Source organism: Ictidomys tridecemlineatus, unplaced genomic scaffold (genome assembly GCF_052094955.1).
Source record: "Ictidomys tridecemlineatus isolate mIctTri1 unplaced genomic scaffold, mIctTri1.hap1 Scaffold_57, whole genome shotgun sequence".
NCBI lineage: Eukaryota > Metazoa > Chordata > Mammalia > Rodentia > Sciuridae > Ictidomys > Ictidomys tridecemlineatus.
Window position 1 is genome coordinate 649176 of NW_027523832.1, and position 144179 is coordinate 793354.

The 144179-nt window shown below is 40.2% G+C and overlaps 1 long non-coding RNA gene, 1 other non-coding gene and 2 pseudogenes across 2 annotated transcripts; 2 read left to right on the forward strand and 2 right to left on the reverse strand.

Moving 5' to 3' along the window:
- The first annotated feature begins 24810 nt into the window (after positions 1-24810).
- On the forward strand, positions 24811-44018 carry LOC144374064 (cysteine-rich secretory protein LCCL domain-containing 1-like; annotated as a pseudogene).
- On the reverse strand, positions 40832-41389 carry LOC144374065 (uncharacterized). Its single transcript, XR_013433587.1, has 2 exons — positions 41327-41389; positions 40832-41207 (listed from the first exon to the last, which is right to left on the reverse strand). It is a non-coding gene; the product is annotated as an uncharacterized LOC144374065 (long non-coding RNA).
- A 1239-nt stretch (positions 44019-45257) lies between the features above and the next one.
- LOC144374069 (junctophilin-1-like) lies at positions 45258-112782 on the reverse strand (annotated as a pseudogene).
- Positions 73377-73449, forward strand: Trnaa-cgc (transfer RNA alanine (anticodon CGC)). Its single transcript has one exon. It is a non-coding gene; the product is annotated as a tRNA-Ala (tRNA).
- Positions 112783-144179: the final 31397 nt, after the last annotated feature.

The following is a 144179-nucleotide window of genomic DNA, read 5'->3' on the forward strand; positions in this document are numbered from 1 at the left end:
CCCTGGCAGAAGAGCCATATGGGCCAGATAAATCCCACCATTCTGAAGACATTGCTGGTCACATGGTAGGTTGGAAATTCAGACAAAATTCTGAATGAGAGTTCAAGTTGGCTACCAGGAGCCCTTTTCTAGACAGCATTCTTCAACATCATAAATTGTGTTCCACAATATAAAAGGGACCCTAGAGATTAGTACAACCCTCTCAGCAAGTGGCAGAACTGAGGCAGAGAGAGGGAGTGACCTACACAAGATGACCCAACAAGTGGCAAAGCTGGAGACAGAACACAGGGCTCTCCAAACCTCCAGACTCTGTGGCCACTTCCAGAACCACACAAATATATTTTTCCTAGCATTATTTCTGAATTAAATATAACTTTGGCTCTGCCTCCTTATCCAAAACCAAGGGGCATGGCTAGATGATCTTCCCCATTTGTCTTCAGAATAAGGACTCCATAGTACAAAAACATAATTACAACTAGCCTACCAGGTATTGACTCCCCCCCAAATGTACTTTGTGAGATCTGGCTCGCTATTACAACACACTACTTTCTCCAGTGAGCTCGATAAATGCTGAGAACTGATCAGCTGATTAATGAGCTTAATAAATAATAATGTTTACAATTTCCTTCCTGAACTCACAGCCAAAGTAGTTCCACTAAATGGCTTTTTTCCTCTTTTCTTTTCTCTTCCACTTGCTTATAAATTTTGAGACCCATCATGCAATGTGTCAGGGAAGCAATTACCTTGGGGTTTACCCTTTAAAAAGAACACCAAAGTCCATAGGGGAAAATTTTCGCAAACCAAACATGAACCAGAAAAATGTACAGTGCCTCCAATTACACACGTTGCTCCAGGGTGCTCTCATCTAATGGTCAGTCCGTGTCAAGAGCCACCTCTCCAGCTTCCAAGAGAGAGGAGAACCCCATCCTTTAATCCAAGCAGGAGTTGAGTTCTAGGGAGACATCTCAGGGCAGAGGCCACTGATAAATGAAGGATAAGATCATAGTGGCAGAAACCACCAGCACAGCAACCATAATATTCGGGAGCTTGAGGCAGTTAGAGACAAGCAGGCCCAACTCTTTCTGGAGCTTTTTTTCAAGAAAACTTTTCCTTTATATGAACGTCCTGGATACCATGTAGGTGCATGAATGCACATCAGTGCAGTGCACATAACCCAGACTTCCAAGACCCTATCAGTCCCTGCTTCTCACAAATAGTACATTTGAAGTGAGTAGGCTGTAGAAGATAAGGTGTCTCGACAGCAGTGTTAGTGAGGAAGAAAGATGGATAAAGAGCAAACTCCAGAAAATGACTCTTATTCTTTCTACTTCTCCCCAAGTGAAACCCAAAGGCTCATACAATTTCAACAATTCAAATGCCTCTGTGGGCCAAATGACATTCTGAGTAACAGCATCAGGATATCTGTTCCTCTTAACTGGCTCATTCCCTGCAAGGCAGGCTCCCCACTGCCTGCTCCTCCAAGTCACCCTAATAAACTCATCAGGCCTCACCAAGCTGAATTTCCCTTCTCAGTTAGAAAACAGATCAATAAGCCCAGCAGAAGCACTTTCTATAGTCTCTTGTGTAAATGTTGGGAGCATTCCTGTGCCAAGCTGATGCATGCTACTTTCAGCAACCTTTTACCCTGACCTGTGAGCTACATGGCAGAGCAGGAGAGAGAGAGCAAAATGACAGCAAAAGCAAACTCTTAGCCTTGGGTCAGGCAAAAGAAAAAGCCAATCAGATTAGAACCAGATGATGCCCTGGTCTGTTTTTGATTTAAAATGCTAAGAGCCAAGGCTTCCTTAACATGATGGAAATCATGCTGGGGGAAGTGAAGTAGGTCAGTGGTTCACACACATATAAATGTCTAGGCACGTCAGCCAACACCTCCTGTCAATCATAGATGGAAGAGGAATTTCCTCCAACTCCGTAGCCCAAGTGTCACAAGGGCAACAGTGAACCTCTTCAGGTTCTGCTGGGAAATCTGAGAAGACACATGGGCCCCTGGAGGGAAGAGACTATACAATCACTCTGTGGAAAAAATTCCACAGCTTTCATGAGAAGAAAACAAACAAACAACAAACAAACAAACAAAGTTCTCCAGATTTTAATTTAGAAGACCAGGGGCAAAGGATACAGGAGCCCCACGGGGAGACACCCTAGTGATCTATTTTGAGGGGCTCTTAGCACCTGTTTGCAAACTGGTCTCTCAAAATAGCATTCAGCAACAATTTTCTAAAATGGCAAACCCACTGCATCTTTTCCCTGGGAATGCTTATTCATGCTGATACTCTGACCAAGAAATCATTTCAAAAGAGGCTGCAGGATAAAGCAGAGCAATGTTTGACCTGTCCACAGCCATTGCAGCAACTGCAGCAGTGGCCACCAGTGCAGGCAGGGGAGACTGGAGTTGGAGCTGCCTGAGCCCCACCTCCTCCCTAGCACACTCATCATCAGCAGGCTGAGAGCAGAGTCCAGCACCAGCTGCACTGCCCTGATCTCGGATGCCAGATGCTGATTCCCATGCACAAACACTCCTGCTGAGTCAGTCCACCTGGGCCAGGGCAGCTGCAGAGTATCCACAAACACCTACAGTAAACCAGCCGGGAATCCAGACTTAGGGTGCAAAAGGCTCAAGGTGAAACTGGGCCACATTTCCCATGGGGTGGGAGGAGTGCAGGGGGATGTTGAGAGGATGGGGTGGGAGCTGGGGAGCTGTGCTTAGGGAGGGAGGGAGGGAGGGAGGGAGGGAGGGAGAGAGAGAGAGAGAGAGAGAGAGAGAGAGAGAGAGAGAGAGAGAGAGAGAGAGAAATAGGAAGCTGCAGGTTTTTTAAAAGTGAGCCCTTGCTAGCTTCTCTAAACTGCACAAACACCGAAACCACATCAAACACAAATGTAAAAGCTCAGAGCACAGAATTTTTTACTGCTACCTTAGCCTCAGCAACAATTCTTTTTTTAACTGACAATTAAAATAAAACATTCCCTATTGCAGATAAATCAGCCAGCCCAAGCATACACACACACAACCCTGCATCTCCCAGCAATTCTGTTGCATAAACATGCTGAATCTCACAACCTACCGCTTGCAATCTGGTAAGTGTCTTCTTTCCTGCAGATAGGTGTGTCCCTTTCACAAAATCAAGTATCTGGGAGGGACAGAGTCCAATCTGACCAGGAGGTACCAGACAGTCACTGGAGATCAGCAAAGGCTCTTATCATAGCTAAGGAAGAAGTCACTTTATGAACTGATCCCTTCCACCTTCCCCAAATATACTTTTCCTTTCCAAGTAGACTGGCCATCACAGTTCCCCACAGGGCTAACATACTTACTAGAAACATAGAATTACATTGCCTTTAAATTAGTGTTCTGATCTCCCTGCCTGTACCACATGTATGTAGCATAGACACCTTCTACCTCTCCCTCCCTCCTTCTTCCCTCCTTCCTCCCTCACTTTCCTCCCTCCCTTCCATCTCTCCACAGGGCTGTCAGTTAGGGATTTTGAAGGATCCTCTCTAGCTCAGGGAAGGGAGGGCATAGGAAGCTAATTTGTAGTAATGAACACTGCGAAGACAAAAAGGCAAATTAGCCTTGAAAGTCATATTGTGTAGCATTTTCCCTGGAAGATGTCAATGGAAAGAAGAAGAAGAAAAAAAGAAAGGCTGCCCAATCTTTTCATATATATGAGTGGTTCAAAAGGCTGCCCAGAGATTGAAGTAAATCCAGACATCTTTTTTATGAACATGGCTGAACATGTTGTGTTCTTATGGAGTCCACATACTCAACTAAAATGGTGATAATGGATATTTCTGGAAAGAGTTTTCATGTCCTTCTCTGATTTCTTCCTTCACTCACTTGTTATAATGACTCCAAAGTTTCTTAAAATTAACTGGACAGTGTTAAAGGTAGGAACCAGAAAATCGACTTTCTAAATGAGAAACTGGGGGAAGAAATCAACAACCTTTAAATCTTTCTTGGCACAGTACAGTTGTTGTCCCTGTAAACTTTATACTTTTAAAAATATTTATTTGATCATCACAGTGCTTGACAGAGTAAGTGCTAGAAAATGTTTGACCTTGAACCTTTTTACCATGTGATCTGATTGGATTCTACTACTACTAACCTCGGGAACCTTAGAGCATATCACTTCCTGATATAAGGTGCCTGGAGATTCAAAATCAAGTTGCCTGTGTGTCACTTTGCACAAAGCTGTGGGCACATTCCACACAGGTGGGTGGGTGTCATATTAATATTCAAAAAGCAATACTGATGTTCATATTTTATAAATCATAAGGGTGGTTTAATGCACATGTCTATGATACTTCCTTAAGGAACCCAAGCCTAACTCAACCTTACAGGTAGATCTCTAAATGTAACCTTCTGACTTCTGTAGAGCATCTACATTGTCCCTCCAACATCAAGGGACTTTTAATACAGTTTCCGTGATGAGAAGGCTACAAGAATCATGTGTGATACAAGATGTGACAAACGCTATAATGTGACTTAAAAACCAAACCCTTACGGTGGCACAGAGACAGGAGAGTCTGCTTTGACTTTCAGAACTTCATAATTCTTGAGCTGAATCTTGAGGAAGAGCAGGACAGGTTTGTATGTTTTTATGACTTTTTGTTTTCTGATTTTATATGCACTGTGTAACTAGAAAGTACGGAAAGCCTAAGGAAAATAAACTGTGGGAGAGCTATTGCAAGGGATGACTACTGTGGGCAGAGGGTGGGCATATCTTTCAGAGAGACAGACAGGTCAGGTGTGGAGCAGGTTGCAGGGGTCAGCCTGAGAGATTCTGAGTTGACCACAACTCCAGTTTTTCTAAATTTCTCTTGACACAGGGTCTCACTAAGTTGCTTGGGGGCCTCAATAAATTGCTAAGGCTGACTCGGAACTTGTGATCCTCCTACCTCAGCCTCCCAAGCCTCTGGGATGATAAGGATGTGTCACTGTGCCCAGCTCATGCTTTCTTTTTGCTTGGAAAACCTAACTCCACATGTGTGTGAAACATAGCCACAATTACCTCAAAATGCAGGCCTTCAGCAAATCTCTTGTAGAAAGACCTCAGTTTCCACCTTGAGGACAAAAGGGAGGTGAGGCAGGATGGCACCAGGGCAGGCAGGAGGAGCTCAGTCATGAGCAACGGCTTCCAGACAGGTGTGGAACCTCCCCTCATAGGATGACCCATCATGGAGAGGAAATCAGCAGCCCACTACCAAGAGACCACTGCTGCCCACTTGGTGACCAGTGTTGGTCAAATCAACTCTATATGACACTCAATCCCTGGTGCTCAAGGCTATTACCAACTCCTTTTGGTAGCCAAGAAAAGCACAGCATCTGGGCCGAGAAGTGGAGGCAGAGACCACAGGCTTTGTGAGTCTGGGCACTGGAGTGCTAAGGCTGTTCCCCCAGTGTGCCCATGGAAATCATCCCAAGGCTGGCCACACTGGTGGAAGCTGGAACATCCATCAGTGGCTGGAGTTGAAATGACAGCAACTGAACTACACGAGGACTCCATCTCACTTCAGTCAGAATGGCAGTTACAATGAATACAAGTAACAATAAATGTTGGCAAAGATGTGGGGAAAATGTACTCTCACAGATTGCTGGTGGGACTGAAAATTGGTGCACCCCCTCTGAAAATCAGTTTGGAGATTTCTCAGAACTTGGAATGGAACCATCATTTGACCTAGTTATCCCACTCCTTGATATATACCCAAAGGTCTTAAAATTAGCATACTATAGTGATGCAGTCCCATCAATGTTTACAGCAGCTCAATTCACAATAGCTAAAGTATGTAACCAGACTAGGTGTCCTTCAGCAGAGGAACTGATAAAGAAAATGTGGTATACATACACAATGGAATATTATTCAGCTGTAAAGAAGATGAAATTATGGCATTTTCTGGTAAATGGATAGAACTGGAGACTATCATACTAAGTGAGATAACCCAGTCCCAAAAACAAAGGCCAAATATTCTAATATGTGGATGCTAACACACAATAAGGGAGGTTGGAGGGAAGAAAAGTAGTTCATTGGATTGGAAAAAGGGGAATGAAGGGAAGGGAAGTAGGTGAAAATAGGAAAGACAGTAGAATGCATCGGACATCACCTTCCTATGTTCATACGTGAATACATTACCAGGGAAATTCCACATCATGTTCAACCACAAAAATGGGATTCTAGTTAGGATAAATTATACCCCATATGTGCATAATATGTCCAAATGCATTCTGCTGTCATGTCGATATAAAAATGATTTTTAACAAAAGAAATGACACCAACTGGGATCCCCAAGAATCAAGTAGCAAGAGGAGCCAAGTAAATCTGGAAAGTAAATCAACTGAGTTTGATAAAAGCATATGTGTTGTTTGTGTAACTTTCAATGTCAAAAGTTATGTACTTCAAGAAATGTTTCCCTAATTTTTCAATTTGAGCATTCATATTTGCTTTGTTGGTAAAACTTTTTTTAATATTTATTTTTTAGAAGTAGTTGGACACAATAGCTTAATTTTGTTTATTTATTTTTATGTGGTGCTGAGGATCGAACCCAGGGCCTCACATGTGCAAGTGAGCGCTCTACTGCTGAGCCACAATCCCAGCCCCTGTTGGTACAACTTTTAAGTTATTTTTAAATAATTATGGTTACTCCCTTTTCTCTATTATTCCCCTTCTGGAGAGGAATGACTGGATGTTAGAACTAGGTAAGCTGATGTCTCTGTTTACACCTGCAGCTCTAAGCATCCAGCACTAGCAGCAGCAGGTACAGGAGGAGGAGGAGGAGGAGGAGGAGGAGGAGGAGGAGGAGGAGGAGGAGGAGGAGGAGGAGAAGGAGGAGGAGGAGGAGGAGGAGAAGGAGGAGAGCCTAGAATTCAAGTGGAGTTAGTTATGATCAAAGAAGTCAAGCTGCAAGAAATCATAGGGCAGTGTGTGGAAAAAAGGAAGGAATGAATTTATATAAATAGACCCCTATTCAAAAGCAATATAACATGAATTATCTGCACCCTTTCACAAACTTATTCAAAAGCAAATAAGGTCACAGAAGGTAGAAGGTGTGGGTGATGCAATCCATTCCTCTTAGCAACTAAGTTCCATTCTTGGTTAGTTTTATATTTCAAAAAACCTGCACACATAATTCATTTCAGTTAGTTCTTCCTGCAACTCCTCAAATGAAGGGTAGTCAAATATCACACCCATCAAAAACCATTACAAAGAATAATCATTGCATACTTCTTGTGTATTTGGCATGAGGCTGTTGTTAAGAATCCGTCCTAGGATCACTACCTATGTAAATTGCCCCGTGGAAGAGATTAGTCACAGAATGTAGCACACCCAAATGTCTGTCCTCCTGAGGTGACCGGTATGAGGAGAGCTTTGGCCTCAAAATTCCTGCTGTACCATTTTAGTCTTGGAAATCTGAATCTGTATCCTGTCCTTTGCTTTCTGATCCAGGGCAAGTATCACGAGAATGAGAAAACATTATATGCTATACCTTGTGTTAAGCTGCACATGGTAGATGTTAGGGTTGACAAGAAGAGTTTCCTAAAAGCTTCTGTGTGAGATAATGCAAGAAAGTTTAGAGGTGAAATGATTAGAATATGAGAGCCTACACCTAATCTGTGTAATAATCCAGTGGATTAACTGTATGGTAACTGTAGGCAGGTATCTGTAGGCATAGGAAAGTGGATAGGGGGGCCTTTGGGGTATATATTTTTATCCCTGGTGAGCTGAACTCTCTCTGCTTACTGGTACCATTCCTGAGCTGCTTTCCTCCTCTACACCCTTCTGCCCTGAATAATCTGCCTTAACTCAGGCCAAGAGTTACAGTCATCCATCTATAACTATGACCTCTGAAACTTGTGAGCCAAAACTTTCTTCCTCTAAAGTGGTTCTTGTAAAGTCTTTTCATCACAGCAGTGAAAAATCTAACTAAAAAAGTAAGCTTTCAATAATGAATAGTCCCTATCAGTCCCCTTTGCATTCTGAGGAGAATAATGTGACTAATCACAATTGGCACAGCTGATGGCCAGAATGCTCGAAGCCTAGATTTACCTTCACTTACAGTAGATATTAGCATCATTGGCATTATTGTTATTCTCAGTTTGTCTTAACATTTTTTCCTTTTAATTCATATTGCATTACTCTTATTTAGCAGGCTTTTTTGTCAGTAAGCCATCAGAAATTCTGTGCTGAAAAGAGAGCATGAATCATTCTTTAATATATGAGCTGGTCTTCAGTAAAATCTGGCACACTTAAAATATTTTTCAAGATATTAAAATGGCAATTATGAAGCTTTTTAGAAATATGGGAAATGTCTGAAATGTAATGTTTATAAGACCATAAAATGAGGCATATATACTAATTGCAACCACATAAATATGTGTATTTCAAGAGGATATAGGGTCAAGATTTACCCTGCCACATGAAATAAACAAAAAATGCATAAAATAAATGTAACAATACTTTTCAAGATAAAGGCTGTAAGATAACAAAGTATAACAATGCCTAAGAGGTAAAAGTAAATGAGACTTACCTCTCAGTTGTCCCAACTGAATTACAATTATTCCCAGGCTACAGAAGAGAGGGGAATCAGATAGAGTAAGTGGTCTTCCTAAATCAAGAACAGAGATTAGAGTCAGGGAAGACCAAGATGGACAGAATTCACAAAAGAGTGCCAACGAGGAGACTGGTAGATAGAACTTTAGAGACCTTCAACGGGTTCCCTTGGGCATTCAGTTGAGTACCTGATCTCCATATGCATGTGAGGAAAACTACACAGGGTTTGGATGGCAAGTGTCCCACAAAGGTCTGAGTGTAAAGGTCTGGTCCCCAGGGTGGCCAACTAGGAGGTGCTGCAGGCCTTTAAGAGGCGGGGCCTACTGGCAGGTCCTGGGATTATTGGAGGGGGGTAGGAAAGAGGACTGTGGGATCCAAGCCTTTTTTTCCCCTCTCTCTCCCCAACAAACTCTCTGGCAATTCAAGATATGACTGTTCCTGCATTAGCTTCCACCATGATGTGCCACCACCTGTTTTCTCAGCAGAGGCCAAACAAATGGTGCCACCTGATCTTGATTTGAACCTCTCAAATTGTGAGATAAACAAACAGCTCTTAACTTCAGATAGAAATTAAGTATGACCTGCATCAGGTATTTCATTATTAGTGATGGAAAGCTGACTAATACGATGGGCTCGGTTGGGGGAAGAACTGTGTACAAGGCCCAGAAGGATTATGAGCAGGGCTTACACCGGGCAAGAATGGTGCCTGTTCTCACCAGACAGACTGTGAAACCTCATAAATCATGACCCATCAGAACACTCAGAAGCCTCCAGCCTCATTTGTAAGGAATCAATAACTAGAGATTGTTAACTTTTCTGAATCTAACAAATCTGACAAATAAAGACCTAAAAGGATTAACTGTCTCCACACAACTTAGCTGCTTTCCAAAACAAACTTAAAGAATATTTATAAAAATACAAAAATATTCAGCACCCTACAAAGATAAAATTTACTATGGCTGGCACCTAATAAAAATGACCAGGTATGAAAAGAAACAGGAAAATATGATCACCAAAAAGAAAACAATCAAAATTACCCAGATCTAATGTACATGTTAAGACTAGCAAAAATGCCATTAAAATAGTTATTATAATTGTATTCAACATGTTAAAAACATATGACATGAAAGATCAAAAAATTTTTAATGCTGAAGAATAATCAAATTTCCCCAAATTTTATGTATAATGAAGAATCTCTAAGCATAATAAAAAAAAACAAACATGAAGAAAATGAGACAAAGGCACATCATCAGTTTGCTCAATAGTGATGATGAAGAGAATATTCTGCAAGCAACCAGAAGAAGAAACACATATGTCACATACAGGAGAACAAAGATAAGGATGAGAGCAGATTTTTTGTTGAAAGTAATATGAACAAGATTATAGTGCAGGAACATCTTTTAAAATTTGTAAGAAAAGCTATCAATATAGGATTCTATGCACTACAAATATGTTTCAAAAGTGAAAAACAACTAGAGACTTTTCAAAGCCCTACAAACTTAGCAAAAGGCAAACAGATTAGAAAGAAGTAAAATTTCCCACAAAGAAGACTCCAGGCTTTGATGGCTTCACTGGTAAAGTAAATCCTAGCAAATATTTAAGGAAGAAATAATATCAATTGTATGTAAATCCCTTGAAAATACTGGAGAAGAAAACTATATTTCTGAATACATTTGGCAAAACCCTTCACCAAAGAGTAAAACTTAATGTGATAAAGAGCCAATACTCACCAAATGAACCTGTGGATTTAACAGAATCCTGATCACTATCTTGATCTGAGTGGTTATTTATTTATGTTTGTAGAAATTAGTGAGCTGATTCTACATTTAAATGGGAATGAAAAGGAAATATAGAAGCCAAGTAACCTTGAAAAAGAAAAATTTGGATTATTAATACTAAGTTCAAGATATTCTAGTTAATAGGGTACATATTGTGAAGATAGACACATAGTTCAACAAACCCAACTGAGAGTTCAGAAGGAGACTGCACATATACTGACAAGTGGAAAGCAGTCTTTTTAACAAATGTTGCAGGGACAACAGGACATTCATATGCAAATGCATGAACTTCATCCATATGCTGTAACACATCACAGAACTGCAAAACCTAGGGCCTTAAAACTGTGTAGATGAAAACATGAGGGAGAAAATCCTGTGACTTTAAGAAAAGCAAAAATTCTTATATATAGCATCCAAATCACATTTAATTAACAATTAATTAAAATTTCTGTATTGTGAAAAACACTTTTAAGAGAATAAAAGTACAGCCCTAACCCTAACACTCATTCTAACCCCTAACCCTAACCCTAACCCTAACCCTAACCCTAGCCCTAGCCCTAGCCCTAGCCCTAGCCCTAACACTAACACTAACCCTAACCCTAACCCATAAAATAGCAAATATTTGCAAAGCCTTCATTTGATACAGGTATTGTATCCGGAATAAAGAACTCTCACTTGATAATAAGAAAATAAATGACCTAATGAAAAATGCAGATTTAAGTAAGCACTTCACCAATTTTTTTATCTATATGTGTTTATATAGATATAAAATATATATTATGTATAGCAGATAAGTATATAAAAAGGTGTAAACATCATTGATCATTAGAAAAAGTGTAAATTAAAATCATAAAAGGATACCACAGCACAACTATTAGATAGCTACAATTAAAATGATCACTCATACTAAGTGTCAGTATGTGGGAATATAAAACAACATACAGTATCCACCTTGCTGCCTTTGTTACAGTGCTTCAGCAATGACTTTCCCCTTCCCTGGATTTATTTTTTGTGAACTTTCAAGTATAAAAATAAGGCTGGGCAAAGTATTAAATAAAAATATCCACCTTATCCTTGATAACCTTATATTTACTCAGCATCAATTAACAAGTTTGGGAAACTAAATAACTTCTGTATGAGTATATTCTCCATATTTAGAAAACGTCAATTATTCATGATATTACTTCCATGAATTAGCTATTCACTAGCAAAGCCTGATAGTAAATAGCAGTTGGTGACACCAAAGATTCTTTAAGGAACATTAGAAATATTATTTCTCCTTTCCATACATTGCAGGGTGTAGTTATTTTTAATGCATTCTGGTTTTTCCTTTTTTCTACATTTACATTAGTTGTCTTGGGTATTCTTCATTTAGATAACTTTCAAGAAATATAGAAGTCTAAGTTTCCATTACCCATTAGAAGATATTGCATTATATTGTTTTGATTTTTACTGGGCAAAATATTTTACCCCAAAGAAGGTAGGTAGTACTCAAGAGAAATTGAGAATTGGGGACCAGGCTGTGTGGATTTAAATTTTGGCAATGACCTCCACTAGTTGTGTGATGTAGGGCAGTTTCTCTCTACTTCATTTCCTTATGTATAATGCATGTACTAATTTTAGATGGTTGTTGTGAGGATTAAATGAGATAGATAACCTGTGCAATGTGTAGCTCATTAGCTAGTGAAAGACAGCATGACTTCTTCATCTACCAACCTTCAAACAGGCTCCCAATTAGGGAGCCTTTCCAAGTAGGCCACTGTATGCTTATTCCATGTGCCTAGGTATTCAGTAGCTTTTTCTTTAAAATAAAAGAAGACCTTGGGAGTTCAAACCCACAAAAGGAAATCTGAAAATATTTGTGTGTGATTTAAGAAATTTATGGAAATCATGAAAGAACAGTTCTGTGATTCCCTTTCATGTCTGACTTCCAAAAAAATAACTGTCTATTGTATGATGTCTGGTCTGGGATATTTATATGAGTTTCTTTTTAGTTTCATTTGTTTCATTCTGTCCTTGAAATGTAGATTCAGAAACCAGCAGGGTTTATGTTGTGTAGCCCTTAGATACTATTAGCACTGGAACTGTGTCTTGGCCTTTAACCAGGCTTCAGAGGAGTTCAGTGCTTCACTGTAATACTGGGATACAGGATTTTTAGAATACACATTCAAGGGGAAGTTTAAAAAATATTACTTGTTGGAAATACTGTTAATTTATGTATTTTATGATAGTGTAAGTAATGATATAGATCAATCTTGTAAAATACAATTGATTCAAATTGTTATTTTCTGAGAAAATGCTATTAAAAATTGTCCAAAGAGCTGTTTTCATAAAATCTGCCATGTCCTATGATAGATGCCACCACTTTTGTCCATGTATACCATGTATGTCATTTCTTATTCCATGTTTGAATAACCAGTTACCTTATTTACAATTAGTGCTTATTTTAGTGCCAGGGTAGCCAAGCCACATCCACACTTATTAGCATCACATCCCACCCTACTCTTATCCTCATTTAACTTGGAGGGTTAAACATTGACTCTGGAAAGCTGCGTCTTCCCTTGCAAAACTTACAGGTTGATCGAGAAGAAGGAATAGAAATACCTGAAGCTTTTCTAGTAAGCCAGAAAACAACATCCTTTGTTTATGGACAATTCCAAGGCAGCATAGAGTGGTGGAATGTTCTAACTGTGAGTTAGAATGATGAGCTGTTTGGTGTTTCATTATGGTGGTCAGCATCATGAATTCTATAAGAGATTGGAGAGCATATGTCAATGAGAAGAAGAGGATCAGACACATGCAGGTGGCAAGGATTGTCAGGCTGATTATCAGGAACTAGAAGCACATTGAGCTGATGAAATCACACACATGTGGCAGTCAGGAAGGGGAGAAGTGCGTTATTGATGACAGGAACCAGTAATCCTGAAGAGAGATTTTCTATATTTAATTTAGGGCACATTGAGAAATGGAATCCTTTTAGTCATCAAAGGAAACTCTTGCTGAAGACGCAATGGGTTTTAAAGGAAAAAATACTGGCTTTGGAACTAAATAGGGTCATATTTTTTCTCTGCTGATTGCTGGTATTAACTCTGACGGTTGGCAACCATTATGAATATTGTTTCTTTCATTGGTAAAATCAGTGAAAAAATATAAAGCCCACAGGTTCCCTTGAGAGGACACATTGGAGTCTGTTGAACAGGTTTGCTTTCTTGAAGCCTTTCAGTCCATGAGCTGTGAGACCTCATTGTTTGGCTTATACATTCTTATGTCCTTGTTTCCTGCTCATCCTAAAAATTTGTTTCCCAGGATTTTGCTTTTTGTCCTTCTTCCTTCTACGGTGATTTTTCTCCCTGACTTTAAATACCCTCTGATGTTCATGGCTTCGTGTTCCATCTCTCCATCTGAGCGCTCTCTTTGTGCACATCTTTCTCATACTTCTTCCTGTCCCTTGCATGATCTCTGTGTGATATTCTTCCACAGAGATTTCAAGCAAAGGATGTCTGAAAAGGAAACTAACTACCTTTTCCTTCACTCTCATTTGCCCACCTTCATTCCTTCTTGACATCTTTCTCAGTGAATGTCACTGATGTCTGTCTGCTCAGTCCCAAGAAACAAATGAACCAGTAGGTAATTGAACCCCTCCTCAAGTCCTGCCAACCCTTTCCACACACAAACACGAATACCAACTACTTGACTAGTTCAGTAGAGTTTGTCTCAGGAATATTTCTGAATTTGTCTCAGAATCCCTTCTATTTTATCCTCTTGTATTTCATTTGCTCATTGCCTCACATCTACATGGGTAGTAGAGTTTTCCACCTGCCTAGCATACCAATCTGTTCTTAATTTATTTCTGACTTAATCCACCCTCCTCCCTTTTAGGAAAACTGACATTTTCATTAAACAAATATATGCTCGTCACTCACCTATACTCTTGTCTCCTCCTAGCAAACTCCTATTTATCCCTCAAGACTAAGTTGAAACATTCTTTCCTATGATGTTTTCTTTGGTGTATTGATTTCCTTACCCTGCTCCTAAAGCACTTCATTGTAGCCTGTTAATAGTATTTAAGTTTCATTGCAATAAAATATTTGCCTCTCTGTTTTCCTTTCCTAGAACATTAGGGATCATACCTTATTTATCTTTAGCATCCAATGCTTGGTGCATAGAAGAGGTATTCAGTAAGTGTTTGTTAATTAAATGCTCAGTAAATATGTGCTGAATGAAGGGATGGATAAAAGAACAAGTAAGATTATATGTGGGATAGCTAAGAAGGTCAGGTAATAAGAATTAAAATTATTATTAAATAATTAAAGTTCTGGAAGAAAGAATATTACCAACACCAGAGACACTGAATGGAAAATAGAAACAACTTGAGAAGAAGGCATAAATACTTCAGATAATTCAGAACCCCTCAAAATTTGTTTTTTCAGATACTCAGGGGATGCTAAAAATTATCAAGTGTCCTGGAACTTAAATAGCAAAAAGTAGTAATGGGTATTTGCATCTTGTTAACACATTTTTTAACATGTGTTCTCTTAAAACATTATATAGATCAACTAAAATCTAAAATCATTTACTATTGTACAAAGTGCAGCTATGTCTAGAATGTGCCTTAGAAATCAAGTGCTTGACCTAAAAACGACACACTGCCCAATTATATAAACCATTTCCTGCTATTACTACTGTTTCCATGTCTTCCTGAGACCTGTTGGCAGACATCTGGGAGAGTTGATGGCTGGATGTGTTTACTCTCATCTCAAATGTGGGTGAGGATATGGGCAGAAGCTTGGCAGGACTGTATTCCAAATGTGAACAAAATACCACTGAAGGCCTCTCCTTTTGCTAAGCAACCGGAGGCTGTGAACCCAGTGGTACTTTCAATGTGCAGTGTGTGATGAGGCAAACAGTGGCTTGGTTCCAGTGTGTCCCTTGCATTCTTTCTAAGGCCATGCTTAAAATTGGAAATTGGGTTTTTTCCTTATGTGTTTCATAGCACATAATTCCAGAAACTTAACATGGGGCAGCCTTGTTTTTTGAACAGGGTAATGCTAATCTGGGATGTACAAATGATGTGCAAAAGTCTCTAGCTGTGGGTTGCTGTTTGCTATCATAAATCTCTTATTTGCCCTCAGCAACATATATCTAAAATAAATGCAGATGAACACGTGATGGCTTTAGACTCATTGACCCATAACTCGGTGTTTACACATTTCTTACTCTAAAATAGTATCCTCAGTTTATCACAATGAAAGTTTCATTGTAATTCTTGATTCCTAATGCAATAGTTTTCTGTGAATAGTGCTTCTCCGGTTATTTTCAAAATTTAAATATTGTTAACTTTATGCAGTACCTACATGCACTTAAAGGTACATGAAATCTCCTTTATGTTTCATATAATATTATTATTTAAAGTAACTAAAATATCTTTATTCTAAATTTAAAATAGCTTTTTTTAATATATATACCAGGATTGAACTCAGGGGCACTTGATAACTGAGCCACATTCCCAGACCTATTTTGTATTTTATTTAGAGATGGGTCTGAGTTGCTCAGTACCTTGCTTTTTGCTGAGGCTGGCTTTGAACTCACCATCCTCCTGTCTCAGCCTCCTAAGCCACAGGATTACACACATGCGCCACCATATCCACATGAAATAGCTTCTTTGATTTTCCCAAAGTGTTATTTCACTTCAGTAATGCTTAAAATAATAAAACATATATATATATATATTTAAGGAAAATAATATTTTGATTTAAGTATCTTCACTTACAAGATTTTAAAGTTTATGAAAATTGTATTTGAAAAATGCATTGACACTTTAAATTTTTTTTTCTTTTGGAAATTGCTATTGCTTGTAGAAATAAAGTGACCTTATAGCCCAGTTCTACTGAACTTTATAATAACTGTAGAGGAACTCCCTGGAGTTCTGGGAGTTACTAAATGTAAGCAACTGAAGTAGGGCTTTAGACAGGCAAGACATGGCATGGAGTTACAATGAAATAATCAGAGTTAGAAGAATACCACAAAATTCTGCAATTGCAATAATATTAATTCTTTTGTTCAATATATGTTGGTGTTTACCATGCACTGTTTGAGGCCCAGCACTGAGCCCAGCAAGTGTTCTTCCTAGCAAGGAATAGATGTGAAGCCCCTGAGTGTGAATATCAACAAGGTTCCAAACGGAAATTAAAAGTTTATATTAATTACAGCAGATTCTTAGAGTCTTGTTATTCTTAGAGTAATAGGAAGAAGAAAACATTTATTAAGATCTAGTATGTGTCAAATAATATGTTAGACGGTTTGCTGATAAAATTTTGAGATCCTTTTATACTCAGATATTTGTTTCTCAGGAAACAAATGATACATTAATATGTGCTCTACAGAAAAAGAATAATAAAGAGAGGTCTATAGGCAGAGTGTGGACTGGGTTAAGGTGAGAGATGTACAGGAGATGGTTGAATGTCCAGCCTTGAGTGGTGGAGCCACAACCTAATGGGACTGAAACCTGGAACCTGGAACACCATCACCACGGACAGGCAGAGAGGAGAGGACTCAGAAGGCATAATCAGTACTTAAATTGCCCTGATTTGTCATCCGTGTCTTCCATTGGCCAAAAACAACCAGAAGCCAGAGAGCCTGAGGGGACTCTAGGTAGTTGAGCCTTTTGAAGCATAGTACATGACATCGGGGGCTGAGATGACTGTATGGGGACAAATGAAGAATAACATAAAGTTTATTTCTCAGGTTTTCAGAATAAGACTTTGGAAAGCTGTATGTGCATATTTACCATCATGATAGTCATTGTTTTAAATGTCAGGAAGAGGATGGTGTAGGCATATTCCCCAGTAAAGTGAAGAATCTGATAGAAATGCTATTGTTATTAAAATAACTTTCAGCTTCTTAGCAGTCAAGAAAACAGAAGACATAGAGTTTGCATGGCTTTCTCTTGAAGCATAGCAACCTGTCATTCCTGAGGCAAGAATCTTTGATAATAACACAGAATTCTCAATACAGTGAGACAGGTAAAATGAATAGTGTTATACTGGAGTTTCAAAATATGTAACATGCATTTAATGTTTCTTATATTAGTCATTGATTTAAGTGGGAAATTTGATGTTAAATTGTAGTGTCTGTTTCTATCTGTCCAACTTTTTCTTTTACAAAATTGTCATGTTAATGTTTGGTTTTAAAGTAGGCATCTCTAAGTGCAGTAAATTGAAGCAAGTTTTAATTAGTTTCAAACCCTGTTACTATTATTTTGATATTAAAATATAAAATATATGAAATATTAAAAACTGAATACTGAGGTCTCCTCAGATCTTGAGAGCTTAGTCCTGAAGAGTAAACGACTCTTCTCTTTACATGACAATGAACAGAGTAATGGCATTACTGTAGCCTTTATCAGAAAGTCTATAAAAAGTTATGACATTTACAGAAAAATTCAACTTCAACTGATAGGGACTTACCCTTATGTAACGGACGTCCTTCCACCTAAATTTAAATCATCATGTACGTCTGAGGCTGGGAACTTAGGTTCTTGTATATCTGACCTAAGTTATTGCCCAGTCTCAGGCACATAGGTGCCATGGAAAAAAAGTATAAGGCACAAATTTTGAGTTAAAATTCTGGTTTGGTAAGACTCAAAGCAATAGAGAGAATTAGGAGAATATGTAGTGTGGTAGACAGCTTTTCATTCATGTGATAAATATTTGAGAAAATCAACTGACAGGAGGAAAAATTTATATTGGCTCATGGTTTCAGAGGATTCAGGCCATTGTGTGCTGACTCCAGTGCAAAAACATCATGGTGAAAGGAAAACTGTTCAGCTAGCTCATGGTGGCCATGAAGCAGAGAGCAAGAGAGTGAAAGAGACAGATAGACAGTGATAGGAAAAAAAGAGAGTGTGTGAGAGGGCGTGGGAAAAGGGGACACGAGACATGATATACCCTTCCAGGACATATCCACACTGACCTACTTCCTCCTACTAGGCTTCATTTTCTATACAGTTTCCACCACCTCCCAATAAAACCTTCAAATTATGAATCTGTCAATAAATTAATCCACTGGTGAGATGAGAGCCTTCACAATCCTGTCCTATCTCCAGACATCCACTATTGAATGTTGCTTCATGGGGACCATGCCTATAATACATGAGCCTTGGGGGACACTTGAGATCTAAACCACAGCACATACAAGCCATAACATATAGTAATAGGTAACTTATATGTTTAAAAAAGATTCAGAGGAGGGTGAGATAAAGGGAGTTTTGTGGTTGCAGTTGGTTCCAAGAGAAGGGACTTTCCAAGAGGAAAAAGGATAAGGTTTAAGTAGTTAAGGAAGATAGAGAGAACAGTCCTGTTGAAGATAACCTGTGGTTATCTCTGGTGTGACCAAGAAATATGAATGGACAGGTGTTAGAACCTTACTACTGAAAGCATGGATTCTCAGCACGGTCCTGGCACCAGGTGAGACTTAGCATTTCTCTCCTGACCAACTGAGTCAGAATCTATATTTTGACAGAATTCCCTAGTGGTTTCTAAGCATGGTTATCTAAGGCTGGGAACTCAGGTTCTGGTACATCTGACCTAAGCTATTGCTCAGTCCCAGGCCAAATGTGAGACTAGAAATAATCAATAAGTGTTTATTTGTGATCTATTCTAAGCCAAATTTTATATTTGGAGCCATCGTAAAAGTTTATTAGAGCAGCTGTAAAGGGCCCATGTTGAGAATGGTTGAGCCACAAGGGCCTCAATGGTACAATGAGATGAGGTTAATTAATAGAAATGCTGGACAAAATGTAATGTAAGTGTTGTTTCAGATTAATGGCTCTATTGCACCATGAGGAAAGTCTGCCCTATATTATGCATCTGTTATAATATTAAATATAGTACCTGTGGACCCAGTGGTATGTGCCTATAATCCAAGTGGCTCAGGATGCTGAGGCAGGATGGTGAGTTCAAAGCCAGCCTCAGCAAAAGCAGGGTGCTAAGCAACTCAGTGAGACTCTGTCTCTAAATAAAATACAAAATCGAGCTGGAGATGTGGCTCAATGGTCAAGTGTCCCTGAGTTCAATCCCCTGATAACTCCCCCTCCCCCCAGAAAAAATATATGTATATGTATAGTATTAGTATAATATTAAAACATGGGTGTTTAATTGGAATTCAGATTTCCATATCAGAAATTAATTAATTTTAGGCATCTCTCTCAGGGGTTACATACTTTTCTTTTAGTGATGTGGCTTTGTTTTAGAGTCAATTTTAAAGGAACCTTGCCTGGCCTGCCTCACAGTCTCTGCAGTTTCCTGGAGACCTTAGTGTGTGCATGGCCTTGAGGTGATCCTTCTCTCTTAGAAGCTGGCAGTGCCTCTGTGCTGGTGTCTTAAGTGCTTCCTTTGAAACCTGAGCCTTGTGCATTTTCCCCACAACTATAAAGTCTTCTCAGGACAGGTGAAACAGAGCAGTTGAATACCTGCAGTAACCTCAAATGGCCAGGGGCACATTGCGGCTCTTTTCCATAGTGCTTTTTAATACCAGGTGACTCGCTAACTAAAATATCAGATGCCTTTTCAGCACAGAATTATTTATTTATTTATTTCGCTGATGTCTGTTTGGAAGAAAAGAAAGTTGCCTTGAAGACTTAGAATGAAGAGTTGTATTTGGAATTTGAATACAGTGACTTTTAAACTGTCTGATGTTGCTTCCATAGAATAATGAATTGTTGGGATATCTGGGTGATCCAGTTAAAGAAAGGATCACATGGACAACACATTTCATCAGATTATTTTTATTGCAGTTTCTGATTTAAATAAGAAAAAACAAGTGATTTGAGGAGGTATTTAATTTTTGAAGTAAGATGATTAATTTAAGAACCTGCCTTTTAGAAGTGGTGAGATATCAAAAATAATCTTGTAAAGGTGTTATTATAAAAGATAATTATATATATATAATATTATATATATATATGTATTTAAATTACTTTGATATTCATGAGTTGACACAAAAATCACTGTGTTCCTGTTAACTTTCAGAAAAATTACACAAAGAGGACTGTGTCTTATTTCAAATATATTACCATTGTGTTTTCAGAACAAGGCTAAAGAGAGGCCTGGTTTTAACTTCTTGATTAAAAATATCTTCTTACTCCCTTAATTGGAAATTCGTACCTTTTGTTATATATATCTATTTTGAACAGTGTTAATACAAGTGGCTCAGAAACCATTGAGCTCTGCTTTAATAATTACTCATAATTAGAACATCTGAAGTCTACTTGATTATGTGATCTTGGAAGTCACAAAACTGCTTTTGCCCCTTAGTTAAGAGAATCTCTTTATTGTCAGCAGAAGTATTATTTTACTGTTATTATGTTCTTATGGGTGCTGCAAAGTACTACAGGGCATTTACAAGGGAACATAAGTCCAAATAATAGCATTTAAAGCTAAAAGGAAGGAAAAAAATATTTTCCATTTCTCTGATGTTACAGATAAGAAAAACAGAAACCAAACTTGACATAATCAAAGGGATAGAGATGAAAAGCTACAATTTTAATAGTATTTGTTTTATGGGGTATTTAATTACCTATGGTTGAGTAGTTTTTACCTTGGTCTCAGCCTATACAATAAAATGGGAGGAAAGTGTGTTACTCATGCCCTTGAGGTATTTGTCCAGAACACGGAGCCCTCAGGAAGGGACATTTTAGCCTCACAGAAAGCTGCTCTCATTGATTCATATGGAAAAATAAAAGACCCAGAATAGCAAAAGCAAGTCTAAGCAGGAAGTGTGAATCAGGCAGTATAGCAATACCAGATTTCAAAGTATACTACAGAGCAATAGTAACAAAAACATCATGGTAATGGTACCAAAACAGTCGGGTGGACCAATGGTACAGAATAGAGGACACAGAGACCAATCCACAAAATTACAACTTTCTTATATTTGATAAAGGGGCTAAAGGCATGCAATGGAGGAAAGATAGCATCTTCAACAAATGGTGCTGGGAAAACTGGAAATCCATATGCAACAAAATGAAACTGAATCCCTTTTTCTCGCCATGAACAAAAGTTAACTCAAAATGGATCAAAGAGCTTGATATCAAATCAGAGACTCTGCATCTGATAGAAGAAAAAGTTGGCTCCTATCTACATATTGTGGGGTCGGGCTCCAAATTCCTTAATGGACCAAGCTGTTCTTGATCTCCATCTCTGTGTTGTCTCTCCACATTGTCTTTCCAGCTATCTCTTTGCTCTCGCCCAACTTTTAAATTATTGGCTCAGGTATTCAAGATGTTTCTTAAAATTGAAAATAAATATAAACCAAAAGCAGATCGAAGCTCTGTTTCCCAACCTAGCCTTAAAAGTCTTACAACCTCATTCTGTTTATTAGAAGTCACTATGCAGCTCAGACTGAAGGAGAGAGGGGGGAATTCATCTATACCTTGTGTGGGGAGAGCATTTTAAAACATCACTAGGCATTTTTTTCCTAGCCATATGTATCTGTGTGTGATCTTCCTCCAATTCCTGTCTGTTCCTGACAGGAGGTTGCTGGACTGGACACCTTAGGATAAGTGTAGTTTTGTGGTATGACTTAACAAGATGCAAGTCCCTGATTTCCAACATTGTGGACAATTTGTCCCTTAAGGAGAACATATTTCTTAGTTCTACTTGGAAACATGAGAGGTGATTATTTCTTCAACCTTCTAGAAACAAAAGGAAAATCAGCATTTTGCCCATTTTCTGGGACTTTAGCCGAATTCGTTAGTTTTAACCTAAATTTTGTTTAGACAGATAACTATAGCAACTTGCATTATATTTTCATATAATAGATAAAATATGTAATTATAAAGTTAAGTCAAACAAATTAATTAGTAGTTACAAGTTAATGAATAGTATGCCCATATTAGCAAAGAGTACATGTCTGATAGATATTTATTTGTAGCATGCATTTCTCCTATTTGTCATAAAACTGGTTATCTTGAATATTTGACATTAATTAACAGTAAAATTTAAGTTTTTATGAAAGTCTTACAGCTCCTAAGATTTTAGTTGCATGTAAACATATGTCCCTGTGTATTTTTCTGGTTAATAAAAGTGTTCAATAATAGGAATATACTTATTCTAACTTTGATTATATTTTACTTTGTGACTTTGAAAACATGATTTTCTTTATGTTTTCATAACATAAAGGGAGGAATTATTATCTAGGGAAATTATATGAATGAATTATGAGACTGTTCCTCACACTGCTGTGTGTGTGTGTTTGTGTGTGTCTGTCTGTCTATCTGTCTCCATGGTTTCTTTCATTTTTTAAAATCAAAGTAACAAATTCTCCCCACACCCTGGCATCCTCCCTTCTTCAACTTCTACCTCATCTCTCTTCCTTCTGTGCAAAGAATTAATTCACCCATACTTGCTTTTCCCCACTTTCTTTCCACTTAACTTATTAAGATTTCTCCCCATCACTGATCTGAAATTGCTCTTAATCCTGAATGGGTACTTAGCAAACCTCGTATTTCTCAACCTTTTTTTGGCACTGGGCCTCATTGCCCATTCGTGATTCCTTAAATCTCTTGTTCTGTCATTCCTGTAATCTAGTCCTTTTTAGATTCTCTCAATTTTCTGATCATTTTTCTGACACAATGTACAATCTTAATTGTTCTTCCTCCCTTTTGATTTTGGTAACCCTATAATTTTTTTTAATTATGCTTATCATTCTACATCTTTTTTCCTGAATAAATCAATCTTTGGGTGAATAACTGCATAATTCTTCACATAGAACTCCAGAACTCCAATTATATATTTCTGTGCTCTAATTGGCAGATATATAGTCCTTGTACTGCCTGCTGAGATTCTGCCAGGGAAATCCACAGACACATACTTCTATTTCTCTTTCCCTTTTTTCCTTTCTCATAACATGTCAGTCTTCACCTTTTCTTTTTCTTTACCATTTACTTTCAGTCTCCCATCAACTTTGAGGAATTTAGATTCCTAAATGTCATTTCAGTTCATCTACTCTCTGAAATCTCCTTGCTAGTCCTTTAGTTGTGCTCATGTTCTCTTCCCTGAACTCTTTCCCTGTCTTCATAACACTGAAGTGGTAGTGCCAAGATCAAACCCCTTTCTACCTGAATTAGTTCCTTTACTATCATGTTTAGCACACTGCCTATTTTTCAAATTAATACCGAGTTGAATTCTAAACCCAGAGCTTGAAAAGTTATTTCTGTAATCATTTTATAATTTTAATAATTTCCTTATAGATTATTTTTAAATGAATTGGTTGTCATTTAATATAATGTATAAAAATCATATATATTTTATAGGAATCAAATTCATTATTCATTCATGTTTTCAACCAGCATTTATTGACAGACTCAGAAAATGCATGAGGTAAACTGCCTTGTGACAACTTTATGTCTCAGGAAAATGATCAGACATGCAATTAGACATTAATACTATAGTGTCATAGGTGCTAAATAAAGAGTCTTTAAGAGCTTCAATTTCTAAAAGAATTGAAAAGGTATCACAGAGACTGTGTTATGTAAGGTAGGATAGGAAAAAAAGAGTAGGGGTGCATATGACCAATAACTGAAGTTTAAGGCAAAGGAAACAATACGAGCAAGGAATAGCATGTCATCATAAGGAACAAAGACCATGGGTTTTATGTGTATGGGAATTTATTGGGTGTGTTTAAGCAGAAAAATATATTTGTGATCACTTTGGTAGCTCTCAACATTTGTAAGACAAATTGGCTGGAGGAAATACATAGTCAAGGAGATTAATTAGATGACTAATACAAAAGTCTAGATAAGAAAATCAAGATGATAAGACCAAGATGTTGACTTTGTAGAGAAGGAAGAAATCCTAAGGACTAAATAACGAATGTTATAAGCCTAAGAAATGTCCACACTCTCTATATGCACACTGTATTCTTGTAACTTTATTTTATTTCTGTTTTGAATTGTAGACATGGGATGTGGAGCTGGAAAGATCTGCAGAATCCTGGGCTGAAACTTGTTTTGGGGAGCACGGACCTGCAAGCCTGCTGCCATCCATCGGACAAAACTTGGGAGCACATTGGGGAAGGTAGCTTAAAAATGTGAATTTTTGTTTTCAAAAATATAAGTGCTAGAAATGAAATATTTATTTATCATTGCAGACTTTCAAAGCCTTGATGCTTAAAAGAATAAAATATCATAAAATAAATAACAAAAATGAAATATCATACCAGAATTGTCAGCAGGTTTTTAGGCTTGTTTTAAATAATTGATACAATATAATGGACAGAAGTGCTTAAAATGTGCAACTTACACAGAACTATCTTTCTACCAAGTTTTATATATCTATTTTGCCATATTTTGTTTTGAAATTTTTCCAACTTTACTTATTATTTGTGGCTATTTGCTTCTAATAGGTATAGACCCCCAATGTTTCATGTGCAAGCATGGTATGATGAAGTGAGAGACTTTTGCTACCCATATGAACATGAATATAACCCGTATTGTCCATTCAGATGTTCTGGCCCTGTATTTACTCATTATACGCAGGTATGTTTGGGGTATGTTTCTCTCTATTTTTTTCAAATTTAATTAAGCAACAGGAGGAGAACAAAGTTTACTGAGTATGTGTCTTTATTATGTTATTTGAAATGGTTATTGTTTTAAAAACTCACATCATTACTGATTACATGAAACAGCCTTATAAATTTCTTTAAATAATAAAACTAACTATCACAAAAAGTCCAAAAGACTTAAAAAGACATTATTTCCATGATTTTTCATATGAAACATCTTTTAATATGGCCTTAATAAATGCATATGGGGAACAGTTTACTATCTTTAATGTCAAAGTTTTACTCTAAAGTATAAAACTTTAGTTTTATTTACCAGTAACAATTCATTTTATAGGTTTATAGAATTTATGTATATTTTTTATATTTTATGTTCATATTTGGTATTGAATGTGTTCTAAACTTCTAAATAAAATAATAGGCATATTTGACTAGACAAAACTCACCACTGATTTCAGTTTCTAGAATTCCTACAATCTATTATCAGTGAGACTAATAATCTACCAGTGAGATGAAACCTATACGTCTTTGCCATGTGATAAGATTTAAGATCAACCTGGAACTTCCTAATTACCAGTGGCACAATGAAAAGATCCTGTCGTATAAGAAATCTCAACACTTCAATTTTTTTCTGAGTGCTTTCTGTTTAAGATCTAAAATTCAGTTCATAGACATATTAATATGGCAGACAGGTTTGTGAAGATATTAAATTTTGAATTATTTAGTAAGTTTATATTTCATAAATGCTGACATTTTATTCAAGAAAGAATAATTTACCTTAAGATTCCTTTTAAAAGTTTAATTCAGCAGAAACCAAAGTCTTGGGGAAAATACACTTTTTGATATTGTCTCATTTCATGTTGGTTGATAAATATTGGTTTCTCCAGTTCAATTTTATTCATTTTTCTCCTGGATATGTCGTCTTAGTCCATCTTAGCCTGCTTTTTCTGAATCTTTCTTTTCTCTAATGTAGGTGGTGTGGGCAACCACTAACAGAATAGGCTGTGCCATTAATTTGTGCCATAACATGAACATCTGGGGGCAGAAATGGCCCAAAGCTGTCTACTTGATGTGCAATTATTCCCCAAAGTGAGTAGACAAAACATTACCTTTAGATGTAAATTTTTCTAAGAACATGAAAATAATTTATATTTGTGATTTTTTTCTCATTTTCAGTATATATTGAGTAAATCACATTGTTTTAATTCACTTTACCTAATATAACAGTGATTATAGTTGCATAGGTCATAAAATAAGTTCTTAAAGTGTTTATGAAAATTAAAAATATGATCTTTGTGAAGTCAGGAATCATATATTTATGTCTTCAGTTTCACTCATTGAACTATTCTGTTCCATAGATGTTTAGAATTTTGATTAGAGAAAATGTATTTTTATCTTTATAAAGACCATTTGAACATACTCTAAAAAATTCCACAATCATTCTTAGGGACAAATTTAAATTTGTGAGCTATTTTGATTAAAGCATATGGGACATAGGTGAATATTCCATTATAATATTTAGTTTTCAGTAAAAAAATTTAAATTTTTAACAGTATTATAGTAAATTACTTTGATAATTTTCAGAATAATGAGGTAGAAATCTTTATTTAAACCTAGTAAACAAAAGGACTACTTACCAAAATATATACATGTAACACATCAAGATCATTACTTGGAAGATTCATATAGGGTGATATGTTGCAATGTCTTAGAAATCATGCTGTTAGACTACCTCTTAATGGAGTGTATCATATCTTTAAGGGGAAACTGGTGGGGCCATGCCCCTTACAAACATGGACGACCCTCTTCTGCTTGCCCACCTAGTTTTGGAGGGGGCTGTAGAGAAAATCTGTGCTACAAAGGTAAGTGCTATTTTTTTGTAATATTCACTTTGATTTATATTTTAATTCAGTCTGCATTAATTTGTACTAAAAAAAAGTAGGGCTAGGAGTATAGCTCAGGGTAGAATCCTTACTTAGCATGCATGAGGCTCTGGGTTCATTCCACAGCACCACACACATTAAAATAATAATAATAAATTTAAAATGCACTTAATTACACAAAAGTACACTTAGTTTCCATAACTGTTTTTGGATATATTGTTGACTAGAGTTTTTCCATAATTGCTTTAATTTTTTAAGGTTTTGATAATTTAAGTTTATTTTTAGTGAATTTAGAGTTTTTGCAAAACTCTCCATGTACCTTATATACAATGAATCATATTGATTCTACACTTTCCACTGTAGGCTGTACAATTCTTTATGCCAAAATATCCCAAAACATATATAATGGTACTATAAAACTGTTATAATATTAATGCATTTGTTGTACTACAAAACAATTATAATATTAGTACACTCAAATGCATTTGCAATCTTAAAAAGTAAATATAAATATGGTGTCACATTTATAGTACACAGAGAAAAATTATATTTAACAGAGCTTTGTGAAAGTCATGCTTTTGAGGATCCAAGGGGATGCTTTTTATTGCCTTGTACATTCTTCTTAATGATGATTGGTTGATATGTCTTACTTTCTCTTGATGAATAAATGCTCATTTGCTATAATGAGCAGTCAAGAAGTACCCATCTATGTCAGATTATTTTTAAATTCCCAGAAGCATTTGCACCATCTTTTCACTGTGAGTGTGTGTGGCGGGGGGCGGGGGTTGTTGGTTTGTTTGGTTTAGTTTTTGTTTTTTATACTCTACCCATGAACCTGCTATGTCTCTGCCCTTTACCAAGGATCATTTTTCTTAAAGTTGGCTTTCCTCTGCCTTCAGACTTCATTTTTCCTAGGTTTTGAGTTCTGGGACACACATGAAAATAATATACTGCTCTATAACATGCCACTGATAAGCCCTTGATATAGGACAGTCTGAGAAAAAAAAATTATATTTAAAGCTTGAAACTATCTCCCATTGTCAAGATGAAATTTTTGAACACTGAATTCCTTCTTAAAAAATATTTTCCATGGAAATGGATATTGTAGTAAATAACAAGGGCACATCAATCCTTCTTTAGGCACATCAATTCTTCTTGTGGGAGAATTCTAAATATGATCCTGCTGAAAATTCTAAAAATATGATTTCATTTGGGAAAGCAAAACTTACATTTCCTAATACCTAGCATTATTAAATCACTATGCATATTTTCTGATGTCATTATGAAAACCAAACACTGATAACATACTGAAATACAAGCAGAGTTTAGAAATGACTCGACTGAATATTAGCCAGATACTCACACAGATGAATCAAGGGCTCAAAGTCCTGTATGTGTATTTCATTTACTTTAGTGTAGTACATAACATTATGGCTTTAAGATAAAATCTGTGCCAAAATAGTACTGATTTTTGTAGTTTTAAATACTAAACATTGTATACAGGCATTTCATTATTTAGTAACTTTTGCTCATGTAAACTGGGATTAATTTTTCTCAAATATCTCTTTCTTTCTGACAGAAGGGTCAGATAGCTATTATCCTCCTCGAGAAGAGGAAACCAATGAAATTGAGTGACAGCAGGCACAAGTTCATGATACCCAGGTCCAGACAAGATCGGATGACAGCAATAGAAATGAGGTCATTAGCATACAGCAAATGTGTAAGACCTCTGCATCACTATAAGAATTTAAAATTTGTCCTAGATGGCCAGGCCATGTAGATTTTGTTAATTTGGTTCATTTGGGAATGAACCCAAACTTGTCATTGTATTATACATAACAAATGTAGCAGCTTTTACATTATCTAGATGATTTTGGTGTTTTCTTTTATTTTCCTTTTTAGCCCAGATTGTTTCTTGTGAAGTAAGATTACGAGACGAGTGCAAAGGGACAACCTGTAATAGGTAATACTTACTATCATTCTCAAAATCAACTGACAATATATAAGAAATCTTTTTATTTCAAACTGGTGTACAGAGAAGCTAAATTTTGTTTCCATTACTTTCATTTAGGTATGAATGTCCTGCTGGCTGTTTGGATAGTAAAGCTAAAGTCATTGGCAGTGTACATTATGAAATGGTAGGTATCAAAAATGTTAATTTTATGGAAATAGAATCCTTCCCTATAATTTTTAAGATTTGCATGTGGGATATAGCAACTTAAATATTAAGTATATTTTTCTTAGACATATTTATTTAATTTAAAGTCATATCAGTAGCAAGTAGTTTTGTCTTAGGCAGAGATTAAATATTTTAACATCATGGTGTCTCCTCTTTCTTCCTTCAAGCAATCCAGCATCTGTAGAGCTTCAATTCATTATGGTATCATAGACAATGAGGGTGGTTGGGTTGATATCACCAGACAAGGAAGAAAACATTATTTCATCAAATCCAATAGAAACGGTGTTCAAACAATAGGGAAAGTACCCAGATGATTTTAAATTGTAAAAATGAACTAAAACATTTTTTTAGGGCAAAGTGTAGAAGCATTTAATTAATGAAGAGAGAAGTTGGTAATTTTCAAGATGTGTTTTAGCTACTTAATGTCCATAGGTTAGAAGAAGAAAAAGGATCTAAATTCAAAGTTGAAACCTTTTTGCTTATAAAGGGCATGATCTGAATTTTCAAGAGTTTCATTAAGAATGTGTAAATTTACAGTTTAATATAAAGCAATGAATTTTTTAGCTATGGCAAGTGATACCCCAGAGAAGACTAATTAATTTGCATATTCTTTCTGCTCTGTTTAAGGAAAATGGTTTATTTTATGCAACAACAATTTTTTAATAAATTAAATCAGATTACTTGGTAAAGAACATTTAGCTAAGTCTATAATATACTATATTGTCTTCCATTGTCAGTCTAAATACAATTCAATATCATAAGAAGCACTGATTACTGTTTTCAATGTTTCTCATGTTATACACACTAAGTACTTTATTCTAAAACACTACAGTTTTGTTCATTTTTCTATAGGAAATAGAAATAATATTTTGACATATTTTTGTGTAGTGTCTTTTGAACCTCAGAAGAATTGTTGAGCCTCAGAAGAATGTTTTTCTTAGCAAATGTAATTTCCTTTCTTTGTAACTATGCAATTTAATCTAATCAAGCTCCATAGTAGGGTTAAGCTGGAATACATAGTTATAGAAAATAAATTATTAAAATTTGCAAAATGAACTTTAATGTATACAGTTTTTTTCAGAGGCTTGATATGTAGGTTTTAGCTACTTGCAAAACTCTCTTTAGTAAAATATATTTGTAGAAATATTTATTAGCTAATTCATTCAGCAAAATTTTATAAATTACATCAATAAATAATTACTAGTTATTATCTTTATTAAGCCAAGCTCTGCATATTGTATTAAAGAACATTTATATTTTCTCTTAAGTTTAAGTTTTGCTTGTCTATTGTAGAAATTCTCTTGAAATATTAAGTGTACTACATTTGATAGGTTATATATATACTTTGTGACTCAAATAATGTTATTGGGAGGGATGTCACATTGCAGATGATAAATATTAAATATTAAATTTGAAACTGAAATAAAAGATTGTTAAGATTTGCACCTTCAATACTGAGCTAACATGTTCAGAGGGTGAACACATCATATCCATGCTAAAAATACCATCACATGGCTGGGTGTAGTGGTGCACCTGTAATCCCAGCAACTTGGGAGGCTGAGGCAGGAAGATCTTGAGTTCAAAGCCAGCCTCAGCAAAAGTGAGGAGCTAAGCAACTCAGTGAGACCCTGTTTCTAAATAAAATACAAAATAGGGCTGGGGATGTGACTCAGTGGCCGAGTGGCCTTGAGTTCAATCCTCAGTACCAAATATATATATATATTTTCACACACACACCCACAGACATACACACACATACCATCACAAAAATCTTTACCTTCTGCAACAGGTATTTATCTCAAAATCTGGACATGCATAAGCAATTAAAATTTTGACATACAATGGTGTACCTAACTTTATGTTCCTATTTTTAATAATTCATATAATGAGGCGAGATTCATTCATGTGCTATATACACTTCACTAGATATGAGGATAAATAAAAATTGATTAATGCATACTCCTTTAAGGGACATATTATTTTTAGGCTTTATACAACATTGTCTTGTGTTTATCTCTGTGGATTCCATAGAAACTGGGAATTTTAAATTTGATATGTAACCAATGTGTAGATAGTATGTACATTGTTTGTGTTATTATCTATTTTTGAGATTAATAATGAAAAGAAACCACCCTCTAATGTTAAGAAGTGAAGGTAGTATGGATTTAGCCTAGGTGATGTATTCTTATATCTCTACTTACATGGGTATACTTATATCTCTACTTACATTTTAATGAAAAATATTTTAAAAATACAGTGTGCATGGATCTGAAAGGCCCTAGCAGTTACACTTATGATGATGCCTAAAAGCAAATGATTGATATTACTGTCTTTTTATCTTTAGCAAATATCAGTCTGCTAATTCCTTCAGTCTCTAAAGTAACAGGTGACACTTTTTTTTTAAATCTCATTTCCTTATTACTGTGTGTTGGGTTTTTATTTCTAACAGAGTCACTTATTGTTTTGTGCTTTTATTCTTCAGTTCAGGCTGTGACTTGTGAAACTACTGTGGAACAGCTCTGTCCATTTCATAAGCCTGCTTCATATTGCCCAAGGTAATGTTTTCTAAATTTTCTTATGTGTGTATGTATATGTGCATATGTATGTTTGTGTTTGTGTGTGTGTGTGTGTGTGTGTGTGTGTGTGTATGGCTTTAGTCTGTTTTTACATGAAATTCTATGTCTCCAGGATTCAAATTATAGTGGAATTTATTGACTATAAAAAAAGATCATATACATATGATCTTGAACTGCTAAGCAGTAAAAAGTGATAGGACTTCACAAACTTCACACACTCCTGGCCCTCCTAGTATGTCTTCTCCAAATTCCAGAGTACTTACTGCTATTCTTTAGCAACAAGGATGGTGCATGTGATTTGTATGTTCATATTTGCTACAAAAGAGTTCTTTATCAGTCTGCTTGGGCTACTATAATAAAATGCCATAGACCAGATGGTATAAACAACAAAAATGTTTTCCTCACAGTTCTAGAGGTTTGGGATGTCCAAAATCAAGTTGCCGTATGATTTGGTTACTTATTGGGACTCTTCCTAACTGTCAGGCAGCATCAAGTATTTTGTGTCCTCACATGGTGGCTGGAGAAAGGGCTTTCTCCCTTGTATCTCTTCTTGGAAGGTCACTAATTCTTATGTTTGGTAAAGGGCCCTCCCTTTTGTCATGTTGTAACCTTAATTCCCTTCAAAGAGGTCCTATCATATGAATTTTGAGATACAGAAACATTCTTTCTACAAAATGTTCCTCCATAGACACTGAAATGATGTAGTTTTAGCATTGCTATTCAGTTTCTAAATTAGATTAATCTAATTGCAACTCATAAGTCAAAAGGCCTATGTCTGCTTTTCTTTTAGTTTTTAATATGTTCTTAAAAATTATAATGAAATTTATCTACTATAAAATAATGAAGAAAAAGTCTTCACTTTTCTGAACCAAGCTAAGATGAACACTATTAGAGGAACAGTACATCCACAAGCCATCATCAACACAGAAGAAAAGTAAACTATGTGCCTACACATACTGTCTTAATCATAGACATGCTACTTCCCAAACTCATAATGAGATTTAGAGAAATAATGGTAGTTTGATGACAGAGGTTGAGGTAGGATGATCATGAGTTCAAATCTAGCCTCAGCAAAAGTGAGGCACTAAGCAACTCAGTGAGACTCTATCTCTAAATAAAATACAAAATAAGGCTGGGGAATGTGGCTCAGTGGTCAAGCATTCCTGAGTTCAATTCCTGCTAACCCCACCCCCCCCAGCCAAAAAAAGATTAAGGAATCTAATTATATGGTAAAATGTATTTACTTAGGAAAACCCTTTTAAAACTGAAGTAATATCTCAGTTAAAGAATGAGCTTGTTGTTGACAAAGTAACAGAAGACTATGTGGTTGATACAGGAAAGCAAATACTTCATCTGTCAGAAGGAAGATTCTCAATTATTGATGTGATTTAAGGTATCAATTCTTTTGCACAGGAATATCTAACCTGTTTCCTTTTGAACACCAAATCCTTTTATTTCTACTCTAATGCAAGAATACTGTTGTAATGTTTTTGGTCAGCTAACTTGGTGCATACTGATTTGAGACTTCTGGATTCTTCAGCACATATGTGTTTTATTGAAGTCAGCAGATTACAAAATGGATGGAATACTTTGAGGATCCCTTACTGTATGAAATTCTTTGTATACTTTTTCACCATCTGACCACAAATGAACTATATGTTAAACATTTTTTATATTTTTATTTTTTGGGGTACTGGAGGTTGAACTCAGGGGCACTTGACCACTGAGCCACATCCCCAGCCTTATTTTATATTTTATTTAGAGACAGGGTCCTACTGAGTTGCTGAGCACCTCAATTTTGCTGAGGATGGCTTTGAACTCATGATCCTCCTGTGTTAACCTCCCAATCCAGTGAGATTATAGGCATGTGCTACTTGTTGCCTGGCTATGTTAAAAATTTGTTATAATAATATAATCTTCTGTTTCTAGAGCTTCACCAGTTATGCTATTACAAAGCCTACTGATTTGATTAAGTCATTATGTAATTTTAGAAAATTTTGCAGGATTTTTTTCAGACTAGTCCTGTATTTACAGATTATATGTTTATAGGGAGAAGTAGAGATATATTGATAGGTGAAGTTGATGAATTTTAGCATCAAAATTCCACATTTATAAATATTTATTATTCAATATATGCCAGTACTATGCTAGGGCCCATGCAGCTAAATGAGTAGGAATAAATAATAAGCATAATCTCCATGAAGCATAGACTATAAAGTCTTTCTTAAGTAAATACTCAACAAATGGTAATTCTGTCTCTCTCACAGTATGTATAAAAATATTTTTCCCATAGAGAAAAATCATTCAAGTAAAATATTAATTAATGACTTTCCTACTTCTTGTCTTATTCCAGGAAGGGAAGCATCCAAAAAAGGAAAATGATATAAATTTTTAAATTTCAATTTTATTATGTTTTCACCAAATAATAAAACCATAGAGTTAATAATTTATACATGATTTTTACGTTATGTAGTTTGGAAAGTACCTCCTTATACACTTTTTAACTTTTTGTTTTATTGAATAGTGAAACCAAGATTATCTTTTCTCATGTAAAATTTTTAATAGCTCATAAATTAGGTCATAATTGTATCACTGATATAATAGTTTATAACTTTTAGGGAACTATATGATTGATATATCTACCTTAGAGTTTTATTTCACTTAAGGGTATATCCTGGAGAACAATGGCAAGGATAATATAAATAAAGTAGCTAATGAAGGATATGAAGGACTGCTTGCATAGTCATGTCCTTGGGAGGTTTCATAGCTACAGAATAACCTAAAATAAACTGTAGAATTTGTGTGTGTGTGTGTGTGTGTGTGTGTGTGTGTGTGTGTGTGTGTGTATGCACGTGTGTGGGCACGCACATTTGTATTACTAGAAATCTTATCCTGCTTTACATTTATCTATAAATAATTAGGTCTTTAAAGTTATTAAATACTTAAGATGTAAAAGTGTCATTAAAATGTGTTAGCATTTTAATTCAAGGCTTACAGGCACAATATAGATAATGGAATGTTTACTAGATCACTGCCTACCTTCTCTGTAGAACGTAACGAGATGTTAAAAATAGATATAGGATATAAGCAAAAAAGTTGCCCTGTCTTTTCTGCTTTTACCTGAACTTAACTAAGTAGATATTAACTCACCTCAAAGCTATTGACCTTGGCCTTCTGTAAACCAAGTGTTAATATAAGTAAGGTAGAGTTCACACAGCATGACTTTAAGGGCATAGCAGGTAGTTTTACAACCAGTGGGAGGGCAGTGAATGTCCAACAGTTCCCAAATATAGTCAGCTCATTTTCCAGTCTATGGGACACCCTTTGTTCTTTAAAACCCCAGACAATTTATTTTTTTTGGGGGGGAGATGGGGCTACCAGTTTTGAGCTCAGGGACACTCCACCACTGAGCCATATCCCCAGCTCTATTTTATATTTTACTTAGAGACAGGGTCTCACTGAGTTGCTTAGGGCCTCTATAAGTTACTGAGTCTGGCTCAGCTCTATAGCTACTGGGATTGCAGGCATGTGCCATTGTGCCCCGCAACACTCTCTTTTATAATGGTCAATTTTTAAATTCAAAGTTATAAAACACTCAGATTTATTTCTTATTGTTTAAATAGTTCTGGTTTAGATATTGAAATATGAAATATGTACAGTCTGAAGTATACAGTGTTATGCATATTTTAGAAATAAGAACTAGAGCTATTTTTAAAAGCTATCCTGAGGAAGAGCTGCTTAATTGGTTAAGGTAGTTTCAATGAAAATTTTGAAAATCATTGATACCACCATCCACAGTGATTTTCATGTAGTTGTTATATTGAGAATCTCATTTAATATGAAAAACTTAATTTTAGTTTTTCCAATGTTGGTTTATATTTCCTTTTAGTGCATGAATATGTGTTGGCACGCATGCTTGCATGCATGTGCATGTGTGTACACTAGATAGGGGGAGAGAATAAACTAAGAAGAGCAATTGATCTTTAAAAATGTGCTATATGACAGTTTCTTTAACTCTAGGAGTAGATTTGAAAATATTTTTGATTAAACACTGATAATTGAACTTTATATTTAAATAAAGTTTTGGGAAATTTGTTTTACATGAACTAATCCAGTCAGATAACAAGCAATAGGATATCTAGAGAAAGAACTTTTTATGCAAAGAAGAATATGATTATGTCCCAATGTCCCAAGGCAGAATCACATTGTGTTTAAGAAATATCATGTCAAACCATCATGACTGGGGTAGAGTGAGGAAGGAAAAGAGGAGTGTTTAGCTCAGAAAGTTAATGGTGTACTGAATATGCAGGGCTTATTGGACATTCTAAGCATCTTGTCATTTCTTTGAATGAAATGGAAAGCCCCTGGAGTATTTGAAGAAGAGAAATGATGTGTTTGGACTTATACATATGGATATAGATTGGAGAGAACTAGTAATGAACAAGATCATCCCTGGAGAGCCTGTTGCGGTCAATTTGACAGTAGATGATAGAATCCAGAGTCACTGAGCTTGAGATGCTTAGGGATTCTCTGATCTTAGATATATCCTAAGGTGTAGCCAATAGAAATGGCTGGGTTGAATGTAAGGTGTGAGATAAAGAAAGGGACCATGGGTAGAATAAAGATTTTGGCTGAGACTCCTATAATAATGAAAATACCATGTATTGTGATGGGAATCCTACAAAGAAATAGATTTGGGGAGTAGAGATTAGGAATTTTTATTCATACAAAATAAATTTGAGATATTTATTAGACCTCAAACTAACAGGAGGGTTGAATAAATGGCAGGATATATATATATATATATAGAGAGAGAGAGAGAGCCTTGCTTTTGCTGAGGCTGGCATTGAACTTGACTCAGCCTCCTGAGCCTCTGGGATTATAGACATGTGCCACCTCACCCAACTATAATTTTTGAATAAAAGAAGTCCCAACTGCAGATACAAATTTGGAAATCAGGTGTTTGTAAAAGATAATTAAAGCCATGAATTGAATATAAGACAAAATATGTAAACAGAAAAGGAACTATGAGATGTTATGACAGTGACTCAGATTTTCCTAGTTGTCTGTTGACTACATTTTTCTACCGACACAATGAGTAGCAGATTCCCCACTGCATAAAGGTGCTTTTGATGTTTTCTTCTGCTTTGAATCCCCAAGTTAAATGTCTTCCTGACTAAATTTAAGATCTCACATTTGTGCTGAAACTTAGATGTGGATAAAATAAACAGAAGCAATTGTGCCGATTGCCTGCTTGTACTATTGACCTACTTCAGGAGAGAAAAAAATAATAGGGTTTACAATGTTGAGTTTGGTTCTGTGTATGAATGCGTATGTCCTTATTAATAAGAATGACTGATGTAAACCACTTACATGAGTTTTTTTTTTTTTCAGAGTATATTGTCCTCATAACTGTATGCAGGCAAATCCACATTATGCTCGTGTAATTGGATCTCGAATTTACTCTGATGTAAGTATCTTAATTAATACAGATCTCAATATTCATGCTTATATAAAAATATATACATGTATTTAAATGTATATATGTGCCTTTATGTAGAGAATAAGAAAAGTTTCTTTACCCAGAGACTTACTCTTGGAACACTCAATAATATCACTGAAAAATGAATATATTCATGTGCAAATATGAGTGTAAAATAGTTTATTTTGCATAAGTTGTTATTTATATCTTTCCAGTATGTCTTTTCACCACAGTTTTTGTTATTGCATTATAGTTATACATAATGATTGGATTTGTTGTTACATATTCCTACATACACACAATATGACAATATGATTTGGCCCATATCACTCCCTAGCATATATCTTTTTCATGTATTTTATATCAGGCACTTAAAGGAATAACCTTGGAGGCATTATTGGGAAGGAAAATGCATTTTTATTTTTTCTTCCTTTTAATTCATCCACATCTGAAGTATAAATTGGATGACTACGAATTTGCTAAACATATAGAATTTGCTAAATGCATAGAAAGTATTCTAGTGGTTACATGACTATATGTTTGACAAAGTCACTGAAGTGTATGCCTTTTTAGAAAAGGTTGAATTGGTAAATTTTATTCTATGTAAATTATTCCTTAATAAACTTAGTTGAAAAATTTAAAAAGATCTACTTGAGAAGTAGCTTAGAATACAAATCAGGTCATTCCCTAAAGTACAAAAGGAAACTAATTGCATGTATGCTGTAAGTAGATGACTTAAGAGGGTTTAACAATGAATATTAACCATGATGGTTTCCTTATGGATAAATGTACTTTGAGCAAGGTTTAAAGTGTTGGTTGGTAGAGGAGATTATGGAACATTCTGGGTGGTTTGCATGATATCTACAAATACATGGATTAAATATGTTGCTCATAGCCATACCTTGAACATTGGAGCTAAGAAAGGCCACAGCCAAATTAGTCTGAAAGAGAGAGAAGAATCTAGGTGAAGACGCTGAAAGTCATGCTGATGAGTTTAGATTTCATGCTGTAGACATGTATAAACCATCACAGATTTCTAAGCCAAAAAGTTACAAAAACAAATTTAAGAATCTTCTTGTTTTGATTCTTTAGTTTGCTCTAATTAGTTATACATGATAGTAGAATGCATTTTGACACATTGTACACAAATGGAGCACAACTTTTCATTCTTCTTGCTGTACAGAGTATAGGGTCACACCAATAGTGTAGTTATGCATGTATATAGGGTAATAGTATCCATCTCATTCTACTGTCTTTTGCATTGCCAACCCCCCCCACGCCTCCTCTCACTCCCCTCTACACAATCCAAAGTAAGAGTGTACTTATTCAATAGAATACCACAAGAATCTGATTGTGTAAAGAAGCCTGAAATATGCATATTACCACCTTGTCTCTTTTGAAACATTCATTTGAGTCCAAGGTTTTCCCAAATTCAGCTTTGAAATTATTCTCCCATTCTAAGCGTTACAAGCTTTAGATTTGCAATTTGCATTATTACTGTCAGCAGCTTAAATGTCCTACAGATACCTGGAATTTGCTAGCCCTCACATTTGTGTTTATATTCTTATCTCTTTGAAATACACCCTTTTTGAAATTTTTCTGTCAAAATCATGGCTGTTTCTTATATTCCAAATTATTGCTACTTTCTCTGTGAGGTATCTTGCTGGCCCTCCTAATTCAAGCATGAATTCATCCTGCTTTCATCTCCTATTGTGTTGCCTTTACCACTTTACCTATTTTGTTAGGTATCCTGTTGGTTACCCTGTCTGTCTTATTAGTTTGTGAGTTCCTCAAGGGCAGCAGCTGTGCTATCCATCATTTCTTCATCACTTCTTCGATATCTGCCAAGTTATGCTTGTTCCTGCTCTGACAGAACCTAGAGCACACAGTGGCATCAGACACTAAGCAAATATCTTACACATAAATATTTGCTGAACACAACTAATGGATGTGTAGGAATGTGTCTATCTGGACTCTTCAGAGACTTCCAGAAGCATTGTTTCTTCTGATTTTCCCATTAAGCATCAGAATTTTTAATTTTAGTCATGCCTGTAAAGAAGTCTTTCAGAATAGTCCATTCAATTCTATACCTTGAAGCCACCATTTTCTAGAATTAGTTTGTTAGATCTTGTATCCTGAGATCATTTTATCTTCCTATCTCAGTGAAGTGGGTAGATAATATGTATCATTATTTGGTTCTTTAGGGAATAAGTTGGCAATATAAAAATTACAGTCACATGGGGAGTGCAGAGTCAGATTAAACCAATAATTTCCAGGGTTCCCAGCTCCTACAATATATATAATCCCTTTAAATAAGGTTGATATGGAAAGATGAGCATGAGTCAACCAAATTGCCTCCCTCTGGATTTCTCTTTCTCTCCGCCCTCTCCTACTTTACACTGTAGAGTTAGAACGTGCACATTTTACTGCCTTGAATTTTTATTTGTAGTTTATTACAGATTGTTAATTTCACATTCATTACAAAATTCCACTATATGCATGGAGAAAATTCTTATTTCTTTCAAATAATATATTCTTACAAAGTATGGATATGAAAAAAAAAAAACTTCTGACTTTTGAACTCAGCTGGAATGCCTGCTGACTGCAGAGCTGTAAGCTAAACAATAGTCAAACATAGTAAAAGTGTTTGGATTTAGTGAATGTTATCATCTAAGCACTTTTGTTGCCTTGGGGGGGAAAATGCTGATATTACCCTTTTAACAGAAGAGCAAAAATATATGTACAGAACTGTTTCTATTTCCATGTGTTATGAACTGTATTTGGATACGATTATGAATTCAGTGTGGGCCTTTCATATGGTCAATAAAATGCCTCCTTAGAGTCTGGACACAAGGTTTTAGATGTGTGGTATTTTTGTGAGATAGGAAAAGCCTGAGAAGGATTAAACAGCCTGGCTGCAGGCTCTTTGAGCTAATAAATACTGACTGATGGCACAGAGTTCAGAGCACAGCGAGAAAGCAAGGTCACGTAAGATATACACGCTTATGTGAACTTTAAAAAAGCATATTCAATCACCCACATGTGCAGAGAGATAAGAACAGAACATGCCAATGAGACTGGGAAAGACCCATGGGGATTTGAGGTGGGTGGCTCTATACTGAAACAGTTCAGGCATTTCCTGTTATGGGATTTCCTTAGGCTGCACTCAGCTATCGACAAATTTTAGTAGAACATTTGGCTTAAAGCCAATAGTAAAATCTAGGAAAGACTGTGATAGGCCAAAAGAAATTATTTGACTTTTAGAATTCATTTAAAAATTTTGAAAGTATTAGACTTGAAACAGTAATTTTCTCCTTCATAGAAATTTTATTAAATTCAGATTATGTAACTGGTACATTGTAAACAAAGCCATTTTTCTAATACTCATGTCAGGTCCTTCAAACCAGAGTAATAATAACTGTTGCAAATCTAAGTAGAAGCTATAATTTTTTCTTTTTTGTCATAAATATTTTATTAGTGCATTATAATTACACATAATAGTGGAATTCATTGCTAAATATTTGTAAATGCACACAATATAACAGTGTAGTCTGTAATCTGGTCACTTTGTGTTATTCTGTAGGGCAAAACATTTCTGCATAGAATTTTATTATGTAATAGGAAAAAAATCCCCATTTAATATATGCCTATATTTTGGCAAATGGACCATAGAGATATGGTTATATGGAAGTCAAAAGGGAACATGAATGAGGCACAGATAATCCAACCTATGAACATTTCAGCAGACTGATTTCAGTATGCATCAGCAAAGGGTAAAATTTAATAATGACACATAGGACCCTGAGGAGATAAAAGGACCTAATTTGCTTTTTTATTTCTTTGACTATAAAAGCCTGTTTTTTGTACAGCACTAGTGTTTGTAGATTAGATGGTGGAAGGGTGTTACCATGGCAGCCACCCTCAACATCTTCCTTCAGACTTTCTCAGGATTGGCTTTGACTTTGTGCCTTTTGAAACATTCCTTTATATGCCAAACATTGTCCAGGAACTCTTAAATGGCTGCATAGACAGATGTCAGAAGTAGAAGAATAAGCTGTGCAAGTTCCGCAGTACTTTCCTAATAGTGGCACATTTTTCTCCTTGCCTCCTCAGCTGTCCAGTATCTGCGGAGCAGCAGTACATGCTGGAGTGGTTCAAAATCATGGTGGTTATGTTGATGTTATGCCTGTGGACAAAAGGAAGACTTACACGGCTTCTTTTCAGAATGGAATCTTCTCAGAAAGGTAAAAACAAGCATGTGTGTATGTGTATGTGTAGTGTGTGCAATTGTTTTCATGTACCTACCTTGTGATGTATGGTTGCTTCACAGCAGACCCACTTGCACATGATTTCATTAGGCGACCCAGCTTGTGTCCTTTACATACTTGTGTAACGACTGGTTTTCCAGGGGTGGCAGAATCTGCAGTACCAGAGGTGCCTGTCTCCTGCAGGCTTATAAAAATCAACATGAAAATCGGATTACAAGTCAGAACCACTCTTTTGTTAATTGCTCTTATAATTAAGAAATTTCTTTCATCCTCTTTTGGATTTTCTAGATTAGGTTTTATACTTAATTCTTTCTCGATGAACAAGGCACTGAATATTTCTCTAATCCAGTTATCTGACAAAGTATTTGACAAAAATAATGAGTCTGATTTTCCCTAGAACCAAATTCTCTTTTGCACTGGAACTTGGATGCCTTGTATGTTGTAAATGAACTCATTCAGGTCCTATCATGGTATTTAGCTCATTAGTATTATATATACTTGGGGATTTGAGAAAAATTCATGTGGCTCACCTTATCAAGTGTTAATAAATAATAAGATAAATGAACCCTCAATGATTTTTTGAAATTATCGGTACTTTGGAAGTAATGTTATGTCCCACTTATTTGTATAGACACAGAATAAAATCCCTAACTTTTAGGTGTTTCCTGGGATTTCCAAAATTACCAATGGAGGATTCGTATAGTTACTCTAAAGAACACCACAGGATATGCCATGCAGGATATCTAGATTGTCTTTCACATAACCTTCTGGGTATCAGCCTCATAAAAAGACAAATCTGCATTTAGTATCTATATTCAGATGAGATCATATCAAGAGGCCATTATTGAGAGGGGGATTTCTCAATAACTTGCCTCCTGGCCTTGAGAATCAGATATGATATGCAAAGTGAATTCTTGAGTCTATAGAATCTGATATTTCCATTATAAGCTAACCTGAGTGATATGATTCCATTCACTGCTTATATTTCTTAAATTCATCTTGAAGCTATAAAATGGCATTCTAACAAAATTGAGAATAATAATTTTGGAGTATCTGATATGAATATTCCAGACACTAGGCACTACCATACTCTAAGTATTTTCTCTCAACTTCACCAAAAGCCCCATAATGTCTATTCAGTTCTGTCAACTCTGATGTATATACATGTTAACTGATGTTCCAAGTTGGTTAAATAATTGACGTGCCCAAGGTCACATAACTTAATAATCCCTGAACTCAGACTCCACACTAAGGCTATGGGCTCAGAGATAAACCTTGAACTTGACCATTTGCTTGTGTGAAAAACTTGGTGCATGTGTGTCCATCCATATATTTTGTGTGTGTATGCACATTTGTGGTTTCTGCATCATTTTTCTCACTTTAAAATTCTCTTCCAGGGCTGGGGATGTGGCTCAAGCAGTAGTGCGCTCGCCTGGCATGCAGGCGGCCCGGGATCGATCCTCAGCACCACATACAAACAAAGATGTTGTGCCTGCCGAAAACTAAAAAATAAATATTAAAAAAAATTTTTAAAAAACTCCTAAAATTCTTCCTTTTATTACATATATATAAAGAAATACATGAAAGCACTTACACTTTATCTCTTTCTTAGCATTCATTGTATTGATCGTTTATTGCCTTTAAAATCTTTTAAAATTATTAAGCCAATAGAATTATGTAAAAAAGCAAAAACTTCAAAAGCTTCTAGTTGAAAGATGAAATAATGATTAATGGTCTTATCAATATGTTTTAATTTCTAGAAATTTAAGCAAAATGTAGTTTAATCATTGATGCCAAATAAAAAATAAACAATTTAATAAAGAGTAGAATTTATGGTTCTCATTACTTTTAACTCTGTTTTAAAAGTACCTCCAAAATAACACTGCATGCTTTGTGGTGTGTGTGTGTGTGTGTGTGTGTGTGTGTGTGTGTGTGTGTGTTTTCCCATTTTGGTGAAGAAATTTTTGAATCTTTTCAGACTTCACCATTAAATTTTCCTGCTAATATTTCCTTGAGAATGTGGATGTTATGAAGAATTAATCTATGCAATAGCGATATAATTTAAATTCTGTCAGAAATGATACTGACCTAGTACTCCACAATATTGCTTAAGTATCAGACATCTTTTTGACTTGGAGTTAACTTTTGTCTATAAAAATCAATTGTAAACTGAGTCTCCGCATTACCTCAAAAAAGTGGAGTGATGAGTGCCTAGCTCTGTTTTATTAGAATCAAAGGAAATAAAATATGAAAACTTGATACAGACTTTGTGACATTTTCTAGAGACTACTATTACTCCTATTGCACATCTTCAATTTCTTTAATGAACTTTCAGTCTAGCGTACAACCAAAATTTAAAGAATTATGTCATCCTCACTCACACATTCCAATAGCTACAAATTATAGTGGCCTTAGAAAGTTAATCGTCTGGATCCATATAACTGTCATAAGACAGCATGATTTATTAGAAGGATTATGTTTAGAGATGACATCAATATGTTTTTTTCATTTCTGCAGTTTACAGAGTCCTCCAGGAGGAAAGGCATTCAGAGTATTTGCTGTTGTGTGAAATGGAACACTTGGAAGGGGATCATAAAGACTATTCCAAATGTCATATTTCTGAAGTTTGTATAAAACTGTAACATTACTGTACCGAAGATAGCAGCTATTTTCAGCCCCCCAAAAGTGCCAACTGCATAAAAATTGATAGACAAAATGTATAAAATAAAACATGGGACATTAACTTTGAAAAAAGTAATGAATATGTAATGGTTTTAGAAATCCTGTGTTAAATATTGCTATATTTTCTTAGCAGTTATTTCTACAGTTAATTACATAGTCATGATTGTTCTACATTATATATGTTATATTATATGGTGCTTTGTATATGCTACTAATAAAACAAATCTCAACATTGAATGTGAATGGTCCTCAGAAAATTATCTGGTGCATTTAAAAATAATCAATTCTAAAATGAAAAGAAATCTTTTTATCACATTTTCCTCAGCTATTGTTACCTGCACTAAATCTCAAGTTTGTTTTCCATTGAATACCTGAATAGTTTTTTTTTCTTTTGTTAAGTTTAGGAATATAGAATAGTAAATCATGTTATAACACTCGCCATTTTGTATAAAATAATTCTTTAATATTCAGATGAATCTATTAAAATGTTTGGTTTCTTGGGAATGGCTTTAATAGTAAATGGAATAAGGCAAATAACAAATGTTCAAGATTCATTGATAATAACTAGGATCTACCAGAAAACTGAAATTGCCAGAGCATTTACATTCTGAAATTAGAAGACCAAAGTCATCTTCTTCAACTACTAAAAAATTTCTCTTTTGGGGAAGAAAAATGTTCTCACTGCAAAGCCAGGCTCATTAAGTAAACTCCAAGCTAAACCTTTATGAGAAGAATTCACAATGCTAGAAGAGATGTTCTTTTTGTGTAAAGAGGCTGACCACAGTGGGAGGTTCAAGGGAGGGTTCAGAACTCCCTCCTAGAGCACTGGGAGGGAAAGGCATGTTTCCTTTCTAGCAGTCAGAGCAGAAGCCACCATGAAGATCACCAAGAAGAGCGGACAGAGGCTTGCTAGAATGTGAGGTGGTCCTAGGTGGGTCAGGTCTCGCCTGCCTGAGTTAATGTCTAAGGTAGCAACGGAATGTGCCCCCGGAACACGTGCCTGGAGAGCTCTGGCTAGCTCAAGCTACCAAGGTGTTAAACTCTAAATAACCCCGTGACCCTAGGACCTCTGTGAGCCCAGGCAGTTATGGAGATGCGCACCACCCTCTGTGGCTCCCCGAAAGAACCAAAGGGGAGGAAGGAAAAGAAAACACTTGTGGTGAGACTTACTGAATTGGCTTCTTTTTCCAAAGGGCACGAATCATTGCTTGCTGGATTCTTTGGTATAGCAAGTTCAGACTTCTTAGCTTTTGGCTCAGCTTTGCTTTCTTTGGCAACTGGTTTTGTCACAGGTTTGGGGGGACTCCACTTGTTAGGTGATGGATTGTGCACCAGTGCTGAGGAAGACGGTGCACTTCATCATCATCCTTCATGTGTTCTGGAGGGTGCTGGGGGGCGTTCAGTTTCACATAGTAGCTGTGATACTGAGAATGCAGCTCCCCATTACTGGAGTTGGGGATGTGGTGGCGGCCAGAGTACTTGGACTGGGACACCATGGCTCCGACCTCCTTTGAGGGAGCCTTTGACATCAAGGGCTTATTAACGACAGTTGTCGCCTGCTCGTCAGCCATACTCCTTTTATCTTGATTGAGTCTGGCCCCGGAGCTGGGGTTTTGCTTCTTCATGGACTTTGGGGAGGGAGGTTGGGGAGAGTGGCTCTGTTTGGGACTTGCCTCAGGAGACCTCGGGGGTGTCGTGCCTTTCCGATAAAAATGAGGAGATTCCTTTGGGGTAGGTGGCTTTTCTGGTACCTTTTCTTCTGGGTTTTCTTTAGCATCTACACCTTCCTGCAATCTCTGTTTGATGTAATCGGGGCCTGGGAAAAAAGAAAAAAAGAAAAATAAGATGTAAAGTCTTGTATATCAGGTTTCTCTATAGTTTTTTTTTTTTTTTTTTTTTTTTTTTTTGCTAAAGGAGATTAACTTTTTCCCCTTTAAATCTGTTTTCAAGGCTTTGACTAAGCATGAACACATTTCATTTTCCAGGAAAAGATACTGTTTATTACTGAAAGGGTACTTTTATGACAATACATTCTGTTAATTGTCCTATTTTGATAGCCATAACAATCAATCAACTCTGACTTCCCTAATTGTATTATTCTTCTGTACCTGCAGAACATAGAGGTGAAATTCATGTTGGTAGAGGAACACCATAATTAACCTATTTATCCAAATTAGTACTGTACACTTAAAACACAGAAAGCACATTCTTTATATATAAAGAAGTGACTCTTGTATTTGAAAATGTAATAATGTATCAATATTGTAAGGCAAACTCTGCAGATAACATATTGGTAATGATCTGTCATCAAAGAATCATTAAAACTTTCTAGTTGGGTGCTGAGGTTGTGGCTCAGGGGGACATCGCTCACCTAGCATGCATGAAGCACCCTCAGCACCATATAAAAATAAAATAAAGATATTGTGTCCACCTAAAACTACAAAATAAATATTCAAAAATCCCCCAAACCAAAAACTTTCTAGTTGGGACAACTCCTGTAGTTTAGGATGTACTGTACAAATCCTTTCCAGGTTGTCCACTCACAGCTGTGACAAACAGATGTTCTGCAGGTGTCCAAGTCAAGACAAGGCAGTTGTCTTTGAGGCTGCAGCCTCAGGATTTTTAGCCTCAGGATTTTGATTTACTTTATATACTTCATGATGTTTGTAACAATCATGTTATTTTCTAGGAATAGAAAAATGTTCAGTTTTTAAAAAGTGCATTTTTACCAGGAATAAGTTATAAAGAAGCAGAGTGCATCAAAAGATGGCACAGGCTGACAGCACTTAAGGATGCCTGTGGTCCTGACAGGGGCAACTTGGGGGACCTGGGACAGTTCTCCAAGGCAGCACCCTCCTCTTAGGCACTTTAGGTCTCTGCCTCACCCCAGGACCTAGTCCTGTGCACACTTTGGCCACCACTCCTCCCAGCTGCTTTCCATTACCATGATATGAAGTCAAGGTCACACACAATGTGGTTGGCCACCTTTGTAAATGAGCAGGAGCTGACAAACCATCTCTCAAGTCTACGGTGAGGAAGCCATCCTCTCTTACTTGCTGCGAGATCACTGACCAGCACCAAAACAGACTGGTAGACCAATGGTACAGAATAGACGCCACAGAGACTAACCCACAAAATTACAACTATCTTATATTAGACGAAGGTACCAAAAACATGCACTGGAGAAAAGATAGCATCTTCAACAAATGGTGCTGGGAAAACTGCAAATCCATTTGCAACAAAATGAAATTAAACCCCTGTCTCTCACCATGCATAAAACTTAACTCAATGTGGATCAAGGACCTAGGAATAAAACCAGAGACCCTGTGACTAATAAAAAAAAAACTAGACCCTAATCTCCATCATGTGGGATTAGGCTCCAACTTCCTTAATAAGACTCCTTTGGCACAAAAATTAAAACCAAGAATCAATAAATGAGATGGAATCAAACTAAAAAGTTTCTTCTCAGTTAAAGAGACAATCTTTGAGGTGAATAGAAAGCCTACATTTGGGGAGAAAATCTTTACCCCTCACACATCAGATAGAGCACTAATCTCTAGGGTACATAAAGAACTCAAAAAGCTAAGCACCAAACAACAACAACAACAACAAAACAACAACAACAACAAATAACCCAGTCAATAAATGGGCCAAGGACCTGAACAGACACTTCTCAGAAGAGGATAAACAATCAATCAATGGATATATGAAAAAATGTTCATCATCGCTAGCAATTAGAGAAATGCAAATCAAAACTAAGATTTCATCTCACTCCAGTCAGAATGGCAGCTATCATGAAGACAAACAACAATAAGTGTTGGTGAGGATGTGGGGGAAAAGGCACACTCATACACTGCTGGTGGGACTGCAAATTGGTGCAGCCAATATGGAAAGCAGTACGGAGATTCCTTAGAAAATTGGAAATGAAACCACCATTTGATCCAGCTATCCTGTCTATACCCAAAGGACTTAAAAACAGCATACTACAGGGACACAGCCACATCAATGTTTATGGCAACACATTTCACAATAGCTAAACTGTGGAACCAACCTAGATGCCCTTCAGTAGATGAATAGATAAAAAATGTGGTATATATACACGATGGAATATTACTCAGCAATAAAAGAGAATAAAATCATGGCATTTGCAGGTAAATGGATGGCATTGGAGAAGGTAATGCTAAATGAAGTTAGCCAATCCCACAAAACCAAATTCCAAGTGTTTTCTCTGATATAAGGAGGCTGATTCATAGTGGGGTAGGGAGGGGAAATGTGGGAGGAATAGATGAACCCTATTAGATAGGGCAGAAGGGAGGGAGGGGAAGAGGGAAGGTATGGGTTTAGAAATGATGGTGGGATGTGATGGACATTATCTAAAGTACATGTATGAAGACATGAATTGGTGTGAATATACTTTGTATACAACCAGAGATACGAAAAATTGTGCTCTCTATGTGTAATAAGATTTGTAATGCATTCCAGTATCATAAATACATAAAAATTAATAAAAAATAATTGATATTTCCTTTCCTAATTTGGTAAGCATCCTTCTCACTGTCTTTTGTGATGCTCTACAACTGAGCCACATCCCCAACCCTTTTTATTTTGAGACAGGGTTACCCAGGCTGGTCTTGAATTTTTCATCCTCCTGTCTCAACCTTCCAAATCACTGGGATTACAGGTACATACCACCAGCCTCAGCCAAGTGCCCTCTTTTCAAAATAGGCTACTTTCTTTCAACTCCTCCATCAAAGATGGTGGTACGATTTCCTGGCCCAGCAAGAGGCATTGCTCAGATGAAGAAGAGGGGCAAACGCAATATGTGCAAAAGATGACATCTTTGTTTCTGAATTCTTCCTTGGTGCTATGTGCTGGGTACTGAGGGAAGAAGGAAGCACAAAAGGTGATTATGTTTCCCATCAGCAGACTCAGTCCTGCTTTTTACATTTGTTCATTTATTTTTGACGCCTGAAATCAAATCCAGGACCTCACCCATGCTAAGCACCAGGTCTACCACTGAGCTGCACTCCCAACCTTTGCCCCTACTCTTTAAAGTCCAAAATGTCTTTCATACTGGTCCTCTGGGGAGAAGCCCCTTGTGATTCTATTGCAGATTTACTTTTACAACCCCTCCTTTTCTTCTGTGGTAAAGTATACTTTCCTGAGAGTCTGACACATATCCTAAAATATGTCACCCCTTTGTCTAAAATGCCATCAGAGTTGGCTTTATTTGTGTTTTACTGTCATTTGATTTTATAGCTTTGCTGAACCTACCCATCTAGGTCTGGAAGGGAATGTATGGAGCAAAGACAATTAAGATAGTCCAGACTCTTGGAGCTGATGGAATTTTAATGTAAACCACATAACACTGAACCAATTACACAAATGACTAAGTTCTTCTAATGTCCTTAAAGGATAAGTGCAAAAGTTATATTTGCAAAAAAATCACCAGTATCTATCTCAAGATTAAGGAACATTAAATGCTTATGTTTAACTTAATTACACACAGAGAAAAATGTGGAGAAAATAATATACTCTGGCAAACATGATTAGCTATGTATTTTTAAAATTGGAAGATAAAAGTAGAGAGATGCTGAATGGTGAGAGAGATGATAAAAGGCCCATGTGTTTCATTTTGAAAATGGGACTGTGACAGTGCAGCTTACAAATTCAGGATTAATCCCAGTGACACTTGGCCTCACCTGCATTTACTGTGGAAAGAATACAAACAGCAGAAATGGGAGTTGCTTCCACAGATTCCCAACCAAAGGGATAGCTGTCAGCTGAGGTGGAGACTGAGGAAAAGCTGACCAGTACAAGATGCTGTTTGCTGGGAGAGACTTAGGCAACTCAATTACATTGGTTCAAGAAAAATTAATTTTGTAAGACAGCACTTTAGGATATACTTTAATTATTGGAAAATTCCTATAAAACTTGAATATTATACATTATGTATTTTGTAGGTATGTGACTTAGCTTTTGCATCAGTGTGACCAAAATTCCTGTCATGAACAACTTAGAGGGAAAGTATTTGGGGCTCATGGTTTCAGAGGTCTCAGTCCATAGACAGCCAACTCTATTGCTCTGGGCCCAAGGTGAGACAACACATCAGGGCGAAAGGAGGAGGCCCAGTGAAAGAAAACCGTTCCGTTCATGGAGGAATCAGGAAGCAGAGAGAGGGCAAGAGAAAGGGGCCATAGGGAAGATGCACCTTTCCAGGGCACACCGCCAGTGACCTACCTGCTCCATCCACATACCATCTGCACACAGTTACCACCTAGTATTCAAACTAGGATGGACTGATTAAGTCAGAGTTTTCATAATCCAACCACTTTACTTCTGAACATTCATGCATTAACACAAGGGCTTCTGGGGAGACTCCTCATACCCAATCCATAAACATGCTTTTATAAAGAGTAAAGAGAATCCTTCCCACTTTTTAACTTACACTGTATTATTAGTAACAGGTCAAGTTGAAGATAATTTGTCCATTAAAGGAATTTTTATTAATGGGTTTATAAAGCTAAATTTTGGACTCCTTTGAATTCATTTTTTTAAAATGATTTTTTAGTTGTCAATGGACTTTATTTTTATTTATTTATATGCAGTGTTGCGAATCAAACCCAGTGCCTCACACATACACATACTAGGCAAGCACTCTACCACTGAGCCACAACCCCTGCCTTCATTTCTTTTTTTTTAAACATATTTTTTTAGTTGTAGGTGGACACAATATTTTTTATGTATGTTTTATGTGGTGCAGAGGAGTGAACCCAGTGGCCCACATGTGCTAGGCAAGCACTCTACCAACTGAGCCACAGCCTGAGCTCCTGAATTCATTTCTTATCATGTTTTTTAATTCTCAAATACAAGTCTAATCACTCTTTCAATTTCAGAAGTCTGGTGTGGCACAGGTTTTTCTCCCCAAGTGCATGAGGAAAAGCATGTCTTACATAATTGCTTTTGCCTACTCTTCTAAGATGAGTTTTTCCAGGTATATCCACCCAGATTCATCAACAGGGCTTTTATGATACTCCAAATCTGTTGAGATCAAAGAATTGACTAGAGCCGGGTGTGATGGCACACACCTATAATCCCACACCAGTAATCTCAGGAGGCTAGGGCAGGAATGTTCCAAGTTTGAGGCCAATCTGGGCAACTTAGACCCTGTCTCAAAATAAAATCACAATGGCTGTAGGTGTAGTTTAGAGGTAGCACACTTCTGGGTTCAATCCATGATGCCATCACCACCACAACAACAAAAAAGAATTTACTAGAACAATGAAAGTATATTTTAGCACCAAAGTTTAGATTTTAAAAAAATGCCTAGCTTTATTATGCTTTTGAAAATGGCTGGCTAAAGATATACACACAATCCCATCGGGAACTATTCTTGCAGCCAGTCCTCAGCCAAATCTGAGGTGCTATCCCTAGAGATTTTTATTTAGTAAGTACAAATCAAAGCCCTAGAAATCTTAATGTTCATCTAATGCTCCAGATGATCCTAGTATACACCAAATCACAGGTGTTTGAAAGCACGCAAAAAAATGCACATGTTGACTGGATGTGGTCCTCATATCAGCCTCATATGACTACATCCAGTTGGAAATGGTTCCAAAGTAGCATAATCATATGACAGCTGGCCAAACAATAAGGATATACAGCTAGCTTTTCCATAGTAAGATGGAATGATTTTTAAACAAGACATTTAATATAATGCAGAGGACAGAAGTTTTTTCCTGGAAGGCTTTCTCTTGGAAGGCACATGCTGTGCCCCCTACTTGTCCTGTGTGGTTGTGTGTATTAGCAGTGTGGTGCCAGCAACATAAAGCTGATGAGATGCAGCAGTTCATTAAGAGGACTAGCCAGAACGCTGCCAGGGAGGGAAATTATGACATGTGCTGATACAGTCAGCATTTTTAAGTCAGTCGTGTTTTTATAGACACCATTTATGAATTCTAAGGGCTTTGTCCCCACTGGGGATTCAAACTGGGAAGTAGTCAGATGCAGGTCACCTGCTCAGTGACATGCCACACGATATGAAGTAAGTCAGCACACCACCCACTGACACTGGAAGCTAAGTCTTCATGGTTGGCACAAAGGTTGTGTACAGACAAAGGCAGATGTTGGCAGCAGGGAATCCAGTTTGAACTTCAGAGGTGAGCCACCATGGGCTGGCTATGGGCAGAAGGAGCACCATGAACAGTCCCCCAAACAAATTTCTAGAAGGGCAGTACCCATAGCAAATGCTTCGTAGTGACAGTAGAAGTCATGAAGCAGAAATTAGGCATTTTCTCAGGAGACTGCCAATCAATCAATGAGGACCAGATTGAACAACTCTAAAAGCATGATTTAATCAGTAGCAGGACCACTTTCAAGTCCCCTCCTTTCCTCTAGGACCTTACAGTCCCATCTGTAACCATGCCACACCGTCTGTGACCACAACCGTAGCACTTGCCTGAGATCCGTGGGACATCTATTCCGGTGCCCAGCCCTGGGCCAGCACTCAGTACATATTTGGTGAAACTGAATACATGGTAATGAATATATGGTGAGAATAACCAGAAAACTTAAGAATTACTAATTTCATGTGTGCTAGTGGATTATTTGCTTTCCCTTCTTCATTTAAAAAAAATGTATTTTAGGTTTGGAAGGAGAGCTTAACAGCCATCTGTTTCTGGATGCTTCATTTTTCTTAACCCAAAGTAGGACAGATTAAGGAGAGGCATAGGCAATTATGTTTTTACAGACTTATAACTCCTGTCAGAAATGCAAGCTTAGTTAACACTAGTCCATAATAATCTACACCCGAGACTTCACTTTCACCTTTGATAATGAGTGTACTCTGTGTGTGAGCACAACCTACTTAAACAGGGCAATAAGCATGTTGCCTAAGGAAGTGGGCTGCCTGTCTCCCAAAGGGGTTCAGACTCATAAATTCACCACATTCTGGGACAGTGTTTCAATTTCTTTAGCCCATGGCCAGCTCCACTGATAAATAAAACCATCTTTACATCCTATTTAACATAACTTGCAATTAAGAACAAAACAAGAATCTTGATAGGGGACAAACTGAAACTATAGGACAAAGAATCCTGTGTATAATTTCCCAGTTGTCCTTGTTCTCCAACCCCTTCATCTTCTTGGTGATCACCCTCCGAACCTTCATCTCAGCCCTCCTGGCTTAGGAACACAATTTTACCAGCACAACCATGGCTTGGGGTAGACTCACATGACCACAGCTCACAAGACTGATGTATGATACCGAAAAGCCAATTCATTAGTTGACAGCAAGCTCTCCCTCTTGACAGATCTTCGTGGAAAGCCTGATCATAAAATTAGTTACTGGTGAATGTGGCATGGGGACAAGGAGCATGAGATGAATCAACTACCTAATGGCATGAAGCTGAGCTGGCCTGATGCAGTCATTTCCTAGGTCAGGATGATCTTGCCAAGACAGCCATACACACCGCTGGCTATACTTTCCTGCCTCCTACTCCCCAACATTCTTGCCAGTGCAACTACAATGATCCCAGGTTTGGCTCAGGCTTCTCTGGTCAGGGTTTGGATGAACACTGCCAATCTTTGCCTCTGTGACTCACTTATCTTCTATACTTCCTCGGGTTGCTGATTCTTTCTGGAGGTGTTGTCCTACACCCAGTCATGTTACGAGGAAATCCTGCAGTTCTTGCAGCCACACTATCACCGCAGATCATCTGACCTCTCTCTGTGCAGTGTCATGGCTCATTTTCAAGTTTAACCTTCAGAGGGCAAACTTCTTCTGAGTTCTTGGGAGTGACTCACTATGTCATTCACACTGCTAACAATTCAACTGTCTCTATGTAATCATCTATACACACATTCACATACATCCATTTGTATGCTCTTTCATTATGGGAACTTAACTCTCTGAGAACAGCCCATATGGCTGTTTTTTCCTGTATTTTTAACTCAACTATAGAATCATTTCTTTTTTTTTTTTTTTGAAGTACGGCCATAAGATTTAATTAAGATGGTATATACCTGAAAATACCACCAGCTCCTAAAAAATCGATTTACCATGAAAATGTCCAAAATGTAAGCTTATGACATCCTTTTTCTCAGTGCTTGCAGCGTTTAGGCATGGCACAGGCATGGAAAACAATGGAGATATTTATGTCTGATATATGTAAACTCAATGAGCAGCCTGACTTAGAAGAATTCCTTGAAAGCCCTGTTAGCAAATGTCTATGTGATATGGTCAACCTGTAAATGCAGAGTGGAAAGCATGAGTTAAGGCCCTTGAGAAGACCTGTGATGCTCCCTACAGAAAGGGCCTTCTCTCCAGTGGCTACAGGAAATGCTGGCTGTGGGTGCAGCCTTTCTGGGAGCTCCAGCTGCCAACAGACCCACTGTCATATCATGCTCCTGGGATGGATTCATTACTGATGGACCCCTTGCTTATAGGTGATTGTTTTAGCTAAGAAGGGGTGGAATTACATTTTCCCACAATATTTATTTCCCCTCAAATGCTTTTACACCATAAAAGCCCTTTAAAACCATTCAGTCTGGAAAACTGGGATGACCTTCCATATCATTTCCCTCTTGCTCACACCTAATAGAAGTCTCGAGGGACCCCACTTCCCAGCAGGACTTGGCGTCTGCAGACAACAATAGTAAGTTTGTTTGCTGTCAAAGCAGCCCAAGCCCAGTGTCTCCTCACTGTCCAGCTTCTTTCTACCATGGCAGCTCCCTGGAGAGCCCAGGAACACCTACTAGGTTTGCTGAACACCTCCTAGAACAGCTAATTCACCAAAGTACTTACACACTGGGGAAGTGTGAACAAAACAGGTGATTCCAGTACTATCTATCAGTACCGGAAGAGGAAATCAAAGGAATCCTTTTGCAAGAAAATATAAATATGTATACAGGATTCAAAACTACCCACCAGCTTTCAAGAGATGTACATGAGAGAAAACACCCATATCAGTGATTGCCTCTGTGTTGGTCTTGGACTCTTAGAGAGTTCACTCCATGAGAGCAGTATCTAACATCTCAGCATCCAACTGGGCCCCTTATATAAAAACAAAAACTGAGTCTTTTTTTAACCTAGCCCTTTTCTGTCTTTCTTTGCAAGAAACAATAATGAAATAAAACAAAAAACAAAAAAAGGGGCTAGGGTTGTGGCTCAGTGGCAGAGTGCTCACTTAGTACATTCGAGGTCCTGGGTTTGATCCTCAGAACCACATAAAAATAAATAAAATAAAGATATTGTGTCCAACTAAAAACTAAATGTTAAAAACAAAAACAAAAAATAAGCATAACCCCCAAATCAGCAGGTCAATTTTTTTTTTTTGCATTACTCCATCCTTTATTAAAGCCAAGTTTCTAGATTTTCTATGGCTCTTGCCATTCTGTTCACATTCACTTACCCTGTACATCGGGACTCAGAGATGCCCCTGGTTCTTATGTTGTCTTACCCTCAGCAGAACCAGAAGCAAACCAAACACCCACACCACTCAGGGTGCTGGGAGGTATGTGGTAATATGCAGCTTGACCAATTTAATAAAAATCAATGGGTGGAAATTCTTTACCATGAAATACAAACTTTAATAGAAATTTAGAACATTTTGATCTCTTTACCTAAAAATATGTTTATCTCTGTAAATAATCACTAGAAAGATGTTGCATATAGAACAATGGAGACACATACATTCAAAGGTATAACTATTTTGAAAACAAAAATCCTGTTAGTATATCCCAGAAAGGGATGAAAACAGCTTACTGGGAAACTACTAGGAAGTGAGTTAAATTTAATCTTCCTGCAAGTATTTGTTGGTGGCTATTTTTTGATATTTGAGAGACAGGGGATCAAGGTGACTATTTTTTTGAGGTTTTCACTTTCCATTTCTTCCATTATGACATGCATTTCCCTCTTCATCTCTTACGGTTAATCTGTCTTCAAGTAGTTGCCAACCAACAACACACCTCTGAGCTTCAGTTTAGGTACATAAAAAAAAACAAACGAAGTAACCCCACAGTACTTACTAGTTCTTCTATTGCTGATGCCATTATCGTATGGTGTAAAAGCATTTGAGGGGAAAGAAATATTGTGGAAAAATGTAATTCCACTGCTTCTTAACTAAAACAGTCTCTCATAAGCAAGGGGTCCATCGGTAATCTGAATCGGGACATTTGTGATGGAATGTGCAACTAACACAATTTTTCATAAGTCAGATACTTTTAGATTCCTGACTTGTTTAGAGCTCTTGGCTCAAAGCTGGGGGGATATGTGGCTGGGAGTGCAGAGGCAGACAGGGAGTACCCCCCAAATCTCCATTGCTGACAAACTTGAGGGGATATTTTGTTACTTAATATACACTCCCACTGATCTTGTAGTATTACTGAGTCATGAACAGGAACCTTTATGCGAGAAAGGAAATAAAAGATAACCAAAGGCAGTGCTCCAATATTTCCCATCAAAGGAGAAGGGTTTTACCTGGTTGGTAGAAATCAGGTGACAGCTCCCTGGCTAAGCTCTCGCGATGTCGCACTCCTGGCGGGTGGCCACTGCAGCCTGGTCAGCAGCGTGAGCTTTCACTCTTGCGTGTGCAGTCCTACATGGGGCACGAAAGGGCCAGTCAGCAAAGGTAGCACCTTATTAACTACATGTGGACAAGCAAACGTCCATCTAAGAAAAGAACTGTTCATTAGGATCATGGCCTGATACCTGCAGTACTAAGCTTTAGTGTCCTATCACAGTGGGATTTCAATAAAAAGAGATGAAGCTACCTGTAAATCACCTCAGTCATTTGAGGGGAAAATGAAGAGGATGAGCGGGGCCTGTGTAGCCTGATGCTGAGTCTGGCTGTCGAAACTTATTGGACCAAATCTGTTGGCTGTGGTTGGTATTACCCACCCTGAAACTATGGAGAGAGCATATTATTTCATATAGTGTTTATAGACTGAATTCCTATGGTAGAATCAATGTAAAAGTTTGATCAAGCAACCTCTGTTACAGTGGCTTTGGGGGTGGGGATTAGCAAAACTGTCATTGGTACTCTTTATCAATGCCCATGGCTTAAAAACTCTCACATGGGCAATTTTTGGGTGACCAGCATAATGCTACAAGGGATGTGGCTGGGAAATGTACATTACTGTCTCCTACCTGCCTGCTCAGGAGGGTTACCTAAGAGCCTACTTAGTTCACTTTTAAGCAATATTTTTTTGTATGAAATAAAAATGAAAAGGGGGCAGAGCTGACACAGACAAAATGGTTCTTTTGGTCTTCCACCTCTTCCCTGGCCTATTTGTATTCCCTGAAATCTCTACTACTTCCAAAGGGCTAGGGGCAGGGGAGAAAGAAGCAGGGAAAACCTTAGGCTTCTTAGGACAACTCAGGAGAATGGACATCACCAGTCCCAGCAGAGAGGATGTGGAGGTCAGGCAGAGAACCATGGGTTATCCACTTCTGAAGCAGGCAAACCTTCTCTAGTTAGTCTTTAGGTGGAAATGATGGGTATCTAATTTTTCTAACTGCTTAAATTTTCTATCATTTTATTAGCAGTAGGCAGGGCTATAAATAGCTAATAGTAAAAGCTGAATGGAAGTCTGACAGAAGTACATGCACATCTCCCAGAGACAACAGAGAAGGGAAGAGTTGGGAAATGGCACTGTGCAGCTGGTCTTCAGGGAGAAACACAACTGACAGCTGGATGATGCCAACAGATCCAACCCACAGAGGTACAGGGTCAGAAAGAAAAATAGGAAGATGGGGCTGGCCTGAGACCACTGGTAGGAGGCTCCATGCTCAACCTACTTTCTCCAACCCCCTCTTCTCACCCTGGGCTCTCATGGTGCCCATTTGTCTTCTTAGGACCCAGCCAAGCCTGGAGGCTTGATGGAAAGCTTCACGAAGATTGGAAGCTTCACAAAGAGTGGGAGTTTGGATGTTTGATCCTCTGCTATAAATCCCAATGCAATTCACAGAACACTACCTGGGCACACTACTGGGGGGCCACTTTATGAATTAAGAAATGAATGACACTTCCTCAGAACAGCTGGACAGTTAACTTACAAATAAATGGAATGACAAAACCATACAGACAATAAAGGAACAGTGGGTGCCAGGAGTTCAGAGTACAAGTGGGAAAAGGGGGAATGAATGGAGCTGAGGGATGCTCCTTAGGCATTTGTCAACATCCACAGACTCCCCAACACAGAGCGTGGACCCTAATGCAAATGACAGCCTTGAATGTTAATGTATTGATAGTGGCTCGTCAAGTTATATCAAATGCACTCACTGATGCAAGATGAAGGAAGCTGCACATGGGCCTTGGGTGTGGATAAGAGGCAGATGGGAACTCTTTGTGCTTTCTGGTCAATTTTTCTAGTAACTTAAAAACTGGTCTAAAAAATAGACTATTAATTAAAAATGAATGAATTAACTTCAAAATTTTTTTTTCTGAATCATGCAGGATATTTTCGATTACTTCTGTCTACAGGGTATCCTAAAATATGAAATGGACACAAATCCAAGAAGCTAAGAGAACATATTCCTAAGCAACTGCTGTAGAAGCTGGTTGCGTGGTGCCATCCTTGATGGTGGAGGAGGCTTTGTTCTGTGTCTGAGAATCAGGAGATGCCCTCTGTTAATGCTCTTTCAGTTTCTCAGAATCTTTCCCAGAATGATCTTCCATTTTATCTGCTATTCTTAGCTAGAGCCTAATTATGTCTAGGTATCATAATTAATGAAGCCATAAGAGTACAGTGGCACTGCCTTATCATGTAGTCTGCTAGCCCTTCGATGATAAATCTACAAAACTCACAAATAAATCACTTACTCTGATACAACTGCAATATGCCATCATATACACTCAAATAAAATGGTAGTATTATCTCCACCACTTTTGACAATAGGCTAAACTGGAGAACAGATAAATATAGTTTACTCTTCTGCAGATACATTTTGAAAGCACAGTGTTACGGGAGCTTCATTTGCCACTTTTTTACTTAACTCTTTACTTTTTTATTTAACTCTTTACTTTTTTACTTACTCTTTCCTGTAAGACTAAACCGAGGGAGAGGACTTCCTTGTCTAGCCCAGCTCCATGCTGAACAGAGTACTGCTGCATGGCTGGTCAAAACCACATCCAAACTGGTCTAAATCACATCCAAACTTGAACCCAGAAGTCTGCTCAGAAGCTTTTGGTGAACCCAAACTTGAGATGTGGAACAGAACAGGAGCTCTGAGTTTGCTGTTACCATCAGTCACATGTGCCCACGGCTACTGGAATGTCTAGCTTTTGCCCAGGAATAATCTGGACTTGCCTCTGGCTCATGTTAGTGAATTCATGTGTTCAAATCCCAGGCCCAGTTCCAGAGCTGCACACGACCCCTTTAATCAGCCAGCTGGTACAGGCATGCTATTGTTCCTGGGGTGCAGCATCGGGCTGGGTAGTCTGCAGAGATCAGCTGAAACCACCCAGCAGGATGCCTTGCTGCTGCAGCTTTTCACAAGGAAAACATATGTGCACAGAAGGAGCATAGTACCCAGGACACATTTCATTCATTCAAAAGCTTGCTGACATTTACAAGTCTTTTAGGCCTTTTAAGAAACTCCACATACCATTATCACATATGCTTCCCCCACTGAATGCAGTGAAAATAACCAGGAAGCATCTCCTTTTAGTGAGGCATCAGTGGCTGACTTTTAGGGCTCTCATTTTACAATAATCCAAAGTTTTAACTTGTGGAGAGTTTTGATGTGGGCAAAGCCATGAGAATGGTGCTGATATACAGAGAGACCTCGAAGCCTGATAATTTTTTCCCAGACACCAGCCCTGCAGAGGTCAGCTGTGAACAGACACACCAGGAACCAAAACTTCTTAATGCCAGGCAGAACTTGGTAGTTAAGAATGTAACTACAAATTATTTTTTGAATCAGTCACCTTATGAGTATCTAAGGTTTTTTTCTTTAAGGACCAAAACAGTGCTTCATAACCTATCAGGGCACCTTAGTTGGAAAACAATAATGGGGTTTTCCCAATTTTTTTTCACTTTCCTCCCTAATTGACACATTCAATTTTTATTAGATATAACAATGCTTTTATAAAAAGCATATTCAACTCTACACTGAACATGCTCTACCTACACTCCTCCTCTGGCCAATGAACATGCTGCTCAGTGTCCTTAAATGTCTACTCTTGACTTCTAGCTTTTGATAGCTCCTATGTCTACCCCCGACACAGCTGATAAAGGTTTTAATCTAGAATCTACCACAATTCTGCTAATGGTGAAATTGATACTTACAAAATTTGCTATTTCTACTTTTTATACATTCTCTTCTCAACAATAAACTGCTTCAAAAGTATGCTGATTTGGAGGCTGGAGGTTTAGCTCAGTGGTAGAATTCTTGCCTAACATCCATGTGGCTCTGAGTTCAATGTCCAGTCTCTTTCTCTAACACACATATATATTCTGCTGTCCTTTAAAAATGTATTATATGTATTAAGTCAGAGTTATTTTACTAATCCAACCCTTAAAACTTGATGTCAAAGGCTATACTCTAATTGGTTCAGTGTCTGCTCTTGTGATTTGCTTTGACAACCAAGTATTTAAAGCTAATTATTAGGAGAATTTAAAAATAAGAGCAATTGGTAGATAGCTTGAGAAAACCCAAATCTCAGCTGATGGCAATACCGCACTTGCAGTTGCTCAAGCCAAACTCTCTGAGCCATCCCTAATCCCACCCTTTCTTGCACATGCCCCATCAATTGTCAGCAAATCCAGTTGGCACCACCTTCAAAATACATCCTCAATCCAATTGTTGCTCCTGCCCTGGTCGCAGCATTAACATCTCACCAGGGTTACAGGCAGAGCCCATCTCATTGACATTTTATTTCCCTCTGGTTCTCTTGAAAATGCCTGACAATAACCAGAAATTCTTTCCTGGGTTATGGCATCATGGGGGATAAAATGCAAAAAAAAAAAATATATGACCTGTGAGCCTTCCTTTTTGACTGTGACATTACTCATTTATGTGAGACCTAGATTTCAGAAAACCAATTATCTTGTGCAGACAGTTGCAGCCCTTTTAAAGAAGAAATTAGTCTGTTGAGCAAGGAATACTCCCTGATAGGAGAAGAAGCAACTGGCTCCTGAAATCGCAATTGAAAATCAGAGCCATGATTTCTAGGTGACTAGCACTTGGTAAGAAACTGGTCCTTCAATCTGGATATGGTTCTTGGATAAGACAAACCCAGTGAGGCTCAGCACATGCTCCTGATGCTCAGCAATGCACAGAGCCCTTAGATGTCTTCCACCTTCTAATCTCAATCTTTACCACAGTGATTGACTGACAGCTGATGAAGATTTTAATCTAGAATAGACAATGATTCTGCTATCACTCCATTCTCAGGAACTGATTTGGGAAGACTACATCTTAGGGGTCCCCATCTATCCCATCTATTGGTTCTTGAATGTTAATTTTCTCCATAAATTATGATTTTTTTAAAAAAGGAATAAAAGACCGGACCTGAAGTAGTAACTTCAAGAAACAAGAATTCTTAAATTCTGGTTTAAAACATGTTATATCATCAGTGAATAGTTCGTCCTATTTGCTAATGCAGGAGATCATGTCTTCCTTTCCTCTGAAATATAGCCAGTACAAAAGGTAAACTAAGGGGCAGAATATTGCTATTAAGTTAGGTATTTGATACTTACAGGTCTAAATTTTTGCACATGTATTAGAAAACAGGCTTTGGAAGTATTGTTAATCAGAGATCAGGTCAAGGCCCATCTGAGCCACAAATGGTTCTAGTTGAAGAGATCAAAAGTTAAACCACATAACTTTATCACAGAAATGTCTCTGCAGAACTGCAGTCAGTATCAGTCCCTGGCTTTCTGTCAAGGGCAGAGAAGAATGTTTCTATACCTTTCATGAAATGTTGTCCATTATGTCTATTGTTGTCATGTTTATTGAGATTTAGGTGACGCAATCCTCTCATTGTTCAGTGCCAGGAAAATAATTGGTCTCTGGTGATAAACTGGTTTGCTTCCTTGTACCATACAATGTGGACTACACAATCTGTTGTTTCTCTTCTCCTTAAGGCCACCAGAAAACCTAGAGTTAAAGCAGCCTCCATATAAGCACGTAGCTATCTAACCACACGCTCTGATGCTAGACTCCCACCGTCAGGGATGCTATCATGAATGTGACAGATGAGAGGGCCCTGAAAGCACTTTCTGGAAACCAGCAGGATATTTACACAAAACAAAAAGCCAATTCCCGGATCAATAAATTCTTGTTACACTGGTTTCTTGAGCTCCAGCCCCTGTCAGCGTGCTAATACTCAGGGGACAGGTGTAATGACTTGGGAACAGCAGTGTTTACTACTCAGTCTCCTTTTATAAGATGTTCTCTAGGTTGTAACATTTTCACACTTACAAAAATCAGTCCTCACTCTTCAGTACTTTAGCGAGTTTATTCCCTTTCATCTGATCAACAACTTAATAAGCTTAAAGGCTACAAAGTCACATTTTTACTTCTTCTTTGGAATATGCCAAGTAAAAAGTAATTCCACTTTATCTTTTTTTTTTTTTTGGTTGCTTCTGGAGATGAAACTCAAGCTATCTTACATGCTAGGCAAGTATTCTACCACTGACCTACACGCCCAGCCCCTACATTTTATTTGACAACAATAAATTTTTATTTTATAAAAATTATCTGAGATTTACCTCCCAATGTTATTTATATCAGATGAGAAAAAAATGTGATATTAAAAAAAACTTAAGGCTTGTTTTATTCTTGAAATAATCTTTGGAGAAAAGTCCTTTTTAATGAGGGTCATTTTAAAGTTCAAGCACATTATCATTAAATAATATTAAAACATCTATTTCAAGCTTAAGCACCTGCAACCCAGTAAATGGGTGAAAATACTTGCCAATCACATATCTGAAAGGGGGTTAGTATCCAGGATATATAAAACATTCCTACAATTCAACAACAAAACCTTATCAAAACATAAGCCAAAAACCTGAATAGGCATTTCTCCAAAAAAGATACACAAATGGCCATGAGAACATGAAGAGATGCTCAGCATCACTAAACACCAGGGGAATGCAAATCAAAACAATGAGATCCTATCTCACACCCATCAGGATGGCTACTACCCCAAACCAGAAAAGTTACAAGAATGTGCAGAAACCAGAACCCCCTGCACTGCTGGCAGGAAGGTGAAGTGGCTGCTGCTCTTCTGGAACATACTATGGCAGCTCCTCAGAAAAATTAAAATAGAATTGTCAAATGGTCTGCCAATTGGATTTTGGATATAGACACAGAAGTAAAGGAAAGCAGGGTATTAAAGAGATATTTGCACACCAAATTCATAGCAGCATTATAATAGCCAAAAGTTTGAAGCAACCCAAGTGTCAATAGATGAATAAACAAAAAAATTGGTAGATGTAAACATATTATTCAAGCTTTAAAAAGGAAATTTAGATACATGTTACAACATGGATAAACCTTGCTGACATTATGCTAAGTGGAGTGGGCCAGTCACAAAGAGACAAATATTGTATAGGGTAGCTAGGGTCATCAAATTTATAGAGAAAGAAAGAATTGTGGTTGCCAGGGGCTGGAGGGAGACTTTGGAAAGATGGTTAGTTGGTACAGCACTTCAGTTTTGCAAGATGAAAAACTTCTGAGGGATCAGTCATAAAAGTAAAGGAATAACCGCTGGACATTTTTGGAAAAATGTCAGAACTTTCAAACATGCGGACAGTTTTCCTGTCTGTTTTGCTACCATAAAAACCTGCCATAGAAGCCGTCTTCAAAAATCCTAGTGGAAGGGATAAATGGGTGAGGAGGAGAGAAGCATGAGGGATAACCCCAAGATTCCAATTAGGTATTCAGATGCCTGGTCTCACAGCAGATAGCAACTGTGTAGGCCCTACTCCAGTTTGGAGGTGATGACACACAGTTTTACACAAGTAGGAGTTTATGTGATAGGCATTTATAGTTGGGAATACAGGGCTATGATGCAAACTAGAGGACATGGCAATAAACAGAAGTGTGAACATCATGATGCGTTCAAGGAAAGTTGGCTGAACTTGTCAAAAAGCAAAGAACTGAGTATTGAAACCAGAGTGTCCTGGGGACTGGGTGGAGGAAATAGCAAAATAACCTGAGATAAGGAAGCATACACAGAATCCCTTTAAGTTCTTGGGTGAATCTTGGGCTCCTTTTGGAGTTAAGTGGGTCACATCAGAATCTGTCTTTCCTCTGGGGTAGCTGCATTTTTTCTCAGCCTGACTGGCTGATTTATGATTTATGGCAGCCACTAGCAATGCGGTGAGGATCTGAGGAAGGGACAGTCTGTCAATCCCCCTGTGCTTAGGAAAGTGAAGGCCGAGTCAAGGCGGCTGAATTTGTTGAGACCTATTTGAGGGAGCAGTTGGAATAAGAAGGCCACGGCTAAAGCCAGATGGAAGGGAGTCGATGAGGAACTGGGAAGAGGAAGTGGTGGAAGCAGGTGTGGGGCACATTCTGGAGACTTTTGACCCAGAAAGGAAGAAGGAAATTTGGACAGTAACCAGAAGAATTAGCTGGGTCAAGGGAAAAGACATTTTACTTGCATTTTAAGTAAATGAGAACTGATACTAGTGGAAGGTGGGAAGGAAGATGCCCAAAGAATAGGAGAATATGAAGTTTTGAGAAGATGACTAGTGTTGGAGCCACATCCTAGATGAGGTGAGAGAAACAAAACAGGAAAAAAATATTTTTAAAAAGGGATGAGTTGATCCAATGTTTTAAGGTTATTCAAAGGATAGTAAGTTTGAAAGAGAACAAGAGTTTCATGGGGCTTTGGAACCAGAAAGACCTGGGCTGTCACCCCAGTTCATCATGTTGACTGTGCCCCCAATTTTCTTACTGTAAAATGGGGACAATATTAATGTGTAGAGTTAGACTGAGATCAGGATTGATTTATATGAAGTGCTTAGTATTAACTTAGGGTACTTATTGGATAAATGCCCATTATCTGTCTTCTGCAGAAATTAAGAGACAGTGGGGAGATTTTGAGGGCTTAAAAGAGGTGAAGATGAAGAATCATCACTATACCAAAGTTCTAAGGAATGGAAGAAAAGTATATTAGAAATGCTCAGTGGCCCAGGAAAACCTGACCTGGGTTTCTATGACTGTGCATCTTTCTCTAGCAGCGTTCTTCTCTGGGAGAAGCAGAGGAGGTAGAATGTGGCTATGACACAGAGGCAAAGACCCGGATCAAGGAGAATGGGGAGCAACATAGAATCACCTGGAGCTGTGGGCAGGGAGGAAGAGTCCACCACCAAAGGTGGTCATTGGGTCAGATGAAATATAAGGAGCTAAGTTAAGATTGGGTGAAAAATGTGAGGGTAATCAGACAAGTGTAAAGTCATTATCAAAGTAGATTTTATGGTTTTAGGTATTTTTTAGCTGATTAAAATAAGATCTGTCTTTCCTAATGAGAAATTATATAGATAGTGTATTATTTTGACTGAATCTGGCTTGCTATTAAATAATATATCTGTAGGTCAATTTTTTTTGGGGGGTGCTAGTAGGCCTTTGGCAACACTAGGTAGACCAAATTATTTTAAGGTAGATGAATATTCTATAATATGGAGCTAGACATAATCACAAGTACATTTTTTCTTGGGCACTGTCACAGAGACACCTGGATGTGTCTAATAAGAACTCTGCAGCTTCAGGATCTGAGAACTACTTCTGGATAATGATAAAAATTAAAATGCCAATACTGTTTTTATTTTATCTTCAGTATTAGGTTTCATGTCTTTTGCCAAGGTTCTGTTATAGGTACAAATTAAATTACAGCTAAGAATTAGAGCAATTTAAGACCGCGTAATGGTTAGAACACATGATGGTAGCTCGAGGTCTTCAGTTAAAGAACAGACAGATCATTTATTATGGATCATAAACTGGCCTAATCCCCACTTGCTGCTGCAAATGTCCATTAAATGCATACCCCTGGTGCTTAAATAATTCCATTTTATAAATACTTATGTTTAAAAAAATTAAGCAATCACCATTCACTCCTTAAAAATGACACAAGGCCTTTAGACCTTCTTCTTGAACTCAAGTTGAAAAACAATCGCTAAGGTAATAAGATATCCATCTTCTATCATCCGAAATGGCTCTTAAGATCCCAAAGCTGCCCCTTCACTTTGTTCTGCCCAGATGAGCCTAACCAGTGAGCAGTAGAAGGACCCATTCCTCTATTGGGTTTCTGACGCTAACCAGTACAAACACGAACTTGCTTGGGAGTAGCTATCATCTTGAGCTCTTACCACTTCAGAGGTACATATTTTGAAGCTATAGTTTGGGAAAGAACAACTCTGGGAGAAATACTAAAGTGTCAGAGGTGTGGTTATTCTCTCAGCAAATTAGTTTTCATCATTTCACATTTCCTGGTAGGAACTGTGGTTCCATTACTCCAGTTACCTCATGCCTTGTCTGGGACAAGAAAGCATTCAATAGTTCAATCAAGGAGTCCTCAATTATTTTTACTTTAAATTTCCAGCCTTTTCTGCAACATACTACAAGCATGAAGGTACTGCTCTGATACATGCTAAGCCTCTGGATTTTAAGAAGTGACTCTTCAATCTTCTGCTTTACCAGACATATTAAAAACACAGTTGTAACTTGGAAAGTCTCTTGAGAATTCTGTGGTTCCCTCCCTGATGGTCAGGCAATTTTTTTTTTTACTTCTGTAGAGGTCTGAGACTCAGAGAGACTCAGAAACATATTCAAAGTCACAAAGCTATCTTGTGGAATGAATGGATGGAACCCAAGTCTCTTACCCTTTGTGATAACGGCAAGCAAGTATGTTCTGAGAAAGACTTCTGTATTACTTTAGAAAACATTCTAGTATGTAATTATTTCATTTTTCTTTCTGCTCTAAAAATCCCCTCATTTTCATAGTTCATGCTTTCTCTTTGAATCTGTTACTGCTCTCTTTAATCAATCTTTATTTTAAATAGACTAATGCCGCTATTGAAAAATGCAAATATTCAGCTTTCTTCTCCTACACATTTTTTTAAAACCAATTTTGGCTGACTTTCAAATGAAATAACACAGCTTAGAAAATATCTTACTAAAGACTACAGGGCAGATTTGCTTCTCATCAAGGTTATTCTTTAGAAGGAGCATTTTTAGGTGGTGTTAAAAATACTACAGATTCATCCAACTCAGAGTTGCCTTCCCCAAATCACCAAATTAGTAATTAACGCCTCCAAGTTTAAAAGGAAATATCAGAGGATCATCTTGTTCCCCCTGAATTCTTAAAAAGTTTTCTCCTTTTTTCTCATGAGAATCTCAAAAAATTATGTCATATTTCCCTATTTTCAGCATTTGCTATGTTAAACTGAGAATAGAAAATTTTCATTTTAAAACTCGATAAAATAGCAGTTTATCCAAGGATTCCGAGGAAAATAGAAGTGGAAACAAACGTGTAAACCAGGGCTGCTGGTTTTCTCTTTAGCACCTTTAAGTAACAATTGGTGTAATGGAGGGGTAAAGACAGTTTTAAAGATGAATGCATGAACACTGAGATACTAGTATACCAATACTTAGAGATGGTAGAAACTCAAGGCAGGATTCAAATCAGGTCAGTCCAAGAATCTTGCTCAAAGAATAGGAATCTTTTCCTCTGGTCCTGATAGATGGTTATATTAATATTCTTACAGTATTTTGAATATTCTTGACCAGATGTCTCCTGTCTGCCTATGCATTGACTCTAGAAACATTCTAATGAACTTTTAAATTTTATTTATTTTCATGGTGGGACTGACTGAATCCGGGGCTTGCTAGTTAGCTGGATTGACCCTGTTGCAGCCACTGAAGGGCCTACTTTCCTCAACTCACTGCCTTAGTGACAGATGTATTAACACAAATGAAACCACTCCTCCCCAACAGGAGGATCAGCCCAAGTCCAAAGACACTCAAGAAGAATTCCAGGCACTAAGGGGATGTTATACAACCCAAGGCCGAGGGTTGGGGAGGGGCACAGAGGATGCCATTCCCACCAAGGTAGGGATTTTCCTTCAAGTCCAAGAATTCAGGATCTTCTGTCATCTTGTGATTGTGGTAAGGGCAGGCTGAACTCCAAGGGGCAGGAGAGTTGCTACCTTAGTATTAATATCCAAGCTTCTACTGCCTGGCTGGTATCTGATGGTGGCTCTAGCTGGGTCTCCAGTTGGCCCCAGAGCATCCAGCCATCCTTTCAGGTTAGAATTGTTCAATGTGCCAAGTTTTGGCCAGCGATGAGTACTGGAAATAGGTCTTGCCTCTGAAATGACAACAGATTCAGTGACAAAGGACATGCCCCTGCTTTATCAGCTAACTGTCCTCTCTGAACCATGAATGTGAAAAGCCCCCTTGTCTTTAAGGTGGAGAACACGTAGCCATGATAGGAATCCAGGATTCCAGTGGAAACTTATAAACTATATTTATAATTTTGGACCCAGAAAATACTGCAAGAGGTGTGTTGGAAGACAGGTTCATATTCTATGCTTTGTCTTGTCATGAAGGAAATGGGGGCACAGAAAGCCCTGTTATCATGTCATATAGGTCCCTGGGGTCAACCAGTTACCTGAACACATGAAAGTCACTGAGGAAAGGGGAGGCTGTGAGAATCAGCCATGATGTCCAGAAGAGGCCCACCCTGAAGGGACCTCCCTTCCATTAGGGACAGGTATAGAACCCACAGCTCTAGTAGACAGGACTTTTTCCAAGGAGGACCTGGAATACTCTGGTAGTGGCATTTGTTCCAGAGTCAGGAGGAGAGCTAAGAAGCCTCTGTGTACCCATGACAAGGACACAGTGTTAGAAGCTGGAGGCTGCTCACTGCTGCCTTCTGTGCTGTTAGGAGCTCTCCTGGACCTCACGAACACTCCCCATTCCTTGTTATTCCTATGGATGCATGTTCAGGTTTCAGATCGCTTTTTTTTTTACATTTTTTTCCTTAGTTTTAGGTGGACATAATACCTGTATTTTTATGTGGTGCTGAGGATTGAACACAGTGCCTCCTCACACATGCCAGGCAAGTGCTGTACCATTGAGCTACAACCCCAGCCCCTCAGAGCACGTTTGAATTTGTGTTCCTGAGAATAATCACCCTGGCCTGTCTTTCTTGATACCAAATACTTATTTCATGATAATCTACTGCTATTTTCTACCTCAAACAAAACCTCAGCATACAAATGCCTAGATCTACAAATGCCTAGAAATGCTTCTGCATAATTATTTGCCATTCTGGGCACACAGGCAACTTTGCTAATTCTACATACACACTCACTTTTCTCTCCATACTCACTATATATGCCATAGTCCCTCCTTATGGGGAATGGCTATTTTAGTGGATGCCGGAAACTACAGACAGTACTGAACACTAGATGTACTGTATTTTCCTATATGTACATAACTGTGGTAAAGTTTAATTTATAAATTAGGCACAGCAGTGAATTACCAATAATAAAAAGATAGAACAATAAATAAAAAGAGAGTAACAATATACTATAATAAAACTTATAAATCGTGGGATTTCCAGAATTTTCCATTTAATATCTGTGGACCACGGCTGGCTGCAGGTAACAGGAACCACAGAAAGCAATGATGATTGCCTGCATCATCATTATCCAGCTCCAGCCCCTTTGAAATTCTGCATGTGAAATGAAAGCTGCTTTCCCCTTAATTTTCTCTCTGGCAGATGAAGACTGCTGGCAAGTCAATTTCAAATGAGAATTTCTCTGTAATGTTTTTCTGAGATGTCAGTCATAGCAGCTCAAATGATCTTGTTTGGCAGAGTGAGATGAACAAAGTTCTGATATTGGTCTGAGGGGGTGCTGCTGCATGGCCTGAGTGCTGAGACAGACAGACACAGAGAGACACACACATACACATACATACACACACACACACACACACACAGACACACACGTCACCACGAGTGACACTAGTATGACAAATAGCTTCTTGCAAATTACTCGTTAAAGTATAAGGTGGAGAATTCCAGAAGGCAGTTTGTCTTCCTTGCTTCTGTAATTCCAAATTTAATTTCTGAAGCACGATCTTTTCCACTCTAAATAGGAAAGATTATTTTATTTTTAAATCTGCTTTGTAATCTTAACTATCACTTTAACCACGTCAACCATAACTATGAATTTAAATGCTATAAGATGATGAGTCCTTTGTATTATTAAAAACATCTAAAGAAGTATTAAATGTATGCTTGGTAGGCTTACTCTTGACAGTGAATTTGGAGTGAATACATAAATAAATGTAAATATGCACATTTTTAATATTTATATTTGGAATATTATCTGCAGCAACCAATGTTAAACCCTTAGGACTACTTGAAGGTTTTTTGGTTTGTTTTCGCTTGGAGCTAATACTTAACTGTATTTATTATCTTTTAATAAAACTATTTTTGGTTTTATTTTGAAAAAACTGAAAATCTACCAACCAACCCAACAAAAAACTTCAGGAACAAACAGTTTAACCCTCTTGTACTGACTACTAACTCTGCCTTGGCAACTTGTTAAATTAGGGCTGCTCATAGTTTTTAATTATAATTTCATTATGTACAATACCAGCCTCCTTTGTCAAATGAGGTTTTATTACAGGGCTATTATGTAATTCAATTCATGGTTAAAGTCTCCTCTGCCTGGAAAACACAATTGCAATGGCACTGACCCTGATGCTTGATGAGAATCATCGAACCGGAGAATTCAGTAACCAGATTTTATTTTTTAAAATAATGTAGCCCATTTTACTCAGTTTTCGAAATGGGCTTCTACTCTCCTAGGTGTCGAACTAGTGTTCTCATCCATGCTCTGAGAACGTGCACTCACCTGAAATGTAAGCCACGCTGTGGGATCACAGGGTATTCCATCTCCTGTCATTATTTTGAGCCCTATGGTCTAGCTCAAAAGCCCATTTTTCCCAGACCTTAGCCATCTCCTGGCAAAGAGCCCTAGTCCCTGCCATTTGCCACTTGTTCTGTGCTATTTTAATTCTGGACAAGTTGTGGTAGTAGGCTATATTTAAATTGGCCTGTACTGTGAAGAAACACAGCGGACGCACGTGGCACCTTTGACATAATCCAATTGTGCTCTGGCTCGGTATCAGGCTGTGTGGGATTCTGCACTATATGTCCCACCATGCACGGGGCTGGACTCCCACTCCCCAAGTGTTCAGCAGAATCTTCTGGGGAGGATGAACTGTGGCAGAGACCGATGGAAATGCCACCAAAAACTTCCAAGAGTCAACTGAGAAAACATGGACAATAATCAAAGGAGAAGAAAAGAGGCCCTCGCCCCTGGCTGAGGACCACTGGAATATTTGTAGAATAATTTTCCAAAGACCCATTTACAGGTAGGAATTTATAAAGTACAACATATCTATGGAGAGAGCCTCAGAGGAAATTCCACGCACACATAAAGCTAGCCTTCTCAGGTCTCTGAGCTTTCAGAAGTGGACTGTGAGAAACACTTGCTTCTAACTGATTCTTCCCCATCTGCCCCTCCACTTCCACAGCCATCAGCTGTAGACACTTGTGTGCCAGACACAAGGCTGAGCTCCTACCTGGAGTTATGCTGTTACTTTATAGAAGAAAAATGGGCTGGAAATGCCCTTAAATCATTAAAATTAAGAAAAATGTAAAAAGCAGCTTTCTCCAGAATAGGTGCTGAGGTCTTACAAATACTCCCAGCTCAAAGCTAGCCTAAAGCCAGATTTATCACTCTGTCCGGCAAATCAGAAAATGGTTAACTTTTCAGGAACTTAGAAGTCAAGGATTTTTGCCTGGGGTCCTTATGTATGTGGTGCTGATGCTCCCATTTTGCTTGCTGCAGAGTGAAAATCCAGCCTATGTATGTGATCATATTCTTGCTGCAGATCTAGAAGTGCTTAGATCTAGAAACCAGAGTTTCTTTCTATTTAGTTTTCAGATATTTCCTTGGACTGCTTGGAATATTTCTTGCTGTCAACCAAATCTCTCTATTTGGTTTCTTTGCTTAATAAACTTTACTATCCAAGTAGGTAGTAAATAATAGACCTGACTTTTGTTTTCTGGAATAAGTAGAAAAACCATCTTAGAAATGTTATGTTGAAGTATATTTGCCCACATAGACTAGTCAGTTAACATGAAACCATTTTTAAATGTCCTTAACAAAAGAGCCATTAGCAGACTATTTGGTTACATGTAGTCAGGGATACAGACTTTTAAACTGATCTACATAGTGGCCACACAGAGGTGCATGTATCAAAACAGAGGTGTCTCTTTTTACTGGAAGGCATACATGTGGCACTGAATATAATTATGCTTTGAATAGCATCAAAACATGACTTAAAAATAAATCCCATACTACCTTTAGTGCTCTGAGCTTTCGGAGAGCTAATTCTATATTTCAATAAATAAGATTCCACCTTATTTCCTGAATGCATTCCAGGTTCCCTAACAATGATAAGAATAATGATGATGTTTTGTGGTACTTGGGGACTGAATCCAGGAGTGTTCTAACGCTAAGTTACACCTCCAGTCCCTCTCTCCATTTAAACTTTTATTTTGGTGGTGCTGTGGGAACTAAGTCAATGTTATACATGCTAGGCAAGCTCTGTGCCACTGAGCTCCATCCTCAGCCCTTTCTAAAGATTTTTATTTTGAGATGATCTCAACTGAGCTCCAAGGATGGCTCTGAACTTACAATCCTCCTGCCTCAGCTCCTGGGGATTACAGGCATGCCTCACTGTGCCCAGCTCCAGGCTCATTCTTTTTTTTTTTTTAAAGAGAGAGTGAGAGAGGAGAGAGAGAGAGAATTTTTAGTATTTATTTTTTAGTTCTCGGTGGACACAACATCTTTGTTGGTATGTGGTGCTGAGGATCGAACCCGGGCCGCATGCATGCCAGGCGAGCGTGCTATGGCTTGAGCCACATCCCCAGCCCTCCAGGCTCATTCTTAAAAACAGCATGACAATGAAAAATGTGTGAGATTCTTCCACATAAATATGTGTATCAATAAGTCATGTATTTACTATCTGGATCAAGAACCTGCCACGTGGATGCTGCCAAGGAGACATAATTGTGGCCACATCACAACAGATAATGGGAACATAAGGCCACTCATAGCACTTTACTGTAACTACTCCAAAAAGCATCACCTTTTCTTCCAAAAGCAAGGATATGAAGTCATCCTTCCCCATTCTTTCTTTTGAGAAAAAGAAAGATTTCTGAAAAATTCATCTTACTTAGGTTAGAATCAAGACAGGGAACTAACAGAGGCCAATTTTGGTCTTAATAAAAAAATGGAAATGAATGTTATTAGAGGTTCTAAACATATTTCTTTCTTTTTAAAATTAATGCATTTTGGCTGGGGATATAGCTCAGTTGGTAGAGTGCTTGCCTCGCATGCACAAGGCCCTGGGTTCAATCCCCAGAATCACCACAAAAATAAATAAGTAATAAATATAAAAGAATAAAATTAATGCATTTTAATTATACAGAACATACATGCATATAAAATACTTTGATCATATCCACCTCCCATGCCCCTTCTGAATCTGCTGTTCTAAAAATCTCCCCTAAAGATATACTTCTAAAAATTCCTAAATATTTCCAATTTTTGCTGTTCTGTGTATTTCCCTGTAATTATTAGCAATTAACACACATATATAGATCACAATACTCCCAAGATTAAAATGAATTATGGTCTTGGAGAAGACAAATTATGCCACAGTTCTTAAGGAGGCCAGGAAAGGAAATACCACTAAACAAATGAGTTCCAAGTACAGAAGCCAGAAATAAGGGAGGTGAAGCCAAATTTCTTGTTTTTAGGGAAAAGAGGGATGAATGGATAAGACAGGTCCCCAGGGGCCTTGGGCTCATGCTCCACTCATCCTGAACAAGAGGTTTATTCAAAGTTGTGAAGGCGTGAGCTGGGAGAGGACTTGTGAACTCTGCCCTCTGTGAAGAGGAGGTCAGTTTGGCCAAGTTGGTAGAAGTAATAGGACAATATACAAAGGACCCTTCCTGGTCAGTGACTTGCAATCTATAAAGTATTACTGATGGAAAGTCAAATACACAGGAATTATGATTGTACTAAGTTAAGCAAGCCAGTATTGATGATGATGATAATGATGATTATGGTTAACATTTACTGAGTGCTGATTATGTGCCAGGGTTAATTTACATTAATTAGAAATTTACAAGGAGTATATTCCATAATCCACGCTGGGTTATCCGCTAGTGGGTGGTTTCCACCACTAGCTGGTGTGAACTGAAGATGAGAATTTTTCCTGTACACATACACGTCCACACCGACCATCTAGTCAAGCTTAAAATTCTCTGATGGTGGTCTTTCTTTCCACTCTGTCAATGCTTTCCCTCATTAACCAAATTACTGTGAGATGACCATTTTCTTCCAGATAGAATTTTTAAAAATTTTCTTAACATATCCATTTCCCTGTATTGATTCTTGGATATAATGACCTTTCAGGGATAAATAATTCTTAGTATGATGGACAATATCAATGAATAAATGATTGTCAGCTGCACTTAATTCTTCAAATGATTTTACTCCAACATAAGGAATGTGTCAAGTGGTAGCATCTCTTGTTGGCCTGGTGGGATGCTGAGATGCTGCTAGTGTGTGAGCTGCTGAGCTGGGTCAGCGTCTTTGTTACTGGGATTCGGAGGTGACACTGCCAAACCCTCCACGGCAGGCACTTCATGCCCTACGGGTGGTATATGAAGCCTCCTGCCTGCCAGGCCACCCTGAGGCCACACTTGCATCTCATCCTGGTCACTGCTGTGCTCTGGCCATCTGGAGGCTCTGGCTGTTCCCTCCCCACCTACTGCCCTGGGAATGTCCACAGGTGTCTTTGTATTTGTAATATTTGGCTCTGAAAACCAGCCCACTTCAATCCACAGCGTATTGTTACAAACATAGCATAAATGTAATCCTTGGATTAGATTAGCATAATGGGAATTTCATGGTCTCTCTGGATTTGCTCCAGAGATATAGACACATTATTTAGGATTCATGAACTTCAAAAGCTCCAAACTAAAAATACCTCTTACATCATATCAGAATGCACTCAAAGTCGAGTTTCTTGCTATTGGTCTAATCCATTCCTATAGTGGTTAAAAGCAGAGTTTTAGAATCAATCTGGCTAGATGTGAGTTCTCACAATCATGAGCCTGAAACACAGGGCTAGCTACTCATCCTGGCTATGCCTCAGTTTCTTCACCTGGTAACATAAATAATGGTGAAACCTAACTTTCAGGTTTAAATACAGACCACAGAAAACACGTGTAAAGTCCTAACACAGATCACATAGACAAAGCCAGGCACAGAATAAGCACTTAAATTTATATATAGAATATTTACTCATTTGATTAAATAACATTAAAACAAGTTTCTAGATAAGCAGTAGATTCACATGGGTCAAGAATATATTACAAAATAATGGATGTCAGGCCCAGTGGCTCAGGTAGGAGGATTACAAAGTTCAATGCCAGCCTCAGTAACTTAGCGAGGCCCTAAGTAACTCAGCTAGACCCTGTCTCAAAATAAAAATAAATAAATAAATAAAAGGGATGAGGATGTGAGGATGTGGCTCAGTGGTTAAGTGCCCCTGGGTTCAATCTCTGGTACTGCGCACCCCCCCCATCTCAGAGAAAGGAACGAATCTCCCATTCATCCCAATAGTAACCAAGCCACACCCAACCAGTGTTGTCTTTTTGAAAAAGGATTTTCCCAGAGTTTAAGTAAACATAAGAAAATATGACTATAAAATCCTATTTCCTCCTTTTCTAAGAAGACAGAAGCAGTCTATGCAATACTTCTGTATCTTTATAAACTGAAACCAGAAAACAGTGACCAAGTACAGCATAAGGCAATGTATTGTCCTACCCCTTTACCTTGGTGAGGGACAGCAGTGAATGGAACCACCCAGATTACACAAGGCAGCAGGAGGTGAGGGGGTGGTATGCAGAAAGCCTGGATTTGGGTTCTGTTCTGCCCATGGCAAGCTGTCTGACACTGGGCAGACTACTTAAATCTTGCAGGTGTAGAAGTGGTACAGTCAGCATGCTTGTTGTGGGGACATAATGAAGTATGTATGCAAGAGTTTTGCAAATAGTGAAACAAGACAAATGGGTTCCCAGTGTTATTACAGTGTTATTACCAGTTAGAAGTTATTACAGTCCACAAGTCCACTCTTTCTACTCTGGAAGTACCAATAGTGGCAATGGAAAACACAAAGTCCCTATTTCTGACTCAAGAGTTGGCTGGCCTAAGGACATTTCCTGCCTAGGGTCACTGGATCCACTTTCCTTGAGCAACAAAGACCTGCTATGAGGTGCACTCTGCCTTCAAATGACCATGTTCAAAGTTTCAACATGGATGCAGTTTTTTGGGAGCTGATATAAATTTCTGTCAACAGTAATTCTTACCTGACATTGGGTTTAAAGTTTGAAAATAAAACAGGTAAACAGAAGCAGAGTAAAAGTCATATCAAAGACTTTCAGTTTTCTTATCCTCAGAAGCACCAAAATGAGTGCTCTAAAAACATGGCTGGCAGGTCCATTCTTCTCCTTGTCCCCTTCCTGAGGCAGGCAGCAGCTGGGAGCTTGCTGGGGGGACTGGCTAAGGGGAAGCTCTGCATGGGTGTTCCAGAGATTTAGATTTGGGTTCCTTCTATTGCCCATGTCTTCCTTCTCATTTATAGCCAGAGGGCTTTTACCATATCTGCAAGGGATTGGTTTCTTTGTCTGACAAATTAGGTTGTTAGAACAATTCTATTTCTTATAAAAAATTTAACACTTTCTCTCCCTTTCCTATGGAAAGAGACAGAAGTGCATGTTCTGGCTTACAGGTGCCTATCTCCCACCTCCTCAGCTTTCTCCTGGCTCCTACCAACAGCTGCTCTGTAAGACCTGCGAAGTCTAAGGAACACACTTTGAAAAACCACTGGAAAACTGAAGAGTTCTAAAATTCCCTTCAGCTTGAATAATCAATAATTGCTGCAGCTACACCTTAATTTCTAGGGAAATTCATTTATTATAAATAAATAAAAATATAAATAAAAGTAGACATCTGCTTTTTCTAAGAGATGACAATCTTCCCAGTAAATCAAATGAATTATTTTGCTTTGGTAAAATAAAGTTAGAGGTATTAGATTCAGGTGGGAAGAGGCATATATACCTTCTAAAATTATTATTTGAATGACAAAGAATGCTAAATAACGGGCCTATCCACGAAGTTATTGTATTTTGTAACTACAGATTGAAAAGTCTAGCAATAGATGTATGCGAACAGCTATTTTAGTAAGTGGATCTCGAATGGTAGCCAAAATCTTTATCCTGTAGCCAGCCACGTCAACCCAGCACTACTATTATGTTAATACATTTTACAGAAACTCAGATCTCAGAGCTGATTTCATTCCAACAGATTTATGTAGACCAGGAAGCCAGGCCTAGCCAGTTAGTGGCACCCCTGCTCCACCATCATGTGTGTATCCCAAGTGTTTGCATGACATGCAATCTATATAATTATACAGGCATTATGATCCTAGCCTGTTCAGTTCCAGGAGGCATCAGAACAGACACACGCAAGATACAAAGCACAAAGACTGCTAATGGGTTGGCCAAAAGGTATCACTTCTTTATCCATAGGTGGTGAAACTCCGGTAGGGGGTGACCTGCCACCCTCATGGCCTGTAAGGTCATCATGTTCAGGGAGGGCAGAGAACTGGGCTACTGCCAAGAACTGGACTACTCTTCAGCAAAGCCAATATTTGTTTTTATTCTTGGTTATACTATCAATGCACTTGCCTTGCTTGTTAGTCATGAAGTGAATGGAGGTAGGAAGGAGGAAAAGCAGCATGGATCAGCGGAGACAAAGGTGGATGATTGGGAAATTGAGGAGAGAGAGTAAGACATCATTTCCTGTGGGTTTTGACTGGCCAAGAGCACCTAACCATTCTAGAGTTAAATTAATTCAAGGAACTATTTTAATTAAGATCCTGAGAGGAATGTGAAAATTAAAATTTTAATTTTGATTTATAACAATAACATGCATATAGATACATATACCCTATTGGTATGAAAATATGTAATACTGTCCGATTATTGAGTATTACATCCTCAACACTCTGCTGAATACTTTATGAACAAAATAATTAGGTTGAATTGTATTTGGAGACTGAACCTAGTGGTGCTCTATCACTGAGTTACATCTCTAGTCCTTTTAATTTATTTTTTATTTTGAGTCAGGATCTTGCTAAGTCACTAAGGCTGGCCTTAAACTTGCCATCCTCCTGCCTCAGCCTCCCAAGTAGCTGGGATTACAGGCATGTGCTGCTGTACCTGGCCAAAATTATTAAACATTCACAACAACACAATAAAGTTATTATTCTGTCCATTTCATGTATAATAATACATGTTTGGATACAATAGATCCTGGTCTAAAGTACACACCATTGGACAGCAGAACTAGCAGTGATGTAGGCCATGTTTAATGATAAACCCTAGGCACTTTCCCCCACATCATTCTGCCTGTCAGCTGGGGAGATTAGAACACTATGGGGAAAATCTGCCAACTTGAGATGCCCATTTGCTTATCATACTGGTTTTTGTATTTAAGTCTCAAACATCTTAAACTTTGTATTTAAAAGTGAACTCTCACAACATTGATTGTTGTGATAAAGGGGATTTGCATCAATTCTGTGAGCTACAGATAAAATCAATCACTGGCTGGAAATTAGCTAGCATTGCTAAACTCACTCTGTCTACCATGAACCTCCCTGGATCAGAATGTCACCAGTGGTCACTTGGGCATGTAAGGCTTGCCTTAATATAGTAGGAACAAAAGCCCTACTGATCCCTCAGCCAGCCACTTTGGTTAAGGGAGCTGAAAATACTAAGTGGGCAGATGTGTTTACCCAATTATTTCAGTGCAACAGACCCAACCTTGGTATCCAACACACTGAAATGACCCCACACTTGTTTGGAAGCCAGTGTCTATGGACAACTTTCTGATTGAAAGTTTGACAAGAACATTCTTGTTAATGAGAGTCTATATATATTTTTAAAAAATGCTGAAAGTTGCGATTGCTGGGAATCCAAGTACCAAGTCCCAGATTCACAGCCACAGGTAGATTTGTTTTCATCTGTCCTGTGTGGTTAGCGGGAGCTGCCCCAAGCCCGACCCAACTCATTCCACACTCATCCCCTCACATCCAGACTTCTGTGATCTGAGTTCATGGCATAAATCTTCTTGGATTTCCCCCTCCCACTCCCTGCCCTTTTTTTCTAAACACTGGTACCACCCACCATCAGCCTCCTCCTTCCAGGAGAGAGCTGAAGAGCAGCCACCTTTGACATTGTAGCAGATGCGAGGCTGGGGTGAGGCTGCGTCGAGTGACCAAGGACCTCAGAAACTCACTTGTGAAGCTGTCTAATCCAACCCAAGGCTGGGAGATCTTCCCTAGCTGCCCCTTTATTGAAGGCTCAGTACAGGTTGGACATTACACAAAATCCAGGTCATACACGGACTCATTTAATCCTTTTGATTTCCCTATGAGGAGGGCTCTGTAAGTCTCCTAATAAAGACACCAAAGGTAACACAAGTTAAAATAACTTGCTCTAGGTGGAGCCAAGACTTTGCCTGACTGAAAGCATGTGTCCTTCCCACATTCTACGACCTTAGATTATGAAGTCAATCAGACGAGTTCCCCTTGTGTGCCTACCATCCTTAGAATCTTCCATCAACCTTTCCCTATCAAAGTTCCAAACTATTATTAGAGAAGATGTATGAATAGTTTATTTTAAAACAGAACACCCAACCGCAAAATGCATTCCACATTCCATCAGAAATATTACATCTTTTTCTGGGCCATCAGGCCAGAGTGGTTCACAATATTATGCTGTGGTGGGCACCAACAGTCATTGTAGGAAAACAAATTAAGAACTTGAGAGTGTATATTTGAATTGAAACAGGTACCCCATTGTTTTACTAGAGGCATTTTAATAAATGGCATTTTGGGTTTTTTTTAATATTTAATACAATGATTATTATACTGCTTGTGATAAGGCAAATGTGGTGTATGTACACTTTTAAATACTATGAAAGGCAGGATCAACAGAGTAGATGTGACACATGGATCAATTTCAAAACACAGCAGAAAAAAATACATATGTATAAATATAAATGCATATAAAATTGAAAAATGTAATATTACAAGATGAAAAAGATTCTAAATAAAAGGAAATGAGCTGTGTGGAATGGTGTCATTTGTGTAAACCCCAAAAATAGAATAATGCCATGTTTTTCAATTTATACATCATCAATGACATGTAATGGACACACGTTACTCAATGTGTCATACAGGGAATGAGCCTGGGAAAGGAGAAAATGAGAGGGGCTTTCCTCGGCTGGTTGCCTATGAGAAGGTGGAGCTGAGGATTGGGAATACTTTACCCTTCTATGCTGAAGGGCTAAGGTGAGAAGGAGGGAAGATGGACAGGTACCGAGATCATCAGAAGATGGACACATGTTACCAACCCCGCTCAGAGCTCTGATCCCACACATTTGTTTTTATCTTTTGGTTTTATTTTTACTTGATAGTGGCACATTATAATCATCAGTTTCAGAAACTTCTTTAACCACGTGCCTGTGCATACACAGAAACTCCTCTCAAGCCCTGCTCAGAAGCCCAGGTTGTCCCGTGAGCACTAACACAGCACTGAAAATAGTTACCTGCTGGCCACTAAAATGAACCTTGGATTTAATCCTACAAAAAAATTGTTCCATTTTCTTTTCACAAATATATAAACTGGCAGAAAATATAGAGGACACAGAGGTGAAGAAAAAGAAAAGCACAGTGGTGTGCTAGTGGATTTACACATGACCCTTCCTCTCCCCACTCCTGCACCTACTGAGTCCAAGGGGTGGCAGTGATCTCAAACTTCCCTCCCTTGGACCCCCACCTCTGTCCCTGAGCCTCAGGCCAGCTGGGGAGGCACTGTGGTGCTTGGGGAAAAGACCTTCAGGAGCCAGGGCTGGTGAACCAACTCCTAAACAAACTCTCCACTGACACATCACTAAAAATAAGTATGCTTACATGCATAACACATTTTTGGAACAGTAAACCGAACTCTCCCCTTTATCCTCTCTAGAGACTTAGGTGCCATTCTTAATCAACTTTATACGAAATACATGCAACAACTCCGAGCATTATAGGCAGTAACTTTTGATGTGATAAGTACACATCTGCCAAGACGCGAAGGAATGGCAGAGCCACTGGATAGGCACTGGGTATCAGCTGCTAGCCCGGATTCTGGTCAAATGCTGATAAGGCTCACTTGGGCATTGCCTTATTTAGTCAGACTTCTCTGTCCAAACACCGGCGCATGGTGACAACTGTGCATGCTATTACAAGTCTTTCTCCTTTCAGTCATCTGCTGACACACCAATTAAATAAAGTGTCACCACTACTGAAGCAGCCTATTGCCTTGCCTACTAGTGATTTGCCTGCAGAGAATAATGATAATATATTACAAATAAACCTGAATATGTTATTTTAGCAAAGTGCTAAATTTTTTTCCTTCTCATAAGGAATACAAATTAAGTTAAAGGCTCCCCCCATAACAATGAACAAATTAATATTGCATAGTATTACTACTGGCTCAGGTAAATTGCACAATTTCCCCCATAGTTTCAGTAGAGAAACTATATCTGAAAATATTTTTTTCCAGCACACATTATGGTATTAATGAGCCTTATATTAGAAATCAGTGACTTGATCTAGATATGTGACGCTATTAAAAGGACCAATATGAGTCATACAGATACATAAAAAATAGTTGAAATACATATGGTGATTTAACAAGTCTAGCATGTCAGTTAGTTTTAACTGCTTATAGAATAGGGAAGCTCTTTGTGTGAGAACATGGGATGAATTCCAATATATATTGTTAAACAACGACAACAAAAACCAAGCAAAAAAGCCCACAAAAAAAAAGTAACAAAAATCTAGGGTGTAGATGGTGCATATTACAAACTATGATCCTTTATCTGCATTTAATTTCAAAATCTAAAAAGCTTTAAAAATACCCAAATCTCTCTTTTTTATAAGTTTAGTGTGAAAACTTGACAGTAACACCTGGATGCAACTGACAGGCATTTATGGTTCATTATTTTTTATTCTTAGTGTGAGTATTCAGTTTCCCTGGAGAAATAATGTGTTTGATTACCAGGTGCTGCTCAGACCCCCTGAGGATATCATGTAATTTATGCTATATGCACTATATTCATTTTCTAAAATCCAGTAAGTTCTGAATTCTAAAACATATCTGGACCCAAAAGGTTTTGGAAAGTAACTAAATATGTGGTATGTGAACATCTGCATCAAGGGGGATAAACTTACATTTGGATATATAAATATTAGGAAAAAATTTATAACAATACTAATAACATTTGCTGCCTTCAGGAAAGGTTCCTGGTTAGCTGGAGTTAGGAGTGGAGGAGAGATTTAAACTTGGTCTAAACCATCTTGTAATTTTCAAATTTTGAACAACTGAACATGAATCATCAATAAATAAAATTAAAATTAAAAAAATTACAAGTTGTAAACATATGGCCAGAGCCTGATCTATTTAAAATACATCCTGTTAACAAGTTTTCAGAAGGCAATGCTGCACTCCCACAGTTGGTGGGTGGGTACCTTTGACCAACCCTTCCTGGTCATAAGTTCCAGTTTCTCTTGACTCTCGTTTTAAGCATGCCAAGTCTTTCCAAGGCAACCCCCTCTTCTTCTAAAACACTGTTTACAATTCATTTCTTAAATGAAACCTCTCTCTCTCTAATCCACCTGTGCTTACTTCAACTATGTAACCCTATAAAACAAACATACTTACTTAGTTCTATTTTCTCTATAACACTAGAAGTTCATGGAAACAGGGATGAAATAATTTGCTTTTGAAATTTTTACTGGGCAATTTTCTTACATTGATGGTTAATTTACACTGTGTGCATATTTGGTCTTCCTAATAAGCCTTCCAGGGACTGCCCAAAGACTAAGTGATAAATATTTGCCAAACTGAATTATGCTTATAAAACAAGACTTTCCCATTAAGTGTTTATAATGAAAATCAAATGGAAAATATAATCGAGTTAAAAGACTCAAAAAGTGTCTGGAATAACAAGTGCATGTGTGTGGGACAGAGCCCTGGGTGGGCAAAATGCTGCTCTGAATTTACCACCCGACTATTGATACATGCACTTACGGTGGAGAGACCCCAGTTACATTCCAGAGTGCTTACTTATATATGTGAAATGACCTACTAAGAAATACTGAGGGTTAAAAACTCTATTTGTTCCCCATAATGTTAAAGAAAAAAATTACGTACAGATGTTATTAATAGTCCCCAGGAATAAAAAAAATACTTAAAAAACATGGGCTACTAAATTTAGAGACAACTCAAGTGCTTATCTTTCTTACAATCCTTGAAATCACTTCAAAATGATCACTAAATTGTACTGGTATACATTGGCAGCTTAACAATTAGTTGACATGGTATTCACGTGCAATTTAACAATCAGTTAACTATTTTTGCCTAGTATACTAATTGAACAACAAACTATTGAGTCAGTTTCTTTTTATTTTTTTTTTCCTTTCTTTTTTAAAGGCAAACATCAGAGACTTTTGAAGAAGGGTAAATTCCATCCAGCAATATAAATTTTCCCTCTGACTATACATTTCATTCAAATCCACTGTTTTGGTGTTGGCATTCGAAAAGGGGGAATTGGGCAAAGAAAGACAAATGAGGAACTGGGAGGCAGATATAAGTAGAGAGCAAATAAAACAAGAGGATAGTTAAGGAGCACACAAAAAGCCAAGGACACACTGCACTACAAAGGTGAAACCCAAAGAATGTTAAGCCCTTAGTCTCTCCAGAGATGAATGGGTGCACCATCTTTAGAGGGCACAAAACTATAGATTCACATAATTTTAATGATAGCCTTAAGTGATTTGGAGAATCTTTTGTTCACATATTTCAGACAAAAGCTAGTCAGTATTTGAACTGTGTAGAGATGACTCACTTTATGATGACTCTCAAACTACACACTCCTTTTGGGCACGGAATGAAGATTTTACTGGAGAGTTTATGGCTGGGCAACCACAGGCTCATCCACACGTGAAGCCAAAGGCATGGGAGAGCTGCTGTGTAAACTGAGGGACACCAGCAAACTAGTCCAAAGAAATACATCTACACGAAAAACTCAAGACCCACTAAACCAAGCAAACTTTAATAATGGGGAAAAAACTTTTTCTATAGAAATCGTCCTGAGAAAATGGAGCAATAGTTCACTTGGGTCTGATTTTCATTTCTTTACATAGGATTGAAAGGAAATGACCAAGGTGGCCTAACTTAACTGCAGGAGCAGCAATGACGATATCCATCACAGACATGCCACTAGCTGCTGAGAAAGATGATAATGCAAATCTGCTTAGCAAGAACAGCAGGATGGTCTAACAGATTAATAATGGTAATTAAAGCTTTAGATGCTAAAAAAGAGAGTGACAATCCCAAGGATATTTAATTGAAAAATGCACGATAATCATAACCCGTCCACCGCACACCAGGAGCTGGGTATGTTCCAAGAAGGCCCTCAGATACCCACTGTGCTGCCCTTGCCACCCACAGCCACTTGGAACCCTTTTTTCCACACTCTGTGTAGAACAAACCCTTCTCATGGTTCAGGATCCAACTCTAACCATCTTTCCTCCTATGAGGCCTTTCCTGAAGCTTCCACATGGATAAATCCCTCTGCTCCTCTAAGCTTTAGCCAGCACTTAAAAGATTCTGAAAAACACAGTGGATTCTGTCATGTCCCCTACTCTTCTTCTTATGTCACAGTGAGGGAACACACAGCTCCCTCCAGAACTCCTTCTATACCCCAAAGTGTTTGCTCACAGTCACGTTGACAAGCACGTGTTAATAAAGGAGAGTGGTCTAAGTTTTCATGCCACAAAACCCAGGGTGACTGGGTCTGGAGGACTGACTTATAGGCTCCCATTTTAAATTAATTCTTCCAGTGTCATTTTATAGACTACAAATCTACCCTACTGTATACACAGAGAGAAACTGCTTTTCACTTATTTCCCCAAAGCCTACACAGACACACTTAGATAAGGATAAAATGAAGATGTTCTAATAAGCTTAAGACAGACATTTCACACTGTGAAATGCAGACTAGTCTAACCTCATATTTTAAAATCTGGCTGTTTCTTCTGAACAGGCTGACTAAAGTAATGCAGGTAGCAACACAAAAACGCAGGTGTGTAGGTTGGTAGTTGTGTTGAGAAGTCCAATCAAGTCCTGCTCAGCAAGGTGAGACCCAGGACAAAGCAGCCCGTGTTCAGCCCGCAGCTGTTTAAACTTTTGTAGCAGATGCACCCAGTGGAGAATCATGTCAGACTGAGTTTCAGAAGGGAAACCTGCAGTACAAGTATCTATCTCTATAGCCACAGTTTGCATACACCCTGGATCAGCTTCAGGAACTTAAACAGAGGTGCAGCCTGGGCTTTCTTCTTCTTCTTTTTATTTTTTTTTCAGATGTGTATGCAGTGTACTTAAAACTATTTACCCTAAACTGGAATTTGGATGAGAATTTCTGCAGTGAGACTTATGAGCACCAACAGTCCCACTGGGTACAGTGTCTCAGAAGCAGTATCCTATGTCCAGTGTGACAGCAGAACAACTCTTGATGTGCTCCATTAAGGGGTAAGAGAGCTCACAGATGCTGAGCAGCATTTCAAATGCTTACGGCATAGCAACTCATCGAGCGTGCACACTAACCCTGTGGGTTCTATCAACAATCACCCTCACTTTACAGATGAGGGAAACAAGGCATGGAGATGCAAAGTCAATTGCTTGTAAGGCCACTCAAAGCAACAGAGCCAGTTTTCTGGTTCTCAAGTCTGTGTTCTTAACCACTACCCCATACTGCAGAAATAACTCAAAATAATTCCCTAAAACTCTCTGAGGAAAAAAGAAAATCAGGCCCTCATGTTAAAGATGAATCATTTTGCCTTTCTCCCCTCTGAATTTCTTGGTGATGTAGCTCACGCTCACTTCTTTTCTGATTTTAGGAATCACAATCGAAATGAGAGCCAGCTTGAGCTGGCTAATTGCCTCTCCTTCCCAGGACCACACTGACTAAAATTAGGGAGGGTCCTTTATCAGAGGTGAAACTACAGAGCAGTGCCAGGATAGGCTGGAGACCTGTGTTAGAAGACCTGGGGACCAAGACGCCCATCTCTCACCTGCAGTTCCTGGAGAGGAAGGACTATCCTACTGCATGAAGACCAGGGTTCCTCAGTATTGCCTTCATCTCAGACTCACCTTCCAAATTATAGCACAGGCTCATTCTGGTCTGTCTTGTGGGATGGAATTGGGGTGACAACCCTGCAAATCTGAGTGAGCTTCTTTGAAGGAGGGAGCTGGTGGAGCCATGCAACCTGCAGCCACTAAACACAAGCGGCCCAAGGGGCGTGAAGGGGAATCCTGTGAATGAGCTCCTGCACCCAGGGCCTAGGGACTTCTCTGTAACTTGACTTCTCCCTGCTGAAAATCAACTTTCCCAGCTCCTGCTCTCTGTGCACCTCTCTCAGCCTATTGAGTGATTAACCTGACCACAGACCTATCTCATTCATGTCTCCAGTCTCAGTTCTAATGGAGGCCTGTGAACACTGTAAGGAAGACAGAAAAGCCAAGGCAATGTCAGTTACATCGACTCAGACAGGCCAACAAATGGCAGGCCAGGATAGATCTGCCCCGAGTCACACAGGCCAAGGCACAGTAGGCTAAAACCAGCACTGGGTACCAATTCTATACCCAATTCTCTTTTCCTAGGAATTCCTTCTCTTCCTTCTAACAACTGTTTTGGGTGTTGCTCCCACACGTTGCCCGGCTTCCATGTAGCTATTGCATTGCTAGTTGTTTCCATATCCACCTCTGTCACTTGGTCATACAACTTCCTGGATGACAGAGACATCTTTTTCATCCTGATTTCTCCCAAGGTACCAACTGTGCTTGGTTTACTTGGAGTAGGCATTTGAGACGTGTTGGTTAAAATGGTTACAAAATTCACTCTAACATAAATATTTGGTGTTTACCTGCCAATTCAAGTTTAATGCACATAACAGTCTGCCAAGCATCTACCACTCTTCTACTCTGCAGATGAAGGACTGTGAGATATGCCAAGGTTAAGCCAGGTGTCCCACTCCCATAGCCAGCAGCACAGAGTCTGAACCGACTCTCCAGCTGCAGAGTAAGTCTTGTTAACCAGTATCCACACACACCGCCTCTCTGAGCCCTGGAACCACACAGGTATAAATGACAACAGCATGTTCATTTTTTCAGGGAAGAAATAATGAAATCTCTTAATCCTCCAGGATTTTGCCCATGCAGACCCCTGTGCTTGGAAAGTTATTCCTTCCTTTTCTACCTTATGAAATTCCATGTTCCCTCAAGACCCTGCTCAAGATGAACTCTTGAAAGTCTCTTAGTGTCTCCAAGTGGTTAGGGACCCTCTGCTGGGCTCTTACATATATTGTCCTTTGCTCTGTCACTGCTTACAAGATCTTAGATGACCTGTGTGAGATTTCTTCTCAATCTCTTGCCTCAGACTATGAGATCTCTGAGGGCAAGGGCTGCCTTTCATGATACTTGGCATGGAAACATTTAATAATTGTTGGTTGTAAGGATTTATTAAGCACCTATTAAATATTCACCTGATCTTATTTAATTCTTCCAATCTCCTACAACTAGGTGCCAAATTGTCCTGTTTTTTGGATAAGAAAGCTAAGGTGTCATAGGTCTCAGATTCTACCTGAATAAAATATCCTACCTCAGCTCAGTCTAAGGTCCCAGAGTCTTTCTGGCATCCTTGTACCAAAACACAGGTTGGAGCCAGTACCCTGGGCAGAGCAGGATGTTCTCATGAAGTTTGCCTGCAGGTGGATTTCTTGGGTTCTTGTTCCTGGGACCTGATCTGAGACCTGTGAAAAGAGTAGGTACAGTCTCCAAGTCATGGGCCAGTGGGACCTCTAAAGCTGCAACTCCTTCATTTGCTCATCTCATTTCATTTATGTGTACTTCAGCTGAGCCCAAGGAAATCGGTGTCACTAGCCACAAAAGAACTTCATGTCTACTTAACTGAACAACTTGTATGCAACAACCTCGGTAAGACTTAAAAAATGCATATGTAATATAGCAGTGTCGAGTTGAAATATGAACTGTCAGAAACCTGATTAAACCTTAGCCTGTACTGCATATTCTAAATCTCTAAAGAACACCTCTAATTCAAAGAAGATAAACCAATCACAACCAACTATTTAGAGTACCTACAGTGTCTTGACATCTGTGTTAAGTTCCATGCAAAGTATAAAAACTGAATTTTTATTATCTATGTGGTATAGATTAATAAACATGAAGTAGGCCCCTAAAGTCTAAAAATAACCTACTCACAATTATCACTTTCCTTCCCGGTACTGTATGAGTAAACATTTTATTCTGGTACAGACCCCAGAGTTACTTCTTATTAAAAGCCATCATATCTTGCTTTAGATTTATGTTTAATTATTAGGAGAATCTTTTAGTAATTCTATCTGACTTTATAGCTCATTAGTTATTATTTATTAATTAAGACTTATGAAAGTTATTTAGAATTCAAGTGAGAATTTCATACTAATAAAGATGCAAAGGGTGCGGGGGGGAAATTCCTGAAAATGTCATGAGAAAATCCAGTAATAGAGCTATTTTCTTTTTTTAATTTATTTTTCAATTTTCAGTGGACATAATATCTTTAGTTTTATATTTTATGTGGTGCTGAGGATTGAACCCAGCGCCCTGCACATGCCAGGCAAGCACTTTACCACTTGAGCCACATCCCCATCCGAGAGCCTATTTTCAATTCCCAAAGTTCTTTATACCTATTTGGTGCATCTCCTGCAAAGATAGCAACTTGCCTAAAAATTCCATTTAACCCATCAGAAAATGCCTTTCCTAACCACCCTTATAGCCTTATTAAAGTATAATTGATAAGTAAAACTCACATATGTTTACAGCGTATAATTTTCATATATGAATGTTTTCATATATGAATAAATTCTGGAATGATTAAATTGAGCTAATTAACATATCCAAGCAATCCCTTCTCTTCTGTGGATTGAAAACAAACATTTTATGTTTCTTGCTAACTCAAAGTCCTCATACAGACCAGGAGTATAAAGAACCACTCAATGCAATCCATGATTGTGCAAGAGCAACGAGCACGGCTCTGGCTGCAGTGTGTGCCCTGGAACACCAGGAGTATGAATGACAACGGCATTTTCATTTTAACAGGGAAAAAACAAACAAATCTCTCATTCCTCCAGGCTTTTTTAGCCATGTTGGCACATGTGGAAAGTTCTTCTTCCCCTGTCTACTTCTTGAAGCTGGAAGAATTTATGAAGTGTTTGTGATGCAAACAATTATATTTTGACTCATTTATTAATAAGAGCAAAAATATTTTTTTTCATAATTTCCTGTTTTATAACCCTTAAGGAATACTGTTAGTGAACTAGAGTAGAATATTCTGTAATGACATTTTCCTAATAGAGAAATGAGACTGCCTGTCAGGGACCCCTTCACTTTGCTGAACCCACCACACCTTCCTGCTTCCCTTCAGAGGGATAGCAGACTGAGATGAGCTGGGGGCCTGCTCAAGTAAGGACTTGACCACCACCAAGAAGGCTGGACTATGCTCCAGGATAGCTCTCAGGCCCTCCATGGATTCTTCATCCTGCTCCAGAGACGAAGGTCAAACAAAGCAACCCTACCAGAAGGCTGAGTAGGGACCAGGGAAAGAAAAGATATAGATGGTACTGGGTCATGAACAAAGAACAGGTCCTCAGCTCCCCTTAATTTTGTTCCTACTCTGAACTCAAAGTGTTCTTTGCAGAACTCCTAACTCACTCTTCATCCTACCTCCTTCATGTAGTTAAACTATCTGGCAATGTCAAACATTAGCCACTGCAAGTTTTCACACTCTAACTGGTAAGACAAATATCTTTACACAAGACACTGTGCTTATTTTTTGTTGTGTTTTGCACACAAAGAACTAATAAAAAATGAAAAATGCCTTTTGTGAGGCAAAGAAAGTCACAGGTATTAATTTCATCCTTTTATACAGACTGAGTCAAAGACAACTATCAGCATGAAGAGTTAGCTAAAGCTCATGATAACATCACGGTGGACTAGTTAGTGTGAAAACTACTATATGGATTATGTCTTCACTAATTTGATTAGATTTTAGATGATGGAATTACGCTAATGTATTACATTTCAAACCACAATCAAACCTTGTTTGGTATCTTATTATAAAATCATCTCTGCTTTTTCCTTAGAGATCTCTCTTCCCTAAGCCCCTTCTTAACAACTGTTTATGATAAATGTCAATCAATCTTTGATTTTTTTCATTTCCTCAGGAAGTCCTTAAACATTCAAGGATCTATAGCTCCAAACATGAGACTCATGTATCTTATTCCACCTTGAATGCCCAAGCAAGATTTCTTCTCGTCTTCCCCCAAGTGTCTCGACAATACTCACAGTTCCACAGGTGCTTTTAGCTAACTGTATTAGTATCTTTAGAGTTCTAGCTGCCTCGTACACAACTAGCTGCATCTGAGATGGTTTTCCCTTTATAAAGTTCAAGGGTCTAGTTTTCTTTGCCTGAATTGATTTATTCATGTCCTTTCCTGTCCCCAACTTCTGTGGCTTGCAATCTGCTGTGTGCACAGCAGCTAAGATCACCCTCCTCAGATGTTGTTTTGTTCATGTTTCTAACTTCCTCAGAACTTGGAGATGGTTTCCATTTGTATGTTGCATAATACCTGATTAGTGCTATTAAGAGTCTTTCATAGTCAGGCACCTCATATCTAATTGTCCTCTGCTCTTTCCATGACCCAACTGTGCTCTACACCACAGCAATCCAATGGGTCTCTTGGATTATACACCCGACAGGGTGGTGCAGAATTCAGAAGGGTTTTTGAGTACATTTTTTGTACTCACATTGGTGAATAAGACTCCTCAGAGGATGAAGCTCCAGAGTCTAAATATGACAGCAGGGTTGTATTAAGCTTCTCCAGCCTCCTACTTTCCTGTTTTTTTTTTTCTTTCTTCTTCTTTTAAATTCTTTGCTACCAGAAACACTAATTTTCAGGAATTTTGGGAGTAGCACCACTACTGCTCTCCATAAGTTTATGAACTTTCTGGATTGCATTTTTCCTAGTGGTAGGATGAAGACAAGAGGAAGCTGTCTGCATGGGGAAAATCCTTGTCTTCTAGTTCTAGTGACCACAAGAGTCATGCAGGAACATCAACACAGAATGTCAAGAGGTCAATGAGGCCCAGATCAGACCTTCTCCAGCAGACTCTGGAATGGCACTGCCCACAGACAAGGAGCACTGGTGGTCTTTACTGCCAGAGTGGGCTTCCTTCTCCTCAAGTTGTTCAGTCATGAGACACACTATCCTTCCCCACCTGGCAATACCTCCACTCACCTCTGCCAATCATGTCTCAGCCTCCTTTGAAAACATTGCTCACTGATCAAATTCAAGTCACTCCAGACCAACTCTACCTGGCACCCAATGTGAAAATTATATCAGATCTCCTTTATTCATGCCATCTAATTTTTCTGCCTTTGGTTGTTAACTCATTGCCTCTTAATGATCAGCATGTGCTCACACATACACTCACACGTTTACGTGAACACTGTGGGGAGTGGGAGGCCCATTCTCTTTTCTTTGTTGGCTTATTCCTTCTGTTTCCCTTGAAGCACCTTTAAAAATCTTATTATTGGGCACTGAATGCAGTGGTGGCTCTGTAACTGTGACCAATATGGCAACTGCAATTTAAACTTTCAAATACAATAATATTTAGTAACTTTGACACTGCAAAAATAACACATCACTGAAGATTCTAGGGTAAAAAAAAGAAAAAGAAAAACCCGTTTACATACGCTTTTCTTACCCTTGTTTTAATTTGTGGAATTAAACATTAGCAACTGTCTGTTTGCTAATCAGATTTTAAGAATTCCAATGGGCTGAAAGTTATTGTGAACTAGTGAAGTGTAAGAAGGATAACTTTCAAAATTCTTTTAATGTCTAATTCATACGGTAATATGAGGGGAAAAGAAAACATTACCAGGATATGAGGCCAAATTAAAAACAGTCATTGGAACTGCTTTATGAATAAGCCAATTAATCATTTTTAATTCCTCTAAGCCCAACTATTATGACATTTACATAAACTGTCCTGAAACCTTCGTGGAATGAGCAGGGCGGTATTCAACAGTGCTGGCTGAATTGTTTTTGCACTATTTTTAACTACTTCCTGCCTGTATGTGTTACCTCTGTCAGACTCTAAGCCAGTGATGGGGTCAGGCCCACACTCCTCTTTGTCCTTTGGATCCAGCATGGTATGAAGTGTGTATTTGATAATACTTCTGAGATGAACAAAAGAATGATCAGCATTCAAGTAATGATCCTGGGTACTTCTAAAAAGTTTTTAATTTTGATCTTCCTAATTATACTTTCATTCCTAATGGTTTATACCATAGGAATGTTTCCCTTTCAATCCACCAATCCTCTGACCCAGGACAAATGTGGAGTTGGAAAAGTGAAAATGTCAGTGATATCTCACTGTTTTCTGAGTAATTTCTATAAGAAGCATCGTTGGTTTTGGTATGTAAAGTCAGGTCTAAAAACAGGCAGAAAAGGGAAAATTCACACAGTAATGAGATCCCAGGCTCAGGTTTTCTGTAATAATTTGGAAAAGTTTCCCACTTCTTGCATCCATTTTATTGATTGAGACTCATAAAGAAGGGTTTCTTTATATGTTTGAAATAAATCATCCATATTCTGGGAATGAATGAACCTTTCCGTTAACCTCATGGGCAACACACAACATCTTACACTTGCTTCTGCTCCTCACCCACTATTTCCAGTACACCAAGTCCTGCTGATTTTATCCCATGGCTCCTGCCCTTGACCAGAATCTTTACCGAAATCTCCTCCCAGACCAGGCCTCCAGTCTTGGTCCCCCTGAATGCCTTCTCCATGAAGACATCAGACCTCCCATCTCAAAGGCAGATGGCTCTCTGTTCAAATCCCTTTGAAGACCTCCTAAAGCCAACAGTCAAAAATGCAGCTTCCAAATCTAGATCTTGTTGCCTATCATGTCCCAGTCTCTACCTACCAAACCTCAGAATACACTCTGGGAAGCTTGTAAAATGCAAATGTCTGGGCCTCATCCTAAGAAATGTTAAATTCAATACTGGATAGAAAAGCAGGAACCTTTTTTTTTAAAAAAAAATATTTTTTAGTTGTTGATGGACCTTTATTATATTTATTAATATGTGTGGTACTGAGAATCGAACCCAGTGCCTCCCACATGCTAGGCAAGTGCTCTGCCACTGAGCTATAGCTCCAGCCCCAAGAACAGGAACTTTTGAGCACTCCTTGTGATTGCCATGGGTGGATAAATGGTGTCCATCCTGGAGGGCACCACTTGCCCTAGAGAAACATTGTTCTTCCAGGCCCATCTGCTTGCACGAACTTAGGCTGTACATACACTTTCATTTCATTGTGTCTCTGCTCTGATGCTTCCTTCCTTCTGTAACATCCCTACCATTTGCTTCTGGCCTAAACTCCCCTCCTTTTCACAGCTCAAGCTCAGCCTCATTCCATTAAGCCCTATGTGCCTTCAGGGTCCTTCTTCTTTTGCATTTGCATAGCATTTTTTCTTAGAATTTACTCTATTATACTGACATTATCTGTTCATGCTTGGCCTGCAAATTTTGTGGCAGTTGAAGAATAACATCTTTTCAATGACACAATGATAAATCAAAGTTTGTGACTAAATAATACCATCCCCTGACAGCTTCACCTTTATGAACTGAAGAAAAGTACATGGGTTCAAGAAAACATTCCTAACCCAATTCTCTAAACCCAGAGATGAAAAGCCTGTTATGCTACCTGAGACTCAGACTAGAGCCATCAATTTTCTACAGACACACAGGGTCGTGATGAAGATTAGAGGAGATAATAATGTCAAGGTCACACCACAAATCCAGGCACCAGATAACCACTCAAAGAGCTGTTGGCTGTCTATGTGGCCCAAAGGTTTCACCCAACTCAGTATCCTCAGACCAAAATGGGAAGGGCACAGGTACTAGCATATGATTCCCTTACGAAAATGTTGAGCAATGTCTACATGACTTCCTTATCTGGAAACACTGCCAAAAAAAAATAATTCACTACCAAACAATTTTGATGTCTCTGGATCGAAATATTGCTAACAGGATTCCTCTATCACACCTAATCATATTTCTACAGACTCTACGCAGGAATCATTTGATTCTCTAAACTTTTAAAAAGAAACCACTAATCACTTTCCATTTTGCATTATGAAATTTGTAGACATTTTATGTATTTCCTGTTCAAAGTGTTCCTATTATCAGGGGCAAGATCGTTTATTTGAAGAGACATTTTCTGAGATTGAGTCATTGAGCCTGCTACGGACCTTAAACATAATCACAACTAAGAGAAGTTAGACAAAGTGAGCTGGCCTGGAGTGAGGACATTGTTGACAGAGAGTGCTCCTTGTGCAGAGATCCTAGAGAAGTGTCTGTGATGAGCCTGCCCAGGCTGCCTCCTGGGGTGGAGGTCCCTCCAACCTGCAGCCCTGCAGCATCTGCCAGCTGTGTAAGACCACCACAAACTGAGCTGGGTATTTGCTTTTAACGGCAGGTTTCTTATTAATCTCTGTATTCCCAGGGCCTAGTGCCATGTCTGGACAGAGCTGGCACTAAATAAATGTTTGCCAAATGATGTTTCTTTAGAATAATAATTTATGAGAGTGGTATTTTGTTCCAGGATGTTGCCAAGGGGGAAAAATAATCCAACAGATCTTGGCTGCTCACTGGGTAGTATCCCTGGTCAGAAATCTTAGAAAGCATAATTTTATAAATTCAGGAACAGAAATTTTGATACCTGAATTGCACTGTCATCAGGCAATGGATTCCTACTCATTTAAGGCGAGAGCTGCTGACCTTTACCTCTTAAAAAGAGTTGTGTCTAGTATCACACACACAGGATTCCCCTTCCTCTGTAAGTCCCCTAAACATCTTTGTTTCTTAGAGTTGGGATCTGAACTGAACCCTGTGGCAGATCACAAGTCCAGTGCTAATTTCTCACAGTCCCAGGCCCATGTTCTCTGTTATCATTTGGGATTGCATTTCAAAATTTAAGAAGTGAAAAATCCAAATTCATCTTTCTCCGCAAGTTTCCTGTCTGAGTAAACAGGGCTACCATCCATCCAGCTGGCCAAGCCAGGAGCTCAGGAGTCACTCTGACTCTTCCCACACCTACTCAGTACCTGGTCAGCCCTAGTGGTTCTGCAGGGGTGGGGGGCTCTCATCCATGCATTTGCTTCTTTCCATCCCCACTGCCACTGCTTAGCTCAACCTGTGGGCTCTTACCCAGATTACTAGTTACCAGGTGACTACTTAAAATTGTCTCCAGTTTTACTGCCCCTTACCTTCTCCAATCCCTCTGCTATCTGCAGCCACAGTGGTCTTTCCATTATTATTCATCTCTCAGACCTCCCCACCCCCCACAACTACCATTCCCTTTTCCGACAACATTCCACATTTTGTCATGCCCTCAAATATATAAGGGCTATTGTCCTTTGCACTCTCCTGTGTCTTCTGGAAAAAAACATCCTGTGGTTGCCAGGCTGGATGCTGCCTGCAGAATCCTGCCTCCAGCCCCAGACTATGATTAAGCCCCTGCTATGTGCTACCTAAGCTCACAGCAACATGCCAATTATCTGATAGGTAACTGCTTTTTAAAATCTGCCTAACTCAAGTGGTAGCGTGCTCGCCTGGCATGCGTGCGGCCCGGGTTCGATCCTCAGCACCACATATCAACAAAGATGTTGTGTCCGCCGAGAACTAAAAAATAAATATTAAAATTCTCTCTCTCTCTCACTCTCTCTTTAAAAAAAAATCTGCCTAACCAGACTCCATAAAGGGAAAGAACTAGGTCTTAATCATGATTTTACAATTACATGACAACCTATTAATACAATGAGAAAATCCATCCACAGCTCAAATGATTTTCAAATCACTGGGCCAAGCAGGAGTGAGGATGGAAACGAGTCACCAGGGTTGGTGGGAGGGTAGGTAACACTCCATCACCTGATGTGTCTCCATTCTTACCCCCGAACCCTAGATTTCTGGTTTCTGTGGTGTATCTCCTCAACATGTTCTGACTAACCATTCCCCTAATGCAAGAAAATACATTAAATCTAGAAATTCAAAAATCAAATTTGAAAATATCCCACATCTATGTAAAAAGTTAAACAGGAACTTTCAGACCCAAGCAACTGAGACCAAACCTTGACAGAGTAAAATCTGCCAAAAGGTTTAATCTTCTTTAGAATTTTTAAAAAATTAGCAAAAAAGTATAACAGAAGTTATCTGTTGATCGTTGGCATAAAATCTATTGTTTTGCTAGAAAGTGAATAAATATATTTTAGTTGGCTTAAATAAGTTTCTTTTGGCCACATGGAAATTCTAAGAAGATTGACTTCAAAGTGTTACACTGTTTTGAAGGCAATTTTGATTCCTTACATATTAAATTTCTGAGAAAGAAGCTTATTTTTCATTTAGCATACTATACAAATAAATGTGAAACACCAATTAAAATAGAAGGGCAAAATTATGAAAAGCTGATTTGATTTTATTCTCAGGAGGCTCTTGTACTAAAGCTGAATGACTTGCATAAATACCTTTGGCATTTGCTGGACCCTGTTCCTAATCACAATGTTCATATTTCATCTATAATAAGAAAAGCATCTCAAAGATTTGCAAGGCACTAGTCTTGCAAGCATCCAGTCTGGTGTCTTGAGTAAAGTGATATTGGCAAAGTCAGCTTAATCCATAATGGAAAATTGTGAGCAGGGTGCTTCGGCTGCCTGGCAGCTGCTGCTAGGAGCAGCCTCCCAGCTCTGTGAGCTTGTACACAAACTCTACCACTTGCCCCAAACAGAATTTTCCAGTCAATGCTGAAATCCAGAATATGAATGCTGTCACAATTTGGGGGACTTTCCAGAAATTATAATAGTAGGGTGTTTTCTGTTACAGATGAAGCTATACTAAAAACAATCTGCTGCTTTAATTCTTCAAACTTATACCACCAGGACAGTGTTATATTTCAGAGCTAAATGAGATGGAATCTGTTTAAATTTGAACGATCTAAGCAAACTCTAGAGTTAAAATAAGGTCAATATGTGTCCCCCAAACCTCGCTTGCCATCATCCTGGGTTTTTGGTTTTTATTTTTTTCTCTAGTATTCCCAGCCAGTTTTCACTAAGTAGATTTCTGCACAATTAAATATTATCTCATATCCCATTCATGGCACAGAAAAGCATCTTCTCCTGCCTGGCCTTCCTTGTTCAGTAATAAAAATAGAGAGACATGCCTACAAGATTTGAGTTTTAAAATGCATGTTTTTAATAACCTAAAAGTCTGGATTACTGTGTGATCTTTCCATTCATTATAGCCTGCAACTAATTCTCATTAAATTTGTTGCCAAGGTCAATGCTTGGCACCAGAATCACGAGGCACCACACAGCTTTGTAGATTCAAACAGCAATTCTTTATTCCCGCTCTCACACCGCCTCCACACAGGTCCAGGGGCAATCGCGTTCTGCCGTCTCCCGCACAAAACACCTACTCCACGAGGCTATCTCCAAATCCCATTTTAATCTCAGGAGAACTCAACGGGAACAAGCAGCAGGAACACCCTAATCCCAGCAATAATCTTCAACTTCCAACTTCCCTAAAACCCATTATCTTAAACTGGCAACGCCTTAAACTCAAGGAGCCGGTTACTTCCTCAAACCTGATCAGCTCTAAACCCGGATCTGCCTAGGTCCTTGAGCAAGGTCACCTCATTAAAGCATGCATGCAATGTCCCATCAAATGTCCTCTAAGCAGCATGGGGTACGCTTGGCAAGGGAATTTCGATGCGTCATTCCTACTTGGTAATGGCCCTCAGCAATTTGTATTCAATTGAACCTACTTATTAGTCATGGAAATGCATGCCCACCTCAATGCCTCTGAGTTTGTGAATGAGCCTGGACTTGTGGGGGTGTGGGACTGGAGGAAGAGGTTTTAAAAGAAAGATATTCAGAAGCAAAATACCCAAAGAAGGTTTTACCAAGTTCTCCTAACACAATGTGTTCCCATGTTGTGCATAATGGCCTTTTAAACTCCAGGTGTTGTAACTGCAGAGCTGAAGGAGGGGTGCCCCCACTAGAGCTCCGTGTCTCCTTTACACCTCCTAGTACTACTGCATCCAAGCCTAGACCTTCCTTGGGGGCAGGACACAGCTGCCCCCTGGGAGGTCATCTTTTAGGTTCCAGCTGCTCTCTCTGAACATCCACAGAGAATCCTTGGTGCATGCTCCTGTGTCCTGGATAGAGAAGCATTAGTTTCTTTAAACAGCATGGAGACAAACGTGAGGAAGTTAAATCAGGCTCCATGCTTTCTTCCCTTTGAGACAGGAATTCTTTGTAAAGAGGAGAAACATGCATTTAAACCCTTACTGTACAATAAAAAATTATAATATGCATAAAAGGACCATAATGACCTACAGAAACATACTTAAACAATATGAAGGTAAAAATATTTTATTATCCTATATTGTCTTCAGAATAGTAGCCCAGCATAATTCAATAGAAATTCATATGCCATTTCTTTTCAGTCTTTAAAAATATGTAACTGGCTGAGTTCAGTGGCATATGCCTATAATCCCAGTGGCTCAGGAGGCTGTAACAGGAGGATCACGAGTTCAAAGACAGTTTCAGCAATTTAGCAAGGCCCTAAGCAACTCAGTGAGACCCTTTCTTTAAATAAAATATAAAAAGGGCTTGAAATATGGCTCAGTGGTTAAGCATCCCTGGGTTTAATTCCTGATATCAATTAAAAAAAAACAGAAAACCATTATATGTATACATATATAGATAGCTGGATGATTGCCTATTGACAAAAAAAAAAAAATACATTGACTCCACACAGAACTCGGTGCTAGAGATGGAACCCAGAGTCATGTGCATGCTAAGTACACTCTCTATAATCGACCCTCGGCCCTCCCCAGCAAATCTTGATATGTACTCACATCTATGTTCAGGTGGTGGGCTTGATGGGTTTTATCCCTTTTCTTTTGCTTACCGCTGCCTCCCAAGTCTTCTCTTCCTTCCCTTTTCTTCCTCACTCCATTTTACCTCCATCCCACTCTGGCTTCTTGGTCTTCTACCAACTTTTACTTTTGAAAATGGTACTATTAGGATTGAAATACTTCCCTGGACATTAACTGAATTCACTAATTGATCATTTACAAAGCCCTGTGACATTCTCTCTCATTCAATCTTCAAAACCATCCCACTGTGAAGGCAAGGTGAATATTAGCCTCTGCTTCCAGTAACTTTTGTGAGCCTCAGATGAGGGTTTTAACCAAACCTCTGGAACTTGTTCAGAGAAGTGCTGGTTATAATAGGTGGGAATGGGGTTGGGCAGCCAAGGTGCAGATATGAAATAAGACAGGCATCACCACTAAAGAAAATAATTACATAATGATCTTTTTTATTTTTAATATTGGGGGGGGTTGTAGATGGACACAGTACCTTCATTTTATTTATTTATTTTTATGTGGTGCTGAGGATCAACCCAGTGCCTCACACGTGCCAGGCAAGCTCTCCACCACTGAGCTACAACCCCAGCTCCAAGTAATGTTCTTTTTAGCTGTAAATTCCTGTAAGTTGACCTGTCAAACAGTCTCCTCAAGAAATAGGTTTCAAGGCATTAGAAGGAATTCATCTTCCTACAATAATCATTGTGCTAACTAAAAATTAATCAGAGCCCCAGTCAAAAACAAAAGAAAAACAAAAAAGCCATGGAAAAGGTAATTTAAGGTTGATTTTTAGAAATATGAACACTAATATTACAGAAGAGAAATGATTAATTATGTAAATGATTAATTTTGATTTGTGAAAGAGAAAGGGTATCCTTTTGTGCAATAGAAATTAAAAATGTTAAAGTCCTGTCCTTTCATAATAAGTTGGCAAAGAATGAATCTTTCCCTAAAAATCAATAGTATTCAGTTTAATTTGGATACATAACATATACTGACTCATGGCTGACATTGGGTTTAAATTACTCATGAGTGAGGTGTGAATAAAGTCAAGCAACCTTGCACAGCACAGTTCTATCTACCCCACCCAACCTGATGTATTCAACTAATATCATATTATTTGAACTTAAGAACAATGTTCCCCTCCCCGACCCCAAATGTCAGGACAAGAAAAATTTTCAAAAGTAGTAAGGACAGCTGAATATTCAGCAGACTTTGAGTTTTAGAAGACAATAAACTCTCATTTCCTGACTTAGTATATACTGCCATGATGTCAAATGTATATGGGATGAAACAATATTATTAGAGTTAGAGTAAGTTGACTTCCTGGAGTTGCCATGTCTTAAGAGAAACATTCATATGTACCACTGATGAGCTCAATACCTGTGAAGAATGCAGAAAAGTTTGGCTTAACTTGAAGTTCTATTCTCTGGCCATGCCTTATAATGATAATAATGAAGTTGAAAGGGTACTTAAGACCCACACTTTTGCAATTTCTGCACTTTCTGGACTATTAGTATAGTATGAATTATTGGGGGCTAAGTTTCCTTACTTCCAACTATGGTTCATAAATGCCCAGCAAAATCAAATTAAAAGGAGCACTCATACCCTAAGCGGTAAGAATTTAATTCTTCATTCATCATTACTAGAGCACTTACCTACGTCCGTGATCTAAGCTTATGATGAAGACACAAAAGGGAGCAAACTGTCCTTTGGGATCAGTCCATCTTTCCCAATCCAGTTGTAGCAAGAGATATTCAACAAATGCACTGATGTGCAACAGTAATTTAGTGTAACTGGGGGGATTTAAATCTAGAGGATGGAAGTGGAATGGGAGGATGTGGGGTCCAGGAACCTGTGAGGAAAAGACTTTACACCTAAATCTTAATGAGGACTGTGGAGTTGACCATGTAGAGGGAAGGGCTGAGCATCAACTCTCCTCCCCAGGTAAAGAAAGCTGTCACAGCTGAGTCACTTTGAGGGGAGTGTGGCATGAAACTGTATCTTTTAAATAGAAAGTATGGGAAAGAGTTGGTTTTTTTTTTAAATCCTACAAGAACAGCATGCATCATTTTTATTTTTAAGTCTAAAACTGGCAAACATGGAATCCAACCTCTAGTTCTGAGGACAGATGGAGTAGCAAGTTCACCCAGACTGGAGGCCCTTCACATTCTATCCAACTGCTTCCATGCCTCATACAGCCACACCTGTGACAATGTCCTAGGGTTGGGGCTGAGGCTGGGCAGCAGGGAGAACAGTCTCCTTCCTAACATGACCTGTCTAGGTCATGACCTGTCTAGGTGCCACTGTTATCACCTGAAGTGGCACTAATGGTCGGAGAGAGGTTGGTGACAGCAGCAGCACAGTCCCACATGATTGGTGGGCCTGTCCCACTTACTGACCCTTCAGGGAAATGCTGGGAGATCAGCCAGCTATGCACCAGTGAGCTCCACTAGCTTGAGTGAAGCTGTCAGGTGAGGTGGGCAGAATAGAGTAGTTCTAACTACCTTTCTAACCCCCCCCCCACACACACCTTCTGGTTTATTCTCACAGGTCTGATATGGCCCGCTAGCATAAGCCAACACTTGGGGTTCTTGGTTGCTTTAGGCAGCTGTCTCCCATCAGTCTTCCTGTGTATCTTCTATCCTCTAGCATGGCAACTACTTCCCCCATGGCTCAGAGCACACAAAGCACTGCTTCTGACTATACCCCTTCCTAAATGATAGAATTATCTATTTCTTTCCCTGTTTGCTTACGGTGCTGGGGATGAAACCCAGGGCCCTGCACATATTGGGCAAGTGCCCTACCTGGAGCTATACTCCAGTCCATACTCATTTCCACAGAAGTGCAGTTCCCCAAGGGTCACTTCTCATTTGCTCTCTTAATCAAATGCCTTCCCTTAAAGTTCTTCCTTTAATCATCTTACTCAAGCAGCGGTAACTTCTTTAAAACATCTTTTTTTAAAAAGTTGATGGGAGTCAACAATAACCAGATGAAAAATGTGACTGAAATGACAGGGACAGCAAGGAATTACTGCAGGTAAGAGGTGAGGAAATAGCCAATGAACACCTAAGGAACTGTACGAAACTGGAATGATCAGTCTCTGCCTTGGAAATTAAGGTCCTTGGACCAGACAAGATTTCATGACTCTTCCAGATTGGAGATTAGGGGCTTTCAGTCTTCTCTACCAAAACACAGTCTGTCCATTATATTTTCTAGAAAGTATCAGGAGACCCATTTTAGTTACAATGCTCTAAACAGAATTCCAGTGATTCAAAAGGGTCCAACTAAACAGTCTGGGTAAATGTGGATGAAGGAAAGACTGAGAGGCCTGGGTGTGGGTGCTGGCTCTCTTTGTCCTAAAGTCCCCCAGGGTAGTGTGTGCTTCTACAAAACAGGACAGGTGGCATTACAGGCGGAGAGTTGGCGTGTCAGCTACTGGCATGGAGCAGCTTCAGTAAAAGCCAGGCATGCTTAATTCTCCATATATTCCAAGTTGCTCTACCACCTCTTGAACATTTCTTTAAAAACAATGTTGAGATTTTTCTTAGTTAAGGGTAGTGATTTTTACTCTCAACCAAGACAAAAGGGGAAAATTTTTTGGTTAAATCTCATCAACACAGTACTTTTTGCATTGCAGCAGAAACCTAAAGAAATTTTCTAGGACTCAGCAAGTAATGAACATTCCTTCAGTTTTGACTCGCTAGTAAAGTACCTAGTCTACTGTGTGATGTCTTCTACCCACCATTATGTCATGCCCATCATGAGAATTATGCAGGGTGCACAACAATCCTGCAGAAACAAGCCTCCTACCTCCTAAGTGTTGACTGGGAGAAACAGCACTCCCTCTCCCTTCACAGAAACAAAACAAAGTCTATAGATCCTAAAGGTAGTTGGTTCTATGTCTCCTATCTCCCTTAGGGAACACTGTTAAAGGCTACAATTATTGTCCCTAAAAGTCAACTTTTATCTTCTACTTAAGATAAAACGGGATGAGATAACATGGGGTAAAGGTACAAAGGCAGACATATTTTCTGGGATGTAAGAAACAAACAAGAGCCTCTAACACATAAAAAATAATAGAATCAAGATCAATACCATCTGGGTGGACAAACTGAATGGCTGTTAACTATTAAGTGGTCATCTTCTTGTATTGCTACTGGTGAACTAGTGATTTCCATAGCAGTAAGCTCCAGAAGTCTTAGTTTCTAGTTCTTATTCTGACATGATTGGGCCGAGCTGGGGACAGGACAACCCATCATTTTATGTTCTTAATTTTTCAATATTTTTAAAAGCTAAAATATTGGACTGGCAGTGGAATTCAATGATAAAGTGTGTTCCTAGCATGAAGGAGGCACTGGATTCCATCCCAGCACTGGGGGGGGAGGGGTACCCAAAACTCAACAGTAACAGCAATTGCAGAAGGACCAGGAAGGACTCTGCAAATACTTTGGCATTATAAAGAGCCAAAGTTATTAATAACATAGCTAGAAGTTCCTCCTTCCAGGCAGCAATCTCTAAAACCTTAAGAAAATCTTCCATTAAAAAAAATTTAAAAAGACAGTAGAATTCTAATCTCAAGAGCTAATACATAGGGAATGTTAGTCCTTCAGCTACCCTCTCCAAAAACAAGTTGCAAAACTCTATATCTGTAGTAGTAATTATAGCAAGAAATCTGAAAAGGACTAAAAAATTGAAATAAGCAAAATATAAAAGTTTAGTTTAATCTTTCTATTATGTCACCCAAATAGCAGTATTTTTTAAACTGGGGTAACACTTAACATGAGTCCTGCCCTCACCAAATTTTAAGTGCACAATCTGGTACTGTTAACTACGGGCACGGTGATGTATGGCAGATCTCTAGAATTATTCAACTTGCATAACTAACTTTCTATTCATCAGCAATAATTCCCCATTTCCCCCCTCCACTCCCTGACAACTACTGCTGTATTCAGTTTCTGAGTTTGACCATTCTGGATACCTCATGTAAGTGGGATCATGCAGTATTTGTCCTTCCATGGCTGGTTTATTGCATTTAGCATGATGAGTTGAGTGTTTTTTAAATAGTTAAGTAAAATCTGCAGTAGTTAGCTGTCTGAAAAATTTTTAGGCTAAAGTTCTCCAGGTTATAACTATAAAATATAGTACTCACAAAGTATATGATCCTACCCTTAAAAAGTCTTTCAAAAGAGAAAATGTGAATAGGACTTGGGTAAATGGGTTTTCATGAGACTAACATAATCAGAGATCATCTCTGTATCACAAGTAGCCCCCTTGTATCATGTAGTTTCCTCCAATTTAAACTAGTCATAAAAGTCAATAATAAGTCATTTGCTAGATTGTCTGTACCAGTTTATCATCTGTCAAGAATGAACTTGCCTTTAGTATACACTAGGTTGTAATGTGAAAATAAAATGGAAGAATCCAGGAATGCATTTAAAATTAGAGGTTTGGGCCTAGCAAAAGGTATAAAGTTGCTCTGAAAATTAGCTGAGGGCCAGGGAAACCAGCAAGATTAGATGTGCCAAGTAGCCCAGGTGACAAGTAAACTGAAAGTAGACTTGCTGACCAGAGAGAACCATGATCTACAATAAAAGATGTTCGGGCTGGGATTCTGGCTCAGTGGTAGAGCAATTGCCTCTCATGCAGGAGGCCCTGGGTTCGATCCTTAGCACCACATAAAAACAAATTAAAAAATAAAGATATTGTGTCCATCTACAACTAAAAAAAAGTAATTTATATAAAAAGATGCTCTGTGGAGAAAATGGAAAAAATCCTTCATGAAAGTTTGTGTTGGTGAACAGGAAACATTCACTTTAAAATAGGATTCAGTTTGGGATGAAGAGGAAAACCTTGAGGAGTTTCAACATAATATCTATCTAAAAATAGTGCAAAAAAAAAGATGGCCTCTTTCACTTTCCAATTAGTGTTTGGGATGCTCAGAAGTAAATAGTGACCCTAAGATAGCATTAAAAATAAAATAGCAGCAGCAACAACAAACTCTCTATAAGTCCAGAAGTATTAAGTTGAATCATATAAAACTGCCCATTTTTTGTACACAAAAAGTTAAGATATCAGAAATTTCATAAGGTTCAATTGAAAAGGGGGAGTTGTCCATTAACTCAATGCTAAGAATAAAAAGTTGAAGACATGCTAATACTTTGCAGTTTCAAAAAGAGGTAGAAGAGTTACTACTGAGGCCGAAACAGAATTTTTAACATTCTATGCCAAACTGATGCTTCAAGTCACACAAAACTACAGCCAGTAGGTATCTATCTAAATATACATCAAAATCTCCACATATAACCAACTTTTTCCTTTCTTTTTGTCTAACCTATGATACTCATACATAATAAAATTTTATTCCCAACATATTCCTCCAGCCCTCTTGCTGAATCCCCAAATCTAGATATTAATGGTAAACTTCAAGTACAAAGTCCTCCTGACCCTACCTCCCCATTATCAATCTATTATTCACTCTTAATCTCCCACTCCAGCCCTTCTCTACTGCTTTTTCTTCCAACCTTGGCACAGTGAGTGTCCCATCTGTCCATGTCAAGTTTCCCAGACCCCTTACCTTTTAATATACCAATGATCTAATCTTTCCTGCACAGAATGTGGACATTCTTACAAGCCTGAGTCTCTTTGCCTTTCTCATTCAGAGGAGCTCTGTTGTTTAAAACTACACACACTAGATCTTATCTTAACTTTGTACTTTTGCCATATCTAGCAGATCTTCATGGCTTTCTTAAAACCAATTTCACCTATTAAGACTTCAATGAAGTTTGAATTAATGATAATTTTACAGATCTGTTCAACTCAAACATTAGAATAAAGGTACACATTAATACTGGGTATATTTCTATGTGGAAAGAGATTGTCTCTATGGCACACAAAACAGAGCTCTCTGTAGCAGTATTTCAGAGGTTTGTTCTTTTAAAAAGGTAACTTCCTGAACGAAGGAAGAGGTGCAAAGGTTCTGAGTGAACATCATCATGCTGTTAAATAAGTTAGAACAGGAAAGGAAGTATGATGAATCTTCAACATTTTGGGGTGATGTAAATTTTCAGAAAAGCACGAGTACATCATCTCTGACTTTTATTCTACTGGGCTCATTTTTGGCAAGTGAAGAAACCTATTTGTGATGTCACCAGCAGACTGACAGACAAAATATTTTGAATGACCCGACTCAGCAAAACCACCCACCTTGCATTTACATACCTTGAATTCGCAATTTCCACTTTGGTTCTCGCCATGGCCGCTGCCCTTTGTGCGCCTTCTATTGCTCTGTCCACCTTCTCCCTAGTTTTTGTATTTCTTATTGGTATAAGCTGCTTCCTTATTCCACGGACCAGAATATTATTTTTGTATTTTCCCTCTTCTTTGGAGCGATCAGGGAACACGGTACCGCCATATCCATGCCTCTTCTTATTTGCCCACTCGCCTTCATACTTCATGCCATTGGAGCGCTCACCCGATGCCGAAACCATTGCGCTTGTAGTTCTTCCACTCGCCCATGTAGGTTTCAGTGGTGGTGGCGTCCACGTGGTCTTCCACAGGGCAGAAATCACAATCGACATCGCCAAAGCTGATGGTGGAGTTGGCATAGCTGGAACTAATTCTGCTCATGGCTGCGTCACTGCGGACGGAGCTCCGCTTGCTAGAGATGGAAGACTTGGACTCAGACTTGCGAAGTTTCATGCTTCCGAGAAGGGAGGGAGCCCCTGCGGAAGAGGCCGCCCTTTTTCTTGCCTCCAAGCTCGGCATCAGCCTGGAAGTTGAGCACGAAGCCTCCACGCCTGCCGGGCTGTCAGTTGCAGCCGCTGCATCGTGGAGCACGCTGCCATTGCTCTGCTCGCTGTGCAGGGAGGCCAGTGAGTTGCACAGGGGTGAGCAGATCACCGTGGCCATGCCATAGGGCACATTCTGGCGCACACTGTAGCCGTGCTGCATGCCTCCAGCCCACTGGCTCTGGTAGGTACCTTGGAGAGATCGCAAGAAAGCACAGCATGAGTCAGGGGTACATGGGTGCGACGCCTGTGAGCACTGGGACTACTGGGATAACTCAGAGCACAGGGCAGGTAGGCCCAAGGTCAGATAGGACACACTTTTCATCCACTTATAAATTTCGGCCCTGCAATTTTGGCCTTATGACTTCAACTGTATAGGATTTTTCTAAAAGTTGGATAATTTTTGCTTCTAAATTTCATTAAATTTTTTCTGAGTGAAAACCATTCCCTTCTAATACAAACAGAGCAAACATTAGGAAACAACTTTTCCTCTTTGAAATTAATATTTCAAAAATTCCTTAGGAAGGCAGTGCAACAGGAGATGAAATGAACTATTTGTAAATCTTATTCTAAATTATTAATTTAGCTGAAAATTTCTAAAAATGACTTAGGTCTATGTTAGTATAATATTCCAACAAGCACAAAGGCTTAAAATGACTAGCAGTGATCTGAATGCCTGGGACATGGGTTGTCAAATGAATGGTCTTAGATTTTCTGTCGCACTCAGCATCTTATTTTTAGGTTAGGGAAAACCATTTAATATATAAAATATACAATTTGGATTTGGGTGAACCTTTCTGAGCTGAGTGACTTGACAAATACAATATCCATCCTGAATATATCAAACCATCATGGGAAAAAAATGAACAATTTGCTTAACATTTTGCCCTTCAAGTGAAAAGATGAAGTTTTGTACCATATTGCTTGCTAAACCTGTTTCTCCTGGCCTTTCTCTTTATAGGTTTATCCAGCCTTTACCACTGCAGTGTAAATCACATTACAGACTGGAAGCACCTTGAGGGAAGAAATTACTTCAAAAAGGATCACGAAATCCCCAAATTCTGGCTTATGTGTCCTGTGGAAGCTGGATGTTTGGTGACTATACAGCTACGGTGACTGAAAAGAATACTCTCATTAGCACTGGAGAAACTGAGATAAGGCCAGAGGAAACCTATCTTGAGAAAAGATGTTCTTGAGAGTATCCATTAAAACTGTTAGTACCAGATCAGTTTTTCAATGAATATTCGCTTTTTCAGAGAGAGAATAATCTGAAGTGTTTTCTACAGAATAATCTGAAGTGTTTTTCTACTAAATAAGTACAAATGTCTAAATAACTTGGTACAGGTTTTTAAATAATTTTTTGAGGAAATGAAGGTTAAATTAAGGAATTTAGAATTCCCTTTTCAATGCCAAGCCCATTTTCTTTAAAAAAAAGCAAAATTTTACACTGTAGTATCCCCAAAAGCAGCTATCTGGAATTTTAAAATGTAATTACTTCTATGTTAATCATGACAATTTATGATGTCAGAAAATAAATCCTGGTTATGGTCTGTCTGCACCTTATTCTGTTTGAGTATGGAGATTTTTATCTTGCCCTTTGCATTTTATATTACCATGCACAGGTTTCTAATAGATAGGATACATTTTTTTAAATATACTGAGCAATAATGATATTGGTTTGTGTAAACAAAGGCTGATTATTTCATTGCATGTAAAAGCTAAAACTGTAATGATGCCAATTCCAAGACTACCTTCACTTTCTGACCATTCTGACATGTTTCCATCATATAAACAGATAAACAGTAGAGCAACAATGGAATACTAAGTGGGTCTGGTACTATGAATATTATATTCTTCATAGATGTGCTCTTAACCTGACATCTATGAACTTCTAAAGGGATGGGTGAACCATAGCTTTCTCAAAAGGATAAACCCAAAAGGATAGCTGTATAATAACATTTTAGGGTAAGAAGCTTCCTACTGAATATTTGCAATCACCAAACACTGCCACAACATGAAAGGGAACAGAATTATTAGGAAAGTTCAACTTTGACTTTGCCTATATAGATAAAATCTAAATTCTAGGATAAAAGTTATATAATCTGATACATGTACAGTAAAACAAACCACCTTATTTTAGTATTTAAAATCGCTATAATAATATTCTTTTAACTTTTCTACATGATGTTTGTTTTGCCAGGACAGTTTATAAAAATATTGTTTGATATCAATATATATTTACACTTCTTAAAACATAATCATCTTGGTAAATGTTTAACATTGATGAAAAATTAATAGCTAGTTTCCTCAAGTTAGTATCTCCAAAATAAGATCAGTATATGGAATTTCTAAAGAAGTATTCCTTGAAAATCTAGGCTGTTTAAAGCAAGAGCAATAATTAGAAAGTTTAAATCTTTGCTTAACTGTCAAATAGGGAGGGGGGCAGGAATAGCAGCATTGGCCACAATCCCCCCCCCCTATTTTGTAAAATCACAGTAGGAAAGAATTCCTCCATGGCATTGCTAGAAACCATTTTACGGTCAAATTGCAAGTAGTTCATCTGAAATTTAAAATAGATTTAGTTTAGTCAATTAACCTAGAAAAAAGGGCCTATTTCTTTACAAAGCAGGTGGGTTCCAATTTCTTCCTGCTGCTCAAATAAAGTTGTAATTAGTTTCTCCTGATTCCTAAAATAGAGATGCAAATTTCACAAGCAAAAAAATTATTTTTATGGGTTTTTGTTTTAAATTGTATTCACTTTGGAACTGATTTTTTAGATCTAGCTGTTTTTACTGCACACTCTTGTAGTGGAAAGCATCCAGTTCAGAATGAAATTCAGCCAAATTTGGACTGCTCCGTGCCAAACTTAAGTTTATATGCTACAAAGATAGTTAACAAAATAATGGTTATTCCTAAATATTTTCAATAGTTTTATGACAGGTGAAAAAAACAGTACAGTAGATCAGAATATGCACAAAAAATTCCATGTACCTTAGATTTGGAATTCTGGAGTATGCTAATTTATTCTTAATTAACACTCAAGGGGTTTCTAGCTCAGCAATACTTCACACACAAATCACTAATAAATTGATAACTTTCAGATGGAATCACTATTTCCTTCTTAACCTTTAGTGCAATGTTACCATAAAATACATGGAATTAAATTTTCCCTAAATCTATAAGAAGATGTACAGGAATGAATATGTGGTGGTACAGAGAATGGAGGCAAAAATAATTCTTTAGAAGAATAGGGAAAGTGATAATTCCTACTTTGACCAAAAATAAGTTATAGCAATATGCTTCCATTTAGACCATTTTATTATTAAAGGATTTTTCTAATGAAGTGACATCTGAGGGAAAAAACAGTCAACAGCAGAGTGTTGTTGACATTCAAAAGTGATTTTTTAAGTTTTTTAATTTTAATTTCTATTTGTAGCACATTAGGATTTTGGGGTTTTAGGTAGAAAACTACAGTACTATGGCAATATCAAATTTTAAGGCTGAATTAATAAACAGAAGACAGATTCCCAAAGTCATTCTGAAGACTTATTTGGTTTCTATAACACATACATAGATAGATCTTACTGTGCTACATATATTTTGATTACCAGGTATAATGAATACTCTAAACCAAGAGATTTTATTTAATGACTAGTAACTTAAAAAGGAGACTATTTTAACCTAAAACTGAAGTGAGAGAACTATTCACAGTCTTCTAAAAGGGTTATAAAATAATGTCCACTTTTAAAAAGTAAATTTGGCAATCCACTTTTGAGCATGGAATTCAGTTATGAGCTAGGGCTTCCAATAAAAATCTAGTCACAAATTAGCAAATATAGGGCTGTCAACCAAGGCATGTTATGTCCATTGAGAACATTTAAGGGGCCCTGATTAACTACCATGGAATTCAGGACTCATACAGCCCACAGAAAAGTATTAAAGTTTTTTTTTTTAAATCCATGAGAACCATATCTTTTATTTATACTGTAGGATGAAAGGATGTCCTTTTTAGCCAATCCTACTATTCTGCTGTTTTGCATTTGTAACACGGCCCAAGTATTCTGAGTAAGTAAAGTGTAAAAATTGTATAAGCTTTTATATAAGCAATGGCATAACTAGGGTTGCAGTGGGCTGGAGAAACTTTTAATTGGATCCCTTTAATATCCTTTAACTCTGAGGGGCTTAATTCCAAAAGGTGATCGCCTCCACACAATCCTTTTCAATTAAATATGATCATGTTTATTATCAGAAAGTGTACCTTGCCAATGCATGACATTCATCTTTCTCAGTTTTGCATACAAATTCAACTTTTGACACCTGTTTCAATAATGTACACTTTTCCCAATTTAAAAAAGGAACTTCTGTCCTACTGTATACAAAATTTCTTTCCCAAATATTGTTAAATATTAAAATAAGGTGATTTTGATTCACAGTCAGGAATACTATTTAGGTCAACACCTTAATGCAAATCAGTTTTTAGTAATGACATTCTGAGAAGCAAAATTGTTGCTAACTTTGCAGCTATAGGAACACATCTTTCAATTTTTTTAAAAATGGAAACTTCACTGCCCATTTCTAAACTATTTTCCCATTAATTTGTCCAATGGTCTGCAAAGATTACTTTTAAGGAAGCAAAAGAAATCTAGAAAGAAAAACATACACCACTTGAATCCCACCTGCATCAGGTGGCCTCTTTGCTCCCTTGATCAGGACGTTCCCAAATGCACCCTAAATAAGGTTCAATTCCCCAACATCCTAGTTATGGGGTTCTGGCTTCTATCTTTAGGCGACTAGAGGACCAAATGGGAAATACGAGACTCCACGTGAAACCAATCCGAGGAGCCGTTAGCACAGACTCGCAGCCTCAAAAGCTCAGGGCGTTCGCTCTAACTCCATGGGAGTGGTGATTTCAAACCCGGCCAGGAGAGGGAGGGATCAGGAACGTAATGAGACGGGCTCAAGTGACAGCGTCCTCTCTCCAGCCCAACCTTCCCGGGCGGCGCTCCCTCCTGGTGTCAGTGCAGCGTCGGCACCCGCCAGGTATATTCACGCCTCACTCCCCCGGGTGTGGACACATCGCCCGCTTCAAGAAGGGGGTCAGACTAACCCCTCACGCACCAGTCCCAACCCAAAGCACCCTCGGGGGGGGGGGAGGGAGGGCGCGGGAAGTGGGTGGGAGGCTTCCCCAGGTGTTTTGGCGGGTTTCTGGACATGTGCGATTCGCGTCCTCCCCGCTTCCCCGCAGCCTGGGCAATGCCCACCGCACCGTCTCCTGGAGCAGCTGAGCCGCCCGCGACGCTGCTCACCTCCGTCCCGTAGGTCTCCACGCCGTACCCGTCCTGCAGCCCGTTACTCCAGGTACCCTCGTAGCGAGCGGGGGTGCACAGGCTCTGCCGGACCCGTAGCGCCCCTTGAAACCATGTGACCACTCCCCCCCCCCCCGTTACATCCACTTGCCCTTCGTTTCCACCCCCAGCCCGTGCCGCTTGCCCTGAGCCCAGTAGCCCTGGTAGGTGTTGCCGCTGGGCCAGGTGTAGCCTCCGACCACCTCGAAGCCGTGGGACCAGGAGCCCGAGTACAAGCCCTGGCCCTTGGGCCCCGTGCAGATGCCATGCCCGTGCGCCTTGCCCTCCTCCCAGCTGCCGCATCGTCGAAGTCGAACCTTCTGCCCGTCATTGGGGGGGCAGCCCCGGCGCGCTCCCTGCGGGGGCACGGACACGGGCAGAGCTAGGCACCGCAGGGTGTAGCTCGGGGGTGGGGGCCCGGCGGGAGAGCTCCCGACTGCGCTTCTGGCAGCTAGCGCAGCCGCTTGGCTCCAGTCCGATGCCGCCCCCGTCCTCCCCTCCTCTTTCGCTGCCGCCACAGCCGGAGGACCAGAACACAGTCTGCCAAATACCTCTCACTAGGTATTTGATAAGCAGATAAAAAATGTAAGGACAGGTGTTGGGAAGGCAGCAGGGCAAAAGGAGACTTTCCTGCACAGAAAAGGAACTGAAATTGACCTTGATTGTGTCTCTCTTAGGACTGGAGCTGATCTTCCCTGCTTATCTGTCTGAAAGACTGAAAGAAAAATCTCAGTTTACACTGAGCCAAATCACCAAAAGAATTAGAAACCCTCATCCATGGCGCTGCCTGCAGAGTTGGCAGGAATAGTGCTTACCCTAGTGGCCTGAAATAATTAGGCATCTCGCTCAGCATCTTGTCCTGGACTGGGGATTGATTTAGGCCACTGGGAAAAAGAGGGCCCAGAGCTTTGCAGCTGATCCATAATTTTATTTCCTGTTATGGCATACACCAGAATTGGGAGCTGGACACATTCCCATCTATTCTGAGGTTCTGTTTGATAGGAGAAACAGTGTGGTTGCTCAAGCTAATATATCTTTTTCCTCCCCTTTTTGAATGGGCTTTCTTCACAGTAGCTTTTGCTCTTTTGCTTTTTTGCCTGTTTGCTTTTGGCCCCACTCATGTGTGTTAGTAGGTTCTCTTTAGTTCTCACAGAAATGAGAATTCTTCTGGCATACATGACATAGAGTAGGTTTCTGGCTTCTGAATGGATAACTCGTCCATTTGTGGTAGAAGGGCAAAGGATGGCATTGCACACGCATCTGGGTAGAGCATGGAGATTTCAGTAGGATAATGGACCTGGTCATTCATTGGTTTCTTCCCATGAAAGGAACCTTAATTAAAAATGAGAACCTTCCACTGCATGTGTGCTATTAAATTTCAATTCTAACCTGACTCTGCCATTGAGTTTCTTCATGAAAGAAAGTTTTGGTATCCTGAACAATTTTTGGCAAAGTAACCATATAAGCCATGCTTCCATTCACCTACTACCACCACAGGTGAAGTTTCTCCTGTCACACAGGTGTATTTGTTAACCCTAGTGTTCAGGTTCCATATCTTTGCTTGTAGAAGATTGGCAATGAGAACTAGGAAGAGGAAGCATTGAGACTGACTGCGTAGCAGTAGAATAACACTGCAGTTCAGTACTCAGGGTTAGTAATGTCCTTATTTTCCCTCTCATGCTGAACCTTTGCCCTGGATAAGGGGGAGTTGAATTTAGCTTTAAGGAGGGATTAGTAAAAAGAGAATGTGAATGTTGGTGTGACAGGTGGGATGGGGGAGGTCATTAAAGCCCAGGGGCCAACACCCACTCTAACAGTTTGTTTTCCTCCATGCTTAAAACCTAGCTGTTATGTTTTTACTCTAAAAACTTTTATAACAAATGGTGAGCCACTTAGAGTATAAATACGTGCAGTTAACAAAATGTTGAGAAAGGTGTTTTGCTTAGAATTTAATGATGTTTTATTTTTTAAATGAAGGTACATTGAAAAATTTGATTTTAATTTATATATTAGAACTAATTATTGATAATTTTAACAAAAAAATTACAAAGCAGCTAATCTGTCGGTGTTTATTACCTTAAGGAAATGAATTAAAGTATAAAACACATACAGTTGAAATCACTTGATGTATTCAAAATTAATACTACTAGCTTGATTTATAAAATCAAATAAAAATATGTTGATTATTTGTAATCATCTAAGCATTTATAAAAATTCAAGAAATTTTTAATGAATTTAAAATTTAATGTTTAATAAATACAATAATTAAGAAATATGACCATAAGCTTTGCAGGCAGAATGAGATCAGAAGAACAAACAGTATTCTAAAATTAGTGATCTTCAGATTTTTTTTTTGTGGTGTTGGGGTTTGAACCCAGGGCCTTATGCATATGAGGCAAGCACTACTACCAACTGAGCTATATCCCCAGGTCCAGCTTTAGGTCTTTAATCCCTTCTTAAAGGCAACTGTTTGTCAGATATTATACTAAGTTCTTCACATGTATTAATTCATGTAAGTCTCATATTGGGCGCAGTGGTTCACACCTATTATCCCAGCATTTTGGAAAGCTGAGGCAGGAGGATCAGAGGTTCAAAGCCATCTTCAGCAACTTTGGAAAATCCTGTCTCAAAAAATAATCCAGGTGTCATGGCACATGCTTGTAATCCCAGCAGCTTGGGAGAATCTGGAGTTCAAAGCCTCACGCAGCAATGGCGAGGTGCTAAGCAACTCAGTGATACCCCTCTCTCTAAATAAAATACAAACTAGGGCTAAAATACAAACTATGACTTGGTGGTTGAGTACCTCTCTGTTCAATTCCTGGTACCAAAATAAATAAATAAATAAATAAATAAATAAATAAATAAAAAGGGGCTGAAGATGATGTAGCTCAGTAGTAGAACACACTTGGGTTCAATCTCCACTCCAAAAATATCTCATAATAACTAAGAGAAAATAAGAAGACAAAAGGGTTAGGACATTTGTGTGCCTTGGATTATTCAAAGTGTAAATGATCAAACCTGAACCAGGAGCCTATGTACCCTGCAGGTAGTTCTTTGTTAGTCTTTTATTCTATTGGATGGAGGCTGAGAGCATGCTGCAAGCCTTAAGAGCAGGGAGGAGGAGCCTGGGTGGGAAGTGAGAAGGGGTGGTAAGGATGACTTTTATTTCTTAGGTTTTTCCAATAGCTGACTGGGCAAATGTCAATACTCCTGTCTAGAATTTTAAAAACAAAATGAAGATAGAAGAGGAATTACAGGGGTTGGAGAAGATGTATTTTTTTAGTAGAGGATGATTCCAAAATATTCACCAGGGCTGGGGTTATAGCTCAGTGGTAGAGTGCTTGCCTAGCATATGTAAGCCCTGGGTTTGATTCCCCAGTACTGAAGAAAAAAAAAAGAAGAAGAAAGAAAACCCGGAAATATACACTTGAAGAGATGTTAGGTAGGCAACTGAATACTAGAGATCAAAAACTAAATAATAATAATAAGATACTAAATAAATAACTCTCATTTTTTCCCTTCTCAGTAGCACCTCCTTTTGCCACTTGAACTATGCACTCATGCCATTGGTGCCCTACTCTGATCAGCATCTTCTTTAGGCCATTCTCCCATGTTCTTCTATGACTCATTCTTTGTCCACTTTCCTTGCCTTGTCCTGGACAGCTTCATCTTGACTTCAGAACCACTGCCTTTTGCAGCTTCATGACCTTCAGCTTTAAAGTTCACTTCCCAGACCCAGCCTGGATGTTACTTTGACCCAGACATAGGGCAGTTCTGAGAATTGGAAGGTTATAATTCCACCCTTTGACAGCCTTCTCTTGTCTTTCCCACTGAACAAACACCATCGACTCTTATCAAAGCCTCCACTGTTTTTATGTCCTTCCTCCTCTCCTGGCTCTTCCCTTCCTTACTCTGCTTGGAGGCTCTTATGAGTCACTTCTGCCACACCATCCCTGGCACTCAGTTTCCTTTTCATAGTGGCCTTCTGGTGCATCTGTCTGCCCTGTCCCCAACCTTTAATTTTTTCCTTTTTAGTTATACATGACAGTAAAGTAGGACTGAGGCTGTAGCTCAGTGACAGAGCTCTTGTCTCACATGATAGAAGAGTAATTTTGACATATTTGTAAAAACATGAAGTGTGTCTTATTCTAATTAAGATCCCAGTCTTGTGGATGTACGTGATGTGGAGATTCACTGTGGTGTATTCATATATGTATATACGTAAGTCATGTTAGATTCATTTTCCATCCCCTGCTCCTTGGAAGCCCTTCGGAGGTAAGTACATCATTTACCAGTTGCCACTGCAAACTGTGGTTGCAAGCATTGAGCACCTCCATCCTCCGTGGGAGATCTTTTCCTAGATGTTTAGTTTCCTAAACTTACAGATGTTTAACACTGTCCTGGAGACCCTCTCAGCCCCAGGCCTCTTACTGAGCATGAGACCTTATCTTTTCCTTACAGAGGAGGAAACATATAGGGAACACCCTTGCTTGCTTTCTTTTCAAAACTTAATGTCTATGTTGATCAACTTTTCATCACTGTGTGACAGATTACCTGAGAAAATTATCTTCTATGTTTGGGGCTCACAGTTTCACAGGTTTCAGTACATGATTGCTTGGCCCTATTGTTTTTCTTCCCTTCTAGCCAGCAAGCGTGCTTTTGTGTCCTCCATATTAAAATAGCTCTAATTTCTTGGTCCCACTTGGTCCTTGTGTCCTTTGTCTAGTCTCGAAGCTGCAGACCTTCTTTACATTCCAGTGTTTACTTCTCCCCCTCTGATTCTTCCACCACTTGATTTGCATTATGTTATCACTATTCTAGTGAAGCTTCTCTAGCCTTTGGGGACCTCCTATTTGACAGATGCAGTGACATCTCATCCGTTCCCATCCTGCTGGTGGCAGTTATGAATTTCATACTTGAGAGCACTTATCTCTCAGGCTTCTGTGAAATCTTTGTCTCTTGCTTCTCTCCCTCTTCCTCTCCTACCACTTCAGCTGTTTCATTCCTATTTTTCTTTTTTGTATCCCTTTCTAGCTTCCTTAATTCTAGGCTACATACAGTGTTCCAGCCAGGATGGTTCAGGGTACCAGAATTTTATGTGATTGCTGGATACTTGTTGGATGGTACAACAAGGCAATCCTGGTTTAGAGGCCAAGAGTCTAATTTAGAAATGGTCTAATTCCTATATAAAACACCAGCTGAGCCTTACTTAAATCTCAAGGGCAGTACTTTGGTTTCTTCCCATGACTAGTCCCCTGTGGCTCTCTGCCTATTCTCCCTAGTAGGGAAAGCTCCACGTAGACCTACATAGTATCCGTGTCTAGTGATGAAATTTACAGAGGTTTTCAGGAAAGTTCCAATAATTAAAAAAGTATTGACAGATTAAAGGGATACTTAATAAAGAGTAGTGAACTTGAGGATACAGTTTGGGCTGCAAATCTATTTTGAAGACCTAGTACCTGAAAAAAATCATAAAATGTATAAGTATGTGTGTATGTGTACACATGTGTGTATATATGATACATATTTTAGGTTTGGAGACACAGAAGTAAGGCATAGTTCTTGCTCTTTCTTTCTATCTCTACAGAGACAGGAGGTAAAAAAAGAAAAAATAATAGAATTACAAGGGACTGCTATGGTTGAATGATTTGGGGGGAATCATGGGCATATTGCTTAGCCTTTAGATATAATGAAGGCGTATCCTTCCAGACATCATTATGCGATGATCTTGAGCCGAGACACCCGAGGGAGGGAAGGAATGAGGGGACCCCATATAAAAGTGTGAGAATAGAAGAGACCCTCTGGAAAAGGTGTGCCTGGTATCTGAGGGACAATACGATGAGTTCATCTCCCTCATGCTGCATTTAAAAATCACAGTGCTTTGTTCTGAAGATATGGCTGAAAGGCAAGTCGGTATTTGAAATAGCGCAAATGGGGGATGGCAAGGGAATAGAAAGCATATTTGGGAATGTCAGTATTAAGATATTAAAAGTTGTGAAAATTAATCTGATAACCTTTTCATAAGGCAGCTGAATAAACAGGGAAGACACAATATTGTTGAAAGTATGGCTATGGAGTAAATCAGCTAAGTGACTCATAGTGAAGGAAAGGGAAAAAATTAACTATTAGGCAGTTAAAGAAATGTAAATTATAATTGAGGAATGATGGGGTTCTTAGAGCTCTGGAACTGGATTTGAAACAATAGCCAACAGTAGTGAAGGCTTTCTTGTAACTACATGATGGGGGGGGGGGTGTTCTGTTTGTGCCGAGTGTTGCAGCCTCAGTCGGTATAGCACCTCAGCATGCACATCTCAAAGCCCTTGTGGGATTCTTTGGATACTGATTGCATTCCATGTTCAGCCTACATTCCTCTTCCTTTCCTTCATCATGCTGTAGCATTTTTGTCACCGCTTGCATTTCACTTATTACTTGCACATGGCAAGCACTTTTTAAAGCCTGCTGAGACATTAGAACCCTCCATGGGGAGGTCATGGAGGTACTAGATCTCCCTTCCAGAGAACCTGGAGTGAAGATGGAGCCTGACAAACAGCGTCCAGCTGCTGTGACTTCAGCTGTGCAGCAGTGCTCACATGAGGTCATGCTCTGCCCAGGACATACCCTCCCAAGTTTAAGGGGCAAATACTGCATCCTGTGTCTCGTAAGTGCCAAAAAAAAGGAAGCAGAGAACCTGGTAAAGTTCTTGGGTTCTGGAAGCAACATGTGGCACCCTTCAAAACGGCTCCAGCCTTTATTGCTGGGTGACAGAAGGAAAGCTACCAGCTTTGAGAAGGCTTAGAGAAGGACAGGGTTTGCTTAGAGGTTCAAGCTGTGATGCAAGTATCTCTGCTTCTTAGGTCCTGTATGATCAAGCAGGTACTATGGTGTTGGAGGTTTGAGTGGTGAGAAAGACATGTGAAGATATGGCAAGCCCCAGTGGAAGAACTACAACATAGGTCTATGAGAACCTAAAGCAAGACAGTATTAACTGCAATAGAGAATTAAGTGTCTTTCTTTCTTGTTTTTTTTTTTTTTTTTTTTTTTGTGGTGTTGAGGATTGAACCTAGGGTCTCACGCCTGTGAGGCAAGCACTCTACAAACTGAGCTATATCCCCAGCCCCGCGGGGAAAAAAAAATACTTCTTGGTAAGTTACTTGGCTTTGGAAGAAAAGAAATATTTGACAATGAGACCAAGTGCTATTTGTCCAATATTTCCCATTATAAACTGGGTATGTTGAACCTGCCAAGACAAAGTTGAACAGATCTGAAGCAATCTAAGTTAGACATGGTACATCCAGGACCAGACTGGACAGGACCAGGGGGCACAAGAATTCCAAGAACAGGTTGCCTAGTCCTCCATGTCCTCCACCAGGGTTGCATTCCAGCTCTCTGGGCAGATTGGGATTCTATACAACCAGCTAAAGAAAGAGGAAAGACCATATATAGTTTCTGGATAGAAGCTTGGGGTATGAATTAGCTGGAAATGAGTTGGGATTGCATTACACCCACACTCAGGGAAAGCCTGTAGACAGGGAAAATCTTTCCAATGGGTACAGCTGTGAGCTGTGAACCATGACATATATTTTATGTGAAAGGAAAAATGGCCCAGTGTCTGAATATATGTATATTTCTGAGCAATGACCAACAGCCTGGTCATCATGTCAGGGACCTCTAAGGAAGAGAACTGGAAGAATGGAGACATAAAGTTCAAGGTAGAGGCATGTGGATGAAAGTATAGAAGTAGACAGAATGTGAAGGGTTCTGTTCTGAAGGCTAATGGCCTTCATGGAGGAGGCACTGAAAACCCAAGTAGACTACAGGGTTGTGCTACTTGATTTTAGTCAACTTCTTCATCAGCCATCCCACATCTGGAACCAGGGACACATAAATTTAGCAGCCTCAGTGGCAAAGGTTCCGGTTAAACATGGGCAACAAGGACTCCCACCTATCAAGGCCAGTTTAGTGGCTGCTGCCTCTGACTATCTAAACCGCCAGCAGCAGAGACTATTCTATGAGGATACTAGTTACCTACTTGGTGGCAGGTTGACTGTATTGGGCTCCTTCCAGCCTGGAGGAGCAAGTGGTTCATTCTTACTAGGGATAGACAACTACTCTGGGTATAGATTGGCCTTTCTGTCCAGAGCCTCAGCCTCTGCCACCACAATCCAGGAGCTAATGGAGTGCCAGATCCATAGACATGGAATATCATACAACAAATGTCTGACCAGGTGACCCACTTCATAGTGAAGAATGTGCTGGAGTGGGCTCTGATCATGAGACCCACCCCTTATCCTATCACATACCACATTACCCCATATGTGTATTATCTATGAAGAGCTAACCTCATGGAATGGTAGAATGATCTCCTTAGAGGTACAGCAAAGTTGCAGTTTTCTATATAATCTGCAAAGATGCAGTTGCGTCTTTTGGGGTGCAATATATGCACTAAATAAGACTGCTCTATGACATTATCTCTAATAGGAAGAATATGTACACTAGGGAACTAAGAGATGGAAGCATCAGTACCTAGTTGGTCTTATCCAGTGACTTACTCAGGCTTTTTTATCTTTTCTGTGCCCGAAAAGGCAACATCTTCAAGAGTCCCATCTCCACCTGGCCACCTAGACTTCTGATAACCCATAGTGCTCACACAGGGCCAGGGCCCCAGAAGAAGCCTCACCAAACCCTGCCTGCAGCCAAGCAGAGGCAACTGGGCTCTTCTGGGTCCCTAGAGGAGAATCTAGAGTAAAAAGCAGGAATTCTTTTGAACCACAACCTATGTCTGCTGCCTGGCAGACTTCAGTGACTTATGCCCAGAGACCATCAGATGAAAAGAATAATCACCATACTGACAAGGATGATTTTTATATGATGGGGACAGAAGGGAGTATGTGCAGATCCCAACTAATGCACTAGAGTGCTTCTTGGCTCTCTGCTGGTGCCTTGTTACTATGGATACACATGTGAGAAGGGTGTGACGTACAAAGGGTTCATTCTTTCCTGAAATGAAGGTTTGGGTCACACCACCAGAGAAACCACCAGAACCTGCTGATGTCATACTTGGGGGTGAGAGGAATTTAGAATGGAGATGAGGGAGAAGATGAGAACCATTTGTAGCCTCAAAATCAACTACAGCAACAGGGGCTGCTATTGGCCTGTTAATTTCCCTTTTCAAAGCTTCTTTTCAGGAAGAGAGGCTCACGGGAGCTGCTTCCAAATATGTGGAGATGATCTTTGCAATGGTTTGGGGACCATGTGGTGGTCATGGATATGCACCATTTAGAGATCCTCCTCCAAGAGAATTTGCTGCAAGGAGTGAGGTTGATGAACAGCCTCAAGCTGCTGCAGGTTTGGATCCCCCACAGTATTCTTGGCAAGGCCACAGGCTACCCAAGCTGTTTTCAGCCAATAACTCGGCACAGTGAGATAACAAAAGTTGGGTCACTCCTTCTCAGCTCATGCCTCCTCTGATGGGTAATACTTTCTGATCTCCCTATTAAACTAGCTGAAACTTTCTTAGGGCTATTGCAGTCTGAGGCTCCTTGGCACAATTCTTCCTTCTCTCTTTCCCTTTCACCAGTTTCAGACCTGTATTATGACCCAGAGGCTTTCCCTATCTATCCATGTTTTCTATGGGTTCTGCCCTTCACATGTGTTCCCCCTGGTAAATCTCTTATCTTCCTAAATCTGTCCTGGTATTTGTTTCTTGGAGGTCTGAATTGATATGCCAATTAAAGATCTTAACTGATCTTTAAGAAACAGAAACACATAAGGGTCCTAGTCAGGAAGAGATGAAAAGTCTAATCCAGGACTTCATAGAATTTGAATTGAAATTTAGATTTCATGGTATTTGAAGAAGAATGAGGAAATTTCCTATGTACCAATATGGAAAAATCCCCAAGATCTACTGGGTAGAAAAAAGCAAGGTACAAAACAAGGTATGTGTCATGCAATATTTTGCTGTATTGGTATGTGGTATTTAAACCTGTAAAGATACAAAGGAAAAGGGGATGGGAGTGGAAAACTTCACTAAAGAGTAATTTGCTTTGCTTTTATTTTGCACCTTGAAATTATACTGCTTATTGCTAATTAAATTGAAATCCGAAACAATAAATTGAAATATAAATCTTTAGCTTCTGAGCATTTTATTATATTTCATGATTTAAAAATGATCCTGTATATGTGATTGATTAGCACTGTCAGTTAGCTGATGATGCAATAACAGGTGTGAAGCAATGCAGAGACAGACCCAGTGAATTTTAGGACCTTCCAAAACTTACTGTCCCAAATGAAAAAAGAATTCTTGCCTTTATGGGACTGAGATAATACGGGGCAGAGAAATAGGAAACAGGTAATGTTCCTTAATAAGCCAGTTCATCTGGGTGTGGGGTGCATACTTGTAACCCCAGTGACTCAGGAGGCTGAAGCAAAAGGATCACAAACTGGAGGCTAGCCTCAGCAAGTTAGTAAGGTCCTAAGCAATTTAGTGAGACCTTGTCTCAATAAATAAATAAATAAATAAAAGGGCTGGTGATGTGGCTCAGTGGTGAAGCATCCCTGGGTTCAATGTAAGGGTTGATGGCAGGAAGCAAGGCCAGGTGTCTCTGGGTCATGCCAGCTTCTCTCCTCTCGAGCATTGCTCTCAGAGGGGAGCCCCTCTGCCCTTCCCTCACAAAAGCCCCTGTGCCCACATTAGGCCAGCCAATCCCTGCGTCTGGGTCCTGGAAGGAAAGATGGCCACTTTCAGAACTGGAGACACGTCTCTTCCCTGCCCATGGTGCTCTACCTGTTTGGAAGAGAGGTGTTGCCCTGGGAGGTGGCTCTGAGCAGGCCCTCATGTTGGTCCTGTGCTCTTTACCAACTTTCCTGGTCACAGAGCGACTGAGCTGCTAGGGGCCCTGATGCCGGAGAGACATGTGGGAAGACTGTGAATGAGGGGTCAGATGAGCCAACTCTACCCCTGCCTGTTATTCACTCCCCAGCACACAAGGGGCAGGAGATGGATCACTATTGACATTGGTTGTCAGGAAAAGGGTGAATGCAATGATGGAGGAGAGACAACTTTGCAAATGGCAACTCTTCCAAACATTAGCATCTATTAGAGTCTGTCCTGCATTTTCCCAGGTTCTTCCTTGAAGTGGGACTTGAGTAATTCTCTGTGGACTGAGTCCTTACTTTATGCAGCACCCCTCTGGGTTCCTTGGCCCAGAGCACCTGGGTTCCCAATGCAGCTGGAGTGCAGACAGTCCAAAGCAGTGGGTGTTTCTCTGCAGACTTGACCCTTTCTTTGGATCTGCCATTTGCCTAGTTGTATGTCCTGGGCCACAAGTTTTTTGGCTTCCTGAAGCTCAAGAAATATACAGCAATTTTTGTCCTCCCTCAAGATTTAATTGGGACAATTATTCCCAAGGCCAGATTCAGGACGGATCTGGCAAAACAGGAAGGGGATTTCCCAAAAAGAGCCAGGCCTGGAGCCACCTGCCAACCATCCATTCTGTCGTGGCTCAGCATGGCCCCCAGATATGGGTCGAAATTCCCGAAAGTGTCACTGGAGCATGTTCCAGATATCCCTGCTCACTCCAAGGAGAGGCGAGATGAGGGTCATTCTCAGCCCTCACAGGGAGCACGAAGAGCAAGGGAGGGCAACTTGGAGAGGAGGCCAGGTCCAGAGCTCAAGAGAGAAGAAGCCCCAGCCACTGAGAGACAGAAAAGTCAAGAAATGGGGGGTGGATGTGGGGAGAAAAAGATGGCATGAGGTGTAAAGACAAGCAGAGACTGGGGGAGTTGGGAGACTGAGCAAGGGATCAAGGCAAGAGAAGGATAATATACTGATACGTATGAGACAGAGAGATGGAGAGATGGGAACTCTGTGAGTCATTTGTCCCATGGGGAGTGAGCATGAGTGTGAATGTTCCTATAAACCAAAGGCTGAGCTCGACACAGCTGTGCTCACCTGTAACCCCAGTGACTTGGGAGGTGGAGGCAGGAGGATCAAGAATTCCAGTCCGGCTTCCAGACAGTGTCAAAATGAGAAAATAAAAGGGCAGGGGATGTAGCTTAGTGGCAAAGTGTCCCTGGGTTCCATTTCTTAGAAAAGACAAAACAAAACAAAGAGACAACGGAGTTAGAAAGCCATGATGGGGATTCCTTTTGCCTGCCTCTCAGTGCAGGCTGGGAGCACGGGTTCTGGGAAGCAGGCCTGGACTGCACAGGGCAGAGCCAGGTGGTGTGAGGAGTTAGATGTGGCATGTTGAACACTCCAAAATGTCAGACTCCCTGGTCAAGAGAAGCCCCTGGGACATGGGGCTGCATCGGACCAATGCAGTGAAAGACGGAAAACAGAGGTTTAAAGTGGAAGAGCGTGTAGTTTGGCACAGGGAGAGGCCTCTGCAGGGTCAATTGCAGAGGTCCCTACCCCTCTGCTTGCAGGATGTTTTGCAGGGAATGGGACAATGGAGATTGAACCCATGGGTGCTTTACAATCAGACTGCATCCTTAATTTTTTTTTTTTGAGACAGGATGTCAGTAAGGATTGCACTAAAATGCTGAGGCTGGCCTCCAACATGTGATCCTCCTGCCTTAGCCTCCCGAGTGCCTGATTACAAGCTAGAGTCAGAGTGCCTGGTTCTGCTTGCAAGCTTTTTCAAGGTTGCTGGAAAGGGGTTGGGATCTGCTGCCAGTGAACCTGCAGCCACTTTGGACAAGCTGAGGCTTCTTCTAGGCTTAGGGCTTAGCTTCTGTGGGGCATGGTTTCACCCCCTGATTGACCACTTGTCCTAGCCAAACTGACGTCAGTCACCAGGATCAGGGAAGATGTTTAGAGTTGGTGGTGATTGGCAGAGTGGGCCAGGTGGGAGAAGATGACAGCTAAATCCCAGTCCTGTTGTCCTGCTGCCAAGGAGGCCTGGAGGATACCCCAGCAGCTGTCCCTGAGTGCTCCTGACCCAGGACAGAGGATCCAACACTCTTACTTTCCAGGTTCAGAAACGGAGGCCACAGAGAGATCCAGCCCCACTCTCGTCCTTGTCTTCATTTGGCAGGAGAAGGTAGTTATGGTTGGCCTGGGACCCCACTCAGAGCATGCTTGTCCCCAGAGGCTTTGTTTCTAGATGGGTGCCGGCTCCTTCATCTTGGTTCTCCATCTCCCTTGAGGATCCAAAAGAAAAGTTGGTTCTGCAGCCAAGACCAAGACATGTGATAGTGCAGTGCCCAGCACGGAGATGCCAACACTGCATCTCAGGGCCCGGGGTGACTTGTGCACAGTCGTACAGCCAGTGAGAGCTACAGCTGGGACAGAACCTCTGCGTGTGTCACTCCGAATCTGCCAGTTTTCTTGGTTGGTTGCTTTCTTTTGTTTCTTCATTTTTTTTTTTTTGAGGGACAGAGGAAATTTTAAAAGTAATGCACACGTTCTATAGAGATTACAAAACCACACACAAGAAAATAGAATCCAGAGTCCTACTAACCAGGGAAAGCCATTGGTGACTTTATATTCTTCTTATTGGTCTGGGTACTCAAGAGTGCACTACCATTGAGCCACATCCCCAGACCTTTTCATGTTGAGACAGGACTGTGCCAAGTTGCCCATATTGACCTTGGATTGGTGCTCCTCCTGCCTCTGGAGTAGCTGTCATAACAGGCATGTGGCAATGCACCCAGCTAAACTTTTTTTTTTTTTTGTACTGCGGATGGAACCCAGGGGCACTTGACCACTGAGCCACATCCCCAGCCCTATTTTGTATTTTATTCAGAGACAGGGTGTCACTGAGTTGCTTAGGGCCTGGCTGTTGCTGAGGCTGGCTTTTAACTTGTGATCCTCCTGCCTCAGCCTCTAGAGCTGCTGGGATGACAGGCATGTGTTACTGCACCTGGCTAAAATCTTCCATCTTGCAGGACTGAAACTCTCTACCCATTGCACAGCAGCTCTGCATTCTCCCTCTCTGCCAGTCACAGCAGCCACCCTGTTCTCTGATTCTATGAATCTGACTATTTCATGTTCCTCATGTGAGTGGGATCCTGCAGGATTTGTACTGTGTGTGTGGCTTGTGACACTATGTCCTCAAGGTTCATCCATGTTGGAGCATGTGACAGGATTTCCATCTATTTTAAAGTTGAATAAAATAATGTTGCATTGTGAATGTGTGTATGAGAGAGAGAGAGAGAGAGAGAGAGAGAGAGAGAGAGAGAGAGAGATTCTGTTTCCACATCTAGGGTGTCAATATGTTTGGAGAAATCTCCAGAAGCAGGCTTGCTGGATCACCTGGTCATTGTATTTTTGTTTATGGAACCTCCATGCTGTTTCTGGGTGACTGCATCCTTGGATGTTCCCAGCCACAGCTCACCAGCCCTCCCTTTTCTCCCTGTCCTCCCCAGCGCTGGCCATCTTTTGCTCATTTTGAAGGTGGCCCTTGGAACAGGGGCAGGGTGGAATCTAATGGTGGTTTTCAATTATATTTCTCTTCCCATAGACCTGCAGGCCATTCGTTTCTTTTCTTTTGGACACCCCCTTTCGTAACCTGGTGTTCCCATATGCCATCCACCACAAACATTTCTCCACATATTCTTTGCTCTGTGGCCGGGTGCAGTGGTGCATGCTGGTGATCCCTGCAGCAGCTCTGGAGGCTGAGGCAGGAAGACTGCAAGTTTGAGACCAGCCTCAGCACCTTAGAGAGACTCTTTGTCTAAACAAAATATTTTAAAAAGGTGGAGCTGTGTATGGCTTAGTGCTTAAGCATCCCTGGGTACCAAAACACAAAACAAAACAAAAAACTAATACTGGTTCTATGCAACCCTTTCCAGGAAATAGAAGAGGAAAGAACATTTACCAATTCATTTTTTGAAACTAAAATCCTGATTCTAAGATCAGACATACACAGAACAAAAAAATTGAAAAATAAAAAAAAAATGCTGCCGGACACAGTGGTGCACACCTGTAATCCCAGTGGCTCAGAAGCCTGAGGCAGGAGGATTGCAGGTTTGAAGCCAGCCTCAGCAACTCAGTGAGGCTATAAGCAATCTAGTGAGACCCTGTCTCTAAATAACATTTAAAAAGGGCTTGGGATGAGGCTCAGTGGCTGAGTGCTCCTGGGTTTGATTCCCAGTACAAAAAAAACAACAACAAAAAAAAACACATATTTTTCTTTGCCCCTTCCTTCACCCTGAAGGCAGGGATGTGAACTTTGAGGGCCTAGAAGCCCTGCAATGCCTCTGTCAGTTTTGGCACAGGGGCAGTGGTGTCAGGCTGCCAGGGTAGAGGTGGTAATCAATCCAAGACAGTCTCTGGAGCACTCAAACTGGCAGGATCAACCTTGGTGGCAGACAATCCGAGGTTCAAGTCCAGATTTTGCCACTTGCAGGCTGCCCTGCTTTGGGCCACTGAGTCTGCCTGCGACCCCTGGTTTCCCCATCTATAAGACAGAGACAGTGGTGCCCTCCGATTCCTGGCCCCTGTGTGTGGCCTTGCTTTAGCTGGTGCATGCCACAACCTCGCCCACAGGGAGGCCCCGTGGAAGTCAGCTGTTCTCACTGTGGGAATGGCACGGCCTGGCCAGTGCCCACAGCTCTCTCGCCTCCTTTTCTTCACTCCTGCTGTTGTCATGGATGCGGTCTTTGAGGCCTTGTGTTCTCGAGATCTCCATGAACAGAGGCAGGAGGAGGACAGTTGCTGTGGACAGGGTGTTTCTGCCTGTCTCCCCAATCTGGGTGTTGAAACCTTCACTTCCAGTGTCATGAGGACAGTGTAACCCTCCTAAGAAGGGACCCCACACTAAGGAGCTGGCTTCCTCTCTGACATTGTCCATGTAAGGACACAATAAGAAGGCCATCTCCAGACCAGGAGGCAGGTTCTCAGCACACTGGGGCTGTCAGCTCCATGATCCTGGAGTCCCCAGCTTCCAGAACTGGAAAACATCAGTCCATTGATGGGAGAGAGCCATGGGCAGAAATGGAGGTGTGCGGCACACAGGGACCACCAGCTCCTCCTTCTCCTTGTGGATCAGCCTTGCCTCCAGCAGCCCTTGACCCTGGGGTAGAGGCTCATCTAGGCTGTCATCCAGCTGGGACGTGGTGGGACCTCTGGCCAGAGAAGGGCTAGGCTGAGCTACACTGCTCTGGAGAGCCATGCTGTGGGTCTGGGTCCCATCCATCAACACCCCGGGGAATGCAAGCATTGGGGTGTGGCACCTGTAGGGAGAGTTACAGGAAAGGAAGAGGCCGGGGCACCTGAGGCTGGGATCGAGCAGAACTGAGTTGGCCTCGCCCCATTTTAGAACCAGTTGCTGAACTTAGCTTTATAATGATAGAGGCAACATCTCGTAAGGGATTACTGCCAGCTCTGCTCCCACATTATAGATGACAAAACTGAGCTCAGAGATGGCAAAACACTTCCCTAAGGTCACACAGCTAGTCAGTATCCACAAAGCTGCAGACAACCATCACAGTACTTCCAGGCAACAGGGTCATCCTCTTTGAGCTCACCTCTCTGAAGATCTTTCTGTTGTAACTGTGCCAAGGTCAGTCTTTGAAACTGGCCCTCCTCTGGCTTGCAAGAAGAACTTAAACATGGGAGAGTGTTTGGAATATGTTGAATCTAATTCTTCCCATTGTACAGTTAGAGACACTGAGGCCAGGAGAGGAGAAAGGATACGTGTACATTGACCATCACTTCCATGTCACCAGGTAGGGCGCAAAGCTGAGTACTGGTCTAGCTTCTATGGAGATCACAGGTAGAACTAAAAGGTACATGGGATATAGGTCAGGTAAGAGGATGAACTTCCCTGCAAGTCTCTACGATCATACAACCTTAGCATGTCCCCGCAGAAAGGAACCAGAGGAAGATTCTAAGCCATAGGTTTGAAAACAAGTTGCAGTCACTGCATAACTTGAACCCTATGCAGGGAACCCCACTCCAGCATCATTATCAAATAGCCTGTCATGCACAGAAACTTAGAGCTATGGCTCTGAGTCCATGTCCCACAGGAAGCACTGATTAGCCCCTTTGGGTATCCTTCCTAAGTGCACTATGCCCTTTAGTTGATCCCCTTGGGTCTCCCCGCTGCTGACCTGCCAGCTCTCTGAGAAAAACTCTCCCGCTGTCTTTAGCGTCTCCCTCTAGTCCCTGCATCTCCGCATCCATTGCCAGAGTCTGCATGGACCATGGGTGGCCGGCCAGCGGGCAGGGGACAGGGAGGGCGCAGGCAGAGCCATGGCCAGGGTTTTGGCAGCTGTGGCCATCTGGAGACACAGATGGCTGCCCCTGCAGTCTGGTACTGTGCCCAGGGAACTGCCCTTTGTCTTTAGGCAATAAGGTACACTAAGGCGGGGCATGTCAGTCCACACAGCCACCACCTCTGGGGCTAGCGGACTCCTGCAGTCCCTGCACGTGGTGCTGGGAATTGTGACATGAACAGTGCAAGCAAAAGGCTGTTGATTCCTCATCAAGTTCATTTAATGGCTTTCCCTCCACCCCCCCTTCAGGGCATCGAACCTAGGACCCCACCTAGGGGACCATTTTGCATCACTCCTTCTTGAGGCCCAAGAGTTCCTGGGCCCCTTTCTCTGGGTCACATTCCAAGCAGAGAAGGAGACTAAATTGGACAAACTGAGCACCTAGTATGTGCCGGGTTTTAGATCAGGTGCTTCTCTTCTATGTTTCTCTTTCATCCTCAAACCCATGAGGCAGGTGTGATGTGATGGTCCCCTTTTACAGATGAATGACCCAAAGCCTACAGGGGTTGGACAGTATTGTCTAAGGGCACTTGGAGCACACAGCTGGTCCCAAGCCTTCCCCCACCTCCACCACCCCCACCAAGCAGGAAGACCCAGCCAGCTGCCAGGGGGAAAGGGGAGTAGGAGGAACAGGCTGGGAAGATGCAGAGAGCTGCCCCCAGCCCCGAAACGGCCAGCTCAGCCTCCTGCCCGGAGGGGGGTGGCCCTGGGGGGACCTTGTGGGAACAGAGAGAAATTCATTAGCATGTGTGCATGTCCCCAAGTGATTAAAGATCGATACTCTGGGCTCCATCAGCCGGGGGTTTGTATTTATTATCCGACTTGGCCCAAGGCCCCCCAGTCCCACCTCTCCACACTTCTTTCCCCTCCTTCTGAGATGCTCAGGCCCACTGCATCTGCCTCCTCCCAGGCCTCTCTTCAATCCACACAGCCTAGGCCAGTTCCCAGGACAGACACACTGGGGATAGAAGGTGTGGGGAAGGATGGGTGGCAGGGTGCCAGGATTACCTCCTGAACAGCAGGCTCATTTGCTAACCTGAGCTTGGTTCACTTCAGGGACAAAAGAGGACTTCATTTCCACTTTGGGAGAGGCCAGAAGGAAAGAGAGTGTGGTACTACAGCAGTAAAGATAAAGGATGGATAATAAGAGGAACTTCCAGTTGCCATCTAACTTTGATTCCTGGCCTGGGGTACACGTTCTTCTTGGCTGTGGGAAAAGGGCTGAAATGGAAATGACACAGGCTGGGCCTGTAGCCAATGGGACCTTCCCCATAAAAGATGCCACTTAAAAGTGTCATTAAACCCTCAGGACTCTTAAAGTGGAGAATAAGGGAACTAGGAACACCCTGTAAAGTGATATGGAGAGTTCCCAAGAGACAGCCGTGTCTTTCTCGCTTCCCCTTCCTTGGAATGGAGACAGGTGGCTCCTGCGACGTCCCCCTCCCACCAGTTTCTTCTCTGTCTTCCAGCCCAGCCCTACCCACCCTGGGGCCTTGAGCCAACAAGTCCACATTGATTCAGGGGCTTCTCTGGCTCCATCTGCCTTGGTTGGATTCTACCCATTGAGTGGTTTTGGGGGAAGAAAATAAAGCAGTAGGGACCATGGTCTTCCACCTCCAATCGGCAACTTCAACCTTGGGCTGGGAACATTCCTGGGTTCCATTCTCTCCAGACGAGTAGATTGGAAATTAGGTGCACTGCTACTCCCACCATCTTGGGAGCCAACAGAGAAATGTCACCCCAGCCTCTCCTCACCTAGCTCTGATGTTACTTCCCCATCCATGGGGCTTCAGGCTCTTCAGTCCAGGAGACTGCAGTGTGCATTTAGCTAGCTGCCTCGGTGGTGAGTCCCACATTCTGGAAGTCTTTCTTGATGTCTGACCTGAAGCCTTTTTGCTGCAACCAGCTCATTTTTTTCTCCTCATTCTATCCACAGAAGTGTCAGAGGGAGACTTCTTGTTGAAGGTCACCTGTGAATGGAACTGAGAAGACTGGGAAGCATAGGCTGGACTAGGAAGCCTAAAGAACTCAAGAGTCAGACTGGGGCTGTCGCTCAGTGGTAAAGCACTTGCCTAGCACGTGTGACGCAGTGAGTTCTGTCTTCAGGACCACATAACAATAAATAAAATAAAAGGATCGTGTCCATCTACAACTAAAAATAAAAGTTTAAAAAAATGAAGAGCAGAGTCTGCTAGAGTGGGCGCCTCTCCTTAGGTTAGTGACTTTGAACAATGCTACGCCTACGGTCTTCGGTATTGGCTCCCGGTTCAGCATGCTGTCCCTCAACAGTCTCTCCTGTTACCATTAGTCCTGCCTGTTAGTCAATTATTCAGCCAAGGGCTGTGTGCTCCTCCCAACCCGTGGCACTACTGGGGGTAGGGTTGGCACTGTCAAGGAGGGGACCCATGCGGCCAGGCTGTACCCCTCAGGGGCTCCCAGCCTCACGGTCCTTGCTGGCCTCACATCTTCCTCAACCCAGGTTGGAGGTGGGGGCGAGAGGTGCTTCCAGTGCAGCAGAATTGGGTCATTAAAATCACTCCTCTACCCCTGACAGATGACTTCCAAGGTCCGTTCCAGTCCTATGATTCCAGGATCCCAGCTGGGGGGATCCAGTTAACCCTTGTGATGCTTGGCTGGCGACACGGGCTATAGAGTGGGAAGGGGTGGGGTGGACGAGGCCTGAGGAAGGCCACTCTCAGCACACACTAGCACACACTGTCCCCTTTGTCCCGTCCCTCCTCTTCTGCACCAGGCCCTGCCAGGGTGCTGTCTTGGGAATTCAAGTGCCAGTGGAAGGAAGGAAAGCACTATCAGTGGTTGTGGGTCCAGGCCAGCTCTGGCCATGTGTGGGCTGGACCAGGCCTTTGGATCAGGCTCAGGCAGAGGGTGTCCCCAAAGCTTTGAAGAACAGAGATAGGAGGATGTGGGGGCTTTGGAAGGAAAAGAGAGAGCAAGACCCCTGGCCAGTAAACAGGCCATCCAGGGGCCTGGAATCTTGGACCATGTGTTGCCACCCAAGAAGTGCAGGTGCCAGGTGGCTTTCTCCTGGTGGAACATTTGGCCAGTTCTCCAAAGGCATGACATTGGGCAAGTTTTGGACTCTGCTCAGGATGCTTATGGAGCTATCCTTGTGCCAATGGTCAGAGGTGAGGTGGGCCCCAGAGACGGCCATAAACAGGCACCTGGGCCACTTAGAACCTTCTGAGTGTCTCCTTTGGCTCCCATCATGCCTACATCAAGAACAAATGATATGCCATCATTGAAAGGAGTTTTCTACATAAAAATCCAGATTTATAACTTTGAAAATAAACTCTAACAATCTAGTAATCCTGGGCTCACACTCACAAGGCCATAGACAGCTGAGGCTGAGTGGCAGCTGTCCCCTGGGCCAGGGCACATACTCTCAGCTTCTCCATGGCCTTCACCTGCCTGAGTTGGCTCTTCCTGGGGTGAATGGGGAGATCAAAGCCCACAGAGAAAGGAGGGCCCTCCCTGGAGATTCCCCAAGGATGAGGGACAACATTCCCCCTCCACCTTCCTCCCCAGAGCTTGGCCAGAGGCTACAAGGCCCCTCTGCCACCACCATCCCCCTCTGCTCTGGAGAACCGGCAGCCTCTGTTGCCAGGCTTTGCTGGCTGCCTTCCTGCATAGCCCCCTCAGCCACCTGGGCCCCAGCCCAGGCCCAGGCCACCTGTGGGTAGAAGCAGAGGCGCTGCTGGGCCTCCACAGCCCGACCTCCTCTCTCACAGCTTGGAACAAGAATGTCATGAAGTGCAGGGGGCGCCGCTGCCAGGCCTGGGGAGCCTGACCACAGAGCTGGGGCTTCCTTCTGCAAACAGCCCTGACTGGCCCAGCTGGGCCGGCCCTGTGTCTGTGAGCCCAAGGGGCACTGCGGCCACCCATCCTGGCCCCCCAGGCCTCTCTTGCTGCCTCTGATTTCCTTGGCCCCTTCTTTCCTGTGGCCACCCCAGGCTGCCAGCTAGGGGTGGCCAGGGCATATCCAGTAGAGCACGTGGAGTAGGCTCTGAGCTGAGATTCTGGGGAGACCATAGCAGGTGTCCCCTGTCTGGGGACAAATACTTTCCTCTTAGAAGCAACTCCAAGTAAGGGATCACCTTGGTGAACTTGGGATACTGGTTTCCTGTCAGGAGGCCGTGGTCCTAGGTCTACCCACAGCCTTCATGAGCTTTGGGGATCATCTGTTCTCCCCTCTGAGTCTTAGTGTGGCCAACTGTACAATGAGGTGATTGGAATTAAAGATTTCTCTATTAGACACAGAGGTCATACTAATAAAAGGATTTTGCAGGATCAGATGACATTAAATTATTAAACTATATCTTAAGGAAAAGGACATCTGTAACCCTAAAAATTAAATGATGTGTTTACATCCCTGACAATTCTGGCAATATGACAAATATCATTAAAGTTTACATGCTCAGATAGAAGCCATGTCCTCAGCTACTTTGTCATGGAAACAATATCTTAGCTCCTGGTTCTTGGTACTTCCTGGTGGAAAACATTGTTAGTCTTTGTCTTTGCCATCATATTCATTGGCACATTCCTGTGCTATGGCATTTATTGCTGCATCAATATGGTTTCAGTACTAACGAATTCTTGTTTCTCTTATAGACCATCCATCACTCAAATGGCCCTCCAGCCTATTACTTCTCAATGGGACTTCTGTCATGGACCACTCCTATAGACTCGATTTTTAAAGGGGGACTCCAAACTGCTTGCCCCACACCATCCCTTTTCAGCCTAAAGAAGCCAGAAAGATCTTCTTCGCACCCCCTTCCTTACAGCAGTAAGGAGTTCCCAAATTAGAGGGGGGGGGGATGAAACCAGATTTAAAATTAGGTAGTCAGTGTAGTTAGGTAAATCAGGTCTAATACTGAGTGAAATCTAAAGTGGAGGCCATGCTGAGAATGATTCCAGGGAACGCAAAACAACTCATGAAATGTGAAACCCTTCAGTAATTATGATTCATTACTTTTAAGATTAAAAGTAGTCATAAAAAGGAGTGGGGAATGAAAGGACCAAGCAGTATAAAGCTTTTAAGCTGCAAAGCCTGAGTTAAAATGTAACGGACCAGGTATTATTAAGTTTCTAAGCTACACTCAAAGCCTGAAATTCCTGAGGCAGTTAAGACAATACCCGGTACTGCCCATTAGATATGTGACAAAATCCCCCCACCACCACTGAGTTGTTTAACAACCTGGATCCAGTACACCTCAGCACGCAGGCACCTCAGGGCCTAAACCAATCACTTTGAATGTGTACCCCGCTTTAGGACTGACCTATCACCCCTGTCCGACCTGTTCCCGCTAATGAATGTACTAATCATGTTTGAGTGTTGTTGTTTGATTTTCCCGTGGTGTATGGTGATTTGCTGAAGGGGACTGTGATGTATGCAAAGCCCCTGCCATCCCCAAAAAGTGTACTTAAGCATTGCCTAACCTCTGCTCGGGGCTCTGGGCCACACTCCCTTCTTGAGTGAGCACGGAGCCCCAGCACGCTGGAATTAACCCCCTTTTGCTGTTGCATGAGGCAGTCTCTTGGTGGTCTCTTCCTCCATCGTTCACTGGTCCCTTATACTTGGAGCAAGGAAGTCACTTTGCTTGTGGAAACCTCAGTTTGCTCATCTGTACAATGGGGACAAGAATGATTCCTTCCCCCAAGGGTTGTTGGAAAGATGAGATGAAGAAACACAGAGGAGTGATTTGTAAGCAGTCAGGGGCTGTCATAGGAGGGGTGTTATATTATCTACATAGCTTGGTTGGAGAAGAAACAGGTAGCTTTTTCTCTATCATCTGAGGGCCCATTCCTCAGTTCTTTCCACTTGATACAGGGGGATTCCTTGAATCCTTGGCCCATGGATGGTCAGGACTCAGAACGCTGGGTTCATGTGTGGCTGGAGGATCTTCTGCAAGCAACTGGACTCTTTGGAGCCCCAGAGAGGTGTACAAAGATGGGTAGAGAAAGGGCAATCTTGCTCCTTCACTTCCCCTCCCAACTGCTCTCCCTCCTTGTGGCTGACATGATCAAAGCAGAGGTTCACACAGAGGTGAGACCCAGTGGCCCAGAAAGGCCCTTTTCAGACGTGGCATGGGGAGGGGGTTGCAGAAGAAATGTGGCCACGTGGAGGGCTTGTGCGTGTGTGATGGAGAACATGGCTGGGTGGGCAGGGGCTCTGATGAGGTCCTTTGTTGCTGAGGGTTTGCTCTTTTCTCTTGGGGGCTGGGAGGCCTTGGTACTCACCCCCTCCCGTATGCTCCCTGCAAAGCTGTGCTCGTGGCCCCCACTCAGGCCCAGTAGGAAAGAAGAGTAGGCCACCTACCTGGCTGGCTACAGAGTGCATTTGCAGCCCACCCACCTGAGCAGCTGGCAACACTCCGCCTCCGGAGTGCCACCTTGCCTCTCGGTGGCATGTGCACTCACAGGGCCCCTTGATTCCTGGGCTGACAATTGGAGAACTCTTCTGCTGGCCCCTGATGGCCCAAGTGTCTGACGTGTCCCACAGCCTGGGTTTTGCCCGCCCCTTGTGTGTATAAAAAGCGGCCTGTGGTAGGGGGCAAGGGTGTCTTCCTCCTGGCCCAGGACAGGGACTCCTGTGTGGCAGGAGAGCTGTGCACTGGCCTGGGCTGGCTGGAGAGGCAGGGCTCAGCTCTGCAGCTCTAAGGCCTCCTGCAAGGGAAAATGGAAACAGAAACAGTTGCTTTGTTTTAGAGAAGAGGAAAAAAAATGGTGTCCCTCCTGGGTCCAATCCAGTATCCCAGGAGCTTTTCTGCCAACTTGACCAGAAAATGTGCCTTCCAAACAATGCCCAGGCCAGCCTGCCCTATTCCCCACTTCTCATCTGTCGTGACCCCTCGCCGGCAAAGGAAACATGACACAGGATTCTTCTTTCAGCAGTTTACTCAGGACCTTTGAATCATGATGAGAAAACAGGAACAAGAAAGGAAAGAGAGCGAGCGGTCGGTCTGCCCTAGCTTAAGTACCCAGCCTCACCAATGAACTAGCACCATGTGGAAAAGTCTAATAGGTACAGCGCAGCGGAACCAGACCAGAGCCCAGCCCCACAGCCTTACAAGGAGTTGTTTACTTCTAACAACTCTAACCGCTAAGTCATCAGAAGCAGGAGGCCAGCGCCATTTTCAGGGTGTGGTTGCCGGCTCCCAACAGTTCCCCCTTTCTGTTTTACAAGCAACAGGTAAAAGTAGAGGTCCTATCTCCATTGTGCAAAAGTGGTCATAAATAATGGCACACTCCTGAGGGGCGCCTCCCCAGGTGAGTCACCATTCCGACCGATGCCTTTTTCATGGAGGTGGGGCGTCGACATCAAATCCACATGCAATAGGACATGCTTTTCTTGGGACTCAAACCTAGAGCTCCCAAGTGCAGTGCCTTGCCTCGCACCCTGTGCTGTGTTGATCACTTGAACAATGTGAGCCATGCTTGAGGGGACTGTCCTACCTCCAAAGCGGCAAAGGCTTGTACAAGGATAAGATTCTGCACCCGCTGCCGCTTGCGCATACGAACCAGACACCATAGGCACAATCCAATGGCAAGTACCAGGACCACAGCCAATGCACCCATGCCTGCCCATTGCTTCAAGAAACTAAAAGACTTAAACAACCATGATATTACATCTTTCACAGGAGCAATATGGACTCGCGTCTTGTAGTCCATCCATGGGCAATAAACACCCATGAGTGAGTACTTGACTCAAAATGTCCACTTGGTCTTGTAGTAGATCTACCTGATGGTTGAGAAGCACAATGCCACGATGTAGATGTTAATTCATCATAGTCTGAGTCTCCATGGCTGTTGCAGCAGTACCCGCAAGCTTGTTCACAGCATCAGCAGTAAGCACAGCAGTGGCGAGAGCCACGGCGGCAGTGGCCGCTGCAACAGCAGAAGCTGCAACGGCTGCCACAATGGCTGCAGTTATACCAAGGTCTCTTTTGTTTCTTTGCAATAATACAGGCAAATTATCATCATCAATAGACACAGGTAAAGGCAAGTAGGAGGGCACATGTACTACAATAGAGTCCTCCAAAGAGGCATTCCAGCATTGTACAAGTCTACACGTCTGGTTAGAACAATTGAGTAAAGGAGATGAATAAAGGTTTTGTTAGAATTAATAAACTGAGGGGTAAATGAGCCCTGACATCCAGTCAAAGCTGGTGAACTAGTTTTTATGGCTTTACAACGGGGCAACAATGTTTGATTGTTGAGGAAGTATTGGCTCTCAATACCTTAGCAGGAAAAACACCATTGATTACAGTAGCATTAACATTTGAGCCCCGAGAACCATCACTATCAAACCAGCCCAAAGATTGATTGGTTAACATAATACAAGGTATGGAATCAGAGTAATTAACATGTACAGAGAAACACAATGTGTCAAATAATGAAACAGTAGAAAAGTTATCAATAGCTGCTACAGTATCCATAGGCAAGGTCGGTCAATCCATGGTGGCAGAGCCATTAGTAGTGAAGAAAGATGGAAGTACACCAGCCTAAGAAGTAACGGGCAATGGATATGGCCACGTCTTACCACGCCCAGAGGAGTCGTTCTGCAGTCCAGACGACCTCATGTCCGATCACATCAGGAGAAGCATCAAGCACCTCATCTTGTTCATCTTCCTTCTTCCTTCCTGAAGGAGATTGAGGAACTTTCCGCACGAGGCGCTCTGGCACCCACAACGGTTCCATTCGGTCCTGTGGGAAAACACAGACAGAACTTCGTGCCCATGCCAGCATGGGATCAGGCCCATACCATTGTCCAGAAAGTACATCTTTCCACTTGACGTGCCCAAAGTTCGGGGCAGAGGGCGAACAGTGCCTAGTCGCAGCAGAGCGCCCTTGGATGTCCAGATTCAAAAAATTAATAGTGAATAGAGCCAGGGAGAGGCGCTCTTTCAGGGTGTGACCTAAGCCAATTCCCCCTTTTTGTTTTATTAACATTTCTTTTAGAGTCTTATGAGCGTGCTCTACAATACCCTGACCTTGTGGATTGTAGGGTAAACCATGGACAAGCTGGATACCCAACTGGTTGCAAAAGGAAGAAAATTTTCATCCAGTATATGCTGGACTGTTGTCCGTCTTAATGGTCTGTGGTAATCCCCAGGCTGCCCAGGCTTCCAAGCAATGCGTGATAACATTTCCAGCCTTTTCACCAGACAAAGCAGAAGCATGGATAATGCCAAAACAAGTATCTACAGACACATGGACATATTTAAGTTTGCCAAAGTTGGGAACATGAGTGACATCCATTTGCCATATAGTTAAAGGCCGCAAACCACGAGGATTTACACCCACAGAAAAGGGATGATGTAAAATGATCCAATTAGGACAATCCAATACAATCTGCCGAGCATCAGCATGGGAGATAGTAAAGCGCTTCTGAAGTGCTCGTGCATTAATATGAAATTTACTATGAAAGTTTCTAGCTTGATCTAAGGAGGAAATAGGGAACACCCAAGAAGGACGAGTAGCAAGATCAGCTTGGGCATTGCCAGCAGAAAGAGCACCTGGTAAACCTGTGTGGGCTTGAATATGCAAGGGGTAAAAACAGGCGGAACGATTCCAAATCAATGTTTGAAGATGGAGAAAAAGGGAAGACATTACTCCTGATGTGTGTATGGGACCCACTGCTTCCAACACCTTTAAAGCTTGAACTACATAAACAGAATCTGAGATTAAATTAAAAGGAAACGGACATTGTTCAAATACTTTTATGACAATTTGCAGCTCCACCCATTGTGGATTGCCAGGAGCAAACTGATGTTGGATAGGAGGTTGATCATTTACCACATAGGCTCCAATACCAGTTTTAGATCCATCTGTAAAGATATTTGCAGCTCCTGGGATGGGCGTAGAAGAAGTGATTTTAGGGAAAATGATAGGATGTTCCTTAACAAATGTAATAAGAGGATGTGAAGGATAGTGATTATCTATCTCTTCTGGAAAAGAGCATCGTAATATAGCCCAATTATCCAGGTTAGCACACAAAACTTGAATTTGTTGACACGTATAAGGGACAACCACAGACGTTGGAGGAAAACCAAAAAATTGTATACTTTGTTGTATCCCTAACATAGCTAAAGAAGCAACTGCATCAGGATAATACTCAAGGGATTTTCCAGGGGATATTCGTGGATGTATCCACAACAAAGGACCATCTTGCCACAAAACTCCAGTAGGTTGCCGTATAGTGGCGAGCATACATAATTGAAGAGGCTTATCCTCTTGAAGCCTGCAAAGGCTAGCATGTTGTATAGCCTCTTCCACTTTAAGCAACACTGACCTGGCTTCCTCAGTAAGATGTCGAGGAGAAGTAAGATCTGAATCACCTTTAAGAATTTCATACAAGGGTTTTTTAATTCAACATTGGGAATATGTAAGTAACCCCTAATCCAATTTATGTCACCCAGTAATTTCTGAAAATCATTTAACGTATATAAATTATCAGTCCTAAGAGTTACCTTTTGGGGTGTAATAGTTTCACAAGAGATATTAGCACCAAGATAATCAATAGAGTCTCCTGTCTGTACTTTATCAGGTGAAATAAGCAAGCCCTTTGATTGTAGTAAATGTACTAAATCAGTGTAAGCCACCTCCAACATAGGGAGTAACAGCTGCCTTACATTCTTTAGTACATTGCTCAAAAACAAGTTGCTTAATCAAAGGCATGGCTCTATCGGGATCACCAAAGATTTTTCCCGCAGCACCCACCATCCTAGCAACAAAGTCTGATAAAGGTTCTGTAGGGCCCTGTATAATTTTAGTCAGATTACCAGACACTTCTCCTCTATTTGGGAGTGACTTCCATGCACGGATACAAATGTTATTAATCTATTCATATACTTCAGGAGGATATCCCGTCTGTTGATTGGCAAACCTGCCCTGCCCTAAAAGCATATCCTTATCCCAGGCGGGGCGTCCCGCCGCATGATTTTGGGTGGCCTGCTCTACCGCGCCCTCTAGCACAAATGCTCTCCAGTCCAAGTATTTGCCTGGGGAAACACAAGCGCGCACCAGACTAGCCCAATCTGAGGGGGTCATGCAAAATCTGGTAAGCCCCTCTACCTGAGTAAGAGTGAAAGCAGCATCTATACCATAAGTGCGAACGGATTCTGCCAAAGTTTTAATTATTTTAAAATCTAAAGGCTCATGGTATCTTCCCCTATTAGCGTCCTGAAAAACCGGGTATGCTAGTCCCATGTCTGTATTAACTGTTCTCCAAACTTGTGTATGAAAAGTTCTCCCGGAGCTTTGAACTCCCCCCACATATGAGGGCAATGCAACAGGCACTGCATCTTCTTCCAAATTCTCAACCTCCTCCTCAGAATTAGATTTATCAAAATTAGATTTATCCCCCTTCTCACGGTAGGCTTTCATGCTTTGTGTCTCCCTTTTTTTCCTTTTCATTTTTATCTTACGTAATTGCTGCAACAATATATCAAGGTCCTCAGAACTCTCTGAGCCACTTGTGTCCTCAGGTGTTTTTAATTCGGTCAAGTCTGGATAGAGCCTTCTCCTATTTTTATTTTCAGGTGTTTTTGCCTTTTTACTACTCTTACTCTTAATACTCTCTGCCACTTCACTATATGACCCCTCAAATTTTTCCTCATGTAGTTGTTCAAGTACGGCCTGACCCTCGCCCACAGCTTCCTGGCATTTACTGTCTGCTATACATTCTCTAACCAATTTCCAAATTGGTATAACGCCACCCTCTAAAGTACCTTGCTCATTAGCGAAATCCAGATCTCTCCCTAATTTGTCCCAGCTGGGAATCCTAAGACTCCCTGAAAAAGCAAACCAAGGAGCCGCTATATCAGCTTGTCTTAAAAACATCCGCAAAGTACTCTGCTCCACCCCAAGTCCTTTTGAACGTAGCAGCCCATCCAGGGCCAAAAAAATTGGGCTTGAAGAAGTAACACCCATAATGTTTTCAAAACTATGAAGAAAGTGAAAGTACAAAAGCCCCGCTCTCTCTTTATCTACAGAGGAGTGTCCTATTCTATTATTTTTCCCTGCTCTCTCTTTATTTACAGAGGAGCGTCCCGCTATTTGCTTGCGGATTCCCATTTTACCTGGGAACTTACCGGTGCACCACCCTGACTGCTGAAAGTTCTGGATCCTGGGTCCGAGGAATATTCTTCCCCGTTCTGGCCACCAATTGTCGTGACCCCTCACTGGCAAAGGAAACACGACACAAGATTATTCTTTCAGCAGTTTACTCAGGACCTTTGAATCATGATGAGAAAACAGGAACAAGAAAGGAAAGAGAGTGAGCGGTCGGTCTGCCCTAGCTTAAGTACCCAGCCTCACCAATGAACTAGCACCATGTGGAAAAGTCTAATAGGTACAGTGCAGCGGAACCAGGCCAGAGCCCAGCCCCACAGCCTTACAAGGAGTTGTTTACTTCTAACAACTCTAACTGCTAAGTCATCAGAAGCAGGAGGCCAGCGCCATTTTCAGGGTGTGGTCACCGGCTCCCAACACCCATCCTTGGTGGAGATCTTGGCGGAGACACCTTTGACCATTGTTTCCAGAGACAGCTCACTAGAGCCAGGCCTAGGACAGGCTGTGGTCCTCAGCTCCCACACCTATAGGGAGGCACAGGATGTCCTAGAGAAACAGTCCTTCCAGTCTTTGTTCTTGGCTGGGCAGGAAGCCACAAGGACACCAGTGCTGGGTGAAAGGCAAGCATTGGGTAGACAGTTTCCCTTTGGATTTCCCTTGGGAAGGGTTTTGAATGAGAGGAGACTGAGGTAAGGAGCAGATACTTGGCTCAGGATAATGGCAGAATTAGAATGGCACTATAACATTGAAGGAACTCTAGAGTTGATTTAGTTACCCTCTTGAATTTTGGGGAATGGGTTTGTCTTGATCAGGGTGTTTCCTCATAGATAAGATCCATGCCTGTTCAATAAATATTTGTTGGGTGCATGAATCTCTGCATTCCAATCTGATTTTTCCACTCACAACACCAAAAGTTGACAATTCTGCTGGTGCTCTGAACTGAGAGTTCTGTTATATCTCTCCCTCCTTCCCTCTCTCCCTCCCTCCCTCCACCCTTCCTCCCATCCTTCTTCCCCTCCTTCCCTCCCTCTCTTCTTTTTCCTTTTCCTTTTCTTGCTCTTTTTTTCCTTTAGCACTGGGGATTGAACCCAGGGGTGCTTGTCCACTGAGCCACATCCCCAGCACTCTTTATTTTTTATTTTGAGACAGGGCCTCAAAAAAGTGTCTGAGGCTGTTCTCCAACTTACAATCCTGCTGCCTCAGCCTCCCCAGTCACAGGCCTATGTCACTATGTCCAACTAGCCACATTACTCTCTAGCTACATTGCTTTTTATCTAGAGGATGGCAGGATTTGTTTTTTTTTTTCTTTCTTTACAAAATGGAGATAGGTGTTTCTATCTGTAAGTTGTTGAGAGTCATTTTCCTGAGGTACCTTTGGGAGGTGTCCTGGTGCATAGTTTAAATGTTTTTCTTTCCCCTTTCTACTCTCTGAGTCTTCTGTTCCAGCAGCCTTAGACATTCCTTATTATTTCCTTCGATCCTCACAACAAGCACTATCAGATGTGGTGTCGCCAAGATCCCCATTTTACAGATGTTGAAACTGAGGCCAGATGAGAGTCATTATAGTCACACAGAATGGGCGAGTCAGGGTTTGAACAGCATTCTGACTGGTTTCTTATGTTTTTCTCTGATGTAATATTTGCCCCTTCCCACAGATGATATCTTCTGTCTGACTCTAGCCTTGGGATATCAGGCTCTTCTCTATATTTCTAGGGCCTTGCTTTCTTCAGCTAACTCATGGGAACAATTATCCCACATGCCCCACCCTTGTTGACAACCAAATTGGATTGACCACTGGTTGCCATCCCTCTGAGTGACTCGTAGACCATGTGCCTTGGACTGCCATCCTCCAGGCATTCCAACCCCCCGCCGCCGTTTTGTGCTCTTTCAGGAAATATATCTGAAAGCAAGGGAGTGAGAGGGACATTATTAGAGGAACAATGTTGGGTCAACTATTGTTTATTAAAACAGCAGCAAATCACTTTAAAAACTTTTAGCAACAAATGACTTTTGACACAGTACAACCGATAAGGACACACCAGTGCACAGAAGCTCCTGAGGGAGAACTGCTGGTGTTTCTGATTGCTCTTTTGGGAATGTGTAAAGTCCCATGCAAATGCAAGCAATAACTAGCATTGTTCTTATAATTAGCATTGTTCTTAGTCTGTAAAGATTAACACCAGAGGCTTAAATGCTAAACTACTTGGGTTTAAATGCTGGCTCAGCCACTTCCTGGCTGTATAACAGCAGGCAAGTTACTTGTTACCATGAGACCTCAGTTTCTCCACCTGCTAAATGGGAATAATAACAGTATCCACTTACCAGGGTTGTGTGAGAATCAAATGAGATAAGTTAAAAGTGCTTAGCACAGTGGCTAGTTCAATGGTCCACAAACTACAACTGCCGGGCAAG